We start from the raw sequence: 144,179 nt of genomic DNA on the forward strand, positions 1-144,179 counted from the left end.
GGCAGAAGCTGCTGTTACCATATTACCCCACTCATGGATGACTGGTGCCCCCGCTGGTGATACCGGGGGGCACCAGATCACCAATGGGGGGTTCTCCCAGCAGCTGATCACTTACGGGGGGGAGGGGTGGTTCCCAGAGGCTGATTGCCAACCAGGGCGGGGGTGGTCTCCCAGCAGCCAATTGCTGAGACAGCGGTGAAACTGAAAGTGCACTTCCAGTTTTGCGGCTGGCACTTCCAGGGTGTGCACAGCCAATCTCGGGGGGTGCACATGCAACCCCTACACATTGCCAATGACATGACTTATAATGTGCATCCGAATTTCCAGCAGCTGGGGGCGGGGGGTTTAAAGGAGCATGTTATATGTTAGAAAATGTGGTTTGTCCCCTAGCTCCTACCACCTCTGACTAACTCTCCTGAGCAAAAGAAGTGAGATGCAGGTAATGAAGGCACCCACAAAATATAACAAGGTGATATTCTGGTCCACAATTTATACTCATTTTGAAGCACAAGGGGTAAGTATGGTTATATAGGGCTGGAAAAATAAATTCTTAATAAAATTAAGTGTCACCAACTATATTATACATCAATCGTTTCACTGCAAGGCTTATTATTCCACATTGGTTTTTACTATTTCTAAAGCAACAGAATGCTTTAGAGAAATATAATGCTAAGTACATAAAAATAGATTGGGGAATACAAACACATTTTAATTTATGTAAGTTATTCAACACATCTTTGAACGGTGACTGCTGGCAAAGGTTAAAATCAGATTTGTTGCACTGTATAATTTCAGCTGGCTGGTACTGAGAGCAGTCATAGCTCTTCTTGGATGGGGCAGCTGGCATTTGCCCTATGCAGAGGTAACAAATTTTCTTCTTGAAGAATAGAAAGGTTATTTAATGTTGTAGGTAAAAATGAAGAAAGAAATATTTAATGGAGCGTACATTCATTTAAATTACTAATTTTTATATAGTCAGAAAATTGACAATGATTTAGCAGCAGTGTCTCCAAAAAAACTCCAAACCCAGAAATACTATGCTGTTTTCTCTGTTTTCACTGAGTGCGGTAATTTTACAACTCCTAAAATGAAAAAAAAATACAACTTAAAGCAGCACTAAAAAGATTTTTGTTCTTTATTATCAGAGTTGACTAACAAATCGCCATCAAATCATATTCTGAAAAGAAAACCTTATTTTTAACCATCTCTATTCAGTAATTAGTATTACGCAGTCTCCTGTTTAACATTGTAATTTCAAAGTGCTCATCCACACAGCTAATTCCATACTGACCTATTTTAGCTGTTTAGCTAACAACCCCAGAGGGACTCGAACGGGAGGGTCAGATTCTCACCTGATATAAAAACTACTCTCCTGGCAATCAACTGGCTACACCGCCCCCTCCCCCCCCGCCTTACACAAGCTGAGGAACTGGCCTTAGAGCCTTTCTGATATTTATTTTAACCAGCCATATCTTATATCTGTAGCAAGTAAGGCATCTCCTATCTGAGCAGTTTGAAATAATGAGGCCGTATGCTAAAATGGTCAATCAATTTTTCCTTGGCCCGGTGGATTAATTTATTCATGGTTATGATAGTTTGATTTTTTTAACCCAGTCAGTTAAAGAATAAGCTCATACATTTCTGCTATCCTTCCTTCTCATGACAAAGCATTTAGCACAGTTAGTAGATATATTAGAATCTGACAATGCCACACTGTGAGCGGGTCTGCTATGGTCTTGAACTTGAAACCTTGGGCTGTCAATCATGCATTTTAGCACCTACACCATCTCAACCCCTAGTTTTGCTTTATGAAAATACACATAATAGATGCCATAACTTGAGAACACAATTCTCATAGGTTTGTGAAAAGAAGGGTTAGAAGGGACTTCATGAGGTCATCTAGTTCAGCCCCTTGCTCAAGGCAAGATCACTCCTGACTAAATCATCCAAGCTAAGTGTCTGTCCAGTCTACTCTTGAAAATTTCCAAGGATGGAGATTCCACAATTTCCCTAGGTAGCCTATTCTAATGCTTGATGGAATTCATATAAAGTTCTTCCTAAACTCCAACCTAAATTTCTCCTGCTGAAGCTTGAGCCCATTGCTCCTAGTCCTGTCCCCTATGGCCAGAGAAATGTCTGTCTCTAGCTTTCTGTAATCACTCTCCAGTTAGCTGAAAACTGTTATCAAGTTCCCCCTTTGGTCTTCCCTTTTCCAGAGTAGTTCTCTGGAACTATAACCCTAGTTCTTTCAGCCTTTCCTCTTAAATCTTGTCTCCCAGGCCCCTGATCATTTTTGCTGTTCTGTGTGAGACACATACAAAATTGCACACATTCTTCTAAAAAGTGGGGCCCAAAACTGGACATTATGCCACATGAGGCATCACCCAAATGACACTCCAGCTAATAGAACCCTGTCTGCTGTCATCTTTTTTGTGACAAGAGCACACTGTTGGCTCATATTCAGCTTCTGGTCTATTGTAACCTCAGGTCCTTCTTTGAAGTACTTCAGGCTAGTCAGTCTTCATTTGTGCACGCAATTCATAGATTCATAGATGCTAGGGTTGGAAGGGACCTCAACAGATCATCAAGTCCAACCCCCTGCCTAGGCAGGAAAGAGTTCTGGGGTCAGATGACCTCACCCAGATGCCTATCCAGCCTTCTCTTAAAGACCCCAAGGTAAGGGAGAGCACCACCATCCTTGGAAGCCCATTCCAAATGTTGGCCACCCTTACCGTGAAGAAGCTTTTCTTGATGTGTCGCCTAAATCTGCTCTCTGTCAGTTTGTGACCATTGTTCCTTGTTACCCCAAGAGGTACTCTAGTGAACAGAGCATCTCTGATCCCTTGCTGCATCCCCCTAATGAATTTGTAGGCAGCCACAAGATCACCTCTCAGCCTTCTCTTGCGGAGGCTGAAGAGGTCCAGGTCCCTCAGCCTCTTTTCATAGGGCTTGTCCTGTAATTCCCTAACCATATGAGCAGCGCTCCTCTGGACCCTCTCGAGTTTATCAACATCATTCTTGAAGTACGGCATCCAAAACTGGACACAGTACTCCAGCTGCTGTCTGACCAATGCCGCATAGAGGGGAAGGATCACCTCCTTGGACCTATCTGTCATGCATCTGCTGATGCATGATAAAGTGCGGTTAGCATTTATTCTGTCCCAAATGCAGGACTGTGATGGACAAAGATTAGGAACCAGGGTGGTCCCAGAATAGAAAATAATAAAACCTTTTTACTTACCCCAGGAGAAGGGAGTACACTTAGGGAAGCACAGAGTGGCAAGGGGCATCTCTGGAGCAAGTGGTCCCTCGTGATTGGCTGGCAGCGAGACTGGCCAAGTACTTCCAGCACCAGAGCAGGGCAGCCAGGGAAAGACTCCTGTGTCCCTGAGGTCAGGATGCCAGGGAAGCTCTCCAGTCAGTGCCTATCTTCTGACACTGATGGAGCAGAGGCACTCAGCAGAAAGTGGTCAGAGGGTCACGACAAAAGGAGATACAGCCAATGGGAGTGTGAGGCTGAGTCCAGGAAGCTGGAAAGAGCCACTGGAGAAGCAGCAATGGGAAGGTATTGTGAAGGTTTTTCCTCCCCCTGAGGGATTGCCTGAGGTGCACTGAGGGTCTGGGTTTTGTAGCCCTATATGGAGAGTATTTTCTTTCTTGTTTTTCTTTTTTTTTCCTTCTGCTGTAGGAATTTCTTTATCTTTTGTGCCTATCACCTGGCTACACCAATTAGGCTGATTGCCGTGTTGAGGGTCAGGATGGCATAGACTTCCTGCTGTTTGCGCTGTTGGGGCCAGGACTGTTTAGGCTAATTGCCCTGCTGGGGGGCAAGGACTGTCTAGGGCCCCAAGGTCTGAAGCTGTGGCATACCGATGGGGAAGGTAGAGGGCCATGGCCCCCAGGCACCAGCTGGAGTTGGTTAGAGCGCCTTCCATGTTTTGTGTGTGGCACACCTGCCTGCCCGGCAAGTTGTGGGCTTCTTTTTCCATTCCAGCTGGAAATTCCAGCCACTATCCCTGCCCATGCGACCGATGTGCCCATACCGCTAATTCTCCAGCAGAAATGCCATGGGGCAGGAGGCAGGACCCTGCACAGGCTGATTTGCTTTGGGACCTGCACCCTGGTCGGATCATCCCAGGGGGCTCAAATGCATGCATTAGCACCCAGGCGCTGGAGACCCATGAGACACCACTGGTATGAAGGCCTTATGACAGGTGGGCCCACAGAGGCCTGAATTCTCATCACAGCCCAGAAAATATGGGACTGTTCTCAGTATACGCTTTTTTTTTCCTTTGTGTATTTTTTTTCTATTGCACATTTAACTGGGAATGAAGTGGCTTATATGGGTGCACCACAGCTGTGTGAAGAGGCCCAGCTCATTGTTTCCTTCTGTTGAGAGTAGGAAAACACCCAGGTGGAACAACCACTAGCGGTGGTAAGAGTGGAGTGTAGGGGAGGAGGACCCCTACAAATTGACCCTTCACCCCATCACACGGGACTAGCATAACTCTCTACACAAGCCAGCTCCCCCAGTAGCAAAACATCAAGTTGTGACAGATGAGAACCACTGAGGTGGAAGACAATCAGGAGGAAATGCCAACATCATCAAAGTAAGATCAAATGCAAGGGAAAAATGTCAACCAGAGAGGGGCCAAGGCCGTACAATACATAGCCCTGACAAGGACTTTGCACTTTTCTTTGACAAAGTTCATGACTGGTTATGGACCATTTCTCTAGACTATCCAGGTCATTCTGGATCCTAACCCTACTCTCAGAAGTGTCGGCAATTTCATAGATTTCATAGACATCAGGGCTGGAAGGGACCTCGGGAGATCATCGAGTCCAGCCCCCCGCCCAAAGGGCAGGAAGTCAGCTGGGGTCATAGGATCCCAACAACATAAGCATCCAATTTACTCTTGAAGGTGTTCATTGTAGGTGCTTGAACCACCGCCGATGGCAGACTGTTCCAGACCTTGGGGGCTCGGACAGTAAAGAAATTCTTCCTTATGTCCAGCCTGAAACGGTCTTGCAGGAGTTTGTGACCGTTCGACCTAGTCATCCCTTGGGATGCTCTGGTGAACAAACGTTCCCCCAGATCCTGGTGGTCACCCCTGATAAACTTATAGGTGGCCATCAGATCACCCCTGAGCCTACGCTTCTCCAGGCTAAAGAGTCCCATGTCTCTCAGCCTATCATCGTAAGATCTGTTTTCCTGACCTCTGATCATGCGCGTGGCTCTCCTCTGGACTCTCTCAAGCTTCTCCACATCCTTTTTGAATTGTGGAGCCCAAAACTGGATGCAGTACTCCAGCTGCGGCCTCACCAAGGCCGAGTACAAGGGGAGAATGACGTCCCGGGATTTGCTCAAGAAGCACCTACGGATGCAAGCCAGCATTTTGGTCACTTTATTAGCCGCAGCATCACATTGCAGGCTCATGTTCATCTTGTGGTCAATGATGACCCCCAAGTCTCTTTCTTCTGTAGTGCTAACCAACGTAGCACTGCCAAGCCTATAAGGATGATACAGGTTTTTCCTCCCAAGGTGGAGAACCTTGTATTTTTTGGTGTTAAACACCATGAGGTTCTCGTCTGCCCATTTGCTGAGCATGTCCAGGTCAGCCTGGATCACCCGCCTATCTTCTGGCGTGGATGCTTTGCCCCAAAGATTGGTGTCATCGGCAAACTTGGCCAGTCCACTCCTGACTCCAATGTCTACATCATTAATGAAGATGTTGAACAGTATGGGTCCCAGGACAGAGCCTTGAGGGACCCCACTTGTCACAGGGCACCATGATGAGTGACTGCCATCAATTACAACTCTCTGGGTCCAACCACGGAGCCAATTTCCCAGCCAGTTTCCCAGCCAGCAGATCATGGTGGAACCAAGGCCGCAACTGGCCAGTTTGGCAAGAGGTAATCATGGGATACCAGATCAAAAGCTTTTTTGAAGTCAAGATATATGACATCAATCTCTTCTCCCTCGTCCTGATAGGTCACCTGGTCGTAGAAGGAAATGAGATTGGTCTGTGGCAGAATGCTAGCAGTTCCGGCACCGCTTAGGGGAGCCGCGGGCTTTGCGGAGCTGTGCGAGCGCACGGCTTGTGGGGCAGGATTGGAGGTAGCTTTATAGCCGCCCTCGAGGTTCGCCGAGTTGGCACAAGTAGATGACTTAGAGTAAGTTGTTAGTTTTCTTATTCTATAGGATGTCCGTTGGTTCACGAGGTTCCAGAGCCAGCCCTTGCGTTCCAACAGTGGAGCTAGTCCAAAGCTAGGTGCGGCTGCCAGCTCTTTAAGTCCCAGAACTGGTCAACAGCCCATTGATATGGGTTGTTAGTAGTAGAAGTTATTACAGAGTAGATATAGAGTGAAAGAAAAAGATTTTATTCACTCACGTGGCCTCACCCTCTTACGAATAAGAGGGGAGGCCGGTTGGAACGAAGCTGCAGTAAATACAAGTATAGCGAGCGTAGATATGCTGTCTAAGTTACGATGAGAGGCAGTCGAGGAATGGAGTCTCTGATGTTTCTTCACTTACAGTATGCTGGATACAAAGGGGGGTCTGTTGGTTCACGGGTTTCCAGAGCCAGCCCTTGCGTTCCAACAGTGGAGCTAGTCCAAAGCTAGGTGCGGCTGCCGGCTCCGTAGTCCCAGAACTGGTCAACAGCTCATGAGTGGGATATACACTACAAAACTGTAACACGGTGAATCGTTGTCAGTTGTCGGATTTTCGAGGCCTTTGTCTTCGCTGGGGTACACCCAGACAGAGAGGCTGAGAACCGGTCTATAGGGTGATCGGGCCTATAGAGTTTTCCTGTCGTTGTCTCTGCTGTTTTTTGTTTATTTGCCTCTTTATAGATGTTGGTTGGACTGCCTCTGTGACACTAACTATGATATAAGCTGAGCATACAGGAATAGGATAGTTTCTTTTACATAATAATTGCTAGGCAGACTTTCTACATAAGTTTCATTTCTGCAAAAATAACACTTCTAGATAAGAAATGAAATCTACAAAATGCGCATGTGTAGCTTAATGACAACAGAGAAAAATACAAAGCACTCATTTAGCTTACTAGTTAAGACTTCAAGGTTACATAAATGTGAGAGTGCCGTGTGGCAGTTATACAGAAGAAAAAAAAATAAAACTGTTACATGGTCAAACAAGACCTACCTGCAACAAACCCGTGCTGGCTATCCCTTAGAATGTTAGCCTGGGCCAGTCCATCAAGGATGGCCTCCTTAATAAACTTTTCTAAGATCTTCCCCAGGATAGAAGTCAGGCTAATGGGTCTGTAGTTAGCCGGATCCACTTGACTTGAAGATTTCCAGCTTCTCAAGATGTTCCTTCACGAGGTCAGCATTTATGGAGGGTAGGGGATCCCCATCACCCAGATCTCCCTGTCCCATAGCAGGCATGGGCGTCCCATGGGACTGATGAAAGACTGACGCAAAGTACCTATTTAATAGGTTGGCTTTTTCCTGGGGGTCAGTTGTCAGTTGCCTCATCTGGTTTAGCAGGGGTCCAACGTTGCCCTTGCTTTTCCTCCAGCTCCCTACATATCTGAAAAAGGACTTTTTGTTGTCCTTGATGTTTGAAGCTAGTTGGAGTTCAGTTGCAGCCTTGGCTTTCCTGGTTTGCTCCCTGCAGGACTGGACCAGTGCAGAATAATTCTCCTTGGAGGTGAATCCCGTCCTCCATCTTTTGTAGGCTTTCGTTTTTAGCTGCAGGAGGTCCGCTAGGTCCCTAGAGAGCCAGGAGGGCTGCTGTGCCTTCTTGCTGCCTTTCCTCCGTGTTGGAATAGATTTAGCTTGTGCATTGAGGATCGCTTCCTTGAGAAGCAACCACTCTTCTTGAACTCCCATCTCCCTGGGGTCATGGTCCCTAAGGGCCTGACCAACAAGCCTCTTGAGCTTGTCAAAGTTGGCTTTTCTGAAGTCAAGGACTTCTGCGTTGCTGACTGACTTGCCAGATTTATGGCGGATGGTGAAGGTGATCAGCTCGTGGTCGCTGTCACCCAGCTTCCCATCGATCACTAGGTTGCCGATTAGGTCGTCCCCCGTAGCCAGTACCAGGTCAAGCAGCCCTTTGCCTCTCATTGGCCCATAGACTTCTTGAGTCAGGTAGAGGTCATCCACACACAAGAGGAAGCTTTGCGACCGCTTGGATTTTGCTGAGTGATCTTCCCACGAGATGTCCGGGTAATTGAAGTCACCCATGACAACCAAGGTCCTGGAGCAAGCGGCCTCAGTCAGTTCCCAGACGAACTCCTGGTCAAGCTCAGGACTTTGAGTGGGAGGTCTGTAGTAGACTCCCACTGTTGTGTCCCCTGTGCCGTATTCCCCACGAATTTTTACCCAGAGGGTCTCTAGTTGTCCATGCTGCTCGCCAACATCAGCTTGCAGGGACATGTAGCTTTCCTTCACATAGAGAGCTACACCCCCTCCCCTTTTGTCAGCACAATCCCTCCTGTACAGGGTATAGTCCTCTCTACCCGTGGTCCAGTCATGGGTGGAGTCCCACCAGGTCTCCATTATCCCAATGACGTCATAATTCTTTGCACTGGGCAGGAGGATGAGATCCTCCTGCTTGTTGCCCAGGCTCCTGGCATTAGTGTACAGGCAGGCAAGTGTCCCCTTGGGGGCTCTTGCCTTCCCCACAGATTGTGCCAGGGCTGGGGCAGGGGTGGGCTCCCTTAAGTGCCTTGGTCTACTGGCTTTGCAAGGGTCACTCAGCGGGCCAGCAGTGGCAGTAGTCCCCCCATCTTGGTGTCATCCACTAAGTGTCATCCATTAAATTTGCTAAGTGTGCACTTTTCTGCCTGCATGCCCAAGCAATGCCTTTATATTATTTTTTAATACTTTTTAAAGTCTTCCTTTTTGAGATTGCTGCCTAGCAAGGCTGGTTTCCTGTTATATTTCCCATTCTTCCATTGCATTGGGATAGCTTTCTCTTGCTTATATGTATTGCTATTTTGCAGTGTTGGTGGAAATATCCTTAATGGATCCTAGATATCTCTGGAAATATCAATACTTGGTTAAGCCTTTGTTTACATATTTACAAAGAGATTGAATTTAGGGGTAAGTTTACACTTTATGATCCTAGGTTCCCTTTAGGTTTCCCCTTTAGCTTCAGCTCCACAAACAGCATTGGGACTTGTTTAATTTATGTTTTAGATTGATGCCCTGCTTTATGCAAAAGGCTCAGCATGGCTTTCAATGAGGAAACAAATCCCATTGATAGGATTCCACAAAACTTGAGACCTCCAAATCCTCTCCCACCACCCGACTACTGCTTTTCTAAATTTTAATATAAGCAAACTCTCTAGCCAATACATACCATGCTTCCTAATTGCCTAAATACAAGACCTCTTCCTGCTGCAAAACTCCCTTCTCATCAGTGCAGAGGCAGAAAAGGATCTTGGAGTCATCATTGATGCCAAGATGAACATGGCATTGTGGGGATGCAGTCAGGAAGGCCAGCTACACCTTGTCATGCATCCACAGATGCATCTCAAGCAGGTCCAAGGAGGTGATCCTCCCCCTCTATGCGGCACTGGTCAGGCTGCAGCTGGAGTACTGTGTCCAGTTCTGGGCACTGCACTTCAAGAGGGATGTGGACAACATGGAGAGGGTCCAGAGGAGGGCCACTCGCATGATCAGGGGGCAGCAGGGCAGGCCCTATGAGGAGAGGCTATGGGACCTGAACCAGTTCAGCCGCCACAAGAGAAGGATGAGGGGGGATCTAGTGGCCTGTTACAAACTAGTCAGAGGGGACCAGCAGGCATTGGGGAAGTCCCTGTTCCCCCGAGCACTACCAGGAGTGACTAGAAATAACGGTCACAAGCTGGCAGAGGGTAGATTCAGACTAGATATTAGGAGGCACTACTTCACTTTCAGGGCGGCTAGGATCTGGAACCAACTTCCAAGCAAAGTGGTTCTGGCTCCTACCTTGGGGGTCTTTAATACAAGGCCAGACAATCACCTTGCTGAAGTCATTTGACCCCAGTACTCTTTCCTGCCCATGGCAGGGGGTCGGACTTGATGATCTGCTCAGGTCCCTGCCGACCCTACTAACTATGAAACTATACTTCCCCCGCTCCCTGTCTACATACTCCCACTCTTCTGACTCAATCTCAGGAGAAGTCTCTCCATCCTCCTGCAATGCCCTTTCTTCTATAGACAGGGTGTGGCTTTCTCTGCCCACACCTAACTCCTCCTCCTCCCCCAACAAACACATTATCACATTCAAAAGAACCTTAACAGATAGCTAGACAAAAATAAGACACTTGTCCTTACCTCAGTCACTGACAAAGGCCAGTACTAAAGTGTACCCATATGCATTGCCTTTTGGCAGTGAGGGAAGTGTTTTGAAAGTTTAGGTAGAGTCTTCTCAACAGGTGGATCTGAATAATTCAGACAGTCAGTCATGGAGCACTAAGTTGAACAGAGAGAGTCAAAACAGCTTTTAACCCAAGGGATCTCCATATTGGAAAGTGAATCAACTTCCCAGTTAAGATGAAAGGGATGTTTTATTATAATAATAGATATTTATTAATTTCTACATGGTAGTTCACTCAGCTGTTCTTCACAAGTCTCTGTACCACATTTGACCATTTTGTTACACATGCTTGGTCTTGTTTACTGTACATTGAGAGGTCTTCCATTGTACATGCGCCTTCAAGCTGTGGGCATTGCAGCAGGTGTTGCATAATCTGAGGCTCTGTGCTGCACTTACAGGTGGGTGAACGAATTGTATAGTCCCACTTCTTCATTAATTCTTTGGAGTGTCCAAGTTTGGTACATAAGCAGTTGAGACAAGATCACCTGTGCCATTGTTCATCAGCCCCTGGTGGTAAGGATTCAGCTGCTAGAATGTCAGGTATTTTCTTCAGTCTCTCATTCTACATCTGTAGACGTGTCTACTTGGGTGTGGCATTAAGAGGTTGGGTTCTGGTAAGGAAACTTCTGCATGATTTCAGATGCTTGTGTGCTATGGGATAATTGTACAGCAGGTGTCTTACATCTTCAGTTTGTTTTGATCATTCTATCCTGCTGGCCACTGCTCTTCTGATATCAGGCAGAGTGATGCCAGCCAGTAGGTACCCACTGTTTAGGCTGGTAGGCTTCAGACATCTTGTGATGCATCGGCAGCTATCATTCAGAATGGGGTCCAGCTACTTAACTTGTACAGATCTCTCCATACAAGGCATGCATACTTGGCCGAAGAGGGACTGAGAACCAGAGCAGTGGTTTCAATGACTGAGGAGCTAGCTCCCTGTTTCGAGTTGGTGAGCTTATATAGAATGTTTTTAGAAGTGCTCAACTTTGCTTTTGTCCTCATGATGTATTCTTTGTATGAAAGGGTTTGATCAAGGGTGACTCCAAGGTAAACTGGATTTGGAGAGTAGGATAGTAGGATCCCTGACCATGTAAAGTTGAGCTGGTGGTTGGCCTCATGGTTTTTCAGATGGATGACACATACTTGTGTTTTTGCTGGGTTGGCACATAATTGGTTTTCAGTGTAGTATGCAGTAAGGCCAATTAGTGCCTCAGAGATTTTTCAACATGGTCAAAGCCAGTGTTTTGGGCTGCTATGCACAGGTCGTCTGCACAGATGAAACATTTTGTTTTCAAATTAATTGATTGGTCATTGATATAGAAGTTATATAAAAGCAGTGCAAGCATGTTTCCTTGGGGGAGGCCATTAATCTGTCACCTCCATCTGCTTCACTTTCCATCCAGTTTGACAAAAAAAAGTCAGTTTTCAAGTAGGGTTTATATCAGTCCTGTAAGGTGTAGATCTTTTGTCATTTCCACAGTGTTATGGAGGAGTTGTTGGTTGTTAACTGTATCATAGCTGGCTGTTAGATCAACAAACACAGCTCCAGTGATTTGGCCTCTTTCAAACCCATCCTCAGTATACTAAGTTATATTAAGCATCTGGTTTGTTGTTGATTTTTTCAGAGTGCAAGCTGCCCTGTTCAGAGATTAGGTGTTTACCCATGCATGGGGCAAACTGGTTCAGTATGAGCCATTTGTACAATTTGTATGTGTGGCATAGCAAAGATATAGGTCTAAAGCTTTTTTTTGGGTCAGATGGATCTTTCCCTGGCTTTAAAAGTACCACTACCTAAGCATGTCACCATATCTTTGGAATTTTTTGATTGGCTGTGCATGAGTTGCATAGGCAGAAGAGCCATTCTTGAGTCTGGGATCTGAATTGCTTGATTACTTTTATATAGATAGAAATGTTTTAATCGTGGTGACTGGTGCCTCCTGAGTCTGGGGAGGCACAATTTGTGGGCAGGCCCAGGGGTGGGCTAGAACAGGAGCTACCTAGTCATGTGGACTAGGTCATAATGGACAGAACAGTCATAATGTTAATTTATTAATGATGTGATTTTTTTTTTACATCTGTAGACTTGATAACTTCTCTCTATTATGGATGACTATATGTACTCTAGATTCTTAAAAGGCTTAAGATGAAAATGCATGATACATGTGTAATAATAATACATTATTAAGCTGCAGTTATGCCAGTTCCTTAGCATTTAAGTTTCAGATGTCTTGAGTGCAGAATTTACAGGCAGATTGATGGTACCAGTGTGCATGCTAATAATTGGTTGGATAAGCATAAGGCATGGCTGTGATTGATTCTTGTGTACTTTGTGTTCAATCTATTAAAAGATTACTGCCTTAACTACCTGTAAACTGCATTCTCATCATGTCTGCCACAGTTCCTTTATTTCATTTCAAAATAATCAAATATATTTATGAAAGCATATTGAACTCATTGGCACATACAATTTGCTTTACTGGGTATTTCACACCTCTTATCATGAGATTTGTAATCAAATATAACTAGACAGCCAGTCTCTTTAATTGAAAGAATGTTGGCCCCAATTTTGTTAAAAATGTCACTCAATTTTCTTTAGTAAAAAGCAAAAGTAATATTTTGAAGTCAATATAGCTACTTTCAAAATGAAATGATTCAAAACAGCAGTGGACAGCTAAAGGAAATTCTAAGTGGCTAGCTACATTTGGACTGAAATATAATTAGTAGAGTCTCAGATATTGTCTTAGCAGGCAGGATTATGATATATCCTCTCTCTCTCTCTCTTTCTCTCTCTCTCTCTCTTTCTGATTCACTGAATGCCATGTCTAGGAATTCTGCCCCTTGGAAAGATTGCCATTACTCTACCATGTACTTCAGTAGAAGTGGCTGGAGTAGTGTTAGTGTTAGTGATGCTGTAGCTGCAATGGTCCAGTATATATATGTGAGAGGCAAGAATTTTTGTAGGTGATGTATTTTATGTTGCGACAGGCCACTTCCTGCACAGGAAAGTAGCTGGAGATACTCCAAGACTTTTGAGCACAGAAAAGAAGTCATAGCATACATCCAGATGAGTGCACACGTGCCTCTTGTAGCATCTTAAACCCCTTTGAGATCCTGCAAGACACACGTGCAGGAACAAAAACACATTCCTGTACCCCATATTTGCCACATGGGACAAAATTTGGTACCTGGATATCCAGGTACCAAAATAAAACCCAGGGGAAAAAAGCAGGGAAACCAGAGAGTTGGTCCTCCAGAGAGATGCTCTGGTAGCCAGCCACAGTGTATCTATGGCTGGCCCTTGCCCCAGTGCTGAAACATGATGCCTGCCCATCTAGGGCAAGCAGCGTGCAGGCTGCAAAGACCTGGACTCGGGCTCCATGCCAAGTAAGTAGAGTGGGGGATGGAAGAGGGGGGAGGGGACCATGGGGGGACCCTGCCCAGCCCCAGCTCGCTCCCCCGTCATCCCCCCTGCCCAGCCTCACTCCCCACTTGTTTCCCCAGCCCCCTCAATTGCCTCCCCCTACATGTCTCCAGCCCCCACTCTCTCCTCCAGTCCCACCAATTGCCCCCCCCCACCCAGCCCCAGGCCCCGCTTGGTCCCCAAGCTCCCTGATCATTCCCTCGCACCCGGCCCCAGCCTCCATTCACTCCCCGCATCATTCCCCCACCCGGTCCCAGCCCCTGATAGCTGCCCAGATGGCCCCAGCATCCCTGCACTCACCAGCTATTACAGCGGCTGCTGGGGCCTCATGGCACTGCATGCTGTGGGGCAGTGGAGAGCATCAGGGATTGGCCTGGCCACCTGGCACCCACACTGCCACTGCCACATTGTGCGGGTGCAGCCCAGCTCTGCACCTCACACCTCCAAGCCACCCCCACAAACCCCTTACCCACATACCTGGCTCTGTGGGTGGGCAGCAGGCTGTGGGTTGAGAGTGAGGGACAAGGGCAGAGGCAGGGCACTGGCACATCAGTGCTGCTCAGCACTGCACATCCTGGTAAGTGAAGGGGGTAGGGGCAGCTCTGATTTTTTTCTATGACAAAAAAGCCAGAAGTCAATGCCAAACTGTATAGATACTTAGAATTTATTTTATTATGATGACGGAGGCACTGATAGGCTTCCAAATTGCTTTAAAATTGTAAATATATCAATAAAACATTGCCCAACTGATTTAATCTATCTCTACCTCTCTTTCTAGATATCTGTGTGTGTGTGTGTGCGTCTAGTGGTCTTTTGTTTTACTTGTGAAAGAACATGAATTTAAGGGTATTTTAAAGAGTGACTTTAGTGGGGGGGTTTTATCAGGGATTTTGCAGTTTTTAAATAGGAAACACCAGAATTCCTGCTAGGGAGGCAAGTGGCAGGACCCAGACAGAGGAGCCTGCTCAGAGCTGGCACCCAGGACCCAGCTGGAGGTGGCTGAGCTCCTGGCCACTTGGACCCAGGTGGACATGCTTTGACAGTTCAAAATCCTGAGAACCTCTTCTAGGCAATAGCTACGCAGATGGCCAGGCAATGGCACACATGGCGCTAGTGCAGCCACAGCCCACTGGCAGCTGGCCCAGAGGTGCAGTTGCCTCTAATGGCTGTGCAGTCCCCATCTGGGTCTGGCAGGTGTGCACCCTTGGGGCCACATACTGTCATAAGTAGCAGCAGGTCACAACCAGGCAGCAGCCCCCACTGCCAGACTGCTGCAGTGGGTAGAGCGTGCAGAGAACTCTCAGTGATGCTTCAGCAGTCCAGCTGGCCATAGGCAATGCATAGGGGGGCATGTATCTCCCCTGAAAGGGCTGCCGGCACCTGCGGACTCTCACCAGCTCCACTCCCACCACTGACGCCAGTGGCAGCACCTGTGGGACCTCGCTAGCTCTGGCCCTGCTGCCAACACTGGTGGCAGTGCCTGTGGGTGCCCTCCCAGACATGGGAGGCACCAGTCACCTATGCACCTGGCACAAGAGGTAGTGTCCCTGGGTACCAATTGACTAGGCCCCAGTAGCTCCTGAGAGTGAGTAACCCTGAACTACTTGCTAGGGCAGCTTCTTATACTGCTGGGGTCAGCACAGGTGCTGGCCCCAGTCTCTAGCTCCCCCTGGCTGCAGATCCAAAAGGAGCCAGGCAGGGTTATTTTGACTCAAGTGGCACAATTTGCCCCACACAAAAATGCATGTCCAGGCACATGCACTGAGGCAAAAAGCCCCAGCTCAAATTTGCACTGCTTCTATTTGACCTGCTGCAAGTGCATGTGCCTGCATGTGTGGACACGCCCATAAGGACCTTGCACCCCTACCCACAGTAAGTATTACCTTTGAGACATGTCCCAGATTTGCCTCAGAGATGATATCTGTGGAAGAGAGGATTTTGTTAACTGAGATGGAAAAAACAGTCTCAGAAAAGCATTTTGCCATTTCTGGCAGAATTCTGTGATATATATTTGATGCTCCCAGCTCCAGGATGTGAATGACAACATGAATAAATCAGCTTTTACTTTTAAAAATAAGCAACTTTCTAGCTGTCATAGTTACAGCCAGAAAGAAAAGCTTGAATACATGACTTAGGTACACCATGCAGGTTCAAATTAAAAATAAATATGAATATATTATTTAAAAAAGAGAGAAGGAAAAATAACACATTCACATGATTTTAGGGGCCTTGTTGTTGTTGTTTTGTTTTTTTTAATATTTGGAATTAGCAGTATTGGGACCAAGACCAGAGCTCTAAGAGAAAAGTAAGCAGGAACTCTAGTCCTGCATTAGGCATATGGAACAAAAAGCTGTCTTTGAGATGCAAAGGAGCAGTGCTACTGTGACATAAAAGCTAGGTACAGATATTTTAAAAGTCCAAGGCAGAACTAATCCAAGTTACATGGCTTTCTGTAAACAGTGTAGTTTAGGTCAGTAGCAAACAGAAAACACATTCGCCTTTTGGTGAGAGGAGCAAATCTTAGACTAGGTTCCACCAGTTTTAAACCAGGCTAGGCATGCTGAACTTCAGTTCTGTTATGAGTATAGATTGGTTTCTGATCCCTTATACCAGTAAAAATGTAATGTACGTACCTGGCCATAATGTTAGGAGCTGTGCTGTCTTGACCATGTGAAAGGTATGGTGGGAAATCTGCAAATGTATAAAACTCAACTGTTTGTGATAAAAAAGGGAAAATATATTAGTACCTTATAAATGTTATGGGCATGTAAACCCTTTTTAACCTTTTTTGTGGGTTTTTTTTTTGTTTATTTGTGTACCTTAAACGGATTCTTAAGGCAGACATCTATGTAGAAGAGCTAGAAGGAGGTGGTGATAATTTACTGTTTGGAGACAGTGTTGCCAACAGTGCTGCCAACTCCAGTGATTTTTGGTGTTGTTCTTAATTTTGTTCTTAAAGTCTACGCTTTGGGAATGTGAAAAATGTAACTCTTTCTTTTATATGTATTTATATTTATGGGTATATGCATAAAAGAAAGAGCTGAATATTACTGATTACTATGTTATCTCCTTTACCTTAGATCATTATATGGGTGTTATATTTGGGAATAAATAGCATTTATTGAGCATGCCCAAAAGTGCCTGGATGAATGGTGTTTTCCTGCTGAATACCTCACAATACTGCACAATTGTTCTGGTCATAGAATCATAGAAAATTATGGTTGGACGGGACCACAGGAGGTCATCTAGTCCAACCCCCTGCTCAGTACATAAACAGTACTCCAAATGGTACTGGCAACAGGGGACGACCTAATCAGCGACCTAATGATAAAAGGGAAGCTAAGTGACAGTGACCACAAGCTGATCACCTTCACCATCCTCCGGAAACCTGGCAAGTCAGCCAGCAATACAGAAGTCCTTGACTTCAGGAAAGCTGACTTTGACAATCTCAGGAGGCTTGTCAGTGAGGCCCTAAGGGACCATGACCCAAAGGGGAGGGGAGTTCAGAATAAGTGGTTGCTCCCCTAGGAAGCAATCCTGGATGCATAAGCAAAGTCTATTCCGTCTCAAAGGAAAGGCAGCAAAAGGGCACAGCATCCCCCTTGGCTCTCCAGGGAACTAGCAGACCTCCTACGTCTAAAAAGAAAGACCTACAAAGGATGGAGGATGGGATCCACCTCCAAGGAGGAATATTCTGCACTGCTCTGGGCCTGCAGGGAGTGAACCAGGAAAGCCAAGGCTGCAACTGAACTCCAACTAGCTACAAGTATCAAAGACAATAAAAAGTCCTTTTTTACATATGTGGGGAGACAAAGGAACAGCAAGTGTAACATTGGATCCTTGTTAAACCAGATGAGACAACTGACAACTGATGCCCAGGAAAAAGCCAACTTGCTAAATGGGTACTTTGTGTTGGTTTTTCACCAGTCCCAAGAGACACTCCTGCCCATTATGGGATGGGAACACCTGGGTGAGGGTGATTCCTTACCCTTGGTCAATGCTGACCTTGCGAAGGAACACCTTGAGAGGATGTACACCTTCAAGTCAGTTGCCCCTGACAGTTTACACCCTAGGATATTCAAGAAGCTGGCAAGCATCATAGCTCAGCTCCTGGCACAGATCTTCGAGAACTCCCTGTGCTCTGGTGAAGTTCCCGAAGATTGGAAGAAAGCCAATGTGGAGCCTATCTTCAAGAAAAGGAGGAAAGTGGATCTGACAAACTACAGGCCCATCAGCCTGACCTCTATCCCAAGGAAGGTCTTAGAAAAGATTATCAAAGAGACCATTCTTAACAGACTGGCCGATGGCAGCATCCTGAGGGATAGCCAGCATGGGTTTGCTGTGGGTAGGTCTTGCTTGACCAATCTTATTTCCCTTTATGACCAAGTGACCTATCACCTGGACAAGAGAGAAGAGATTGAAGGCTTTTTAAAAGTCAAGATATATGACATCAATCTGGTATCCCACGATCACCTCTTAGCAAAACTGGCCAACTGTGGCCTCGGCTTCATCACAATCCTCTGACTGGGGAATTGGCTCCATGGTCGGACCCAGAGGGTGATGGTTGATGGAAGTCAATCATCGTGGTGCCATGTGACCAGTGAGGTCCCTCGAGGTTCTGTTCGTAGGCCGATACTATTGAACATCTTCATTAATGTGGACATTGCTATCAGAAGTGCACTGGCCAAGTTCACGGACAACACCAAACTCTGGGGCAGAGCATCCACACCTGAAGACAGGTGTGTGATCCAGACTGACCTTGACAGGTTCAGGAAATGGGAGGATGAGAACCTGATGGTGTTTAACACTGAAAAATGCAACGTTTTCCACCTTGGGAAGAAAAATCAGCAGCATGCTTATAGGCTCGGCCATACTACACTGGCTAGCACTACAGACAAAAAGGACTTGGGGGTCATGATTTACCACAAGTTGAACATGAGCCATCAATGGGATTGAAGACCCCCGTGAGAACCAGGGCCTGTGATCGGGAAACTTCTGCTAGCTATTTGAAGAAAGCCTCATCCACCACTTCCTCCTGGTCTGGTGGTCTATAGCAGACCCCCACCACAATATTACCCTTGTTGCTTTCCCCTTTAACCTTAACCCAGAGACTGTCAACAAATCTATCTCCAGCTTCATACTGGAGCTCTAAGCAATCATATGGCTCTTTTACACTCCTCCTCCTCTTCTCCCTTGCCTGTCCTTCCGGAATAGTTCCATGACAGTGCTTCAGTCATGTGAACTATCCCACCAAGTCTCTGTTATTCCAATCATGTCATAGTTCCTTAACTGTGCAAGGACTTCCCATTTTTCTTACTTGTTTCCCAGGCTCCATGCATTTGTGTATAGGCACCTGAGGTAAGTAGTTGATTACCTGATTTCTCTGAAAGAATGAGAGCACCTGCCCTGTTGCCCCCTCTTGCTTTCTCTTCCTCCAGGTCTCCCACTTCCCCACTTACTTCAGAGCTTTGGTCTCCATGCCCTGGCAAACCTAGTTTAAAACCCTCCTCACTAGGTTAGCGAGCCTGTCTGCGAAAATGCTCTTCCCTCTCTTCGTCAGGTGGATCCCATCTCTTCTTCTTCTTCTTGGAAGAACATCCCATGGTCAAAGAAGCCAAATCCCTGATGGCATCCCCACCTGCGTAGCCAGCTGTTGATCTGGAGGATGCACCTGTGCCTGTCTACGCCCTTTCCCTTGACCAAAAGGATCGATGAAAACACAACCTGAGCCCTGGACCTCCTCACCCTTGCACCCAGAGCCCTGTAGTCACTTTTGATATGTTCAGGGTCTTCTCTGAAAGTATCAGTGGTGCCCACATGGATGAGTAGCATAAGGTAGGAGTCAGAGGGCTTGGATCCAGGTTCTGGGCAAGCAGCAGACTTGAGACAATGGATAAGGTCAGCAGATGGCTCCTTTCATCCCATACAGAATGGAGTCTCCAACCACCACCACCCATTGCTTCCTCTTGGTGGTGATCATCTTGATCCTTCCCACCTCGGTGAGGCCTGGCCACCATTGGATCATGCTCCTCCCTCTGTGCTGCTAGGGCTTAATAGCTGTTCTCCAGATGAATCACTGTAGATGGAGGTGAAGATCTCTGCTTGCTGCCAAAAGTCACAAGTCTCTAGCTTCCACCCTCTTTGTTGTCCATGTCCTCTCTCTTCTCTACTGCTGCCTCTGGCAGTTCTTTCTCCACAGTCCTGGAAGTCTCCTCCAGCACCTAACCGACGAACTCCTCATGGTGGAGGATGCTTCAGAGCCTCACCATCTCCGCCTGTAGCTCTCTTGCCTGCTCCCTTAGACACCACAAGGAGGCACCACTCACAACACAAGCATTCCCTGACCTGGCCGTCACTGGAAGGAACCTGCAAGCTGCAGTCCCTATAGCACCAAACCTGACCCTGGGTGGAAGCACCAATGATGAGTGGTCCTATCTGGGCAGACACCTCACGGGTATGAGCTGAGGCAGCGGTTCTTACATTGCAATGCCCTCCGGCCATTTCCCTGGGTCTCTTAATCTGCCTCCTCTCTCTCCAAGCAGACTTTCCCTAGTAAACTCACTTGGAAGCTGGCCTCTTTATTGCTCATTAGCCCCAAAAGGTTCCTTTTTTCCTGCTTCCTCATACCAAGCTGAAAGGCTTGCCCCTCAAAAATGGGGAGAAGGGCCATAAACTGACTTAGGAACTGGCCTGTGAAATGCCTGCAAACTGCTTACCCTGCTTCCAGCCCCTCTTCACAGGGCCCCTGATTGCCCGGGGAGTCTGCTTTTATACCTTGCTGGGCCTGGACTGACTCTTCCCCCTTGTTAGGGCTTCTGTCAGGCCCAGGCAGCAATCATTCAGCAACCAGCAATCGCTCAGTGGTCAGCAATCACTCCCAGCTTGGCAAAGCACACATCCCAAACACACACAGACCACCAAATACACACTTAGCAAGCCAAAGGCACAGGCAGCTGGATTGCTTACCTTCCCCAGACAGGATTTGGTTCCTGGCTTCTCTCTCACTATTCCTCTTCTTGCCCTCAGCAAACTGCTTGCAAACTGCTTACCCTGTTTGCAGCCACTGTTCACTGGCTCTCTGGTCATGTGTACTCTTGTGGTAGCATTCTATTCCCTTTGTAGTCATTTAAGAATTGGTCATTTACATGGCACTTATGGCACTTTTATACCCAGAGAACTTCTGTTACAGGACGCATGGACTGGTGCATGTGGACAACTACATACACGCACTGACTGGCCATGGGCAAATAACAACAACATGAGAAAAAGAGGAGACCAAGACCTTCTGTTCTTAATAGCTGAGGAACTTATCTATGAAGATGACAGGCTAGAGACCTAGACTGGCCTAACTCAGAGGGGTCTGGAACCTGGGCCCCTCTGATTTTATAGCACAGCACTCAAACTACAGATCACACCACAGATAAGTCATTAGTGAGTTTCTTCTTCAGTGCTCCTTGTGAAGCAGTGACTTTTTAAGGGCTTCTGCAGATAGAACAGGAAGGAATGGACTTAAATTGCACCAAAGGACATGAAGGTAAAACATTAAGAAACACTTTCTAACCATAAGGCTAGATAAGCACTGGCATACATTGCCTAGGGAATTTGTGGAATCTCCATTATTGGGTGTTTTTAAAGAGCAAGCTAAACAAATATCTGTCAGAAATGGTCTAGGTATAATTGATTCTGCCTTGGGTTAGGAATATGAATTAAAAGACCTCTCAAGGTCACTTCCAAAAATATTTTCTGCACTTCTCTGTCAGCCAAGAGGGATTTAGCAGGTAAGCAAAGCGGACTTAGGAAAAGAAAACATTTTTGTTCTGGTTTATGTAAACTGTAGGTTTCAGTCATTTGATTTGTCATGTTCAATCAACAAACATCTGTGGTTTGGTTTGGTTTGGTTTGGTTTGGTTTGGTTTGGTTTTTTATTGACCATTTCCTGGCTAGGAATAGGCCGTAGTAATGTAAAGCCCTGGTGTTGAGACAAGGGGCTAAATTCTGTTACTTGCTGTGCATAAGTAGATCCCAGGTGAGTTGACATATGTATCCAGTCCCCATGGAGCCAGTGGCTGGATGGGGGGAGGGTCTTACTGGCTGAAAGAAATATCAAGGAAGGATTTGGAGGAAGATAATAAGCTCCTTAAGTAGCCAAGAGGAAAAAAAGATTATTAAAAAGGTATGCAGTCAAATCAGGAGGAAGAAGCGGCAACAGTAGCATAACATCAAACACGGACAGAAGACAGGAATAGCATTAGCTTGCCCAGGCCACTGAGATACATTTTTTTTATCTCTGAGTACTTGCATTGTACAAGGCTACTCAGCTGTTGCATTGTCCAAGTTTTTCAGCTGTTCTTTCTGGCCTGATTTTTGTGGCTGGATCAGTTTGAAATAACAATAACATACTGTGTTCCTGTTAAACCTCTTCAGAGTAAGAAACGGTCTGTCTCACTTCTTGCATTCTTTCCATGACTGGTATAGTGTAACTGCAGAGGAGCCTGTATGCTACAATAGTTCCTTACAGGTATAAAGCATGCATCATCTCTCTGGGATCAGTTAACTCTGCTGACAGATGGAGGCTGACTCCTGGTCTTCCATACTCTTCTACGAACAATTGAAAAAGATTTTCACCTATTGGGACGCTAACAGCCCCTACTCTCAGGAGAACTCCAGGTATGTCCTCTTGCTGAAGGAGCACAACAGAAATAAAGTATTTTTAGCCATCTGTCCAGGGAAAATTAGATTTGGAAGGTTGGTGAAGTGTGATACTCTTTGGGCCTTGTTATATGTCGTACTTGAGCTGCACAAATGTCAATCAGCTTAGTGCTAGCTTGGAGTCTACAGAAGACACATATTTAACTTAGAAAAATTCCCGGACCATCCCCCACCTGCACAGCTTTGACTTGCCACTAGAGGCCTGGTGAGCAGGGATGGCCCTTCCAGTGTCACTTCTCTATGATTCTCTTTGCTTCTAAGGCTGAGGCTGGGAAGACAAGTGCTTAGCTCCCCTGAGCTAGCAGGGGGAGGCTGAGACTGTGCTTGTTGTAGGGTGGGTGGGAGCTGATAAAAAACAAACCAACTCCAATGAAACTGAATTAGCAACTGCCCCCCCCCCCCGGACCATTTCCATGGGGCTAAGGCTTGGCTCCAGCTGCAATGGGGGATCCAGTGCTCCCAGGCATGAGAGGATGGCTGAGTTGCCCCCAGATCCCCTTGGGGGGTGGCTGTTCCCACAGTATGGATCTGAAGCTCGTCTGTAGTTCACTGACAGGCAGCTGTACCCACTCCAATGTGGAGGGAGGGAAGGAAGAACTGAGCATTGCAAAGGCAGTGGGGCTGGCTAAGGCACGCCAGCTCCCCACTCAGTCGGCTTCATTCTGCAACAGAGCAGAGTCGCCACACAGCTGGCTCCTGTGTCCCCACAAGCAGCAGCAAAGCCCTGCACTCACAGCCCAGATGCACCTACAGTTGCTCCTCCTGAGAGGAGCAGCTTCCCTGGTAGCAGGCTGCCTCCCACCCTGCAGGAGCCTCCACCAGCTCTCACACGTGGGGTGTGGATTGAGTGCATGGAGCAGGGCATTGCTGGAGCCATTGGGCTGGAGTGTAGGGCTTACCAGGGCCTAGCTAGTTCTGGGGTCTCTGTAAGGTTGGCCATGCTCTCCTCTGCTCCCCAGGGCTTGGTGGGAGTGTGAGGTACAGGGTACAGCAGTGGTCACCCTCCCAGAAAGGCTCAGTGCTGCTGGGGAAAGGTGCAGCAGGCTGCTGTACCTGGATCCAGGTGGTGGAAGCTGGGGAAAATAGGAAAGCTGTGACTCCAGTCCCTGGGCTGCTCCACTAAGCAGCTGGGGGTGTAAAAGCTCACAGAACAGGAGAGTGGCAGGGGCACTACCTCCTGGGATACTGGAGGACTTAAACTTTAGCAGCACATCTGTGGGGACTGGTCACACCTTAATGCAGGTGTTGCACAAAGCAGTTCGTTTCTCTGGAGGCCCACAAAAATCACAGACACACAAACATCAGCCAGTACAAAAGGATGTATTTGTTTGCAAACAAGGTCAGAGTGGGGCATTGATGCCCAAATCAGCTTCTGACCAACTAATTGTGTTTGCAAGCGGAATTTATCTTCTCTCTCCTGAGCACGTGTGCAGACACCGGAACTCTTACAGCTACTTCCGTTTCATACAAGCATACATGTAGTTACATCATTACATACATCGCATGTATAGTATAATTAGCTACTTAAGTATGCAGGGCGGAGGGGTAAATATGTAACACCTTATTAAGCATGCCCAGAAACTACAACAGTTCGCCAAAAGTTCATACCCCAAGGCCACAGTCAATTGAATTCCAGCTTCTGCAATCAGCGTGAGAAAGGCTAAGGCGGGTGAGGGGGGAGAGAGTGTAATCAGCATGAGAAAGACTGAGGCGGGACTGGGGAAGAAAGGAGTCTTTGGCAGTATTTCTTTCTTATCAGGTGCAAGATGCAAGCTGCGCATTTCTAACAATATTCCATTTCTAACACAGGGGTGGGTAAAATTGTGGATCCGGCTGGTAACCACACTCCATTTCCCAGCAGCCCCTGCCCATGTGGCTGTGTTGAGGAGTTCATGACCCCTTGCGGAGCCATTCCCAAAGACACAGAGTCGCTGTCTGTCTCAAAATTTATTCAGCATGCTGGGCACCCTGAGCAAACTCAGAGGCCCCGAATAAAACTGTTAGAGGCATTTTATAGTTTACAGACAAGATGTGTGAGCAGGTGGGAATTTTCCACTGTGAAAGAAAACAAGATATCCGGTCAGTTTGAGAGACCCTTAACTGGTTCAAACTGGTTTTTGGCTACGTGCTTGTTTTTGAAATGCTAACTAATCCTTGATTGCTTCAGACTTTAAGACGACTAAGGTTTAGTCATTCCAGAGTCTTATCAGACTGTGTTCATGAAATGCTGAGTCTTGCTTTGTAGATGATTTCTACAGTATTATCTATGATCTTGTTAGAAAATTTCTACAATTCCCCCCTTTGATCCTGGCCTTCAAAGGCTGGGATCACTTTCTACTATATTTGGCATCTAAACGCTTCTGGCGCTCCAATATTTCAGCTTTAGACATTTCAACACAATCTTCTATGCCTCTGTGGTGGGGTCTGCACACCAAATTTCATTCCTATTAGCGTAATACCCATACAGCTTACATTAACCTGGGGAAACATTGGACCTGTACATGACAGCAGAAGCCCCTTTAGGTGGGACTTAATTAACTTTGTCTCGAACTTGTTTGGTGTTAGTATACCTTAATTGGGTGCCAGGATAGACTCCTGTGAACCGGGTGAGACTGCAGGGGCACCCAATTAATGTGGACAGACAGACTACTAACACAAATGTACTTATGACAGTACTTGCAAGGCACATATTGTCCATTGACTGTTGGATCTCCGCAGCCAAAGGGGAGGTACACGATGAGGTTCCGTTGGGGTAAACACTGCAGGTTTCACGTGTGTGTGATGGATCCATGAATTCCTTTCGGCGATTTTGATTGCGGAGTGGGTGGTTAGTAGGACTTGGTATTTCATAGATTTCATAGACATCAGGGCTGGAAGGGACCTCGGGAGATCATTGAGTGCAGACCCCTGCCCAAAGGGCAGGAAGTCAGCTGGGGTCATAGGATCCCAGCAAGATAAGCATCCAATTTACTCTTGAAGGTGTTCAATGTAGGTGCTTGAACCACCTCCGCTGGCAGACTGTTCCAGACCTTGGGGGCTCAGACAGTAAAGAAATTCTTCCTTATGTCCAGCCTGAAACGGTCTTGCAGGAGTTTGTGACTGTTCGACCTCGTCATCCCTTGGGGCGCTCTGGTGAACAAACGTTCCCCCAGATCCTGGTGGTCACCCCTGATAAACTTATAGGTGGGCATCAGATCACCCCTGAGCCTACGCTTTTCCAGGCTAAAGAGTCCCATGTCTCTCAGCCTATCATCGTAAGATCTGTTTTCCTGACCTCTGATCATGCGCGTGGCTCTCCTCTGCATTCTCTCAAGCTTCTCCACATCCTTTTTGAATTGTGGAGCCCAAAACTGGACGCAGTACTCCAGCTGCGGCCTCACCAAGGCCGAGTACAAGGGGAGAATGACATCCCGGGATTTGCTTGAGAAGCATCTACGGATGTAAGCCAGCATTTTGGTCGCTTTATTAGCTGCAGCATCACATTGCAGGCTCATGTTCATCTTGTGGTCAATGATGACCCCCAAGTCTCTTTCTTCTGTAGTGCTATCCAACGTAGTACTGCCGAGCCTATAAGGATGCTGCAGGTTTTTCCTCCCAAGATGGAGAACCTTGCATTTTTCGGTGTTAAACACCATGAGGTTCTCGTCTGCCCATTTGCTGAGCATGTCCAGGTCAGCCTGGATCACCCACCTATCTTCTGGCATGGATGCTTTGCCCCAAAGTTTGGTGTCATCGGCAAACTTGGCCAGTCCACTCCTGACTCCAATGTCCACATCATTAATGAAGATGTTGAACAGGATGGGTCCAAGGACAGAGCCTTGAGGGACCCCACTGGTCACAGGGCACCATGATGAGTGACTGCCATCAATTACAACCCTCTGGGTCCGACCACGGAGCCAATTTCCCAGCCAGTTTCCCAGCCAGCGGATCATGGTGGAGCCAAGGCCGCAACTGGCCAGTTTGGCAAGAGGTGATCATGGGATACCAGATCAAAAGCTTTTTTGAAGTCAAGATATATGACATCAATCTCTTCTCCCTCGTCCAGGTGATAGGTCACCTGGTCATAGAAGGAAATGAGATTGGTCAAACAAGACCTACCCGCAACAAACCCGTGCTGGCTATCCCTTAGAATGTTAGCCTGGGCCAGTCCATCAAGGATGGCCTCCTTAATAAACTTTTCTAAGATCTTCCCCAGGATAGAAGTCAGGCTAATGGGCCTGTAGTTAGCCGGATCCACTCTCCTCCCTTTCTTGAAGATCGGCACCACATTGGCCTTCTTCCAGTCTTTGGGTACTACACCAGAGCGCCAGGAGTTTTCAAAGATCCATGCCAGGGGCTGGGCTATGATGCTCGCCAGCTCCTTGAGTACCCTGGGGTGCAGATTGTCAGGGCCGGCTGACTTGAAGGTATCCAGCTTCTCAAGATGTTCCTTCACGAGGTCAGCATTTATGGAGGGTAGGGGATCCCAATCACCCGGATCTCCCTGTCCTTCCCACATTGGCTCTAGGCAACTTTTCTATCGCGGAACACGGACCCACACGTAGTCACCGGGACTGAAGGGGTGTATCTCGCAATCAAAGGGTACAGGTTGCTGAACGGCAGCACAGCGGTGTAAAGAAGTAAGCTGCTTCTGCAAAGAAATCACATAATGGGTTAAATTCTCATCCCCTGCTAGCAATCCTGTAGCTGGAGGAAGGAAACCATGGGTAATGGGGGGTGGATGACCAAACAAAAGCTCATAGGGAGATATCTTAACATCAGCTCTAGGCTCATTTCGCATAGCAAACAGTGCAAGGGGCAATGCCTCGGGCCACTTAAGCTGAGTTTCCGAACACACTTTGCCTAGAAGGGCTTTTAGAGTCTGATTTGCCCTTTCCACCCCTCCAGATGACTGAGGGTGATAAGGGGTGTGAAGCTGCCTAGTGATTCCCAACTGTGTGTAAATTGTTTGTAAGACCTGGGAGGTGAAGTGACCTCCTTGATCTGAGTCAATGACTTGAGGTATACGAAACTGCGGAATAATATCCTTTAGAAGTGCATGAGCGACTTGCTGATGAGAGGCATGGGTGGCAGGAAACACCTCCACCCAATGGGTGAGCTGATCTCGCACTACTAAGGCATATCTGTATCCTCAGCACCGGGGAAGTTCGATGAAGTCTATTTGCAGTCTCTCAAATGGTTGATATGCCCAAGGTCAGCCCCTAGGTGGGGCTTTTCTTTTTGGGCCAGAGTTGAACGCTGGGCAAGTGGAGCAGGCGCTGGTCACTTGTTTAGCCACTGCATGGACCCCAGGGGCAAACCAAACTTGGAGAATGGTTTCAGCTATGGCAGTTGCCCCATAATGACCTTGCCCATGGACTATTTGGCACATGGGCCGCTGTAATGTTTTAGGCAAGATGGGGCAGTTATTGCTAGTGTACCACAGTCCATCTTTTGAATAAGCCCCATAGAGAGGTTTCCAGTCTTCTTCTCCTTTGCACGCTTGCTCATATCCTTCCAAGGCTCTGGGGTCTCCCACACAGGAGCAAAGGCGTTGAGACTTAGGGGTTGCTGAGCAGGAAATTTGGCAGCTGCATCCTAAAAAGGCTCACATATGCTTCTTAGAGGTGGGCTTTGGCAAGTCTTTTATAGCCTTTACCCTTTCATCAGACAATTCCCACAGTCCCTCTGAGATCACATGCCCCAGGTATGTAACCTTCTTTTGGCAATTTTGTAATTTTCCTGGGGATACTTTATGTCCTCTTTCAGCTAATCCTTCTAATAGTCTTAAAGTGTCCATCCGGCAGCTTACCTGAGTCCATGATGCTAGTAGTAGGTCATCTACATACTGTACAAGCACTGTATCTGAGGTAAGTATGATAACTTGTAAGTCTCTCGTCAGGATTTGGCTGAAGATAGTAGGATTCTTGGTGTATCCTTGGGGAAGTCGTGTCCAGGTTAAATGTTGTTTTCTCTTCTAAGTGAAGGCAAAAAGGTATTGAGACTGGGCTGCAACTGGGATTGAAAAGAAGGCAGCACACAAATCAATTACTGTGAATCGAGTGGCCCACCATGGGATGGAGGTAACAATGGTGGCAGGGTTAGGAACTACGGCAGCTCTGGGAATCACATAATCATTTATAGCACGTAAGTCTTGCACAAAACGATAAACAGGCTTGCCATCCTTTCCTAATTTAGGTTTCCTGACTGGTAACACGGGGATATTGCAAGGAGACTGACACTCCACTAAAATCCCTTTCCTGATGTATTCATCTATAAGGGGCTGCAAACCTTCTTCTGCTTCTTTATTCAGCGGGTACTGAGGCACGCAAGGCGGGACTCTCCCCTTGGTTTGAATAACAACCAGAGTGGCAGACTTCAGCAGTCCTACATCGGTGGACTCCCAGCCCCACAATGTGGCTGGCAATCGTAGTTCCACCAGTAAATTTCCCTTTCCCCCCCCGAGGCCAATGCCCCAGTGAAATAAGGCAGTTTGTCAATTAGTAATTCTAAAGTTATTCCCTCCGGACTACAGCGTAGAGTGGCCTTCAGCTTACACAGTAAGTCCTGTCCTAATAAATTCATAGGAGCACAGGCAGACAACAAAAAGGAGTGTTCACACGACAAGGGGCCCACTTGGACTCGAGTAGGTGCACTTCTGCTAGTTTTGAACAATTCTCCCCCCACTCCCATCACATTCTCACTCAGTTCCTTCCTCAATTACACCTGCACGCTCAGGAGTTGTAGATAACATAGACATAGTAGTGCCGGTGTCAATTAAACAATCATATAGTTGCTCTCCTACCTGAATTGAGGCAACAGAGTCGCTCTTATTGCAATTTATAGTTACCGCAGGGCAGACTGGGTGAGGGTGGTCAGTCGGGTCATTGAGTCCTTCTTTCCTGTGGGTAGTTTTTGACACTGGCTCCTCGCGTCACTGGTCCAGAGGGGGCCCCCATTCTGAGATGGCTCCGATGTTCATCCCCTTCCTCTGGGGACACTCTCGTTTGAAGTGTCCAGGTTGTTTACAGTGGTAACATACTTCACTGGCCCTTTGAACTGTGGACCACCCCTCGCCCTGGTTTCTCTGACCTAATCCCCTTCGTTGAAACCCTCCCTGGCCCCTTCCCCTGTTCCGTCGTCTTCCTGACATGCTGTGCATCGTTCCCTCAACCATTGCAGCTACTAGCTTAAAATCTTCCTTTCTTTCCTTCCTTCTTTCCCTCTCCTTTCTCCCATCAAACACATAGCTTGCTATGTTTCTTATCTCTAACATACTCTTTCCTTCCCACCCTACAGTATACCTGCAGAAATGCTCTTTGATATTGGGAGCACTCTGGTTTACAAAGGCTGATACCAGTGAAGGCACATGCTTTGGTTTATCTACATCAAAACGAACGTATGTCTTGGCTCCCTTACACAAACGGGTAAAGAAGGCATCCGGATGCTCCTTGGGTCCCTGTTTGCATGCATGGAATTTTCCCCAATTCACAGGCTTTTTACTCGCTTCATCAAAGCCTGCTAGTAAATCATTCCGGGCTTCCCTCAGGGATGCCCTTCCCCCGGGGGTGTTGTAATCCCAATTCGGTTCATTAGAAGGCCAAGGATCTCTGTTTGCTGCTGAGGCAACAGTCCTGGCACAGTCTAAAACTTTAGCCCGCTCGTCTGGGGTCAGCAGATTATTCATGAGTTCCTGCATGTCTGACCAAGAAGGGTCATAAGTATGGACTATGTGCCAAATAGTCCGTCCTACTTCATCAGGTTTTTTCCCGAAAAGAGGGGGTTTGTTGTTGCAAAATGAGGAGGTCCCCTCAGGTGAAAGGCACATGAATTAGAGTAGGGCGAACCTGGAAGCTGCCCCTGCCATCCACAAACGGGACTGGGTAGGTTCACAAAGGTGCCTGGACCACCGCATTCGGGTGTTCCTTCCCCTGGCTGGGTGGAAATGCCTCCCCCACAGGACCCCGGCTCCAGGTCCAGACCGAAGAAAAGCCGATGGAGGCAGGGAGCCCAGAGCTCGGAGCCAGCGCTGACGCCATGGGAGCTGCAGTGCTCTCATCAGGGGGTAGGGGTTGACTGGGGACAGGGAGAGCAGGGTAGAGAGGCTCAGGTCTGTCTTCAGACTCCACAGAGACTGAAATTGGAGGATCATAAGGAGGTGGAGTGGTAGAGTAAAGAACTGGTTTTGAGGCTTTTTCAGCCAATTCAGCCCACAGGTACCAATAATCCTTCTGTTGAGTTTTAAAGCTACCAATTCCATTCAAAGGAATGCTAAATGAGACAGATCAAATGAGCCAAATTTCGGCCACCGTTTATCCGGAGCACCTTGTTGAGTTAAGACAGGCCACTCCTGTGTACACAAAATACAAGCGTTCTTCCTGCCCATGCCAGACTGCACTGGCAGATTCCCTTTTCCCCAAACCTGGAGAAGCCTCCCTAAAGGAGATCCCGGTGGGATGTTTGAAGCCGATTGTCCCATCTTCCCGAGACTTAAGCATTCTGGTCTATAAATTCCTGGGAACAGCTACCCTTCATGGCGGGCCCCACTTACCCGACACCCGGACTGAGCCCTCCGAATGGTGACAAACTCACCTATGCCGGCTGGGAAGTCTGGTCCGGACGACGAGCAGCCAGGTCAGCACACAAGGGGTCCCTTCATGGTCGCCAAAATTGTTGAGGAGTTCGTGACCCCTTGCGGAGCTATTCCCAAAGACACAGAGTCGCTGTCAGTCTCAAAATTTATTCAGCATGCTGGGCACCCTGAGCAAACTCAGAGGCCCCGAATAAAACTGTTAGAGGCACTTTATAGTTTACAGACAAGATGCGCGCGCAGGTGGGAATTTTCCACTGTGAAAGAAAACAAGATATCCGGTCAGTTTGAGAGACCCTTAACTGGTTCAAACTGGTTTTTGGCTACGTGCTTGTTTTTGAAACGCTAACTAATCCTTGATTGCTTCAGACTTTAAGACGACTAAGGTTTAGTCATTCCAGAGTCTTATCAGACTGTGTTCATGAAATGCTGAGTCTTCCTTTGTAGATGATTTCTACAGTATTATCTATGATCTTGTTAGAAAATTTCTACAGCTGGGGTCAGTCTCCATGGAGAACCCAGCCACAGCTGCACTAAGATAGTGCAAGGCTGGGGTTGCCATGAAGACTGGCCCCAGCCACACTGGCAGGGCAGGGCAGGGGGCTGCTCCAGAGCCATTGGGATTTTGAGGTTGGAGGCAGCTTCGTCTGGGGCCAAGGCAGAGACATGATCTACAGCATGCTGCAAGAAGGGGTGCACAAGGAGCGGATCTTGGCTCTGTCCCGGCTCCTTGCAGAGGTGACAATCTGGTCCGAAGCAAGTGCACAGCCACAATCTGCTGCCTGCATGCCCCTGTCCAAAGCATGCAGGCTACAGATTGTAGCTGTGTCCCAGCTTCTTGCAGCAGTAACAGCCTGATCCCAAGGCGGGCCACAGCCATGATCCACTACCTGTGCACCCCTCCCCAGAGTGTGCAGGCTGCAGATCGTGGCTCTGCCCTGGCCCTGGACAAACCTGCCCCTGCTGCAAGATCCCAGCAGTTCCAGAGCAGCCCCCTGCCTCATCCTGCCACATGCCCTGCCAGGGTGGCTGGGGCCGGTCTCCACAGCAACCCCAGCCTTGTGCTATCACAGTGCAGCTGCAGCTAGGGTGTCCATGGAGACTGACTACAGCCTTGAGAGCAGGGGCTCCTGGAAGAAAGAGTCCACTGCCAGCCAGATCCACCCCTGCCTTAATGGAACAGGAGCTGGGTTGTGTGGATTATCCTGCCCTGCAGTAGCATAACTTTAAGGCCCATAATAAAAGCTTTAACAACTTTAAGGTGTTAATGTGCATACAGGGTGTGTCCATACATGCACATTTACTGCACAGTAACCAAAATTGCTGCATAGGACAGGTGTGCATCTACACGTGCACACCTGTACTGCGTAGTAAATATGGTGACATGCCGAATTGAGCATAAATTCGATATCCATATTGTGCAGGTATCACATTTATGCCTGATTAATTACTGTCCAGTAGTAGACATGTAGACACATTACTGCACAGTAACATGGGGGCCTCCCTGCTGAGTCTGCCCAGCCACTAGGAGGCTGGCCTGAGCCCAGCCCCAGGGCTCCTGGGTGGCTACCTCTCCTGGCTTCAACTTGGAAGTAAAGTTAGTCCCAAATGCTGGCAGCCATGTGACTGGAGGCTGGAGCTCCCCCTGGTGGCTACAAGGGCACATGGCAGGCTGCTCTGACCTAGGACTAAATTTAGTCCCAGGTTGCCTGAATGTGTAGACACCGGACTATTTCCACTTACTGTGCAGTAAATTACTGCACAGTAAATTTAAGGTGGCGTAAATGCACATGTAGACATGCCAACAGTCAGGGGCTTAAAAGGTCCAGGAGCCACCCAAAATTACTTTGTAACAAGGTCCTTTGAAATCTCTTTCCTGGCAGTCCAAATCAATGGTCTTTGCCCAAGCAAGAGAAGAACTAAATCCAATCTCATGGACCAATTCCAAAATGAGCTTTTTACAATTGCTACCTGCACCCATATGTAGCTACAACCCAATCTGAACTGACTTGTCAGAAGTAAGATAGTTAACATACCAAATAAAATATTAGGGCACCTTGTGGCAGAACACAGGTTGTGCCTGCCACTATGTGAGGTTTCAGGCAGGCTTTGAGTAGCTGGCAGGTGCAGTTTGGCCCAATTAGATGGTCACATGACTAATGGGGGTCACCAGATGTGGAGAGAGGCTGGTGTGCACTCTCAGTATAAGCCCAGGCCCTCGGAGCAGGTGGGCAACCTCAGTATAAGCCCAGACCCTAACAGCAGAGCTAGCAGTTACACCTAGAGGGCCAGAACAGCAACATCACTCGGCCTGCAGACTCCAGCTCCCAGAACACCTGGTAGTCAGGGTAGGAACTATGGGAATGGAGGAGGTTCCTGGTCCTGGGGCATGACCTGAAACTACACCCTGCTGGGGTTGGATGGTATGGTGGAGCTGCTTATGGTGGGGCAGTCTCCAGGAAATGCAACCCTGCACATCCCCAGTGAAATGTGAGTATGGGGTGGTGGAAAGCCTCAGTACCTTGTGGGTACCCCATAGAGAGGAAACTTTAGGGGAGCACACCCCAACAAAAAAGTACAGGGCCCAGGTCCACTGAGTGGGGCCTGAGGCAGCGTCCACATCTATGAGTGGGGTCTAAGACATAGCCAAGGTATAGTAAGGGACCTGAGGCCATAGGGTCAAGGAGTCCATAAGGACAAGGAGCCCAGAAGGAGGCCTAAAGGGCATAAGACTCAGGAGCCCGGTGAGGGATGGAGTAAAGGCCCCAATGAGGGGGCGGAGTTGTGGCCCCAGAGAGGCAGCAGGTGCCCCAGGCATGTCTGAGGCCACCTGAGGCCAAGTTTGGGCCAGAGGCCAAGCCAAGATACATCTGAGGACACCTGAGGCCAAATGTGGGCTGGAGACTGACTGGAAGGAGCCAAGGGAAGTGATTTTTGGATGCCATCTGTGAGGCATGGGACACTGTGTAACAATGGTTTGGAGTTGTGTATTATGCCCTTGGCATCGGAGCAATAAATGGGCAGCTTCCTGCCTATGAACAAGTTTTTAGTTCCAACAAAGGCATGTCAATTGAGTCAGGTGGGCAGACTGCTCTACACAGGTGAGTGAGTCAATGATTGGACTGGCCTCCAGATGGCCCCCGTCACACACTTATACATGTGACATACCTCTGTTCCAGTGCATGCTAATGAGCATGAATCAGAGAAACTCAATTAATCAAACCTGCTAGAGCATGTTAGTTAGCATGCTCCAGCAGCCTCTGTCATGTGTATTCAGCATCTCCGTATTTCAAAATGGCGGCAGAGGCACTTTGACTAAAGCTCACAGCTCTAATTAAAGCCCCCGCTGCCATTTTGAAGTATGGGATGCTGAATACACATGACGCTGTGGGCACTTTGATTAGAGTGGCTCCGGGAGCCACTCTAATTAAAGCGTGCCCCATCTTCCACCCCAGACCATGTGTATGGATACCCTTAGATGCTAGAGAATTATCTCCATGAAATAAAGGTTCATTGCAGAAGATGACAAGGATTGTCTTCCAGCAAAGACACATCATTAGGTGCTGAAAGACATGGCATCTGTTTATGGTGTTGTTGAAAATTCTTGTGCAATTTTGGACAACTTCTTAGTTGCTTAGCACCTTCAGAAGGATGTTTATTTCTATTACCAGGAACAACAGTAAATTTTGTATGTACAATCTGAGGCCATGTTCTCTGAATGCAGGTCAATAGTCACTCATTCTAGACTATCACTTTACCCTAGACTTGGTTTCCTTAACCACATCCATCTCTGTGCTTCTAAAAAGGAACTACATTTTTAACTGCTTTATTTGTACTGTCCTACCTCAGAGTTGTACTCAAGGAATAGGAATCCACTGTGCTGTGCACTGTAGACTAAATGGACAGTCCCTGCCCTAAGAGCTTACAGTCTAAGGACAAGATAAGAGACAACAGAGACTGACAGAAGGAAGGAGGAATATAAGTGAACAACACTGGCTAACATGAGAAGCTGTGATCTCAATACACTATCAAGCTCACTGCTAAATGTTGTAAAAAATATAAATTCTCCAAGAAGTGTGTTAGTGCCTAAACTGAATTTTAAGCCCCTTTTCTTACTTTAAAATTTATTTTAAGGAAGCTACATCAGCAAAAGAGGGGTAGAGCTAAATAAGGATTAAACTAAACACAAAACCCTAGACTGACACTGTAAAATGCGCAATCATACCCTAGCATTCAAGAAAGGGGACATAAATTCTGAGTTAATTTTCTCTCCCATTTTTTGTTGTTCCTTTAATGCTCATATCAATCTCTAACAGAAGTTTCCCTGTGCTTTTTTGGTAGTCTTATAATGTATTGAAACAGACTAATACTCTAAGGAAATAATTAAATAAGGAACCCAAAGAGGGATGTGTAATGTGGGAAAACAGAGAATGAAACTCTCTACAAATTGATTATTTGAGATTCCAAATTCAAAATATTCTTCAACAGATATATTGTAAGATAGTGCAACACACTGTCATTGAGGCAGCCAAACACTAATGGTTGTTTTTTCTCCACAGAAGGGCTGATGCACTAACCTGATTAATTACCACTTCAGCACTTGGGAAATATTTTGCTTTCTTGACTATAATATTTGTCAATGTAATTTTAGAAGAGGAGGGCTTGGATTTTCTTGCTATGTTTGTTTTTAACAGAAGGATGAATTTACTTCTCAGCATGAGTTGGCATTCCATAAAGATCAATCTAAAAAATAATTGCTTAGAAGAGTTTTTTAATCCTAGCACATCTGTGCTACTTGCAGTGTATGCGACATCTAGGCCTCCTTTAAACAAAATGATTCAGAAAGGAGTGGATTAATGTGTTGGACTAAAATAGAAAACAATTGTTCTGCTTCAGAATGTAATTCAAGATATTCAATTTGGGGCTGAAATGCAGCTACACAGAACTATCATATAAAATTCTCATTATGCCACAGGATTCAGGAACCACAACCTACCTGATTCAGTTTGGCACCTAAACAGGACTTATGTGGAATTTACACATCTAAAATCTACAGAGCAGTCCGTTTGGGTCATGTTGCACCACCACCAAGACTCAGTAGGCAGCTGCATTCAAGGCACCACTTCTATTCTGAATTGCAAAGTTCTAAAGGTGCTTATAATTGGGCTTTGGAGCAGAAAATAAACTACTCAAAAGTGATCCAGCTGGATTACCTAGATGCACCTGAAGCACTGCCTAAGGGGAGTAGTGGAATGGAACTAGGAGGGCACCTCATCCTCCTATCCCCTGTTCCTGCTTGTCTGCCTGCACCTTCTCTTTCAGAATCATACTTGTTTCTCCCTGATATCCATACTGTAGTTATATCACTTGCCTATTTTTTGTGAAATATCAGAGATAAAAACTGATGATGGAATGAAGAGGAATTTTATTTATATAAAACACAAAGTTGAACAATAACAAATGGGCATAAACTGATGATGAGTCATAGAAATTAGGAGGAAGCCTCTAGCCACCAGAGTAGTGAGGCTAATGCTTCCTAGAACAGCACTCAGTCAGAGCAAAAACCTTAAAGACAGGACTTTATAAATTTCTTAATGAGATAATATGACATGGTTGCATCTGATAATAGGGAAACTAATGACCATGTTCTATATGCTATGCTTCTGTGAAATACAAATTGTTACATTTGTGTATAATATTACATAACTTATTTTACAATATATAAATGAAGCCAAAATTAAAAAGCAAATACAACTGAGGATGCCATATAGAAAATGCAAATACTAATTTTATAGTTGAATGCATAATTTGATAATATTGGATGTTCCCTACTAAAGAACACAGAAAACAAACCATTAGCATCATATCTAATGTTTCTTGAAATTAGGCTGGAGAACTGAGATAGCACTTCTTACTTGATAAAACTGATCTACTGATCTGAGTGTCATAAATAGAAATTCTCAGCCCAACACTAGTCAAATTTCAACTGAAAGACAAATATAGAACCAATACAGATGAGCAGAATCATCATTAAAAACTATGGGGAAAGTGTGTGCATGTTTAAAAATATTATTGGAATAGAAATACCCGCATTGTATTGTGTGTCTATTTATGGTACTATTTTTGTCTCTAATATAATATAATTTAAATTTAAAATTATATACAATGGGCGCATCTATATGAGATGCATTAATGCACATTAGCCTAATTTAATGTGCATTATGGGCACATGTCTACACATGCACTAGGTTTTTATGTTTAATGTGCATTAAAAATTGTGAAATTAGGCTAAGCACACCTAAATTTGATACCTGGAGGTGATTAGTAAAAGCACTTTACGCATGTGTAGAAGCAACCTGGCACTAACTTTAGTGTCGGGTCTGCCCAGCCACTAGGGGCACATGGCAGGGCTGCAGGGACAGTGCACTAACTTTAGTGCCAAGTCTGTGCATGTGTAGACAACTGCCACAGAACGCTCAATGTACATTACATTTAGTTGTACTTAAATGTATGCGTAGATGCACCCAATGAAATATACACATTCTTCCCGGGATTAAGTGCTGCTCACATTTCTCTAGTTTTTCTTTAGTCTCTACTCAACACCTTGATTGGTTTTGGATTTTGTGATTTGTCAACATAAGATTTTAAAATGGTGTTCATTACCCTTCATTACATATTATTATATATAGATGCTTTTGTTTTGTGATAATAAAGCCTTAATTCATTGATCAGTTTCACGGAAATGATATAACAAGTTAAGAAACATTTGATATTTGCTATAATTAAATCAAAGTTATTTTTCACTAAGGTGACATGCTTTGCTACTAGAGCTAGACAGGTCTTACTTCTTATATTAGTCAAATATTCACCTTCATGGCAAGATGTGGGAAGATAATATAGCTTTGATTCCTTTCAACTTCCCTACTAACATGACAATAAATTTGATTTCAAACTGAGTAAACAGCTGAAAACCTTCAAAAACATGTTTCTCCTCCCCTAAATACTCCTCATAATATTCAAAGATTAGGTGAAACAAATGGTTATAGAAAGTTCCCTATATTATATTTCACAGTCTTTCTGAGAGAGATCAAAGAAGATTTAATTCAGTCCACAATGTGGGGATTTGCTCATTAAAATACTTCAGTACATTTCAGCTGTTCTCCAGTCTAAATGGAGAAAATATTTTTCCCAAATATGGACAGAATTTAGACTTAAATATTTTGAAATAAAGAAGTGTTAGGTATCCCTAAAAAAATTAATTATTTTAAACAGTCAAACAATATAAATGGGATTAGAGTTTCAAATATGGATGTCTAAATTGCACTCTTAAAAATGTATTTTATGCAGGCAACTGCATATGTAGCTAGCATTTTTATCTGTGTGTCTGTGCTAGTTCATTATTTGTGCAGTTATTAAAGTTTTGCTCTAGGAAGGCTTCATTATCAGAGAAGCAACATTCCCTGCTAAAGAAGGACTGAATACATAATTTCTCCTAGCCACAGGTAAGTAGGTAATCTGACTAATTAATTGCAGCCCTGGTGTTTATTAACCATAGGAATTATGTGGAAAAGGCTGCCTGAGGTTGAGCTAAGTGTTGTCTCATTAGTATTCAACACATTTACTGTACCATGAATAAGGAAGAAAAGACAGGACATAAGAAGAGAAAAAAATAACATGGGAAAGAAAAACATCATGTTCTTTATAATTGTGCCTTGAAGGAGGACAATGACAATGAAAAGGATTGCCACTCTTCATGACACACAGTCATTGCAGCATGGCTTCATTAGACTGAAGCATTGTACAGCTAATACATGTCCAAAATACCAGTTATTTATTTTAATTGTTCAAAGTATGCTCAAGAGCAATTAATAGTGAATCCTACAGCTGTGTAAAGGGTTGGAGTAGATGACCCCTGGTCCCTCCCAGCCATGAATCTGTAGCACACTCCAGCTGTCTGTGCATACAACATATACATATTTTACATTTCCTTGTTGTCTCATGGACTGTCTCTTGATAATGGAGTTACCTTTTAATCTACCTGGAAAGGTGCAGTATCTATGGCAAAGTTAACACGTTTGTTTTAGTATATGTTCCCTAGGTTTTTATGTTTCCTATCTACTAGAGAATGGGCAGGAAGATGAATAGACAGAGCCTCAATTTGCATACAAATAGTTGTATTGAGGAGTTAATAAACAACACTTTTTCATAATTAGGGTGATCGCCCGTCCTTAAGTGGGTGGGACAGTCGTAGAATGGGAACCTCAAGTTCCGGTCTCAGGCTGCATGACTCTGGAACAGCATTTGTCCCGGATTAGCAGCATCTACAAGGGTCAGGAAAGGACAGGTTTCCCTGTGCAGGTGGGCAGGGTTCCAGCCTGCAAGTGGCTGCCAGGAGCAGGACACAGGGGGAGTTACGTGCATGTGCACACATGCATGTGGCTGGGAAATACAGCCTGGAAGTGTGGAGAGCAGCTCCCTGCAAGTAAGTCTATGGGGGGGAGGGGGGGTATAGGGAAGGTAGGAGAGGGGGCAGATCGAGGCCACCACACTGAGGGAGGGAGTGGGACAAGGGCTGGGAATGCTGCCCATCTAGGGTGGTGTATGGGGCCAGGCAGGGAGTGGGACAGAGCCATAGGTGCTTTGTCTAGGGAACAAGGGGTATGGGGGGGCACATGCCCCCCCCTCCCAGATTTGTGCATGGGATGGGTATGGACTGCCTGCTGCAGTCTCAGGACTCCCTGCCCTCCTGCTCTGTCCCCAGGGGCCCCACACTAGCTGTGCCACCATGGTGATGTGCCCCAAACCCTCCTGGCAGCAGTGTGGGTGGCAGCAGCATAGAGTTGTAGCCCCTGCTGCTGCCTGCCCTGGAGCCCTAAGCCCACAGCGGGCAGCCCTCAGCTACTCCCACCTCACTTGGTTTGGCTGTTGTCCAGCCATGGTGGTGGTGGAAGGGGGGAGGAGGGGTTAGGGTTATCATTATTTTAGTTTCACTCACATTATGCCAAGCATACTCCATACTTATACATCTGTCCTGAAGAACTCTTCTTTACCTTGTGTATTCTTTCAAAAGCTTGCACTCTTGACCTGGTAATGGTTTACCCAGTAGTGAAGAAGAACTGGACAACAGATATTAATAGTCTCATATAAGTTTGTTTGCTTGCTTCATTTACACCTTTTAATACATTTTTATTTAGCAGTTTTAAAAAACCCCCAGCATAAAACAAGAGCAGAGGCTGCAAAATACAAAATATGGAGTGAAAGTATGTTTAAGTGCATCAAACAGTAGAAGAATGCAAACAACCCTGATTTTGGATAGTTTTTGCATGCATATAGATGATATAAATCTCCCATTCAGGTCTGTCTAGAGTTACAGAATGTGAGGTCCTTTGAGTTTTGCATCTGTTTCTATGTAGCAACACCAGCCCTCTTCTAACATACAAAAAAGATGGGGCTATAGTACTGACCAGCTCAAAGGAGATGTATATACCCCAAAGGGTGTACAGAAGTGGTTCCCAAAGGGTGTCCTATGGCACATTAGCATGTCAAAAGAACCATGTGTGTCATGAGCAGGGATCCTAGTATTCTGACAAAAAAATCACAAATTCTGTGATAAACCCAAAATCCATTATTAAAATTAAAAGCCCCCTGCAGCCCCCCATCCCCAGCCCTGCTGGTTCCCCTTACTAGCCCCCCAATAACTCCAAGCCCTGCTGGCACCCCTCATAGGTTCATAGATGTAGGGTTGGAACGGACCTGAGCAGATCATCAAGTCTGACTCCCTACCATGGGCAGGAATGAATACTGGGCTTATATGACCCCAGCTAGGTAGTTATCAAGATTTCTTGTAAAGACCCCTAAGGTAGGAGCCAGCACCGCTTCCATTGGAAGTTGGTTCCAGATCCTGGCCACCCTGACTGTGAAATAGTGCTTTCTGATATCTAGCCTGAACCTATTCTCAGTCAAATTGTGGCTGTTATTCCTTGTTACTCTGGGAGGCGCTAGGGGGAACAGGGTCTCTCCCATTCCCCTCTGGTCCCACCTGGTAAGTTTATAGATGGCCACTAGATCCCCTCTCAGCCTTCTCTTGTGAAGGGTGAACAGGTTCAGGTCCTGTAGCCTCTCCTCGTAGGCCTTGCCCTGCTGCCCTCTGATCATGCGAGTGGCCTTCCTCTGGACCCTCTCGATGCTGGCCACATCCCTCCTGAAGTGCGGCGCCCAGAACTGGATGCAGTACTCCAACTGTGGCCTGACCAGTGTTGCATAGAGATTGATGATCACCTCCTTGGACCTGCTCGTGATGCATCTGTGGATGCATGACAAGATGCAGTTAGCCTTGCTGACCACGTCCTCATATTGGCGGCCCGTGTTCATTTTAGAATTGATGATGATTCCAAGATCACTCTGTGCCACTGTGCTTTCAGGAAGTCCCCCAGCCTATAGGCATGCTGCTGGTTCTTTCTGCCCAAATGCAGCACCTTGCACTTGTTAGTATTGAATCCCATCCCATTCGCCCACCCCTGTAACCTGTCCAGGTCCAGTTGTATCCTGTCCCTCCCTTCTAGTGTGCTCACCTTGCCCCAAATCTTGGTGTTGTCAGCAAATTTGAACAGGGTGCTTTTCACCCCCTCACCCAAACTGCTAATAAGAAACTGAACAGTGCTGGGCCGAGGACCGAGCCCTGGGGGACTCTACTGTCCACCTCCCTCCAGGTCGAATATGACCTATCCACCACCACGTTGGACTCCTTCCAGTCTTCTGGCACCTGGCCAGAGCACCACGAGTGCTTGTAAAGCCGTGCCGGGGTCCCACGGTAACCCCTACCAATTTCCTCAGCACCCTATGGTGGAGAGCGTCTGGACCTGCTGATCTGAACACGTCCAGCCTCACTTACCCCAAATGACTCCTGCAGCCCTGCTGGTACCCCTCATTGCCCCCAAGCCATCCCAATCCTGCTGGTGCCCCTCATTACCCCCACAACAGCCCCCCACCCTACTCGTGCCTGTTGCCCCCACCGACAGCCCCGGCCCCCCCAGCCCTGCCGGAGGGGGCCCCCAGCTGCCAGGGCTATGGGGCCAGGGACCCAAGTCTACAGCTTCTTTCCCCCAATAGCAGGCAGCTACAGCAGATGCAGCATGGAGCTGGCTTCCCCTCTGCTCTGCTTGCTCAGGTGGGGGCGGGGCCAGCTCCAGCCTCCCCCCAGCCCTGCTGGTGCCCCCAGCCATGAACTGCAACCCCCGAGTGCTGCCAGAGCGGCCCCCATCCTCCTGCAATCCCCACTTACCTCAGGCTCCAGGAGCAAAGAGTAAAGCTGAGCTGAGCGGAGCTGTGGCTGACTAAGAGCCTCATGCCCCTCCCCCTTCCCCTCTGGGGGTTTCCCACCCTGTTTGCAAACAGCTCTGGCAAGCTGGAGCTCAACCAACCTGCAGAGGGTGGGTTTCTCTGCTAAAATGACAAATCCACGTTTTCTCTGATAAAAAGAGGAAATCCATGGTTTTCTTTATTTTTCCACGGTGTTGCCGGCACAAGGTGCCCGAGGGAGGCAACAATTGGGTTCGTTGCCCGGTGTGCGTCGCGCCAATAAACACACTGGGGGGAGAAGTAGACAGAGTTTATTTGAGCTCAAGTAAAAGGCACAGGGAGACTGTATGGTCTCAAATCCTGTGCCCCTAGCCCTGCAACAGTGTATTTTTATACCCTGGCCACTTCCAGCAGTAATTTTCCACTAGTTGGCTTCCACCCCCCACCATCCCCTTCCACCCTCCCCCTTCCCTCCTTCCTTCTCTCTCTGAGCGCTGTCCTTGCATTCCACAGATAACAGTTTTAGGGAGTTTCAGCCTGCCTGCTACTCATCCTGTTTTTCCAGTATTACAGGAGGTTACAAAAAGTTCAGGAAAGGGTTACAAAGGTTCAGGAAAAGGGGTGGAGGGGGGCCCTGGCTCGCCCAGAGCAGACGGGCTTCTTCGACACTCGTGGTCTTCCATCCCTCTGAGTTACCTAGGGTTATGCCTAGTGACACCAACAATGGGAAACAGAAAACCAGGATCCCTGGTCATGAGAGCCCAGTGTGAAGAGGTAAATGCTCTCCTTCTCTGTCTAGCACCCTGTGCCTGCCGTGGCTCCAACTGTTGCTGCCACCCACTTCAATGCACTCTGCTATGAGAGGATGGGTGGGCAGGACACACAAACAGAACTGTGTTTTGCAACCTGGTTCCTCCCCTCCACTCCTACCACATTCCCGGGGCTATCAAGAGAGGCCATGGAGGTAGTTGCTGGTGTGCAAAACCTTCAGGAGCAGCCTTGGCAGTGTGGCTGCCTATCAGCCCTCCCCTCCCCGAGGGGCCAGGAAAGCATAGGCAGTGGAAAGCAGGGTGAAGTTCCTGCCCTACCATCCTTAAGTCGCATCAGTGAAATCAGTGCTTCTTAACTTTTCTAGCCTCAAAAAGTTAGGCCCCCCTCCATATCTTTTCTGAATTTAGATCTATCTCAGTGATTTTCAGCTGGGTGCCACAACATTCAGAGAAGATATTATGGGTGCCCTTGAGGCTAAAAAGATTAAGAACCACTGGTATTGAGACGTGGGTGACTGGTGCCATCTGAGTCAGGGGGGCACATGCCACCCCCCAGTGACCAGTCTGGCCCGGAGAAGGTCTCCCCACAGCCAATCTTGCCGACTGGGGGGGCAGGGGGTCCACCTTGACCAATCTTACTCGCCTGAAAGCAGCCATGGAGCTCCTACAAGTGGCCATAGCCACTTCCATGAGCGCTGCAGCTGTTTCATCCAGTGCTTCATTCCGGCCGGTGCTCACAGTGGGGACACTGGCGTTCTTAACTGCCCCCCTGCCCATCACCTAAGTGGGGAGCATGGCCTGATAGGATGTGAACCAGCACTCTCAGGGCATGCACATGTATCCCCTATGCATCACCACCATATTGAGACTAATACTTTGCTTAAAGAAAGGTGTATTTGGTGTCATTTTTTAACAGGATATCTCAGTACTGGTATTATTTCCTCTGGTAGGGGAATAGAACATCAATACACACACACAAACACACACAGGGTGTATCTACACCTGCACTTTACTGAGGACTAATTAGCTCTGCAGTAAAGCATCAACATCTACATGTGTGCAGTAAACTAATTAACTCAGCTGTAAGATAGTATTGTCAGGCACCATGCTATCTTATGGCTGAGTAATTTACTGCACTGAAACACTTTTGTAGACACTGACCACAGGTATAAATTGCACCCAGTCAGCCTAGCCAGCTGGGGGTCTGCTACACCTTAGCTGAAATTCGTGGTATCCCAGGTGCACATGTAGATGCTGCATCTGGGAGCAGTTTACTCCATTTCAAACAGCTCTGGGGTTTATTGCTTCACATTAATTGCATGTGTAGAGAGACCCTCTCTCTCTCAGGTTTAAGAATGAAGTGTACCAATTTTAATTGAGAAAGAAGGTGTGTGCCAGGTATGAAAAGTTAGGGAAATATAGCACTGGACAAATATGTGTGGTTTTCAATGGTACTTGTTGCCTACTCTCAATTCTGTAACACCTGCAATGAACTTTTTAAGTCTTTACACAAAGATACCTAATTCTGCCAGAAATTTCTGAAGACCATTCATTACATAATTTATTTCTTTGTTGGCAGCCAGCACCACTATACAATTCTTCAGGAATTGGGCCAATGATGAATAATGCCTTAGTACTGCAGAACATCATCAGCAGAATTGACATGTTCCTTCAACCATGATCAGTTGATGAACTAGAACTTTTAATTCCTTTGGAAGTAGAATTCAGAATTGTGAGTGTGAACAGGTCTGGATTTTATAATATGAAACTTTATAATGTATTTTATGTCACACCTGCAGCACTGATTCATTTTGACAGCCCTAATATCCCCATCATTTTGTTTTATTGCTCCTAATTAAGACAAGGGAATTGATGCTCCCAAAGTGAATTCAATAGGATTGTATATTATGGCCTCATACAAACTTGCATTCATTGTTTTGTGTTAGTGAAATACGACTATTAATCCATATTATAATATTACGGTAAAGAGTCTGCAATCAATTGCCATCATTAAGCCCATATAATTCTTAACATTGAGGGTATACTGTCTGAAACAATGGAAGAAGGCAATTTTTGTAAGAATCGTGACTGGAGCCAGTAAAGCTCTGAAAGCTCCGAAATGAAATATGAATGCAATAAACTTTATTCTTACCTATGTACCTACTGTATAAACCTTAGTTCTCAAAAAGCCTCTAATAATATTGGAGTTGAATTCACTGTAAATAGATTCTGTATGTATGTGAGGAAAAAAAAGACAAATTGCTGGTGAAAATTTTTTTAACCACAGAAGGTTTTTCTTTATTTTTAGAGCAGAGCTACCTCTGACTTGACCTCAGTCAATATACCTATGATTATTTTAATAAGATTTAGATGTTAAAACTCCAGGGGCCACAGTTCATTTGTATAACGTGTGTCCATTTGTATAGCCGTGTGTACAGATCCACAAGGAAAAAGGTACTTATTCTTAAAAAGAAAAGTGGTTGTTAGTCCTGTCACAACAGTACAACCCAGAATTTACAAATCAAGAATCCAGAGCCACCCACTCCACATGGAAACATGTGCCTGCATCGCAGTAGTCTGTGAATCCCAGATCAGCCACGTCAGCCATCTTTGGACTCACAGATAAAGCATGAAAGACAATCATCCTCAACTGCCAGGGACTGTCAATACTATATACTGATACTGTTTATTTGAGATCCCTGTTTCTTCCCTCATTTTCTGATGTATATTATTACCACAGGAGGACTCCATGCATGTAGAACAGAATTTTCTCCTTGTTAAAATAACTAGTGTCAGAAACGGTGCAAAGCTGCTAAATTTCTAGCCAGATGCACAGATTTACTTCCTTGTCCCTTCTCCACACTCTTCTTCCTACTACTTGTTTTCCTCTCTAACTTTCACGCAAGTGGCTACAATATTTCCACAGCTTTTCTTCTCCCTGTCCAAGATGTCATGTTCCTCCACACACAGAACTTCACTGGCAGAACACAGTACATTTACATCACTGGAGCTATGCTGCAATAGCTGTGTCAACATGGAATTAAAAGTGACATTTTTACAACATAAACTGCTTCCAAAGTGACAAACGTTATAATGGAAAAAGGTGCATCTATTTAGGAATAGTGTCACTCAGACATAGCTACAGCAGTGCAATGGAGAAACTCACTTCAGCCCCCATCACTATATCTGATTTGCACTGCAGGCAAAGTGCCTGACTGATGTTCTGCTTACAAGAAGCACTCTAGTGATCAATATTCCCTATCAGCCTATCTGTTCCCAGACTGGCCTCTACTAGATTAGAAGAAAAGGCTTAAAAAGTTAGTTAGCTACAGCAAGTTGGCTAGCTACACTTTGTCACTTAATGCAGACACAAATTAACTTCTGAGACTGGGGTGGATCCAGGGGCTGCAGTGCTGTGGCTGCACCCGCTTCCACTGTGTAGTGCAGTGTGCTGTCCAGAACAAGTTGGCAGCTCCACTTTTTCATGGTCCCAGATACCTGAGTTCCCTCCTGAGCCTAGATACTAAGAAACTAAGCTAAAACTATGGGGGGGATGGGGCGAGGTACATCCAGAGCCTCTGAGCTGGTAGGGGACACCTGGTGGAATACAAAGTTCTTTTTTCCCAGCCCTGCAGATTATTCCTAACTCATTCCAGTGAAGTTATATTTGTTTTAGTTTCAATCTTAAACAGAACACTACAGCCAAAAGCTTCTAGCTTCTGCAGCTCTACAGCACATCCCCAGCTTCGCCGTTTTAAGGAAGAAATCCCTTTGCGCGTGCGCGGAGCCCTGCCCCCGCTCACCCCGTACTGGAATATCCCCCGCTCAGCCAGGAGGCGCTGTAGCCGGAGCGCGCAGGTACTGAGGTACGTTGTCCCCGCGCGCGGCCCGTTGCGACGCTGACGTGGGGCTACGGCGGCTCCAGGACAGCCATGGCGGCCGCCTGGGAGGAGATCCGCCGCCTGGCGGCCGACTTCCAGCGCGCCCAGTTCGCCGAGGTCACGCAGCGGTGAGAATCGGGGCTCCGAGCCCCCACCCCAAGCCCCGAGGGCAGAGGCGGTTGGGGAAGCCGGGCCCCCCTCCCGCTGCCGTCGCGGATGCGCACGCGGGGTGGTGAAGCCCCTTGGGTTGGTTGGGGAGGCCCCCCCCCAGCGCGGCGGGGACCCCGGGGGAGCCCACTGGAGGGCAGGGGTGGGGAAGCCTCGGTGACGCCGATGGCGCTGCCGCCGCAGGCTGTCGGAGCGGAACTGCGTGGAGCTGGTGGCGAAGCTGGTAGCCGACAAGCGGCTGGACGTGGTGCACACGCTGGACGGGAAGGAGTACGTCACCCCCGCGCAGATCGGCAGGGAGGTCCGACAAGAGCTGGAGGCGCGCGCCGGTGAGGGCGGGGCGTCTGGAGGTGGCTCTGTGCAGGGCGCCAGGCTGGCGGGGCGGGGCGGGTCTCCCCTTCCTGTGCCTGCTGCGGTGGGCCCTCTGTAGGTGTCCAGGAGTGGCGCCCCAAGCAGGTGTGGGGCCATGGAGAAGTTGATCCCTGACCGATCCACCTGTGGTCCAGTTGTAGCCTAAGCCCTATGGCCGCCCCAAGGCTGAGTGCCGCCTTTCTTCAGTCTTGGGGGGGCAGTGGGCTTGGAAGTATCTGAAGCCCCAGGCTGGAAAGCTACTTGCTGGTTGCAGCACCACATGTGTTTGAATGATTGAGTGGGAAAGGATTTGGAACTGATCTGGCTAATTTGACCACCAACACAAAACATTTTCCAAAATAAAAAAGGAGTGCCACTTGGAGCCCTTTTCACCTGTTCTTCTGCTCTGCCACCTCCTCCCTGAGTGAGCTGGTGCCGGGCCTTCTGCTTCCTGTCCTGTGCTCCATGTGTGCTTTGCTGCTCCCCTTTCCGCCCCCTTCCCTTCCCGAGCAAGTTGCTGCTCTGCTCCCCCTCTTGTGTTCCCTGCCCTCTCTCCTGGCGGCTCTCTGCGCCCTCTGCCGCAGCTGCCTGTTTTCCCTGCCAGCCTGCTGTGTGCCACACACAAGCACTGCCCGTGCCACAAGTGTACTGTACTACAGAATGCTTAAACTGGCTAGACCAAAAATAAATGTGTAGGTGTACGTTTGGGTTTACAGTGTTGATGATTTTACTGAACGCTACTTACTTATAGTCACAACTCATTTAAATACCACTGATATATTTAGTCAGGTTGCAAAGGCAGGTTGAAAGCAGTTAACCATCCATTTGCCTTTGGGAAGGATTACAGCTGTATTACTTTCTGCACTGCTTTCTTACTAACATTGCTTGTTAGTGAAACAAACAATCAGTGCGGAGTGCTGCCATGATGGCAGAGGTGGAGGGAGGGGACTAGGCCAGTGCTAGTGCCCTTGCCCCCTGCTCTGTCCCTGCTGTCATGGTGCCACTCCACTGCCTCCAAGGAGCAGGGCTGAGGGCAGGGGCAAGGCCAGCGGTGCGGGAGGCAGTGGTGGCACAGGGTGCTGGTGGAGGGGGTGGCAGAGCAAGCTTCCTCCCACCTGCTCCTGGGAGGCGGCAGCAGCTCAAGCTGGTAGGTGATGGTGCTCTGTCCCCACCCACCTCTGTCCTCCCCGTCCTTGTTGATGGGCACTTGGCTAGTACTTTATATAAAGGTGTAATTACAGTCAGAAGAATGAGTACAAAAGTTTCCATAATGGAACTTTAGACTGTTCCATCAGGTGTGCTCACTAAGTGACTCTTCTTCTAAGAGGCTTTTCCAAATTAGAAAACTTTTACTAACATAGCCATGAATTTAGGATTATCATAGTTATATGGGTGACATGCAGATATACTGTGCTTGTATGATTGTTTTAATGTAAGCTGGTTTTAGAATGTTTCTTAGGCACAAGAGGAAAATACTAACCAGATTTAGTTTTTGTTGGTGTAAAATTTCTAACCTAGATCTGTAAATTTGCCGTGTTACACAACGCAGGCATACTGGAAGCAATTATGCCTTAACTATAGTTTTAAATTAAAAGAAATCATATTGTGCTTTCTGATGCTACTTCTTTCTCTCCTGTATGTAGCGTATGGGTTACTATGATTTGGAAAATAAGCAAATACACTAGCCACTTTTATGTGCAGCAGCCGATGTTTTTTTCTTCAAGTAACCCTGTACTATGTGACTCATTGTTGATTCAGTACAGCACACAGTGAAAGTTATTGCTAGTGTTGAAGTAGGGTTGTAGCAGTGATGGTTGAGGAAATATGCAAGAGAAGAATTTTTGTGGGTCATATCTTTTACTAGACCAGCTCTGTGTTTGGGCAAGACTTAAACAAGGTTTTTGAATATCAGTACTCTTCCCTGAGTCTCACTGTGATACCCAGAAACTTGTCTAAGCCTATTCTAACCCTGCAGTTGGACCAGTAACAGATTATTGCCTCAGTGAAATTATATCATTTGACAGTGGTTTATGGCACTATGTAGATAGGGTTGGCAGGCTCAGTTTTATTACTAGTGGACCAACACTCACATCTCACCATAGCCAGGGAGGTAATGGGGCTGGAACCTAAACAGTCCTTTTACCCTTTGAGTCTCTTTGTTCAGGTTGTCAGGTGCACGGAGGAGAATGTTATGGGAAATCTCATGTTGTGATGATCAGATTCCAGCTTTATGTGTTGTTAGCTTGACACTTCTGAAACTGTTAAAAGTGGAATGAAAAAATTGTTCATGTATCATTGGCTGTGTTGTGTTATAAACCTTTTCAAAGATATTTGATATACTAAATTACCTTTGTATTTTTTTTAAAGGTCGAGTAAACATTGTTGACTTACAACAGGTAACTTCCTTGTTAAAAAATTAAATAACACTTTGTTTCTGTGGTTCTCCATTTCTACATATATGCAGTCTGTCAATATCCAAGCATACTGTTAGTCCAACAACTTAGTTCAAAATTATTAATGTAATATTTGTGAAACCACTAACTTCACAAAATGATAAACAAATGGATGAAGTAGATTTTGGGGAGATTAGAGTAGTGTTGGTGAGATTTAGAAGCACCATTCTCCAAACACTGTACTAAGTACTACACTTCCTCAGAAAAAAAATACTGTTCTTGTTTGCAACATTCCCTTCTGTGCTGTTTCAGGATCTTTGAAATTGCCACTAAAAGGGAGCTAAATTCTTGATTGAATTCTAAATTCTCTGCTTTCTTCAGTTGAGAAGAATAAATGGATACAAAAAATGTCTGTTTTCATTAAAACGTAGAGCTGAGAGGACATGCATAGAAACATAATTAACTTTGTGTGCCTCTTTGGGTTCTCTCTTCCTTCATTAATCTTGCATCTCTGCTAAACTCTATCTACCAGTAATCTTCTCGAACTAATTTTTGCTTCTGGCTGGAGAAAAATTACTTTGGAACCAGAAAACCTCTCTGTAAGATGCTTGAATAGTTTCAGCACTGAGCTTTATGGAAATCTTAATTTTATTGGCCCCTTTAACCTTGTCACAATTGCAGATTTTTTTTTTAAAGCATGGATTCTTCTGATCCACGTTACTGAACAGAATGTGTGAGTGTATGTCTACAAATATAGAGTGTGCGATTATAATATATATGAACTTGTGCATATATGTGATTACTACAAAATAGATATCCCCAAGAAATGCAAATGTGAAAATTAGTGTCTCAGTATCTGAGAATTAATTTGAATTGAAAGGACTAATGGGTACGTGTGTGTGTTTTTCAGGTAATAAATGTAGACCTGCTACATATTGAAAACCGTGCTAATGACATTGTTAAATCAGATAGAGCTATTCAGCTTGTTCTGGGACAGCTTATAGATGAGTGAGTATTTTCAAGGGTGATGATGATGTGATTTTAGACATTTTCAGTGCATTATGACTATAATGGGGGGGTACTTCTATTTGTTGATTATTCTTCAGTTTTTAGTCTTAAGACATAATGTTAAAGTTGATGTCCTGTAAGTCTTTTTTTTTTCTGGCCCTTTTGAGAAGAGAAAAGATCTTTGTGTGTGTGCATGCCCATCTGTGCACCTGTTTTGGGTCAGTTTGTTTGTTTCCTTAAGGAATTGTGAACAAACTTTTTTATTTTGTTTAAAAAATAAATGACAAATTTTCACATTACTGAGTTAGTTACTAGAGCAACTTTTCCCTGTATAATTATGTTGGTTAACATGAATTTCCACATCCCCCTCTATTTCCACTTGACAGCATGTTCTAGCATATTTAGACAAGTCTACAACAGTATGGAAAAAATGGTAATTCTGAACAAATGAATTAATGTAGCAGGAAAAATCTATTTAAAGAGAAGCATATTGAACTTTGTACATGATGCTAATATCTTTTTCCCTGGTTTCGTATAAGGAGTTACTTAGACCAGTTAGCAGAGGAGGTAAATGATAAACTACAGGAAACTGGCCAAGTGACAATATCTGAACTCTGCAAGGCATATGACCTTCCAGGAGACTTCCTAACACAGGTAACATCATACTATCTAACATTTTTCTAAAGGAAATGTAAAATTATTTCTGAAGAACTCTTTCCTCTCTTAAAAGATTCGTTTGCGATCTGGAAGGGTTACAGTTACATGACAATTTGAGCAGCATATTAAATTAAATTTGAGAGCTGCATTTTAGCAGCTGTTAGCAGGTTTATGCTGAAACTTGCCACCTTAGTACCGTGTACTCTAAGTGCATAACCTTGGGATTGAAAAAAGATTTGCACTTATCCAAAATTAATGTAAACAATCAGTGTTAGTTAAATAAACAGCACTGTCAGTGCTGTGGTATTTAAAGCTCAGAAACTGATTAGTTCCCTCATTTTCAAGGCTTCTAACAATCACTGTTGGGACTGCTATTAGCCTTGAAGTGATAAGAGATGGCACCCATGAAACTGATTAGCTCCTGTCATTTTCAAGGCTTCTAATAGCAGCTTTTTGACAGCTCCTTCATCTTCAGTGTTTCTGACACTAAGATAGGGTACAATTAAGTTACAGCGTAGACCCAGGCTGGAAATAAGCTGTGTGCAAAAGCAGTTTGTGCACTCTCCAAGATGCATTACAGCAAACAGTCCAGAGACTGCGTGCCATCAGGGACTGCGAGCAGGAGATAGACTCCTACTGCCAGGCCCTTCTCCCCTGGGAGCTGCAGGGTAGAGCACCGTCTCCTTCCAGGACTAAGGAGGACTCTGGGACCTCTCACTCTCCCCAGTCGGGGCATGGACCAAGGTGGTCCAGGGCCCTAAGGCCCGCCACACCAAGGCCCCTTCCTCGCCGGAGCTTAGCAACAGGTTTGCACCTCTTGCAGCCCCAGCAGAGCCTGCTCAGTTGCCGGCTCCCACAGGCAACGGATGGGTGCAGTCAGAGGAGCAGGCTCCCAGCCCACCCGCAGATTGCCCCCTCAGTCCCCCGCAGGATGGAGTCTCCCACAACAAACACCTTTCGTTTTGTCTTCGGGAGAGCGGGGCAGTAGCTGTGGTTGAGCCTGGGTTGCCTGCAGGAGTGGACTGGCCAAGTTCACTGAAGACACCAAACTTTGGGGCAAAGCATCCACACCAGAAGACAGACGGGTGATCCAGGCTGACCTGGACAAGCTCAGCAAATGGGCGGACGAGAACCTGATGGTTTTTAACACCGAAAAATGCAAGGTTCTCCACCTTGGGAGGAAAAACCTGCAGCATCCTTATAGGCTCGGCAGTGCTACGTTGGATAGCACTACAGAAGAAAAAGACTTGGGGGTCATCATGGACCACAAGATGAACATGAGCCTCCAATGCGATGCTGCGGCTAATAAAGCGACCAAAATGCTGGCTTGCAGCCGTAGATGCTTCTCGAGCAAATCCCGGGACGTCATTCTCCCCTTGTACTCGGCCTTGGTGAGGCCACAGCTGGAGTACTGCGTCCAGTTTTGGGCTCCACAATTCAAAAAGGATGTGGAGAAGCTTGAGAGAGTCCAGAGGAGAGCCACGCGCATGATCAGAGGTCAGGAAAACCGATCTTACGATGACAGGCTGAGAGCCATGGGACTCTTTAGCCTGGAGAAGCATAGGCTCAGGGGTGATCTGATGGCCACCTATAAGTTTACCAGGGGTGACCACCAGGATCTGGGGGAATGTTTGTTCACCAGAGCGCCCCAAGGGATGACTAGATCGAACGGTCACAAACTCCTGCAAGACCGTTTCAGGTTGGACGTAAGGAAGAATTTCTTTACTGTCCGAGCCCCCAAGGTCTGGAACAGTCTGCCAGCGGAGGTGGTTCAAGCACCTACATTGAACACCTTCAAGAGTAAATTGGATGCTTATCTTGCTGGGATCCTATGACCCCAGCTGACTTCCTGCCCTTTGGGCAGGAGGCTGGACTTGATGATCTCCTGAGGTCCCTTCCAGCCCTGATGTCTATGATATCTATGAAACTGTAGTTCCTGTAAGACATAGGCAGTAAATTGGTACTGGCACTGTACCATTTAAGCAACAGTTAAGTGAATTATGCAGTCACCTAGCATGATAGCACCTTGACCCCAGATGTGGCCTCGGTGCATCCTGGAGACACTTTCCCGGTGCTTCCATACCTTCTGCCCCAGATTCCTCTCTACTGTTCGCTGTCTGACCACTGAGAACCAGCTGATGTATACCAGAGGACCGTTTCTTGGCCTGTGGTGCTTCAGCCTTATCTGTCTCACTCAAGCTCTGCCAGCCCTTAAGCACAGGGGATTGTGCCAGCTGGATCACACCCTTGTTTGATCATATGCTTAGAAAAGATGGATCCCCCTTTCTGTGGGATGGGGCAAGTCTGTATTGGTCAGATAGCTTGGAAACATGTATTACTGACATCAAAGGATTTATAAAAAGCAGCAGCAAGCATAAGAAGTCAGTAGCCATATACTGAGATATAGACAGAGGTATGAGAGTAAATAAGAGAGTAAAAAAAATGAGATCATTAACTTGTTCTCACCCTGCATCTTAGGCTGCTAGAGACATCCAAAAAACTGGTGCTTTATGAACATGATTTATTTGTAATTAAAAAAGAAATATAAAGGCTTATGCACAAGACTTCTACAGATACAATTCAGTTTACAGTGAAAGAGATTTGTTTGCTTTTTGCAGCAGCCCAGTCATCTGCTGACATACTGAACTGCTTGAATAGAAAAGTGAGGTTTGTTCCCAAAGGAGGGGAGATTAACTGAAACCAACAAATAAATTAAATTGCACTTGTAATAGAATATTTTAAAACAAAAGGCTTTTTCAGTTGAACTGGAAAAGGAGTAAGAAGATCCAGTGTTTGGAAGTTGAAAACAGGAATTCAAATTAGAAATAAATCTGAATCTTTTTAACATTGAAGTAATAAAGTATTGGAACAATTTACTATGAGTTTTAAATTATGTTGTTACAGGATTTTTTTAAATCAATATTAGTTCTTTTTCTGAAAGAGGAATTCTTACTCAGGGGAATTCTTATGGTTTGTTGTTATGTAGGAATCCAGATCACAAGATCATAGTTGCCCCTTTGGGCCTTTTAGTTGAGGAATAATGTAAATCTGTAGCACCATCAATTCTTGGACAAGTTTTCTAAAACAGAGACATATATATTTATTTCCTTAGGTGATTTGAATATTGTAACGTATGTCTTAGAATGCACATTTGAAACCATCTTTTCTTTTGTCCATGTATTTTTCTGCCAAAACTAGTCATTTTGACATCTTGAAAGAACGGGCTATTGACTTTTTTTGCCCTGTGTTCAGATTAAATCTGAGGTGTGCTTGTGCAGCCTCAGACAAAGTGGATTACATTTACAATTTGTTCATTTTTTCATTGTCCTATATTAATGTCCAGTGCTAAGGAGTGTCATCATTCAATTCAGGTTATTGTGTGTACCTTTAAATTCATTTCACGTGCAGATGAATACATGCACGCAATCTTTTATCTGTTAGGACATGTTTGCAATATAAAGAGGGTAATTTCTAATGAATTCTTATTTCTGAATTAACTTTCTGATTCTATATTACACTATTTGTCTGTTTGCTTTGGGGTTTTTGTTTCTTTGTCTATTTTGATGGGGCGTATTATAACTACAATATCTCCTTTCAGCATTTTTCATTGCTTTTACTTGCAGGCGTTGTCTGGGCGTCTGGGTAAAATTATCCGTGGACAAATAGATCAAGACAACCGAGGGGTGATTTTTACAGAAGCCTTTGTATCCCGTCATCAGGCGCGTATTCGCGGTCTATTTAGCGCAATGACTCGGTAAGTGCGTAACTGCATGTAGAAATAGGTTTTTCATTATTCTTTATGAATATGATTTATTTGTAATTTAAAAAAGAAATATAAAGCCTTATGCATGAGACTTCTACGGATACCATTCAGTTTACAGTGAGAGAGATTTGTTTGCTTCTTGCAGCAGCCCAGTCATCTGCTGACATACTGAACTGGTTGACTAGAAAAGTGAGGTTGGTTCCTAGAGGAGGGGAGATTAACTGAAACCAACAAATAAATTAAATGACACTTGTAATTTATATTTTAAACGATCAGATTTTGTCAGTCACTGTGTTACTGTTTTTTTTAAAGTGTCATTTGTGTCATGTCATTGTGACATTCTGAAAAATAAAGCCTGTTTATAGAATTTTTTTGTGTCAGATCATTAAAACGGCTTTATAGTGATCACAAACTGAACTTGGCAGTTTTAATAATATTTATAGTAGCTCAGTTCTAATAATTTCAGATCAGTATCAATTCAGAAACTTCATAAGCAGTTGGAAGTTGACATTAGCAGTATAGGCAATGTGCTATGTAGTTTTGCAGAAAGTAAAACTCTTGAGGACAAGTCTGGAGGCTCTGCATCTTTTCTGGACTCTGTACATTAATTTGAGGGTTGCTAAGCCTTTCTCATGTTTATCCTTTTATTCTCTCTAGGCCTACACCTGTAAGTAACTTGATCACTCGTTATGGATTTCAGGAACATTTGCTTTACTGTGAGTTTCATTTAGACTGTTTCATGTAATAGTTAATATGCAAATTCTTAACTATTCAAGTTAATAATTAGTATTAGTTGTGAAATAAGTAGTAACAGATATCCTTTCCAATTTAACAAGTAATCCACTTGAGCTGTCCACACCTTAAAAGTGCCACTCTGGATCTTAGGGCAATGAAAATGTCTCTAGGGGCAAAATGATGCAAGAAGTACAGTACTCATTTTTTCATTTGTTTCATTATTTGCCCCCAGCTACTGGCAGTTTTATCACTGGAACACACAAAAGGGGACAGATTTTACATTGCCAAATGACATTAACTGCCCTAAATTCTAATTTTTTGGCTTTGCTTTGCAATAGCAGAGGCAGAATTTTTGTTATGCTCTCCACTAGATCTCTTTATATGAGAGAGAAAGTACACTTTACGTTGACTATTATTTTGTGAAGCTTTTTTTAAAAATAAAATCCATGAAGACTTCCTTCTCAACTGCCAAATCTCCTGTGCAGGCCGTGATTATATCTTGCTTCCAATATTGCCAGTCCTTTTTTTTTTAATACCCAGACTTACCTCTCTTCCATCCAGAATGCTGTCTTAAAAATCATCTGTCTTATCTGCTGACAGGCCATGTCCTACTTGTCTTCAGATTCCTTTACCAGCTTGCTATCTTTTTCATATAAAAGTTAATCTTCTTTTCTTTACTTCCAGGGTTTTGCATGGCTTAGCTCTGCTAATGTATCTGTTTCCTTCTCTTCTAAATGGCTGTTCACCCCTTTAAGCTGTCATATATCTTTGTTTTGTCTTTTGTGACCTTCTGTGTCTGACTTTTCTCACCTGACCCCACCTTTCCTCCTGTCTCCTTTCCCTTCAGGCTGTTCTTTATAAATATATGTTGTCAGCCTTAATTACCTTAAGCTAACCACAAATGACAGTAATTTCTAGGGGTATACCAATAGAGATTTTGGGGGCTGATACCAATAGCCGATATTTAAAGAGGCATATCAGCTGATACCAATATCCGATACAGCTGCTATCAGGTGGTGGAAGGGGAGGAGGGCGGGAAGGGGCATGGGAGGAGCAAATCAATGCTCCTCCCTGATGAGGGAGGGGGCGGGGCAGGCACTGCCCAGCTGGGGTAGGGGGGGAGGGAGCATGGGACAGAGGTGCGGCTCATGGGGTGGGGGCAGCTCCCGCCACTACTTGCACCCCAGGAGCGTGGGAGCAGGAGGAAGTGTGCCCTCGCATCTGTGCAGTGTGGGGCGGGTTGCAGCTGTGGGATGGGGCTGGCGCTGCACAGGGCTTTTCTTGCTGGGGGCTGGGCTCAGAGCAGGCTCTGGTGGTGCTGGAAGGAGGCTGTGGCCACCCTAAATTTTACCACAGCTCCACTTCCAGCCCTGCACCACCACCCTGTGCAGCTCTGGCTTTTCCCAGTGCTTTGGTGGAGGCAGGGCATTCAGCTGGGGCTGCACCAGGTGGCAGAGCAGGGAGCAGAGCTGCAGTGAAATTTGGGGTGGCTGTAGCCTCCTCCCAATGCCACCGGAGCCCGCTCCGAGCCCAGCCCCCGGCAGGAAGAGCCACACAGCACTGACTCTGGCTCCACCTTTATAGCTGCAGCCTTCCCCATGCCGTGCAGATCCTGGGGCACGTGACCTCACCCTCCTGGTGTGCAAGTGGCGGTGGGAGCTGCCCCAACCCCATGAACTGTGCCTCCGTCCCATGACTCCCCCTCCACCTGCCCCCTCCCTTACCACAGACGGCGTTGATGTGTCCCCATGTTCCTTCCTTCCCCCCTCCCCTTCTGACTTACCACCTCTTCACGCTGTCAGCTGTGCTCCGTGTGGCACTGCAGCTGCATGAAGCATGGGCATTTATGGGCCAAATTATCAGCCCCATAGGACCAATGTCTGAGATGGACAATTTTCTTTACATCATTACTGTTCTGGTATTGGACTGATGTACCAGTGCACCTCTAATAATTTCTAAAAGGCATGAACACTAATATAATGACTTTTTTCTTTTAACAGCACAAGGAAGAAATAAGTTTAATTCAGTTTTTTATCTTTTGCTCCCCATTTCATTTTTCTTTGTATGCTATCTATGTAGCCCCATGTTTTGCAAAGAGGGTAATCCAGTAGGTATCCAGGGTTTTACTGTGCGACTCCCTGTGTTGTTTTGGGGCATACAATTCTTGTTCTCACATATGTTAAATCACTACTTTGATCTCCAAACCTCTGACATGAATTAAAATTTTAACCTAAAATTTCACCCCAGAGAAGGAAAGAATAGGCAGGCTGAATTATTTATTGTTTCTTCACCCGGAAATTCAGAAACGTGGCCAGGCTGTTCATCACATAAAGGTTTGTACCATGCCCAAGGCATGCTGTGAATTAGACAAGTAAAAGAACTCTAAATTACTACAAATATATTAATTAAAAATAGTGCTATGCTTAGGTACAGTTTCTTCAGTTGTCTCTTTGTGAGTTTCCCACACTGAGTTGCATTGTACAGCAAGACTACGCAGAAAGAGCCTCCAAAATTAGCTTATTAACTTAAAATCAATAGGTGAACAATATCTAGCTATTATAAGTATACAAAATATTTATTACTGGCGAAGTGAAAAAAAATATTCAAAAGTAAGACTCACATTTAGATTTGGAAAGGTAGAGAGAACTTATAAATAGAAGAAAGATTAAAAGATCTTAATCTATGAAGATCTTTATCTGAAGGAGACCTTTGGTATATTGTTTGGTTTCAGCAGTTCACTCACTGGTTTGAGACAAGCAGATAAATCCTTTGATTTCAAATTGGATCTCTGTCTGTGTTTCAGCATAGTCAGTTTATATCTGCTCAGCTATGTAGAGTTTGATGCACATCTCACACTTTGTTGCATTAATATTTTCATATTAGTATTTTTGATATTCAGATACAATTTCTTTCAGTAAGACCTTCTCAAATCTCTGATGTTTGAAGTTCAGGTTTGGTGACATTTTCATGGAGATAACATCAAGGTTAATTTCTGTGGCTGTGGGACTTTGGGTGTGGTGGCTCGTTTTAGTTGTTTGTCTTTGTTCTTCATATTGTCTTAAATTGAAAACTTTTCCTTTCATACTCCCATCCCTCTCTCCTCAGTTTCATTAGTATCAAAGAACCTTTTATTTATTTTAAAGTTTTACTTTTAAAACTTTTCTCTTATCTTGTCCATTTGCTGAAATACCATTTCAGTACCACAAATGTTGTCATATTTGAAAAGCTCTTTCAAAAGAGTATAAGCAAGGCTCAAGAGCAAAGTCTCCTTGCTTTTTTCATGCATGGTACCACTAAAAATAAGTTTTAAAGTGCATACGTGTTGCATCTCGTAGCTTGTTTCATTAAGCATATTTCAGGGACTTCTTGAATTTAACTTGTCAAAACCAATGTAATAGTCATTTATTCTATAATAGATCCATGATATTCTTATCCTTTAGATGACCTGATAGAGTAAAAGGTTGGCTAGGGTGTCAGGGGTCCAGTCCTAACATGGATGCAGGATTTGTTGTTCCTAAACAATTTCAGACCAATCATCTCATGTGGTCGTCTTGAAAAGTGAATGATATTTTAACTTCTCCAGTAAATGAGATTTAATCATTTTTCTAGGATGTTTGTACTATTGTCCTACAGTTAAGTTTTTCCTGAGATTAGATCTAAACCTCCTTTGCTGCCGTCTGAACCCATTGCCATATGTCCTGTCTTTTGTGGTGAAGGAGAATGCTATAGAGAAGATGTAGAAACATTCTTTCAAATAGTTGAAAACTGTTATCATGTCCTTTGGTTAATCTTCAAGCTGTTATAATAAAGAATACATCCACTTAAGAAATGTGGAAGAATGTCAGTTCAGGAAATAGCATGCGAATAACGTTAGAAAACACAGATTTTCCTGATTTTGAATATTTTATGTCAGATCCAGAGCCACTGAAATCCAATGAAAGAATTTCATGACTTCACTGAACTATGACTCGGATCTTATGGGATACAACAAATAATTTCCACTTCCAAATTTAAAAAAAAGAGAGTACATCTTCCAAATATTTCATCTTAGTAGTGTTTGGGTTCTGGTACTATCCCATCTAGAAGTTTCAAACAGGATTATGGTGCAATTATGTTAGGCATGGTGAAAGCATAGTCATTACCCTGAGCTAACCTTAAAAGAATCATAGTCTTTAATTATCCATTTTGTATTAATTTCTGCAGCTTCATTTCAATACCTATCTAACTGATAGTGCTTTATGTATTGCAAACTTTGTAGTATGGCAACTTTTTAAATTTTAGCATCACAAATCTCATGAATGTTTCAGTATTCCAGTTAGGTAGACCAGGCATGTGAGCAGACAAGCAAATTGTCAGATAAGCATTAAGCAAGTTCTGTGTTGTCAAGTACAAAGTAATGTACCTGAGGAAAAGTATCCTATGCATATGCAGGCCTTGGGCTATTATGACTTCAGAAAAGAAACCTTGGAGTTAGTTTTCCAAAAACACCGCTAAATGTGTAATGGTGAACAAGAGAGTCAACAAAATGTTTGGTATCATCGAGAAGGGAATTAAAAATTAAACATCATGATATAAATTCATAATGTACTCACATCTTCAATACCGTGTTTAGTTCTAGTCTCCACATCTCATGAAATCATGTCATGGAATTAGAAAAAGGAACCATTATATGTGACTACATTTAGTGTTCTTTTGCTGGTAAAATATCTTAGCTGTTCTGTGCCATACAACTTGAATAAGTTTGAATATAATAGTTTAGTAGTACTGGTTGCTATTTTATCCTTGCCAGGAGAATGCATGTAGACTCTGGAGTTAACTAATTATTGAAGATCATTGTAACAGCGGGCCTGTTCCAGGCCGATCTCACTGTGGCCCGCCCACCTGTTTCTGGGCAAACCACCTGCCTTCTCACCTACCATGCCTGTTGGTAATTAATTAATAGAAGTTAATCAGGCGGGAGGCTGCCCAGTTCTTGCCCTGATGCCAGGGGGTGCTATCTGCAGCTCCATTCCTCACCTACACCGCAGCCCAAGCCTTGCAGATGGTATCCAGATGTTCTCAACAGCCACTGGCCCCACGCTGGACCCCAGACTTGTCCAATCAGGACCGCTCTAAGATCCCTCCATTCCCGTGGCCTAATCTGCCTTCATCCTGGGCAGCATAGCTCCCTGAACTGCTTCCCCTTCCGGGTGTGGTCCCCCCTGGGGCCTTTGGCTATTGGCCCTAGCCCACCTCCAGGCCAGTCGGAATCCCAGGCCCACAGCTCTTGGGCGTTCCTTGCGGTGGGCCCCTGGCCCTTCAACCCTTCCAGTTCTGGCCCCAGCATTGACCAGTCGGGGGATGTCCAGACAGGTGCGAGTCTCTGGCCCCACTCTCTCTCTCTCTCTCTCTCTGGGGGTCCATCTTCCAGACCCTACAAAGTGAGGAACCCACCTGGTTGTGGGGGCTAGGGGTTAAGGTGCCCCGACCCGCCTTTCACCAGGTGACTGGCCTGGAATTTCTTGGGGGCACCACTGGGAGCCACACCAGGCCACCCATCCCTGGCAGGGTGCAGTTTTAGGTCATACCCAGGACCAGGAGCCTCCTGACCATCCCCTGCAGCTCCTCCCTTACCTCTAGATGATACCTGTAGCCAGGTGATGTTGTTGCCTGGCCTCCCAGCTGCAAAATGCTCTGTTTATATGGGCAGCCCTGAATCTAAAATGGCTGTCCGCATCAGGCACCTGCCAGCTGCTGTCTCAGGCCCTTAAAGTGGCAGGCACAAACAGTGCCCTGCCACAATCAACTATAGTTACCAATTGGACAGAGTTTTGTTTCTCGGATGTTTTCACTATCAACTCATGTTAACACCTTTGAGTTAACACCTTTGTGCCTTTTTTGTCATTAGTAACATCCAAATATTTATTATTGTAAAACGTATTAATAAAATCGTTGTGTATTTTATTTGTTGGCTAGGAGAAGACAGCATTTTGACCATGTTTTGTAACTTCAAAGCTACAGTGTTCTAAGTTTTGATCCTGTCAGTGTAGCTTTGTTCTTTTGATCTGTACATTTGCCAGAGCTCTCATCAGGAAATTCCCAGAAGTGTTTAAAAATACCCTTTCAGTGCAACAACTGCTTGTAGTTCTGTTATTCTGTTTCATTTAATGTGTGGTAGAAAAATCCTGATGGATAAATGCAATAAAACCAAAATAATTGAAATATATTTAGTAATGCGTATATTTATTCAAACTTACTTTGTGTGTTTTTATCTTTCAGCTGTGTTAGAGGAACTTGTTAACACTGGACGTCTGAAAGGCACAGTGGTTGGCGGGAAACAGGATAAGGCAGTGTTTGTTCCAGATATCTATGCCAGGACACAGAGCAACTGGGTGGATTCCTTTTTCAAGCAGAACGGTTATCTAGGTAACTGATCTTAATTTTTTTTTTTATGAATAAAGGGACTTAGGGTTAGGTAATTAAATGAACCCTAGTGTGACCATTGTCTATGACTGAGCTTTATGAGAATACATAGAATGCTACTATAGTAGTTTGTATTCCTCTGGTAAAGGCTTGGTCTTACCTTTTCAAAATATAAGCATCTAAAACTGCCCAGTTGGAACTACTAGGTTTGCAAGCTGTGCTGCCTGTGAGCTTGCCTAACTAGAAGACCGTTTCATTGTAGTCATATATATTTTTTCATTGTTGAGAGAAATTTTTACTGATAGGAGGGGAGGTAGCAGTTCTATTCATGCTTCTATCGATCTATATATCTATTGACTGGAGCGTGAGGGGTAGCAGGCATAAGTGATGCCCAAGTCCTGAGTGGCAATGGCCTGCTGTTCTCAAGATGGAAATTGTATTCTAGATAAAGTAGTGAGGTGCTGTTTTAAAGTTCCCATATTTTAAAAGGACAGTCCTTCCAATAACCTAGAGACTTTTTCTCTCAAAGGACTCAGAATACTTTGATCTGGTTACTATTAACTGTTTAATTCTATTTTTGTCTTTTTAAACTACGGAGTATCTTTTAAATACATTATAGTACTGTGAACAATGCATGTTTCCAAATTTCCAAGGATAAATAACTCACAGCTTCCATGTTTTGTCAGGCATTTAAAAAAATACTTACGTGGGCATGTGTATTTGAGTGACCAGAAAGACTTGAGGAAAAAACCTGCTGTTCTTTCATAGATACAATTAGACAATGTACTTTCTATCCATTATATTTTACTTTAAAAATGCCCTTGGAAGAGGTAATTATGAAATTAAAAGTTAATAGCGCAATAAAGTGAAAAAAGGAGGAACACTCTAAGTTAAGGCCATGGATTGTAAAGGCTGTGAGGCAGTTTTTTCAGACTTTTATTTCCTGTTCTTTCATTTTCTACAGCCACACTTAACCAAGTCAGTGTTGGCTTTAACCTTATTTAACTTTCTCTTCGCATCTATGTTGCATATTTAAAGAACTTATCATTTCCCCATTTTCTTGTTTTCAGAACAGTTTGCCAGTTAAGTCATGTTCTTGTTCGAAGGCTTGCTGAAGCCTCATTTAAATATGTAGAAGAAAAAATATTTAGAATGTTTTGTCTCTTATTTCCTCATGGTTGAGGCATTACAAGTCTGGGACTTGTACTATGTAACACTTGAGGTCCCTTCCAACTGTATGGTTTCATAGTTTCATAGTTTCATAGTAGCTAGAGTCGGAAGGGACCTAGGTAGATCATCCAGTCCGACCCCCTGCCTTAGCAGGAAAGAGCACCGGAGTCAGATGACCCCGGCAAGGTGCTCATCTAACTTCCTTTTAAAAATCCCCAGGCTAGGAGCCTGCACCACTTCCCCTGGAAGCTGGTTCCAGGCCCTAGCCGCCCTGACTGTGAAGTAGCGCCTCCTAATATCTAATCTAAACTTACCCTCCGCCAGTTTGTGACCGTTATTCCTGGTCACTCCTGGCAGCGCACGGGGGAACAGGGACTCCCCCAATACCTGCTGATCCCCCCTGACCAGTTTGTAGCAGGCCACAAGGTCCCCCCTTAACCTTCTCTTGTGGAGGCTAAACAGGTTCAGGTCCCGTAGCCTCTCCTCATAAGGCCTGCCCTGCTGACCCCTGATCATACGAGTGGCCCTCCTCTGAACTCTTTCCATATTGTCCACGTCCCTCTTGAAGTGTGGCGCCCAGAACTGGACGCAGTACTCCAGCTGCGGCCTGACCAGTGCCGCATAGAGGGTTCTATGATTGTCATCTCACACTACTACTTACAGTTCCCCGAAAATGAGGACCTCTTTTGATCTTAGGAATTCATCTCTTCTTGCTTCGTTTCTTTTGCAAACCTTTAATTTCTTTTCATAAATCTCAGACATTACAAAAAATTTTTAGGGAGATTATTATGATTTCACAGAAGAATATGATTTATCTGATTAGTCTATAAAAGCGCATACCTATCCTGCCTTTTAAAAGGTATACAGTGAAAAAATGAATTTCTAAAGAAGGAGGTTTTGAAAAATTCCACTTAGTGTGGGGCTTGTGATGTACAGCTGAATTTGACGAGTTCACTCATTTGAGACATGGTTGTTTGTCTTGGATTCATATATGTTAGGGTCGGAAGGGACCTCAGTAGGTCATCGAGTCTGACCCCCTGCCCTAGGCAAGAAAGAGCACTGAGGTCAGATGACCCCAGCTAGTCTTACTTTAGCAATAGGTTAGATAAGCATTTGTTTGGGTTGGTTTGGATAGGAATGATCCTGCCTTGTCCAGGGAGCTGGACCAGATGGCCTCCATAGGTCCTTCCCAACTTCTATGCTTGTATGTTTCTATGATTTGCAGAATCTAAACTCAGAAGTTCCAATTTAAAAAAAAAAAAAAAGGTTCTTTCACTTCTTTCTGGTTGTGAAGGCCACCTTCCAGAAATAGATTAAGTATAACCCATGTAGCGCTATCCGTCAAAATCTGCAGATTGCCCTAATTCCTCTATTAGACAGTTTTGAGAAGCAGTAGAGTAAAAATTGCCCAGAACCTTGTCAATTTTCACATTTTTTATTCAGAACCCCATGGGTAGCAGTGCAGCTGATAAGAAGTAATTCATTTTTCTTGCTACTAGCTCATGAAAGCCATGGGCCTCAAAAGAGGATAACACGCAACTTGTTCATATAAGAACAAAGAACTGGAAGGAATTTTTTGAGACATTGGTCTCCTGGTATCAGTCAGCCATATCACTAAATGAGGGCTGTCCAACTGATGGCCGATGGATGACATGGAGTGTGCAAGGGGTTAATTTGTGTTCCATGGACTCTTGCCTAGCTGCTGCTCTCTCTGTTCCTGCTGCTGTGGCAGCACTTCCAGTTTCTGCTTCTTGCTTCTACTTCTGGGACAATTTTACATGGTGGGAGAAGGTTTGGGGAGGGCTTCTTGCTGCATGCTCTCTTTGTACAGTCAAGTCAGGCTGCCCATACAGTGCCGTGGGGGTGGGGAATGGGGTCCAAATGCCTACATGGCTGGGAGGACTCTGGGAGGGCTGCTCCTACGGTGTACAATGTGAGCTACATGTGGCCTGTGGGACAAGCAGCCCCACTGCCCAGAATTTGGACAGCCATGTACCTAAATGATCAAGGCCTATCCTAAAACCACTTAGGTATTTTGCTGCTCCTATTAAGAGGCTGTTCCAAACCTCACTTTTCTGAAAATAGAAATACAGGCAACCCCTGCTTAGTTGGTTCCCGAAAAACTTAGCATTAAGTGGAATAGCATTAAGAGAGACCTGCCGCCAGCTGTACAATGTCCGTGAGCGTTATAATGAAACTAGCTGAGCACTAAATGGAATTGGGTATCAATGTAAAACGAGCGTTATAGCAAAATAGCGTTAAACGAAACAGTGTTAAGCGGGGGTTGCCTGTAGTCGTCGTAGAAGATAACTCAGAAATGTAGACTGAAGGAGATGTGTAGCTGTGGATTTGCAGCCCTTGTAGCAGACAAGAAGCATGAAAAGTAGAGAATATACGGGGACTTCAGCCATTTAGAGCTCGGGACTTTAAAAAATAAGATAAAAGATGGAACTACAGCAGGGATCGGCAACCCCCGGCATGCATCCCAAAGCATGGCACATGAAGCTATTTTGCTCAGCCCCAGCTGCCCCAGCCACAGAGCCCAGGATGCTTGCAGCAAGCAGCCAAGAGGCTGGAAACCCTGCTGCAAGCAGCCCGGGCTCCAGCGCAGGCAGTAGCTGCCTGGAGCCTGAGCCGGGGCCAGCTGTGGCAGGCAGCCAGGAGACTGCAGACAGCTCCACTGGGGTCCAGAGCCCTGGCACCAGCTCCATGGTGGTGGTAGCTGCACACGCACCTCAGGGCAAACAGTGGAGAAGGGACCAGGGCAGCACAACCCTGGCCTCTTCCCTACCATTCTCCTGGAGGCACATGTGCAGCTGCTGCCATCACAGAACCAGTGCCACAGCTCCAGATCTCGGTGTTTGCAGCCTGCCCACCATGTGCTGCAGCTACCCAGAGCCCAAGCCAACTGTGGCAAGCAGCTGGCAGACTGCAAACAGCTGCACTGTGGTCCAAAACTCCAGATGGGCTCTGCAGCAGTGGCAATTGAACATGCACCTCAGAGCAAACAGCAGGGGAGGGACAGCAGAACCCCAGCCTTTCCCCTGCTATTTGCCTGGTGATACACATGCACCCACCACCAGCAATGAGAATTGGGCCCCTCATGTTTCCCCCAGCATGTGCCTGTGGCATGCAAAGTTGAGGTGGGGATCAAGGTTGGGGTGTTTTTGGCAGTCTGGCCAAAAACTTTGCTGACCTCTGAACTATAGGGTCCAAGAACATTGCCATGGTGGCAACCTTAATTCTGCTTGCTTTCCCAGAAGTTACATGTGCATAGGAGCAATATTTATATGCTACATACTACAGTGTAGTATGGAAATTGGGTACCAAATACAGGTCACATACTGACATTCAGTTTCTCCTGGGGGAGTTGTTGCTCTTCTAGGAGAAACCATGAGTGTACAGCCGTTCAGGATTTTTCTCCCAGAGCGAAAATTGTCATTCCCAGAGAAAAAAATAACTTGGGAACAAGCAGGATTAATCACTGTCAGGAGAGTTTCTCCTGGGAGAGCTAGAGTCTGTGTACGTTCAGTCTAGCTGGCAGTTTAGAGTATGTTTGGCTAGAATGTTTAACCTTCTGTTTTTGAAGTCTAAAATTTGTAAAACCTGGTCGCCAGGACTACAGTGAATAGGTATGAGAAGAGACTGATTAAATAAATGTAAAGTATGTTATGGTAGTAAATTTTGAGAGGAGTAAATAGAAAAGGTAGAGTGGAAAATGTGACTGTTGAGTAAAAAATAAAACTAAAGACTGAAATAGACAGAGAAAAAGACACACCAGGATAAAATACAATGAAAGTGTCTGAGGGGAAAATGTATTAGTACAGTATATTAGTATGATGTTTAAGATGTATTGTAGTTAAATATAAATTATGCATAATAAACAATGTGCTGCTTTTATTCCTCTAACTAGGAAGGGGCAGTGGGAGCACAGATATCCTTTACCATGGTTGAGTAGGCTTTGCCTTTGGGCCAGTTATATTTACAGTTGGGTTCTTGGGTCCCTCTTTATTTGTAAAATGTAGGATTGAAATTACTTTACTAGGGATCATGAATAGGTTAGCAGAGGGATGGTGTCTAAATATCTAGATTTTCCATGAAGCTTCATTAGCTTTTAATGTCAGTCTTTGCTTCAAAAAGTAGAAGCTAGACATAGAAATGTAGATGTGCTTGGGAATAATTTCTTCTTTTTCTTTTTTGTTTTTGAAAGTATAATGAATGGCTAAAACTTGAGACCTCTTGTAACTTTATAGAATTTGATGCATTGTCCAGGCTTGGCATCCCAGACCCTGTGAGCTACATAAAGAAAAGATACAAGTCTTCACATCTTTTATTTCTGAGCGCAGCCTGTGTTGGTCAGGGAATTGTGGATCAAGTGGAGGCTTCTGTAGATGAAGCCATCAGCTCTGGAACCTGGGTGGATATAGCGGTATGCTCTCTTTTTCTGAGGGTTTTATTTCTACCGGGTTTAGTCAAGTGGCAACTTAATTTGGCTTTACTTCTATTTGTTTAAATCTTCTCTTTTTAACTTAAGGTACAGTAACCAGCAAGACGCTTAAACTGTTCTTCAGGCACTTACAGTACACTGATAGTAAATTTGCCATAAAAATCATTTTGGATAATTTCTCAGAACCAGTATTTTGGTATTCTGTTAGGGAGAAAAATAGTTCAGAGGTGTTGTTTTAAAAATATTTTTTAAAGAGATTCTAGGACCTTTTTCAGTTTGTTAGCCACTGAATCCTAACTAAATTCTAATTTTGGGAGTAGTGGTCTGTCTAGCTCAATCAGCCTGTTTTTTTTTATTTAGATACAGAATTCCCTACTTTCTGTCCTAGTCTGTTTGCTTGTACTTTGAAGTACTTAACTGCATTCCATCCCAAAGGTAGCTGCATATCATTACTATGTGAAATTTAATTACTCTTCATAGATCCCTTTGGGATCTTTGAAGATTATAAATAGTGTATGCATAAGAGACAGATTTTGCTCTTTTGAAGCATAGTATATTTTAAACAGTTACATTGAGGGCAAGCCTGCAGGTCTGCTAAATGCATGTAAGTGCCCCTTCCTTATTTTGGTGATGTAATGTATATGTAAATGATTTTGTTTCGTAATTCAGATACAAGGTAAAGCAGGGTAGCACTTCAGAGACTTAAATGTATGAAAATAATTGTGTTTCTTAATTCAGGCATAAGGTAGGGCAGGGTAGTACCTTTGAGACTAACAAGGTTGAGAACCACTAGGTTAGACAAAAGGCACCCCTCGAAAAATACAAGCTTGTAGCTTTTGCTCTTTTTTGGACGATCGAAAAAAGACAGAGAATTTCTTCTGTTGCAGAGAACTCAGAAGTATCACAACAGGTCAGATTCTGTTTAACACTGTGGATTTCTGTTTGAAATCTTCGGGGTTATCTCTTGAATCATGTGTAGGTGTTTGCACATCTAACAGTTGCACAGCACCTTTAAAAGGATATTACAGCACTCGGGGTGCTATATCACCCTGGATGAGAGTCACTGGACTAAGAATCATGATCTTTCATAGGTAACAGCTGTCTTCATTATAACATCTAACAGGGTACATTGTTCAGAGATGCATGGAAATTTATGCATCTCTGAACCAGTTAATCTCTATAGGTACAAATGCATATAACAGTTAAACTTTTCCAAAATGTCACTGATTGGCAACTGGCTCCCAATTGTTGCAATGCCACCCTGCCCCTCCTTCTGCCTGACTTCAGACTAACACAGCTAACCACCTGTTTCTTACTTCTAGACTCTTCTGCCCAGTTCATTATCAGTAGAAGATTCTGGGATGTTGCTTCAGCAAGTGATGAGATCTTTCAACAAACAATCTTCAGCTATAGTTTTTATTGACACTGTTGTGGTCAGTGAGAAATTTATAAATAGTTGTACAGATCTGTTCCGTGACTTGATGCACCAGAAAGCTGAAAAAGTATGTTATCATTTACATGTTGTGTAAATATTTTTCTGGGTTTTGTCTATCATTGACTTTCAGAGAAATTTCTGCTTAGGACTGAGTAAAAATGTTTTTTTTCCCAGTGCTGCTCTGGCAAACTTAAGGCCTGTGTATGTTCTTTCAAGCACTTAGAAAGATTCTGCAACTTTGCATTTTGTTTGCCATAGAAGAATGTGCTGCCACAGCTGTCTTGAGATCTCTGGAAATGCTAGCACAAGGAATGATTATTTTAGGACCAAGTTGTGGTGTTGAATGTGCTGAAAAATTAAGTTGCAAGACATGACTGAGTTACGTGCCTGACGTTTGGAGGTGCCATTTTTACACAGCCATCTTTACATTCCTATCAATATAACATCTGTAAAGCATTATGCAGTTATAATTTATGAAAGGATTAATGATCATTTATAATTTTATAAAGTTATGTTAAATGAATTGCTGTTGGAATAGATTTATAGCTTCTACCATACTGATCCATACACATAAGTTTCATAGTCTTCTGGTATCACCTAGACCCAAATGAAAATTTAATTGAAATCATTGGTCTTTGGGATCAGTATCTAGTCTTACTTAAATTTTATATAGGTATAAATGAAGAGAAAAGACCTTTTCTTCTACAGAAATTTAAAATTTGTTCTGTTAATAAGCTGAAGAAACACTAGGAGAACCTGAAAGCTGTGTTTCTGGATTACAGTTTTTGAGAGGCAGGCTGCCTGCTCAGGGCCAGGGGCTGCGCCAGCCTCCTCCAGTTGGGGGGGCCTGGGCTGTGGCTGTGCTTGGGGCATGCAGCAGCAGCACTGGGAGGAATGGCTGCAGGGGCCCTATGGGGAATTTGGGGGTGACAGTAGCCCCCAAAACTCTCCTTAGCATCACCCCTGCTCTGGGTACCACCCCAGCACTGGCCTGCATTGCTCTCCAGGCTGCCGGGCTGCATTCCTGTAAACTGGCTATTGGATTGGTATGGGCTGATATGGCTGCTTAATAATTGGGTATTGGTATTGGTCAAGAAAATCTTTATCGATGCACCCCTATTTGTGATTTAAATGAATAATATTTATTTCAGGAAATGAAAAATAACCCTGTTCATTTAATCACTGAAGAAGATCTAAAACAGGGTTCTATTTTGGAAAACTCATTTGCTAATAAAAAAGACAAAAAGGATGAGAGAAGAAAGAAAGCAACAGGTAAGAAAATAAGATTTATTTTGTTTCATCACCAAGACAACCTTTCCAACCTTGGCAGCATTTAAATATAAAATATACCCATTTACAACTCATTTCACATGCTTGCCTAACTTAAAGCTGGGGGGAAATTGGTAACGAAGAATAACTACTACCTTCCCCTCTCTCTCTCTCATCTTTACAAAAAGCAAGAAAAGGTTTTACAATATGGTCTAAAAGCTATAACAGTTCAGTTTCGCTCAACTCATTCAGAGTTTCAAAGTGATGAAGTGCTTTCTGAGAACACCATGCAAGCCCTCTCTCTACCACGTTGTTATACCATAATTATTTGATCAAATTTTTTTTAAGGCACGTTTTTGACCAGATTCAGAGAGTAAGGACATATACAACTCTATTGAGAAATTAATAATTTCAGTAGATCTTAATATGGCCCATATCATAAATGTATAAATTCTTTTGTTCAGCAGTCACTTTGAAAATATATTTAGGTTAAACACGATGGATTAAGTCTTGAAGACATTAAGAGGCCTGTTGTATATCTACAGAGCAGTTAAGAAATCTGTTTTAAGCCCCTGTTCAGAATTGGGGGATTGATGCATCTGTCTTAATTGGATATAGAGTATAACCACATCTTTAAAAAAGAACATTAGTTTTTCCTCTTAAGAAGTCCAGAAGTAGGTTGGCATGGAAACTATAAGCATGTTCCTGCCACACGAGAGAGCAGATTTTTCTAGGGCATGGTTGATGTTGAGTAGCTTGAACTTTAATTGAACTGTCATAAATAAAATGACTCCATTTTTCAGGACTATAAAGACTAAGATGCTAACAAACATACTGTATGTCTATAATATATTTGCATGCATCTTTAATATAGCTTGCACAATGCGTGAATCTGCTATAGTGATGTCTTTCATTCTAAATGTTACGTATATTATATCCAAATGAACTACATTGCCATGGTTTCAGGTTTAGGTATCATTATTACATATGCTGCAAATATTGACTAAATATGACACATGTCACATTGCCTACTTACATGCTCTTAAAAGTATGCAGCTCTATGTATTAAGTCTAAAATCTATCCAGGGTGTTTCTTCTAAGGATTTCTAAGCCTGACCTGATTTGGCATTAATCCTTTTGGTGCTGACAAAAAGGATTTCACAATGTCCTGTGTTACTGCAAAATTTGAGATTTCAGGTTAAAATTAATGCAGTTATTTTGCCAAGTCTGTTTAAGAAACATTTGCATTGTTGCTTTTAGTAGATTTACTGTCCATCACTCTTACGTTGCAGATTGCAATGTACATATTGTTTGGATTCTTCATAGGCCATATCTCAGCACTTTTAGCAATTGTGTCTTCGTAACTGATTTTCTTAAATAATGTGAAGACCAGATCCCGTAACTCCACACACTGTTCTTATCTCACTAGAATAGAGTCAGGTGTCCTGTTACCCTCCTCCTGAGCCCCCTTCCTCTTCCTTCTTGACTTCCCAGTGGCTTAACTTCAGTTCAGCCAAGTGTATATAGCCTAGTAGTTGGGGCTCTTTCCTAGGGAATAAAAGATCTCTGTTCAAATCCCCTCTATCTGGGGCCATGTACAAGGATTACAGTTCTGCCAGGAGAATCACTGTTTTCCCAGTAGAAATGATAATTGTACAAGTATCTGTTCAGTTTCTCCCTCAGAGGAAACACACCCCTTCCAGGAGAAGTTTTCCAGACATCAACCTGGAAGATCTCCCTTGCAAAAACGTCTCTTGTAAGACAAATATTTGTATGCTTCCTTCCCAGTCTGGAAGGGGTAGGATAGGGGACGAGGGAGCAATGCTCCCTGCCTTTTCCATAAGAGAACAGGTTGGGGGCTTTTCCCCCTGTTCTCTTTTGTCTGGAGGAGGGAGGGTAGGGGCTGCCCTTTTGAAGTGCCATGCAGGGAAGAAGCTAGCTTCAAAATGCCGAGCTGGAGGGAGCACCTCCTCCAGAGGACATATTCAGAAGCCCTGCTTCTACAGCCCTTTGTGGGGTTGCAGATTCCAGAAGCTAGAACTTCTCCTCCATACAACCCACATGAAGTCTTGTGCCTGTAGTCCCACACAAAGCTATAGATGCAGGCTCTGAGGGCATTTATACACATACCTTTGTCTGCTTCGATATGCTGGTAATCCAGCATGTTGGAGCAGACTCGATTAATTGAGTCCATGAAGCATGTGAGCTGATGTGCCTGGCGCTGTATTGCATGCATTTGTACAAATGGTGAAATGCGTGTCAGTGCGCAGAAAAAGGCGGTGGTGTGCTTTTGAACTAAAACACCTTGGATATGTTTTAATTCAAAAAGTGCGCCACCACCATTTTCTCAGCACTGACACACATTTTGCCATTTATACCAATATATGTGCCACAGCAATGGGCAGTTTTAAAAGCACTCGGCACTGCAGCATGCACAAATGCCCTGAACTTCTGCACAAAGGAGAAAGATAACATCCTTGCTGAATAACTGGGCAGCCTGGACCACACCTGGGAGATGCCTGTTGTCTCCCCAGTTGCTCTATAGAAAACCTCTTGTACCTAACCTGGTTAATTATGATTGACCTACCTCAAGCAAGGTGCTTAAATGTTGGCCAGTGCAGTTACAACTGCGTTTGATAGGATCTGGCTCAGGATCTTTTCTGTCAACATGTTCAAAGGATGTCTTTGGTAGTGGCTTACTGCAGTTGTAAAGAAGGAGAAAGTCAGTTGCTTTACGGTCAGTATATTGTCACTTTTCAGTAAGTTAGACATAGCCAAACAGTAGAGGTACGCTAATAGAGATTTTGGGGGCCAATACCAATAGCCAATTTTTATATTTCATAGATTTCATAGACATCAGGGCTGGAAGGGACCTTGGGAGATCATCGAGGTCCCATATTGGCCGATACTGATCCCATTTAACATTAAGCTGCATCCAGTTGGTAACTCTGTGGTGGTGGAAGGGAAGGAGTGCAGGGGGCAGACCAACGCCACCCCAGGGTGATTTCATAGAATTCATAGACATTAGGGCTGGAAGGGACCTCAGAAGATCATCGAGTCCAGCCCCCCACCCAAAGGGCAGGAAGTCAGCTGGGGTCATAGGATCCCAGCAAGATAAGCATCCAGTTTGCTCTGGAAGGTGTTCATTGTAGGTGCTTGAACCACCTCCAATGGCAGGCTGTTCCAGACCTTGGGAGCTCGGACAGTAAAGAAATTCTTCCTTGCGTACAGCCTGAAATGGTCTTGCAGTAGTTTATAACCATTAAACCTCATAATCCCTTGGGGCGCTCTGTTGAACAAACGTTCCCCCAGATCCTGGTGGTCACCCCTGATAAACTTATAGGTGGCCATCAGGTCACCCCTGAGCCTACGCTTTTCCAGGCTAAAGAGCCCCATGGCTCTCAGTGTGTCGTCATAAGGTCTGTTTTCCTGTCCTCTGATCATGTGCGTGGCTCTTCTCTGGACTCCCTCAAGCTTCTCCACATCCTTTTTGAATTGTGGAGCCCAAAACTGGATGCAGTACTTCAGCTGCAGCCTTACCAAGGCTAAGTACAAGGGGAGAATGACGTCCCGGGATTTGCTTGAGATGTATCTATGGATGCAAGCCAGCGTTTTGGTCACTTTACTAGCCACAGCATCAAATTGGAGGCTCACGTTCAGCTTGTGGTCAATGATGACCCTCAAGTCTCTTTCTTCCATAGTGCTAGCCAGCATAGCACAGCCGAGCCTATAAGGACGCTGCAGGTTTTTCTTCCCAAGATGGAGAACCTTGCATTTTTCGGTGTTAAACACCATCAGATTCTCATCCGCCCATTTGCTGAGCCTGTCCAGGTCAGGCTGGATCTCCCGCCTGTCTTCAGGTGTGGATGCTTTCCTCCAAAGTTTGGTGTCGCCGGCGAACTTGGCCAGTCCACTCCTGACTCCAATGTCCACATCATTAATGAAGATGTTGAAGAATATGGGTCCAAGGACAGAGCCTTGGGGAACCCAGCTCATCACAGGATACCACGATGAGTGACTTCCATCAATTACCACCCTCTGGGTTCTGACCACGGAGCCAATTTCCCAGCCAGCAGATCATGGTGGACCCAAGGCCACAATTGGCCAGTTTCACCAAGAGGTGATGGTGGGATACCAGATCAAAAGCTTTTTTGAAGCCAATATATGACATCAATCTCATCTCCCTTGTCCAGGCTGTCCTTTAGGATGTTGGTGTCAGCCAGTCCATTAGGGATGGCCTCTTCAATAAACTTTTCTAAGATCTTTCTCAGCATAGAAGTCAGGCTGATGGTCCTGTAGTTAGCCGGATCCACTTTCCTCCCTTTCTTGAAAATAGGCACCACATTGGCCTTCTTCCAGTCTTCGGGCACTACACCAGAGTGCCAGGAGTTTTCAAAGATCCATGCCAGAGTCTGGGCTATGATGCTTGCCAGCTCCTTGAGTACCCTGAGGTGTAGATTGTCAGGGCCAGCTGACCTGAAGGTATCCAGCCTCTCCATGTTCCTTCACAAGGTCAGTATTAATGGAGGGCAGGGGATCTCCCTCACCCGGACCTCCCTGTCCCGTAGCAGGCATGGGCATCCCATGGGACTGATGAAAGACTGACACACAGTATCCATTTAATAAGTTGGGTTTTTCCTGGGTGTCAGTTGTCCCATCTGGTTTAGCAGGGGTCCAGTGTTGCCCTTGCTTTTCCTCCAGCTCCCCACATATCTGAAAAAGGACTTTTTATTGTCCTTGGTACTTGAAGCTAGTTGGAGTTTAGTTGCAGCCTTGGCTTTCCTGTTTTGCTCCCTGCAGGACCGGACCAGTGCAGAATAATCCTCCTTGGAGGTGAATCCCATCCTCCATCCTTTGTAGTTCTTCCTTTTAGCCGCAGGTGGTCTGCTAGGTCCTTGGAGAGCCGGGGGGCTGCTGTGCCTTCTTGCTGCCTTTCCTCCGAGATGGAATAGAATTAGCTTGTGCATTGAGGGCAGCAGCAGATGCTCCCCAGCTGAGGTGGGCTGCCGCAGCTCATCTGGGGGGCTGTGCAGGGAGGGGGGTAGCTCCCACTACTTCGTGCACCCAGGGAGGGCACAAGTGGGGTGTGTGCCCCCAGATCTGCGTAGGGTTGGGCAGGTGGGCTACAGCTGTGGGCTGAAGCCAGGGCTGCATCAGGCTTTTCTTGGCAGGGGCTGGGTTTGGAGTGAGCAGTGCTGCGAAGGGGCTACCTGGGGACTGCAGCCACCCCGAATTTCACCAGAACCCTCCCCCCGCAATAAGCCCCCCTCTCAGCACTGCCACCACCTGCCTGGTGCAGCCCCGGCTCTTCCTGTCACATGGGTGGAGGCAGGGATTGAGCCGGGGTTGTGCTGGGTGGGCAGCAGTGGTGCTGGGAGTGGGGACAGTGGGGGGCTATGGCAAAATTTGGGGTGGCTGAAGCTCCCACCGTAGCCCCACTCCCAGTGCTGCCATCACCTGCCCTGAGTTGAGCCCCTGCCAAGAAGAGCCCGGCACAGCCCCGGCTCCAGCCCACAGCTGCAGCCCGCCCACCCTTTCTTGCACAGATCCAGGGAGTACCCCGCCCCCCCGCTGTGCCACCTGAATGAGCTGCAGCTCCGTGCCACCCAGGCTGGGCAGTGCCCCAACGGGGCAGCATCTGCCCCAGCCCCTGCCCCACATCCTCCCTCACTGCGAAGGCCTTGATATGCACCCCATGCCCCTTCCCTCCCCCCTCCCTTTCCACCACAACACACTTACCAGCTGCACATGGCTCTCCAAGCTACCTGTCTGTGCTCCTCGCTGCCTCCGTGCTGTGCTGTGGCTGTGCACGCACACAGGCATTTATCGGCCACATCAGGCCAATTTCCAATGCAGCCAATTTCCTTTATATCTGTGCTGATCCGATATCGGACCAGTGTGTCACTCCACCTCTACCAAGCAGGAATTAACAGATTTAAACTCGCTGAGTGCACACTTACAAGAATAGTTTGAATAAATGCTTACAATACAGGATTATTTCCATGTCATACGAAATAGGAATAGATGGAGGCTGGACTCGATGATCTTCCGAGGTCCTTTCCAGCCCTGATTTCTATGAAATCTAGAATCAAAGTCACATGAAATTATAGCCAAAATAATCTTCTTGAGCTGCTCAGTTATTCATAGGCTGATCATATGGAAAACCTGGAAATCTGGAACATCATTCAGATCACTGCTTCCACCTCCACCCCCCACGCTTTCACAAGTTGGTGGGTCTTATGCCACGCAGGCAATGGTGCCTGTTTTCCTGCTTGTAAGACACTCTGTACTACTGACTCCCAGCCAGACTGCACCCTGCACCCTTGTGTTTCCAGGATACCCATTTTAATCCCAACAGCCAGCTGGGACCAGCCTCTGAAATCTGGGACTGTCCCAGTTAAAATGGGACATAAGGTCACCCTAGCTGTTCAGCATCTCTGAACTGCATTAATAAAAACTTATTTTCAGTCAACAGGATACCTGCTTTTATATTGGGCAAAGATATCTGGTTTTTTTCTGTACTGGGAAAGGTTGTTTTTATTAATGCTGTTTAACTACTGTGTCTGTCTAATAATAAAACAGGAAAAAAAAACCCTTGTAGTTCAAAGCTTAATTTTAAATTGCCATGTCACTAATGAAATAAAATGAACCGTATAAAAACTGAGCTGTGTTTAAAACCAAGCAGTCATAAATCTAGAAAATGTATTGCAGGTTTTTAGAGAGATGGTAATATTATTTTGCTATTGACTTTAATACATAGTTCAGATTCATTACCTCGCCTGTGAGCACATCTTTTTTGAATGATAATCCTTCACTGTGTACCAAACAAATAATTTTCCACTAGAGGGCAGTGGAAGCGTAAGAGGAGGTGGTGGTGGAAATGCCAGAGAGATCAAGATTAAGAAGACTAAAAAGAAAGGAAGAAAAGATGCTGACAGTGATGAGGAATCACAAGCAAGTAGCACAAGTTTGTAATGTTTGAATAGTTATCTATTCTTCCTGGCATGTGTACCTCCTGCTTTTGCATGTCTTTCTGTATTTCTTCTCATCGGCTCTTTGAAAATCAGGCAAAATGTCAAGCAGTACTAGCATGTTGCTCAGGTTAAATTATATAAATAAAAAATTCTCAATTTAAGTCAAATAAGTATTGTAACATGAAGCAAACGTTATAAGCTATTGTAAAAATTCGAAGTAGAAGGAGTTAGATCAGTTTTTGCTACAATCAAGTTGATATACAAAATAAGTATCTCTAATTTCAGGATGGATATTGTGCTTGTTCTTTTCAATATCTGCTAAATAAGTTAGATAAATGTAGCAATTTTCATCTGGTTCCAAAATTTAACTGGTTTAAATTATCTGCCCCTAGTAATAACTGGTAATAATTCTTTGATTGTTTTCCCTCCAGAAAAAGAGTCATACATGAGAATACTGATTCGGTGACCTACAGTGGGTGCAACTGAAAACCGAGTACAATAGCGACAGTTACTTCCTTTGCTAAATGAGAGAGAAATTTGCTTGTAAATCCTAGCTTTTTAATGATAACTGTCATATATGGGGCTGTGAATTAAAATAGCTACCAGAAGCTGTGTGGTTCAGCCTGGTAACTTGAAAGGCTCTGTTCAATGCCCAACAATAAGTAAAAGCTCTTTCAATAGATTTGTGGAGCCTGCATAAAATGAGATTATTCTTCAGACTACTCATCTACTAGGTGAAATGCTGTCAAATTTTTAAGCACAGTATAATCCTTCACTGGTAGTATTGATATGTTGCAACACGTATTGAGTTGAATAGCATTTGGAAAGTGCGGTTTGACAGACTTCATCACTAAATCACTTATTTGCTGGGCATGGCTTCTGTTAATCAACCAGACTTAATTGAAAACCTAGTGTAAAGTCATTTTAACCATATTATCCCTTTCAGGGCATTACAGAGTACTTTGCCTATTTTTGTTTACATAGTTTTGTATTTTAATGATCAACTTTCCCAGTTGATCTCCCATTTACAGACAGGTCTGTGTCTCTTTATGTTCTGCTTAATGCACAGATTTTCTTTCCTGCTCTTGTTCCCAAGACACAGTCCTGTTATTAATTTAATCCATCCTAAAAGCATCCTTCTGTAGTGTCTGAAACAACTGTTAGTTTATAAATAAAACAGAAACCCAGCCAGATGTATTTGTGCACATCTGTGTGATTAAACTACTATAACCCTCATCACCTCCCTTATGTTACATTCTAAACTGAAATTCATGATGCTCTGGCTTTATCCTTTACTTCAGGATAACACATTCATGATACTCTGGCTTTATCCTTTACTTCAGGATAACACAAAATGAGTGGTGTAATTTAGTGAACTGTACAAAATACATTATGGTTTCCATTAACAAAACTGGCTGTATACAATTCAGTCTCTCTCTCTCTCTGGGAAAGGTGTGTAAATGCAGTTGATTGTTTCCAAGTTAGTGTTCTGTACCAGATTCAAGAGAGACTGCACCAAGTGAAAGATGGGAGAAAAATGTAAAGCTGATGTTTGTTGTTTAGATAATTTATGAACTGTACAGTAGCAGTTTTCAGATCATGTGAAGAGAAATATCGCCAATTTATTTTTCCATATCACCATGGCAAGAGTCATTTTTTGATGTTTTCATTTGGGGTTAGAACTACGAGATGTCCACATGTCCTGTGCCACAGGACAGCTTCAACTAAATTAAGCTATTTGTTCTTTTATTAAAGCATTTCTTATGGCCATTACAGGTAGGAATAAGCATCTGGAGATGCTTTTCATGTCACAGGAAGAGATTCAGGATGTTTTAAGGAACCATATACAAGACTGTCCCGAAGAACTTATTATAGAACTTGCTGAACATTTAATAAGGTAAGTATACTCATTCATTAGATATTTCATCACTCATTTTAAATGAATCTTCTGGTTTGCTTGGCTGCCAAGAAAAAAGGGTGCTAACAGACATGAAAAAAATGCTTTACCAGAAAAGGAAGTGTGTTAGTTTGACCAAGCTCCCCAGCATCTGTATAGATCTGATGCTTCAATGGGGATTTCTGGTGCTTGTATCTAAGATCTGATCCAGCCTTCAAAAAGCCCTGCTGAAGTGCCCGATGTATACAGATGTTCAGTGAGCCAAGTCAAACTAACGTGATGCCTCTTCTGGCCATGCACTGCACTTGGTGTGGAGGCGTGCCGAGCTGAATATAAAGTGCTGATTTTTTGTTTGTTTGTTTTCATGTCTGTAAGCAGCCAAAAGATTTTCCTGTCAAAAGTCATAATCCTAACTCTGACTTCTTCTATATAAGGTTGTGTCTCTCCACAGAAAAATGTGCTGACAAAAATGGTGTGAAAAATGCTGTGTATTCCTGGCAGTTAATTGTATTGCATCATCTGTCAGCAACTGTTTTCTTTGTTGTGAAATGTTTGCACCACTTGAAACCTGTTGTAACTTTCTCATGCCAGTCCCTGATCTGATATCCGTTCATCAACCCTTTGAAACTATTTAGGACACCATTACTGGGACACTACTTCAGTGTACATCTTGTTTGGATTTAGGAACAAGCCTTGTAAAACTGAAGAAGTAAAGTCATGTTTAAAAGTAAAGATGTATCCACTCGGTTCTGGGACAGCCTTGAATTCAAAACAACCCCCCCCGATAACTAGATTCCACGTAAGGCAAAATTTTAATTTGGTATTGTTTTCATAATACTGACAAAAAACTATAACAATAACAATAACAGTAAATCATAAATTCAACATTACTTTGAATTCAATTTACACTTAACTCAATTTCTATTAAGATCTGTCCAGAACCTGGTGAGTGCTACTGTGCACTAGATCCCTCCCTACTTCTCCTTAGAGCCTCAACATGCATTAGTTTATTTGCTGAGCGCTGGGTCCCTTGTCACTGCAGCCAGGCAGCATGCAGGATTCTTGGCTCGCCCATGCAGGGTCCTTCCGTGCCTGTCCAGCCCCTCTCCACAGTGTGTGGGTGCCTGGCTGGCCCATACCAAGTTGCTTAGAGCTGCTGCCTGGCCAGTGGGTGCCAAAGCAACTCAGCAAGTGTTGGTCAGGCTCCTTGGATGCAGCTGGAGTATGTTTTTTTTTTTAATGTACTTGATTATTGCTACTTCTGTTTAATCTTTTAAGCTCTATTTAATATGTATCATCTTTTTTTTCTATTCTGAGGCCCCTAACAAAGAGCTATAAAGAAGTGGTACGTGATGTTTTCTTATCTTCAACTTCTTCATCTGGAGCTAGCAGGAAACGGACCATCAAGGACTTGCAGGAAGAGGTCTCAAACTTGTACAATAATATCAGATTATTTGAAAAGGGTGCAAAGCATTTTACAGGTAGAGCAAACTTTTTCTTTTAAAAATATCAAAAAATGATGAACCCTTAAGTAACAGACAAGTCAATACTGGAATGAATGTGGAGATATGACAGATTGTTAAGGAAAAAAGTTTTGCAAAGCAGAGTCTACTAGATGTAATGATGTTTAAGAGTGCACGTGTCAAGGAGGGAGAAGTACTAATGCTACTTCATGGGTGTGAGAGCTCTGAATAGGAAAATTAGGATGAAACTGAAAAAAAGGAGATCATGATTAATATCATGGGAAAACATCCAGATTATGAAATTTGTTAAGTTATGGAGTAGTTTTCCAAGCAAAGCACTGGATGCTCATCAGTAAATTGCTTAAAAATGGTTGTCCAGCTGGTGGCCCATAAGCACCATGTAGTACATGAGGGATTAAACCGCAGTCCCCCCAGGTTCCTATTCGACTGCAGAAGAATCTGAGGTCTCCAGGCTTCCTCTTCCTCTTCTACCCTATCCCTCAGTGCTGGAAGGCCGTAGTGTAATTTGGGTGGGGGAAGCAACTGGTACCATCTTTTGTGGAGGAGTGCAAAAATAGCCACAGCTTGTAAAAGTAGCTGATCATGCTGCTGCAATCAGTAGTACAGCAGCTGACACTGCTCTTGCCATCACATGCCTGCCCTAGCTATAGAAGTAGACGGCTGTGCCTCTGGCTGGGGGAACCCATTGTCTGGGGCACCTGAGAGGTACAGTGTAGCAGGGGAGCTGGCTGCCCAGGGATCTTAGGGTGAAGCAGTGTACCCAAGTGCATGGTGCAGCAAAGAGCAGGGACCATAGGGCTGTGCAGTGCACGTGCATGGCCATGGGGACCCTTGGCCCCTACTGGTGCAGCCCTTACTAGCGCAAGCCCTTACTAGGGCTTGTGTTCCCAGCTACTTATACATTGACTTAAAAGAAGGATAGACAAATCACTAGAAAATGCACAGTTAAACAAGACTTCTCAAACCCATCATATTTTACAGTACATGTTAATTGGGATGATCCTTCCTCGCATTCATAATCACTTACCGTCATTATGGTAACTAATGCTGTTTCTTACATGTAGAAATACAGGATTAGACAAGTGTTTTAAGTATTGTGTACGCTCTAAAATAGCTAGTGGCCTGCCTTCAGAAAATGTTAATTATACTGTCCTCTCTAGCTGTTCATTATATTTCCCCCTAGCTTCCATTCCTATCTGTCCTGTGAACGTGTTTCTTTGCTGCTGTTTTCTTTCTATCTGAACCTGCCTTTCTGCTATTTGGTTCTGTATGTAGAATGCCAGTTCCATGGGCAAATCTAGAACATTTCAGAGATGGTGAGGTGCATCATCACATCTGAAACAATACTTTTTTTCAGTTAAAAAACAAGAAGCTTAACTAACGTGCTAGGGGCCTAGAGCTGTATTATTCAGTTTACGATTGAAGCAAAAATAATGTAACTTCGTTGGAATGAGTTAAATCATCTGCAGGACTGAAATAGGACCTTCATTATCTGGAGCAGCTAATAGACAGCAGAGATGCAGAACAAAAACTAGGTTGATTGGTGGAATATCAAGTCCCCCCCTCTCCCCCACCTCCCAAAAAGAAGAGACTGTCATTAACATCTGTGAAATGAAGAGTTTAGAAGGGATCAGGTAGATTATAGTGACCCATGATGTCAGTTGGCTCCTTCAGTCCTGCCTGACTAGAAATGCTGCTGCCCCTGTCAGACAGTTGGTTTCAAACTTTAAGCAAACCAGGAATGAAAGGGAGGTGCCAAGTGCAAGCTTCCCGTCTCACCTCCTCCAACCACCCCTGGCCAGTTTCTCCTCTTCTAGATATTTCTCAGTTAGGTTCACAAGCTTCCCTCCTTATATAGTTGTTCCTTTAGAAGAGCAGCTATCCTCTCAGCTGCCTTACATAACTTCAGGCTTCTGTTTGCTCTGAACATGTTAGACACATTTTGGAAACAGGAAAGATTATATCATATGTTCAGATAGCAGTCTCTAGACTGCCAGTGGTCCACCGTTGGTAAACCACTGATGTAGGTGGCTTGGACAATGCAATGAGTTATTCCAACTCTGCTTTTAATTACAAAAATTGTATTTTACAGATGAGACTCAAACTAGCCTTGCCAAACACCTGCTGAAGACTGTTTGTACAGACATTACAAATCTTATTTTCAACTTTCTAGCAGCTGAATTAATGATGGCAACAAATGATCACACTGCCATTACAAGTGAAGTATGTATATACCATTTTCTTTCCTATCATGGCAGTTTTCCCTTAATAAATCTATGGATGAATAGTAGCCTTATCACCATTATTTGTGAAAGGTTATTTCAGTTATTAAGTACTGAATAATGTATGCTTAAAAGTTTGTCTTAAAAATAATATTTTTTCCCGCCACAATAGGTCAGGAAAAAAATTATAGGTAAATTACCTGAAGAATCCAAAGGTGCTTTAACAAAACTACATGCTTCTTTGAATGGCAAGGTAAGTTGTTCCAAATATATATATATCTATATTTCTGCCAACACTCAGCCAGGCTGAGGAATATGATAGGTAACTGCTGCTGTTATGAAGATTGTATGCAAAAATTTACAAGCCAGATTCTTTTAAATCAATAAAAATAAGTAAATCTTCATACCCTCAACATTCAAAGACTAAGGAGTAAGTTCACAGTAGAAGTTGTTACTTGCCTAGCTCTGTTTACACATTGGATCCAGTGTATCTCTTACATTTAGAAGAGATTTAAAATGCCGTTTCTTAACCTTCAATTAAACAGCTGGGCCAGATCCTGTTCCACTTGCTTAATGCCTCAGGGCCTTGCTACAAAGTAATTTTGCGTGGCTGCTGGAGGTCTTAACACCTGGAAACTGTGTTTATGCACTTGTTATGTCATTCAAAGTTATGTCACACCAGGGCAGGATTAGCTCATTTGTGTTACCCAGCTTATTACACTAAGGTGTAACTGCTCTAGGCTACACCTTAGTGTAAACACCCTGCTCAGTACCCCAAATCCCTGCTCCCTTCTCTCCCACCTTCCCTCCCGGATAAGAGTAGCAGCCCAGAAGCTGTGGTGGCAGTAGCCAGGCTGACCAGTTAACCCTTCTCTGCATAGGTGATGCATAGGAGGAGTATGGGGGGCACATGCCCTCCCCACCCCAAGATTGGCTGCCACTCTTCCCCCCACTGCCAACAGCAGTGGTGGGCCATCCCCTCTCACCACCATGGTCCCTCCAGTCTTAGGAGGCACCAGTTGTTAATGCTTCCCTGTCTGCTCCCATGGAACAGTGGGGCAGCCACAAGTAAGTGAGGTGGCAGGGAAGGAGCCCTGGGGGGCAGGGAAGAAGCCTGGAATTGCACAGGGGTGGGGAGGAGGTAGTTTGATTTCTTACCTTTCAGTTCTCCAGGCCCTTGCTAGTCTGAACATGTGACTGCTTTGAAACTGAAGCTAGCACTAACACCAGTCAACATTTGAGCGGGATGCAGTGTAATGTTTAACAGGGCCCTAAGTGCTCCTCTTGCTCCATGCTGTTGTTACAAAAGTAGGCACAGGGATACAAGAAGGGTGGAATAGGATTGCACTTAGGTACCTTTAAGGCAAAATAGAGTCTGGCCTTTGATTCCTGCATCCTCTACATGCAGGAATCAAACTTATTTACATGTTTAGCTAGCAAAAAGCATAATGTGGGGGAAAAGTTGACTACAGCAGCTGCAAAACAAAATGAAAAAATTATTATTGCTTTATTTCCAAAAAGGCTTATAATCATATTTTCCTTAGTAAAAGTAGATAATAAGATCTCCCTTCTTGCCACGTCAGTAATATTAATTACAGATTGCATTCAGGTTAAAATTGTTACTCTTTGGGCACGTCTACATTTGCTGACTTAAGGCACATTAGCCAATGGCAGTTTTAGACTATTTGTACCTAAATTTGATACTTGCAAAGCCAGGTGTCAAATTTAGGCATGAATAGCTAAAATGCTTATGCACATGTAGATTGTATAGTGCTGTGTATATTGACTGACTTGGGACTAACTTTTGTCCCAAGTCGATCTGCACACTGCATTAACGTGCCTTAGTGTGTGCAGGTGTAGACACGCACCTATAAATCACCTTAATGCACATTAGGCAAATGCACAAAAAGTTTAGGCATTCACATGTAGATATGTTCCCTTTAAGGTTTAAATATATGAGCTATTAAAGGTTTAACACAGTTTAATTATGAACGGAATACTACTTTTCCCTTGTCACCATTGCTTATTCTTACTTTATCTTTTAGGACCTGAATGCCACTGGTTATTAAAAAAAAATTGTATAGTTATTAACTGCGGTTTTTTAACCCACTATATCTGGATATAATTTTTGTACTTTTATAGAGTGTAGAAGATTTCCTTTTGTGCCTTGACTCTGCAGCAGTTGCTTGTGATATTATGGTGAAAAGGGGGGACAAAAAGAAAGAAAGGTAACATTTAAAGTTGTTTTCATCAAATTGTTCAGTATGGGAAAGTTGGCACTTTCTTTCTGTACAAATTTAAAATAATTAGCTTGGTAACCTCAGTAAAAATAGATGCATGTTGTGATTTATAACCCTTCTTTTTAAGGAAAGATCAGGCGTTCATTGCCCACCACTTTGATCCATATCCTACCTGCCTCTACGACAGTGAAGTAGTACTACATGGCTTTCTGAGTCCTAAGTCACTAATGTATCCTATCAGTCACAGAACTAAGAGGCTTAGATTTATTACGTGCCTTCAGTTTAGCCTGAACAGGTCCCTAGGCAACTTGATTTGGGTTACTGCATGTGTTCAGAAAGAAGTTAAATGGCATCCACAGCATCTAATTCTGTTTGGCTTTGATCCAGTTCCATCATCTTTGATTCCTTAGATGCTGAGTGGGTATTTGAAGCTGAATTCATGCATGCAGCTAGGACACAGCTGCCCAGGAAATGATATCTGGACCCACCCCTAGTCAGTCAGACTTTCCATTTCCCATTTACTGGGAAAGCACCTTAACCACCCAGCTCCGGGGAAGACATTTGCTAAGAGCATTCTCCGTTCTGTTGAAACTAGTAGACTGAACGGAAGGAAAGTAAGTGTGATGGGACATGCTCAGGGCCAAGTCTCAAGTTGGCCTGCCCACCTCTGTGGGTAGGTCTGCCCAGTCTTGCTTGCCATGACTTTGATGTTCCCATAACTTCTGATGCCAGGGGGCGCTATCCACTGCTCCAAACTTTCCCTACACGGTGGCTCGTGCCTTGCAGATGGCATCCAGAATGACACTATGCTCCCGGCCTAAGGCCTTAAGGCTTTATCTGGATCACGCCTCAGGTGGTGACATGATGTCTGCTGGGCCTCTCCTGCAACCCTCACCTGGTTAGTGGCCAGCCAGTTCACCGCACAGAGGACTAACTCCACTGCAGCCCTTCACTGGGGCTCTCATATCCATCAACTTGTTCCTCAAGCCCATGTGCTGCCCTTCAGGCTGTCCCTCAGCCCAACTCAACCCTCATCAGGGCCCTCACTACCGCCCCCTCTCTGGGGATACACATCAATCCCCTCCCTGGGGCCTCTGGGGTCTTAATCCCCTGTGGGGGCTCAGGTGGCTGCAGATGTGCCTGGCCCCACCTGGGGTCTTACACCCCCTGGGCTCAGGTGGCCATAGCCATGCCTGACCCCCTTACACCCACAGTGTTGTGGGGGCTAGGGATTATTGAGGTGCCCTAACGCACCTTTCACCAGGGAGGTGAGTGGTCCTGGTTTTGAGTGGGACTGCTGTGCCACTGGCAGTCCCACCAGGCCTTCCTTTCCTTTCAGGGTGCAGTTTTAGGTCATGCCAAGAACCAAGAGCCTCCTGCTCTTACTTGCCAGATGTTTCATACAGCAGTTCAGCCGAGGCTGCCAGCGGCAAACTGCTGTGGTTATATAGCTGGCCTGTGTTTTAAAATGGCCACTACAATCAAGCACCTGCTGGCTGCCTGACTCAGCCCTTAGAGTGGCAGGCATTACGAGTGCACAGTAAGCATGAAGGAGTCTGAGTCTGTGGCCCTTTGAAGTGACTACAGGCAGTCCTTGACTTAGTGTTTCGAGTTACAACATTTCACACTTACAGCGGTTATGAATTGACACCCTGTTTCAACTTTCTGATGTCAGTTTTGATTTTACAACACTTGTTCGCTTGCGTGGCGTCGGATCAAGTTCGCTGCGTTGCCCATCTCCCTGGAGACTATCTGTCCAAACTTCCTTGGACGTTTTCTTTAAGAAAGTAGACGAGACTCCAGAAAAACTTGCAGCCAACTCTCCTGAGAAGCCTGCAACCAAGAGCCCTTCAAAAAGTCCAGCAAAGTCACCTCAAAGAAGTTCTTCCAAATCAATACGATTGCTATTTACCATATAAATACATTAATGTAGCTATATTATTCGTCTATAATTGATTGAGTAAAAAATTCTGGGTTATTTTTGGTGAAAATTGGGTATTGGGCCTTGGTTCAGGAACAAATCCCCCATTTATAACATTGTTTCCTATGGGAAAATTGGTTCTGATGTTGCAACGTTTTGACTTAAGATGCAGTTTTCAGGAACCAGTTTTGTTTAAGTCTGAGGAAAGTCCTGGGTTCTGAGCCCTTCTTGTGATGCTTTATGCATCTTGTGTTATGTAAATGATTTCTCCATGAGTCAGAGAATATAACAGAAGTGTATACAGCTACCCATAGAGACAGTGGGAGATCTGTGTTGCCCCCCCTCCCTGACCATCCCAAGTGGTACAGGATTGCTTTCCTGAGACAGGGCACATTTTTGGGCAAACAGCTACTAAATTTTAGATAGCCAGTAGCCAGAATACAACCCAGGCGTATATCTTTAACCTGCAATATAGGAGGGAAGTAAATGTGAAACAGTATTTTTGGTTTTGGAATCAATTTCTTTATATCGCTTGATGCACTGAGAGGTTATTTTTACATTTTGGGGTGGGATTTTCACAAGCTGTCAGTTATACCAATACTGAGCCCTGCTGAAAATCCTAAACTGGGATATCAGGCCCACCCTGTGATCCAAGCTAGACCTAGACTGTGGGGCTCCTTCACAGGTAGGACCCAGCACAGGGCAGCAGCTCTGGTGGAGACAATGGTAGGGATCAGGGCAGTTTTGGAAGTGGGAATGGGGGAGGGGGCAGGGGTAGAACAAGCAGTGATGAAACAGATGATTACAGGGAGAGCAAGGCAGTACAGCCCTTGCTCACCCTTCTGCTGCCAATGATTATGTCCACCAGGTTCACAGGGTCTCTGATTCTGCAGCAGACCATGTTATTTCTGTTGACTTGTGGGCCATATATTTGACACCCATGTCCTACACCAATGTCAGGAATCAGTCCAAGAAGGAAAAATGAATATTATTCTATAAGCACATCTTTAGATTTTTAGCTTGATAAAGAACATTTTTACAGTACATATTTTGTTTCTGTAGGCAGGTTCTATTCCAGCATAGACAGGCTTTGATTGAACAACTAAAAGTCACAGAAGACCCAGCTCTCGTTCTGCATCTTACATCAGTCCTGTTGTTTCAGTTTTCAACCCACTGCATGGTTCATGCTCCAGGAAGATGTGTGCCACAGATCATTGCTTTGCTAAGTACTAAGATCCCAGAGGTATTCCAGTAATGAATTTTCATCCAGTAATGTCTTTTCTTTTTTAATAAAAGCATGGTACCTTTTTTCTATTAGAAGACATGAAAAGTTTGTGGCTGACCTATACTGAATAGTTCTGGTGGATGAGATTAACTGATTTTGCTTTTGTTACTATTACTGTCTGTATGTAGTATAAAACTTTTATCTGTCTGTTTGCTGTTACTAACTCTGTAGCAAAGTGACAGCTGTAAATTATGGTGATCCATGAGGATGATTCAGAGGCAGGAAGTGTCTAGATGACAGTGGTTAAAACATTGTCCTTTCTCTGAACCACTGACAGAATGGTTCCATTGAATAAGCAATGTAAGTGTTCACCAGATGTTACAGACATCTGGAATTTAATTGGATTCACATTGCAAGGGTTGGGCTTCATTCTCTGACCTTTCTGTCTCTCAAATGGAGTAAGGATACATCCAGAATTCTTCCAAGTCAGTTTTAAGGAAATGTTGCACCACGGAATTTATCGAAATCAACATCCTAATCTGCTGAAATAGTAGTTGGTCCATGAATGGCATTTCTTCCTCCAGTAGAAAAGCACACTGTATTTGCAGTGCAGATGCATTTTTATTATTCTGTATCTTTTATTTGTGATGCACAAAATACTTGTACAAGAATATTAGGTTGTAAAATGTCTTCATGGAATAATGTTTCCTATTGGCCATTTCTTTATGCAACATGTTTTATTTTTAATTCAGCTGTACTGTTTTTTCATAACCATAACCATTTCATTCTTTTCTTCAGGATCAGCATTCTCTTCTAGTGAAATACCAAGGATTAGTGGTGAAACAGTTGATCAACCAGAATAAAAAGATTGGGCAAGGAGATGATGACCCAATGGATAATCTAGAGGAGGAAGAAGCTGCAGAAAATATTCGAAAAGAGCTCCAAGAAGTGACAGCCTCCATCAAAGATCTTGTCCTCAGGCCCAGAAAACCTTCTGTAACAGAGGAGTAAAGATCTAAAATTCATCCCAGTCCGCAAAACAGTCAGAATATTTTTTTTTTCTTGAAGGGATAATGTTCATTTTGTTGTAGTAGTAGAGGATGGGATTGTAGCCTTAGATTTGGTAAACGTTAATGGTACTAGTGAATGCAGTATAAAGCACAAGAGGTGGATGCTTGTCATGGATTTGATTAACTGAATAAATTAATTAAAAATGAAACAATACTCAAGAGCATTCGTTGTGTTATATAACACCACAAGAGCAATGGTAGCTACAAAGGTGAAGTTTTAAGATGGCACCTTTTTATGTGGTGCTTCAGGCATGGTTATTCTTTGATCGCACATTCTTCTGTGTCTGTCCATAGGTTCAGCATCTGCTTTTCTGACTCTCTTTCTTTCTTCTTCTTAATGGAATAGTAATTACAGCAATTCATAGGTTTGTCTGGATTCACAAATATTTTTTGTATGCCTAAACCATAATTTTAAAACAACACTGTGTAAAAATGAAGGCTCATTTTTTATATCTTTTGATATGTTTTCAGGAATATTTGGCTTTATTCTGGGCAGTGGGAGGGTTAATAACAAAGTTTGCAGGCCTGGCTCCCCAAAAGAGGAAAAATAGTGGATGAGTCCAATCCAATTAGGAATGAAATAATCCTATATCTGTACCCATTGTTTCATTCCTAATGAATTCCATGCACTATTGTTATTTGTTAATCATTCCTTTATTAAGGAATCCTTAGAAAACTGATGAGGTAAAAAATTATATGTAATTCTTTATTTGGCATTGAGGGTAGGCCTGAGGATGGTGACACTGACAGCAGTGGCTAACATAGCCTGCTCATTCATTTAGTGGACAGGCTTAACCTCATTTATAACTCTTAAAGCAGTTCCTTAAAGGGTCAATATCCCATAAGGAGACCTTCTTATTTTAAAAGATTTGGAGGTGGGATTTTGTTCATCTTGGCGCACATTTCCTAAAAGAAATTAAAATGTTGGTTTGAATCTTTGCTACATACGTTTTTTTTTTGTCTGGGGCTATCCTGTTCTGAGAAGTATTTGATGTTATTTTACTATATTTCCACCCCTTGTTTTACTTTAACAACTTGCTTTGGATAGAGGGAAGGAGAAAATAAACTGTAAAAGTATGCAAATTTGAATTCTGCAAATACTGATTAATGATAACGTTTTTGTGTTGTTTGTGTTTATTTTTACTTTGTTTCAAAGAGGAAACTGGTTCAAAAGTATAGTTTTAGGTATGTTGTTTGCATCAGCTTATGCAGCCATTGCAGTATGTAGTTATGTATGCTTTCAGTATTCTAGATATTGCATAAAATCAAGTCTGAATAAGAAGATAAGAGAGAATTCCTGTCCAGTGAAAATAACTCTTCTATTCTTGTCAAGACCCCATTGACTACAGTCTGTTGTTCAGTGTCTATGGGGTATTAAACAACCAGTGTTACTTGCAAAACCTGTATCTCTAGTAGAGTTTATATTGGGTAGTCAAATTAAAATGTCCCCTAAAATGTTGTTCCGACAAATGAAAAACCACTTCACATCAAACTTGCAACCAAAACACTGCCTTTTGTCTTAGCCATTTATGTATGTTTTCAAAATGAAATGTAAAAAAAAAAAGAACTATTTATATGGCATTACTAAACTGCAGTACTGCTAAGCATTGGTCTTGTACCAGTCATGAAAGAGAGGAGGTTCATTCTCTTCTCTCCAAGCTCAGAGACAAAGGTAGTAGCATCCTAATTCTGGTAAGCATACTCCTATTTCATGTTTCTTGATGAAAAAGGACAGTAAGGAGCAAAAGGGGGAAATATTCTGAATTCTTTAACTTTGGTAAAGCAATATTGTTTGCATATAAGAAACATTTGTCATTCAAAGTAATTTTAATTTTCATATATTAAATGTAAACACTTTTATTTGGCATTGATAGCTTTTGTAAATAATATCTAATCTGACATTCTGTGTGCAAATTTACAATTATTTTAATAAAGTTAAATAATGAAATATTTAAAATGTATTTTCTGCTATCGACTTAAATAGTGATCTATGGTCTTTATATTTGTTGCTTAGATTACAATTGCTAATATTTCATTCAATTTGTTTTACAGGTCATTTTGAGTACCTCTATAATTTTGCCTAATACAGAAGAATTGTGAACTTACTACAAGCCTTCCTACATAATGCATTGAATGTGTTATGTTGCAGGCTTTAAAATGGAAATGATAAAAGAGACATCCTTTCAAATTAATAAGAAAGGAACAATCCAGATCCAGTGATGTTCTCTAGCTATGATAACGTGAAGGAAATTTCATTTGGGAATTAATTGTTCACTAGTAGTCTAGGTCCAGAAATAATAAACACTAGACGTCTCAAGTGCACAAGACCAGTCTTTAGTGTTCTTAGGTAAATGTTAGGGTGGAGGTGGAAGAGATGGTCTATTCAAAGCTCACTATTTTACTCAGTTTCTTTTTTTCTACATATGATGGGCTTGCCGATGGGAAAGCAGTTTATTTTTAGGCTACATATTGTAGAGATTAGAGGTTCTCAACAGAAGCTAAGATGCTCTTCGTGCATCGAGGAAAATGAAAAACAAGCTGCAATTCAATCTCAACATACTTAGCTTTAAATACTAGGCGTCAGTCCCTCCCCACACCTTACTATAGTCAGTGCTCTTAGTATTTACTAAGGGATGCAGTACATGTAACCCCATTCCTGATCTCAACTAAAAAGTACTTTCTTGACCTTTAAGAATTACATCCTTTCCAGCAGTCTAATTAGAAGCGGTATCTATCTGGCTTCTGCAACTAGACTTATTCCTGGCAGACTTGCTAACAAAGCTCTGCTCCCCTAGGCAAAGCTGCAGCTTTATTTTTAATACTTTCTTTCTTTTCCCCAGCTGCTTAGGAAATTTTCACTTGTATCAAGTTACCTGGGAATAGAGTTTGGATTTGTTGCTGCTCCATAAATTCTCTAAGACTTTCCTAGAGAGATGAATTTTAAATGTAGCTTTATTTAAATGATAGAAAAGGGTTGCAAGGCAGCAGTTCTGTTCCCAATCTCCTCTCTTACCCCACTTGCACCGCAGTCTCCACAAAATGTTTGAGGGGATTGTCTGCACTTTAAAAAAAGAATGCGAATCAAGGAAGTATAGGTGCACCAATACATGGGTCCAATATTGGATCGGCACTGTTATAAAGAAAGTTGACTGTATCGGAAATTGGCCTGATGTGGCCAATAATGTAGCCAATAAATGCCCCATGCATGCGTGCAGCCATAGCGCAACACATAGCACAGCTAAGCAGCATGGAGAGCTTTGTCCAGATGGTAAATCTGTTGTGGTGGAAGGGAAACGGGGAGAGAAGAGACTTGGGGGTGAGGGTAGATCAATGACTCCACAGTAAGGGAGGGAGTGGGGCTGGGGCTGGTGCAGGCACTGCACAGCCATGGCAGGGTTCAGGATGGAGCCATGGCTCATCTGAGTGGGGGGGAGGGGGCATGGGCAGCTCCTGCCACTGTGTGCACCCTGGCGGGGGCACATGTGCCCCCCAGATCTAGGCAGGGCAGACTGCAACTGTGGACTGGGGCTAGGGGTGCTCTGGGCTCTTCCTGGCAGGGGCTGGGCCAGGTTGTGCTCAGAGCAGGTCGGAATGGGTGGCAGCACTGGGAGGGGGTGTTGAGGCTATGGCAGATGAGGTGGCTGCAGCCCCCCTAAGCCCCCATAGCTGGCACAAGCACAGGCCAGCCCAGCCCCACGAGAAAGAGCCCGGTACCAGCCCGCAGCTGCAAGCCGCCCTCTCCCGCACAAAACTGGGGCATGTGTCCTCCTTTGCCCTCCCAGGGTCTGTGCAGTGGTGAGAGCCACCTCCCACCCCCCCATGTGACCCCTGGATGAGCCGTGAATCTGTCCCCTGCCCTGGCCAGGCAGCACCAACCCCTGCCTCAACCCCAACCCCACTCCCTCCCTAACTGCAGGGGCTTTAATCTGTCCCCCCCATTCCTCTTCCCTTCTCCCTCCCCTTCCACCACAACGGACTTACCAGCTAGACACTTCTCTTCAAGCTGCCAGGCTGCATATCAGAAATTGGATTGGTATCAGCCAATATGCCTCCTTAAAAATAGGCTCTCAGTATCAGCCCCAAAAATCTCTTATCAGTGCACCCCTACAAGGAAGGAAAATAGTTGTCCTGGAATAACTCCAGGTGTGAACATGTGTATTCTGGAGCATGAATATATTGTTCCTGTTTTAGCTTAACCTACTTTCAACACTGAGGGTGAAGTTACATGGTACATTTGAACCGTACTAAATCCGTGGAATGCTAAACAGTGTTAAAGTGTTTGATCAAGCTGTGAGCAGTCGCATGTCATGGGTACTGTTGCGGGTAGGTATTATTTCATAGACATTAGGGCTGGAAGGGACCTTGGAAGATCGAGTCCAGCCCCCTGCCCAAAGGGCAGGAAGTCAGCTTGGGTCATAGGATCCCAGTAAGATAAGCATCCAACTTTCTCTTGAAGGTGTTCAATGTAGGTGCTTGAACCACCTCCGATGGCAGGCTGTTCCAGACCTTGGCAGCTCAGACAGTTAAGAAATTCTTCCTTATGTCCAGCCTGAAATGGTCTTGCAGTAGTTTATGACCATTCGACCTTGTCATCCCTTGGGGTGCTCTGTTGAACAACGTTCCCCCAGATCCTGGTGGTCACCCCTGATAAACTTATAGGTGGCCATCAGATCACCCCTGAGCCTACGCTTTTGCAGGCTAAAGAGTCCCGTGGCTCTAAGCCTATCATCACAAGATCTGTTTTCCTGACCTCTGATCATGCACATGGCTCTTCTCTGGACTCCCTCAAGCTTCTCCACATCCTTTTTGAATTGTGGAGCACAAAACTGGATGCAGTATTACAGCTGCGGCCTCACCAAGGCTGTGTATAAGGGGAGAATGATGTCCTGGGATTTGCTTGAGAAGCATGTATGGATGCACGCCAGCGTTTTGGTCACTTTACTAGCCACAGCATTGCGTTGCAGGCTCGTGCTCATCTTGTGGTCGGTGACCCCCAAGTCTCTTTCTTCCATAGTAGCACTGCCAAGCCTATAAGGATGCTGCAGGTTTTTCCTCCCAAGGCGGAGAACCTTGCATTTTTCAGTGTTAAACACCATCAGGTTCTTGTCCACCCATTTGGTGAGCCTGTCCAGGTCAGCCTGGATCTCCCGCCTGTCTTCAGGTGTGGATGCTTTGCCCCAAAGTTTGGTGTCATCAGCGAACTTGGCCAGTCCACTCCTGACTCCAATGTCCACATCGTTAATGAAGATGTTGAACAATATGGGTCCAAGGACAGAGCCTTGGGGGCTCCACTCATCACAGGACACCATGATGAGTGACTTCCATCAATTACTACCCTCTGGGTCTGACCACAGAGTCAGTTTCCCAGCCAGCGGATCATGGTGGAGCCAAGGCCACAATTGGCCAGTTTTGCCAAGAGGTGATCATGGGATACCAAATCAAAGGCTTTTTTGAAGTCAAGATATAGGGCATCAATCTCATCTCCCTTGTCCAGGTGATAGGTCACCTGGTTCTAAAAGGAAATGAGATTGGTCCAGCAAGACCTACCCGCAACAAACCCGTGCTGGCTGTCCCTTAGGATGTTGGCGTTGGCCAGTCCATTAAGGATGGCCTCCTTAATAAACTTTTCTAAGACCTTCCCTGGGATAGAAGTCAGGCTGATGGTCCTATAGTTAGCCGGATCCACTTTCCTCCCTTTCTTGAAGATAGGCACCACATTGGCCTTTTTCCAGTCTTCGGGCACTACACCAGAGTGCCAGGAGTTTTCAACGATCCGTGCCAGAGTCTGGGCTATGATGCTCGCCAGCTTCTTGAGTACCCTGGGGTGCAGATTGTCAGGGCCGGCTGACTTGAAGGTATCCAGCTTCTCAAGGTGTTCCTTCACAAGGTCAGCATTAATGGAGGGCAGGGGATCTTCGTCACCCGGACCTCCCTGTCCTGTAGTGGGCATGGGCGTCCCATGAGACTGATGAAAGACCGACGCAAAGTACCCATTTAATAGGTTGGGTTTTTCCTGGGTGTCAGTTGCCCCATCTGGTTTAGCAGGGGTCCAGTGTTGCCCTTGCTTTTTTCCTCCAGCTCCCCACCTATCTGAAAAAGGACTTTTTATTGTCCTTGGTACTCAAAGCTAGTTGGAGTTCAGTTACAGCCTTGGCTTTCCTGGTTTGCTCCCTGCAGGACCAGACCAGTGCAGCGCTATTATAGGGTTTCGGACTTCTTTTGCCTAGTCGTTTACCCCCTGGTGATGTCAGGGTGAGATCTTAAGACAAGCATTACCTGTGTGAGTGGTTGGTTGTTCCCTCCCTCCTGTCATATCTTGATGTTCTTGTTGGGAGACTCTCTCTGCGGGTATCCTGTGGGATCTCACTTGTTTGAATTTTTAGTGGGGCTCCAACCTTCCTTTTACCCCACCCTTTCCACATCCAGGACCAGAAATGGCATTGTTGCCTTGGAGCTCGCATTGCTGGGATGATGTTCTCACCCAGGCTGCCTGGTATTGGTATGTGCTGCTCCCAAATTGTCAGCCTGTCCTCATCCATTCTTTGGCACGGACTAACATCCCTGTGACTGACCTTGTCGCAGATTTGCTTTAGGCAATTCTTTCAATAATAACATAGGAATTAACTTAATGTACAATTGACCAGCCTCCACTGATATAAACTTGTGGCTATTGGTTCTTGCTACACTCTGAGTGGAAGTTCTCAGTGTCTCACTGTGCTCCCAGGTACCCACCCAGCTAGCCACCGCTCCTGGCCTCGATGCTGCTTGGGACTTTGTGTCCTGCCGCATCACTAGGGCTTCAGCCCTTCTAGGGTCTACTCTCACCCTGATGGATCCCTTCCAGGCTCCGACTAGCCTCAGGTCCAGTTGGGGCTTCCCTGCCAGGCCTGGCATTGCCTTCTGGCTCCCGTCCCCACTCTTGCCGACCGGGTACCTCTGGGTTCCAACACTGCCTGTCCAGTTGGAGCTCTGGGCCCTTCTCCATCCAGTTCTTCACCAGGGTGCACAGCTGGCTCAGCTCTCTGGGCAAGCCGCATGCGTCTTCCCAGCCATCCTTCATAGTTTCTAGGGTTGGAAGGGACCTGAGCAGATCATCTAGTCCAACCCCCTGCCATGGCAGGAAAGAATACTGGGGTCAAACGACCCCAGCAAGATGTGCATCTAACCTCCTCTTAAACACCCCCAGGGTAGAAGCCTGCACCACTTCTCTTGGAAGTTGGTTCCAGACCCTAGCCGCCCTGACCGTGAAGTAGCGCCTCCTGATATCTAGCCTGAATCTACCCTCTGCCAGCTTGTGACCGTTACTCCTGGTCACTCCTCGTAGTGCATGGGGGAACAGGGACTTCCCCAGTGTCTCCTGGTCCCCTCTGATTAGTTTATAGCAGGCCACTAGATCTCCCCTCAGCCTTCTCTTGTAGAGGCTGAACAGGTTTGGGTCCCATAGCCTCTCCTCATAGGGCCTGCCCTGCTGCCCCCGATCATGCGAGTGGCCCTCCTCTGGACCCTCTCCATGTTGTCCACATCCCTCTTGAAGTGCGGCGCCCAGAACTGGACACAGTACTCCAGCTGCAGCCTGACCAGCACCGCATAGACGGGGACCTGTTTGAGATGCACTGGGGGGACCTCCTTGGACCTGCTTCAGATGCATCTGTGGATGCATGACAAGGTGCAGTTGGCCTTCCTGACTGCATCCCCACGCTGCCGGCCCATGTTCATCTTGGCATCAGTGATGACTCCAAGATCCTTTTCTGCCTCTGTACTGACGAGAAGGGAGTTCCCCAGTCTGTAGGTATTGTGCTGGTGGTTCCTCCGCAGGTGCATCACCTTGCACTTGTCAGTGTTGAATCCCATCCTATTCTCCCCCGCCGACCCCTGTAACCTGTCTAGATCTGATTGCAGCCTATTCGTCCCTTCTAGCATGCCCACATCCCCCCACATCTTAGTGTCATCTGCAAATTTGAACAGGGTGCTATTTACCCCCTCATCCAAGTCACTAATAAAGATGCTGAACAGTGCGGGTCCGAGGACCGAGCCCTGCGGAACCCCACTGCCCACATCCCTCCAAGTCGAAAATGACCCATCCACTACCACTCTGGGTGCAACCCTCCAGCCAGTTGGTGACCCATTTGACTGTGGGGGTCAACACCACAGTCCCCCAGTGTCTTAATGAGAATGGGGTGAGAGACAGTGTTGAAGGCCTTCCAAAAGTCCAGGAAGACTGTCCACTGCTACCCCTGCATCTAAGGATTTGGTGATCTGGTCGTAGAAGGCCACCAAGTTGGTCTGACAGGACCTGCTGCTAATGAACCTGCATTGATTGCCCCTAAGCATACTCTCCCCTGCTGGCCCCTCATGGATATGCTCCAGAATAATTTTCTCAAAAAGCTTGCCCAGGATCGAGGTAAGACTAACTGGCCTATAGTTTCCCGGGTCCTCCTTCCTCGAAGATGGGAACCACATTGGCCCTCTTCCAGTCCTCTGGGACCACACCAGAGCACCACGAGTGCTCCTAAAGCCGTGCCAGGGGTCCCGCAATGACCTCAGCCAATTCCCTCAGTACTCTAGGGTGCAGAGCATCTGGACCAGCTGATTTGAATACATCCAGTGCTGCGTGCACAGCTGGCTTAGCTTCTCTGGCAAGCCATGGGCAGCTTCCCAGCTGCTCTTTACTGGGGTACACCAATGGCTCTGCTCTCTAAGTGAGCCGCGTGAGGCTTCCTGGCTCTGCCTCACCTGCTCCAGCTCCTCCGATCTTCACAGCCACTTTGTCCAGCTGCTCCATGGCTCGCTGTTAGCCCCTCTCCAGCCTGGCATTCTGCTGCAGCTTCGCCTTCCCAGCAAGCCACGCTGAGGCTCTCTGTCTTGGCTTTCTCCTCTCTGTCATTTCCCCAATGCTTTCCCCAACTCTTCCTCTCCCAGCGTGCCCTCTCCTTTTCCAGCCCCTTCACTCCCCGGGCCCTTTTCCCACCCTGATCTTCAGGCTTAGGCTGGTCTTGAACTGCCAACCCCGGGGCCACCCTCTCACTCCCTGCAGTGTGAGAAGAGGATAGTGGAGAAAAACCAGGTCAGCAGTCTTCTGTCCCTTCCCAAATATCATTTCTTGCCTGCATAGCTATTGACTTGCCACTAAAGGCCTGATGAGTGGGGATTATGGCTAGGAGCCAGGATGCCTGGACTCTTACCTCTGTTCTGTGGGGGAGGGAGAGGGGCTGGAAGCAGTGCTTCCTGGGATGCTGGAGGACTGTAACTTGGTTGTTTGAATTCCATGGAGCAGACTAGGAGCTAACTGTTCATTTATGATTTGGAAGATGGGGTTGAATGTACACAGTAAATTTGCAGGTGACACCAGGCTGGGTAGAGTGAAGTCTGCACTTTGGAAAACAGAATTAGGATTCAGAATGTCTTTGATTAATTGGAGAAATGGTCCAAAATTAATCAAATTAAATTCTATAAGGACAAGTGCAAAGTCTTGCACTTAAATCAGAACAATTAAATGTGCAAATAGGGACTGGGGAATGACTGCAGTACTGCAGAAAAGAGCCATGGTAGGTATAGTGGACTGCAAACTAAATATGAGCCAAAAGCTTGTTCTTTTTGCTAAAAAAAATCCAATGGCATACTGGGTTGTGTTAACAGGACTGTCACCCCACCCGCAAGTCAAGGGAAGAGACTCTTCCATTCTGTTCAGCACTGATGGAGTACTGTATCTAGTTCTAGGCACCACATTTCAAGAAAAAATGTGAACAAACTGAAAAGGGTCCAGCAAACATCATTAGAAGATAAGAAGTATTCAATAAAAATGATTAAAAACTAGGAAACATGACTTAGAAAAACAAAAAGATTGGAAGATTGGAATTGTTTACTAACTTAGTAAAAAGACTAATGGTTGTTATACATGGTGAGAAACTTATTTCCTGTGGTATTTCATTCTATACATGGCAAGAACATAGTGTATGGGTGTGTCTACACATTGCCCTCCGGCAACGTAGTGATCGCACAGGGCTACACATGATCACCAGCTACATCGCCATAGTGACCTGCTGCTATGGCGATGGAACAGCAAAATCTAACCATGTACTTCACGTATGACGCAGTAACCACCCTTACTGCGCCATGCTTTAGTACTTCTGAAAGGTAGTACTAATGCATGACACGGTAGCAATGTCACCATATGGCAACATGTAGACATGCCCTATGGGTGTGTTACTTTGATTGGTATTGGGTTTCTGACAAAGAGATTTGGATGATAATATGCTGCATTTTTACTTGACAATTTTTGGAGTATAATCTTAAGTATCTGCTAACATTTCTTTAGAAGTGACAATTAATCTTCATCTAAGATGTACTAAATGCTTTTGTTTAAAGAAAGGTGAGATACATGAATTCATTGTAGCTCTCGCATAAAACTGGGCTCCTGCCCCATGAAACATTAGCTACCAAACCTGATGTAGCCCTTCAATATATTGTATGTTGTATTAGTGGTGCACAGAGGGCCTGATGATGTAAAGTTGAGTGGTTCAAGCCATAACTGAACCACTGTTTAATTTCACTCTGGTTTTAATGGATACAATATTCCTGGTGAATCCATGCTGGTAGTTCCTGATCCTCTTGTTCTCTAGGTTCCTCACAATAGATGAATTTCTCCTCCAGTGAAGTTCAATGAAGTCCCTATACAAAACGGGGATTTTTGCTGCCCAGTGTCTGCAGGAGACTGTCTGTTCAGGTTGTTCACCTTATCAAACATGGGGAAAATTGCCCTTTACCCGTTTTAAGTAGGCTAGATTTGAGAGCATTGAGAGGACAAAAAGGAGCCATTAGTTCTTGTGACTGGAATGGTGGTTGTTGTCTCTGTCCAGAAACTTTTGGATATGAGATCCACATCAAACTGGAATAGTAATGCCAGTGGTACTGAAAGACTGTGGAGTTTTTGTCTCATCCTGCTCTGCCTCTTCCTGACAAATCCACTTCAGAACACCCCAAGGATTGAGGAGGGGCGTGGGAGTTTTGAGTTTCACTTCCCAATCAAGTACCATGGAAATACTGCTGAAAGTCAATGTACAATGGTTAAAAAATGAATAGGTTCATTTTTTTTTGCAATGGTCGTTTTTTGGGGATTTGTTTTTTTGGGAGGGAGAGCTATGTGGAAGTGGGGGAAACAGAGGTTTTGCCCAAGTGTTTTTTCTTTGAAAAATTCTCAAAACTCATTCTGAGACTTGCTCCTTTAAGAACTTCACATATGATATATATTTTTCTACAGTGTGCGAGCATACTATGTCAAAGAATTGTTTTGATTTCAGAGCCGAGGGAGCCAGCTATGTGCATGTCACAAGGGCTAAGGGAAACGAGCTGACCCTCAGCCTACTTCCACAGAGCCAAATTCTGATGGGATTCTTAAATAGCTTTGGCAAACAATTCTGTTTCTTTTGGACTTGATGAATGTTTCTGAAAACATCTTATTTTTCTTCCTTTATTTTGCTACACGGTCACCAACAGAAGCAGCTTGAAATCGAATGTAGGTATTGTATCTCTTACCCTTACCCCTGTTTTATTTGAGAACGTTTTGAAATGCCAGGGTACCAGGTGACCAATGGACAGTTTGTGAACAGCTAAGCGAGAATTTCTCTTTACACATGACTTCTAACTTCATCTTTGATTCTGAATAGTCTGTTTTAATTAGTGACTTAATGTAGCTGAAAGCATATGCTGTATATATCAAAAAGTAGATTTTTCCCGAATTTTTCCTTTAAAATGTACCTTCTTCAAATTTCCTGCAAAGTTGTATGAAAATTTTAACAATTTTCTTAAGGTATACCAGGAAGAGGCTCCAACATTAGTTTGAAAGTTTAATCATATCCGTGCTATTAATTAGATTATTAATTACTATTATTTTATATATTTTTTAAAAAGAGCAACTAGAACAACTCTTCAGGAAATTAACAAAATGTATGCTTGTTTTCTTATAAAATTGGGACAATGTGTGTTGGATATTTATCTACCATTGGGGGAGACCTCTCAAATGTCCCTTTAAATTTCATACAGATTTAGAATTTAAAGGATTACAATTAGGTTGAAGAGATGTACCAGTGCATAGAAAAAAGTTTTGCATTTATGGGTAAAGGGATGGAAATTATCCATAATTGAAGGACAATACAATATGAAATCAGTGCTATCTGATTTCATATAGGTAGTAGAGAGCACTATGTTTGGTGTTATGTTCATATAGGTAGTAGAGAGAGTCATTTTTCCTTTTGAATACAAGACCAAAATTGTACTTAATGGTTTTATCAAACACAATTTATATTGTAATCACAAATATATTCTAAAGTATACTATTTTATAGCTTTCTGTATTTTCAACATATTTGTTATACACTCTGAAGCTCCAACTTTTAGTATTTGAAAACGAGAAAATTGCAGGGCTTTTGAAAGAACAACTGATCAATTTTGACCCATGGTATCTCAAGGTTATTTGTAGGCAAAGTTTGAGGAATAATTTTGATAGCTATCATAAATCCCTTAAGATGTCCTATTGCCCACATGCCAGCCTTCTTCACAATTTATTTTCTGCTGTTACAGTTTAATTTTAAAAGTTGAAGTCTATATAAATAGCAAGAGATGGGATCAAATTTACTTTTTGTGGGTATTTCCCTGTCAGTTTTCTGAGAGGTGCCACATAGAGAAATTCTAAGAAATCTCTTTCAGTCTAGTTTCATAGTTTCTCTTTCATAGTTTTTGTGGAGCCCCCAACACTTTGGCTGCGATGGACATGGAAAACTAACATGATGCATCTTGTGGGCAATGATGCCTCTTGACTCAGCACAGGAGTGTGCAGAGTTTAAAGGCAAACACAGTTTAATTTTGGGGGTTTTTACATCTGGAAGCAGCCTTTGTAAGCAGGAATAATGAAATGCCACTTATGTTCCATTTTTTTATTTGCATTTATTAGGAAGTGGTCATCTAGATCTGTTGATGTGGCTTTGAAAATCTCAGTCCATGTATCTTATAAGACTTCCATTAGGGAGGGTTTGATATAATAGGAATGAAATTAATAGGATTCTTCGGAAATTGAACAGCACTGCACAAAGGTTGCTTTGAAAACACAGGAAATCTAATGGAAAATTATAAGAAAAAGATCTCTCTCATAACTCTTTCAGGTATACAGTTTTATAAAACTATAAGATAACTGACAAAGTAGTGGCTCGTCCCACCTCATTGTTTCCAGTGCTAAGGCTTTTGCTGACTCCCGATAATCTGACTTCAGAAATTTCCCTCCATTTGTTTCTTGGTCTGACTTGGCTTTTGCAACTCTCTGCCCTGAAGCTGTATTAATGTTTCCTGTGTCAAGTTCTTTTTTACTTCAGTTTCTTTTTGTTCCCCCGTTATTCTAGTCATGGTACTTCCAGTAGTTCTCATGAAATATATATCAATGTCCTTCACAATCTTATCTCTTCTAGCTGCCTAGTCATCCTGTTAATTAATTTGTACATAAAACACTTTGGATAATTTATCATCAGTTAAAACGTAGTTGTACATACATGCTAAATTGCAATGGAATTTGCTCCAGTTATGCCGTCGGAAGAACTTGTGAGGCTAAATAGACACTCTTCAGCTTTAAAGGTATTAATCTATGCCATCCATAGCATCTGTCATGATAGATGATGCTTACAAAGCATTGGACACTTTTCAGCTTTTCTTACTGTAGACGATCCATTATCTTGCAGAATTATCTTCTATTTTGGATGTATGTAAGAGTGCACCCAAGTAAGTTTCATGTTATGCATAATATTAGTCATATTTTAACATTAGCATATGGTTTAACACAGCTAATGTTAGCTTTGTTAAACCATAACTGCTGGTTTATCAAGTTAATAACTGGAACATTTTAGTGCACCGGCTCTTTACCAGATCATACTACCCAATGTAATAATAATTCAGTCTGAAATTATCCATCAGAAGTCATCCATACATTTTTAAACACCCAAGGGCTTTAAAATGATTGTAATGTTAAGTCTTATTTTGTAGTTACTACATTAAGTCTGGCTTATTTTCCTTCTTTATCACAGACTTTCAAGCAAGATCTTGCTCAAGTCATTTCACTGTTTCCATGACCTATCTGTAAGATAAAGATTTTGCAGCATCCTCTTCTGTAAAATGAAAGTAGTATTTGTCTCACAAGGAGACAATGAAGAGTAGTGTATTAATAATTGATAAAGTGCATTGGAATCAAAGGGTTGGAACTGAAGCATGGAAGTACTAAGCATAGTGTTTAGTAGGTCCTGTAAACGAGCTAGCTGTGATCCTTTAATTGGTCTGAAGATTATATTCAGCTCATTTTTGGGACTGTTTTTTTGTTCATGATACAACTATTATTGACGCCAAATGGTTTTAATTTTTCATAGGAAAACTAGGCAAAATCACTTCAGTGGAAAGAGAAAACAAAAATAAAAAGGACCATACTACAATAGTTGGCTTGTTTTTTTACTGTTTTGATTTGTGTTGGTTCCCCACTCCCTGCACCACCCTTTTTTTTTCTTTTTAGCTGGGTAACTAAATTGGTTTTCACATCAGGCTTTAAAACATCTGCATTTCTTCTAACCTTCTCCTTTGTGCTGCTTTCACAGCTGCTTTAAAGTGGGCTGTTTGCTTTTAAAAAATGAAGCTAGGAAAAATGCACATTATAGTTAGTTACTCTTGCATTAAACAGGGATTTTTATCTTGCTTGCTGTATCTGTTCTCAGAAGATAGAGTACTCTTCACCTTTCTTTTATTTCCTGGACTAAAATTAAGTTTTTTGTCTGTAGCTGTGAAAGGCACAATATAAACCTATTTTTGGTAAAGTTTCAAAGGTAGCATTCATCTTCACTGGCATCTTCTGAAGTTTTATTGCTTATCATTCCTGGAAAAAGCTGATTCATTTCATTGCTTGTAAACTCCTTCACTCATCTCTGTATTTGAGGCAATTTCCACTATTTTTCCCCAAGAAGACTTCCATTTCTGAAAGCAACCCTCCTTTTTTTGGTGTGGGGTATGGGAATGGGTTCCTGCAGAACACTAATACTATCTTATTAAACACTGATTTCCTTGGTAGTTTCTCACTATTTTAAGCTTGCATTTTCATCTTTCCTTATGCTATTCATACAGGAGTTCATAGGAGAGAATCAGGTCATTAATACCACTTTTAAGGAGTGCAGCTTGGCTGTACAAGTGCTTTTCTATCAGACCTCTCATTTGCTCTGATTTCTTTCACTGATTGAAATAACTGTCAAAACTCCCAGGCCAGATCAAAACTCAGTCTCCATTTTGCAACTTTTGCATTCTGTTTAGTTTTATTAAAATACTTTAAATTAATTTCCATATATTTAGGGGTCAGGAAAGGAGGAGGGCTCTTCTACTCATCTCCAAGGAGAACATCAATCAACTATTCTTATTACTGACAATTACTAATGTTAGAGAAGCTTTCAGGATTGGGACCCAATTTATTAACATTTCCAACCCCTTCTCTGTATGTCCCATAACCAATTTGATAATGATATAAAAGTATTTCTTTTTCAAAGCCAAAATGACATATCATTTTCTAAGCCATGAGGAATCTATAATCTAGCCTAAACATCCATTTGGTACTAGATCTAAGACAGGCAGTCTCTACTGAGGGGAATATCCAATTGCAAGGTAAGGCTAATTAAAACATTTCTTTTCTGAAAAACAACATTGACTCTTCCTCAAAAAAAAAGATGGTAGGTGAAACCCAAAGTGTTTCCACTTCTCACATTTTAAATCACTGTCACATCAGTTTTGTAACTGTCTCCTCCTAGATTGTTTGATATCAAACTTGACTGAGCCTAGGATAGACTAATTTTGGGTTTTTTCCTCTCTCCCCTTCCTCAAGAAATCACCTTTGTTGCTCATACTTTCTTATCCTGCAACACAGAGATTGAATAGAGCAGTGAGTGGATTTCTTGCTGGAGCAAAGCCACTGAAACATTGCTGGAGGGTGCTGAGTGCACCCAAAACATTAGATTTCTTTTTGTAGTCCTGAAGCCCTTGTCTATGGTGATTAGTATTAGCCTAGAATTCAATTGCGATTAACAAAGAGAAAACATAGTTTTGCAACTCTCTCAAAATACATTATATATTTTTTAAAAGCCTTAGTTTTTCCCGGTAAAAGAATCTATGCATCCAGAAATTATTCTTTGTGTCCAGTAAGGCCTTTTTTGTGCTATGGCTATGTTTAATGTATGGTTAGCAAAATACTTGAAAATCGTATCCTATGTTATACGGCAATGCAAAGATTATGTGAATGGAACTAGAGCACTTTCATAATCGTTGACATAATTAAGACCAGAGTGTATTGACTTTTTTTTCCCTACCCCAGAAAAGTTTTGACATTTTAGATGTTTTTACATGTGTTCTGGGGGTGGAGGGGGAGGCACTTGAATTACAGTGGCTTCAAGAGCCACTTTAACTAAGGCGCCCAGGGTGTCTCATGTATCGGCATCAAACCATACATGAAAGCCCTCACCGCCCCACCACAATGTTGAAGCTGATGCACAAAATGCGAAGGCTGGCTGGATCATGCTAATTAGTACGCTCCAACAGACTCAAATAAATGAGTCTGGTCCAACACGCTGTAATTATAGTGCATTGGAACAGCCCCCCAGCACTTGTACAGGCACCCTTTGTTTTTGTTCTAAAACTGGCTGTAAACACAAAACAGAGATTTTCCCCTGCGGACAAGTTTTTACACAGCTGCCTTTCACAAGATCTCATAGACATTCCTTCAGCTGTTTTGGCCCATTTTTGAAGACCTCATGGTGGACCAGTTGGGTGCCTGAAATCAATGGTAGTTTTCTTTAAGTATCTAAATATTTTTGAAAATTTGACCCTCCAGCCCTGGCCCAACAGAGAACTTTAAGTACAGACTTTATTTCAAGCACATGAATTGTTTCATTGAAATCAGTAGGATTTCTCATGTTCTTAAAGCTAAGCACATGATCTGAGCTGAAAGGCCGAGTTTGGACCAACACCTACAAAGTTTGTACAAGTTTAATTTATAGGGAATCTGTATTTTTGTACCCCCCACATACCAACCCACAAAGAACAGAGGAAAGAACCCATAAGGGTTTGTATAATTTAGAAGCAGCCAAACAGTTTTCAAATATTTTACCAAAAAAATGGAAAATAATTATTCACACAGGCTTTTCATGTTAGATTTTATCCTGGAACCACATCTTCTGGTTTTAAAAATAGGCAAAAATGTTGAAAGACCCTAATCTAAAGAGGTGCAATGAGTAACTGAAGTATGTTTTGCATTTCAGTGTTTTCATGACCCTAAAGATGACCATAGTCTAGACTAGCATCTAGACCATAGTCTAGTCTAGCATCTAGACTATATGCTTTGAAGTTAGTGTCCATGCCAAAATAAGTGAAGTCAGACATGTTGTGTAAGTAAGGCAGGTTTATCACAAATGAAAGGAATGAGCTAAAATTTAACAATAATTCTAACCCTTTCTAGTTTTATGGCTGTTGATTAAGCTTTTAGAAGTTCCCTGCTTTCTGAGAAATTGAGGAGGATTTGGATTCCTGGATTACTACTTTCTGGGAGAGTTGAGTGGACAGGATGCAGAATACTCTAGTGCCAATCTCACTTGTTGACAAGCACACGTGCATTTTTGTCCAGACATAGCAATGACAAAGCAAATGTTTGTATTTAGACGGCATCTGGGATTACATAGCACCAATTGTGACTGGAGTGTCAGGGCACTGCTGTCAGATATTTTATAAATAATAAATTACAGTTTATGTTGATTCTGTTTCAAAACTTCAGCAGATCATCTCCATCTGCAGATAGTCAGCAGCTTTTTTGCGTTCTTGCCAGAGACGGCTTCCAGCTGCTGTTTCTTAAATCTAAAGTCTAAATAACAGGTTTACTACGGGGGCCTTTCTCAAGCGTACCTGCAGGGTAGTAAAAACTATTCGTTAGCAGCATGCATACAGATTAATTATTAAATATTTGCCAATTATTTACATGAGTACAAATCATATTGGACAAGCTGGATGTTGCTAGTTGAAATCTCTGAAGTAGTGTCAGAATACTAGCTATCTGCACAGTGTTTGAGAGTCAGCTTAGCTTCTCACTGCAGGTATACTAGTTCGCCTAATGTATAACTGCAACCCCTTACCACACACACTGACTGATGTAAAGAGTACAACACTAGGAGTTATATCCAGTGTAGAAATACCGGTGGCTTAGAACAGAGTAGAGACAAGACCTGAGGCAATAAGAAGAAAAGTGATGGAGTTACTGAGATGTTAAATCAGGGGTGCTTGCTTGGAGAAGCAAAGATAGATCCTGAATGCTTGTATCCTCAAGCATAACTCAAGAGAAGAACTGCCCACATTTTTTTTTAGTTTGTTGGGCCTTTGTGTGTTTATTTTTGACCAATTCTGACATCTGTGAAAATTATGAAAAAGGTAAAAATTTCAAATAGCCCTTCATTTTTTTGACCAGCTTTACTTGAGAATTAACACATTTCCAGAGGGTGGAACACCGTCTGGGAATATAAAGTTGGCCAAAAATATAGGTTCTTGTCTTCTAATTTCAGAGGCTAAATAAAACGTCCTTACAGAAGGATTTTAGAAAGTTTCATCTAAATAGTCCCATTTCCTTTCCTATATTGGATGCAGATGCAGTGGTCTAGATCTCCCCAACATACCAGTGCCTTCAGCAAAAATTATTTGAAATGATGAAGTATATGAAAATTAGGGAAAACAAAAGACAAGTTATATATGTAAAGGAAGCACGTGCCGGGTGCACAGCATGATTGAAAATAAAATTGCACTCAGCTGGAAATAATCTAGATAAACTATATTGTTTAGGATGTTTTGCCTAGGTGCAAATGCACCTCGTTAGTAGTTCCCCCCACCCATCTCCTGAGCATTGTAACAGTGATAAAAATCATCATCATTGCTTCTGTTCAGCTTCTTTAGAGCTGAGTGTACAACTGCTTCTTTCTTAATCATATGCAATAAATGAAGGGGATGTGATTCAAGGACAGCTTGCCTTAGGCAGTTCAGGAGATTTTTATTTATTTAAAGTCCTCTAATGGACTATGCAGGCCAGAGACTGAATCTGTTCTGTAGATCCAGGGGAGTTTTGTGGCATTTTGATGGCTTCAGCAGCAAGGAGCTTTGCCTACATAGCAGCTGGGTAATAGGGAAAGGTGATGGCAGCAGCAGAACAGCTAGGAGTTGGTGAGAGTAGTGGCTGCCGCTGTGGTGGTGCCATGGGTCAAGTTGGAAGTAGCATATACTTAGACCTCAGTTCTGTTAAAGTGCCTTCCCCAAACACCAAAATGTTGCCCATCCCTGGGCTATGTTATTTATTCAAGTTCTGTATAAATAGGAAGGGATAAAACCTAAAGTCAGGGGGAGGGGGAATTATGCAGAACAGGGGAAAGGAACACTGATTGAACTAGGACATTAAGGCAACAAAGGGTTGCCAGCTAACCAGTCAGGAGATGGGCCTACAATGGAAAGATGAAAGGAAGATGTAGGCAATTGAAAGATAACTCTGGGGACTGAGAAGGAACCCAAGGGCCAGAGGAACTGGCATGTGCCAACGGCAGGCACTGCAAGAGGAGAGCTCAGAGGTAATAAATGGACTAGAGGGGTATAAATGGAAAGTAGTCCAGGGAAGAGAAGGATGAAGTCAGCTGGAATACTTAACCTCAGGAGCCTGAGCTGGGACTTAGGCTGTCTCACTCACTTAAGACCCATTACATCTACTAATCATTGAAGAGGCTTTATAATGCCCATCTTAGCTGAGTTAAAAGACTACTGGACACAGGCTGCACAAGGAAAGCATTTTCAAATGTCTATCCTTCATAAACTGTTTTATATCCAAACATTGTATAAAGTAGTGGGGGCCAACCGTTTTGTCAGGATGCCACAAATTAGCTTCATACCATTGCTAAGTACCACTGCCATCTCCTGCCCCTGCCCCATCTGCTGCTCTGCTGTCTGTTCCCTGACCCGTCTACTCCTGTGTTGCTTGCCCCCTTCATGGCACACGCACATGCAGACTCTCCATATCACTTGTCACAGATGCTGCAGGTTGGTCACTTCATAAAGCATGGATGGTATAAAGCAGGGCAGAGCAATTAATTTTGGGTGGAGGGCCACTTACTGAGTTTTGGCAAGCCATCAAGAGCCGCATGACAGATAGCCCAGGGCAGATAAATATTAATTTTCTAAATTTTTAGGGGCCCTATGGGTCAGATAGAATGGCCTAGTGGGCTGCATCCAGCCCATGGGACCTCATTTTGCCCACCCCTGGTATAAAGCAAGGGTCTCAACAGGAAAATAGTGATGAGTACAATACTGACCTTGATCAAACCTAAAAGAAGATAACCAGGTGATACTGAGGCACTCTTAACAAAACCAAAGAACATTATCTTATATAAAGAGAAACTATATATTCTTACATGAAGTATCAGAAAAATATTAGATATATCAAAGTGTCCTTTGTACCTGTCCCGGTACTGCTTAAATAGCAGCATGAGGAATAAAATCTTCTTTCTTGTTGGTTACCAGATTTGTGTGGGCTTCATTATATCTGTTCAAGACCCTTCTATTAGTGGATCTCTCTCTGTAATTCTTCAAATTCTCCACATCTACTTTATACAGGAAAGGTCTTACAGAATTTGCACCATTTGTATTCCACCTTCATCTGTTAAAAACTGTAGGCAGAACAGCTGGCTCTTTTCATCCTACTTTCAGACTTCTTGCAATGAGTACCCTCAGACTACATTCCAGATCCTGACCCTAAAGACATCCTCATGAGTTACCTTGGCAACTTCTCTCTGCCATCTTTCAAAATATCATAAAACAACAGTTCTTAATTCTGTCAGCTATATGTGACAATTTTATGCACTTAAAAAATCAATTGCATTTTACCTTTGCGCCTATAGTAATTAGAGGCCTGCATAGCCTTTGTCAGAAAATGCAGTGTTTTATGATGGCTAGGACACAAGTAACCAAAGGAATGCTGAAGTTAACACTCCAGTCCATGAGAGCTCATAGCACCATCTCTCTGGAGATTTCTGAACTGACCTCCCAGAACAAAGGCTTGCTTCCAGCAAACTTAAAGTAAACTTATTTCTTTAGAGATTAGGATCGAAACACAAGAAAAATACTTCAGCTACATAATGCTTTTATAACCTTATTTATTCATTGGGTCATGGATGAGTGATAGTAGAGGAAACATGCTCCCATTATTTATTTATGACAACTTTGATTAAAAGTACTTCCCAACTATTCCCCAGATTTCTGTTGTTAAGATTTTTTTCAAAGTCTGTCATTCTTCTTCATATAGAAGCTTTATGCCCAACAAAGGGCCAAGTTCTGTAGTCCTTACAAAGTCTTATTGACATTAATGAGTTTTATTTGAGGAAAGGATACAAGAAAGCATGCAATGTGCCATTCTCCCCTCCCCCCCCCATTGTTTAATGATTTTCATGTGTTCCCATGCAAAGTATCTCTATTATTTATTGACAAAGGATGAACCATTGAGCACTAGCTTAGAACTTGGGAGACCTTCATAGACCAGGGGTGGGCAATTATTTGGGCCCATGGGCCACATAGGTAGTCTTGGCGAGCACAACAGTGCTCTGCTTTGCACTTGGCTGGCTGGGATGGAGTTGCTGGCGGGTGAGGAGCAGCATCTGGGACTGGGGTGGGTGGCTGGGGCTGAGACAGCATAGGCCTAGGCCCCAAGGCAGAGCCACAATCCGCTCACCACATACCTGTCACAAGGCATTGCAGGCAGCAGATCACTACTCTGCCCCAGCTCCAGCCTCCACCCCACAGTGTCACTGCCCCATGATCCTAGTCTTGCCAGCCCATCCCACTCCTGAATTTCACTCCCCACCTGCCTATGGCCCTATCCCATCTGCCCGGTGGTGCTCCCTGCCTGCATGAATCCTGCCCCTGGCGGTGGGTGCAGGGTGGATGACCTGGGGTGCCCAGGCAGTGGGGCCAGGTTCAGCAGACGCCACTGCCGGGTTTGCTGGGAAATGAGTCCAACAGCTGCACTGCCCCAGCCCTGCTACGCACCATGGGGCAGCAGAACTGGCCACATGCACCACGGCCCAGGCTGCCATCCGTGGGCTATATTTTGCCCACCCTGTCAGACTTTTCTCTATGACCTTGATCAGTCTCTCTGTGCCTCATCTGTAACACTGGAATAATAGCATTTTTTTACCTCGGAGGGGGTGTCCTAAAGATACACATTATGAAGTGCTTAAATACTAACATGTATGGAGTGACATATAACTTGATAAGACTGATATACAGTCTAGATTAATCATAAAAGAAAATCCAGTGACAACCATGGGTAGATCTAGGATTTTGAGAAGGGGGATGCAGGTAGTGTGGTGCATCACCACATAATACAATACACATTTTTCCAATTGAAAAGAAACTAGAAGCTTTACTACTGTGTTAGCAGTCTAGAGCAATATCAGTTGCATTAAAATCCAAGCAAAAACAAATATAAATGAGTTTGGAGGGGGCCGCCTGCCAGTTCCACGGTGGGGCACACACCTACTGCCATGCTGTTACCCCCCAGCATCTCAGCATGTGAGCCTCCCAGACATTTTCCGTGACCCCGAAGTGCCCCTCACTGTCCTTTATGCACTGCCTATGCCATCCCAAATGCCTCCTGGCTCTACTGCATCTCCTGTTATGCTTCATATCCCTCATGCTTAGCCCCACTGAGTCCTACCCTGCCCCCATGAAGCCACTGCACCCTGCAAATATTCATCCCTCTCATAACCCAGCCCCCCGACCCCTATCTCCCTCATGCCCCAGTGAGCCCTCCCCTCCATCCAAGCACCCAAACTTCACTGTAGTGTTTCATACCCCTTGGCTACCCCCTCAATCACAACCCTTCTTGCTCCTAAATTCCATCACACCCCATTCACCCCCATGGCCTCTGTCAGCCACAAACCCCATTGTATCCTCACCTACCGCACTCCCATACATGCACGTGCACCTCCTCACCCCACACTGCTATATCCCACTGGCCCCTGTCACCTCAAAAGCCCCTTGGTTCCTCTGACCCCACCAAGGCCAGCCCCTGGGAGCTCCTTCCCCTCAGAACCTCTCCTAAGCAGTTGGGCCAGCGCTCGTGGCTCCCAACCACAGGGCAGGTGAGTGCAGAGCTGTAATTTCCCCTCCTTCCTGCACAACTGATCCAGTGGTGGTCTTCATCCTCAACATAGAAAAACAGTTGGAGTCAGAAGGACTTGCTTCAGATATTTATAGCATGCCTGTCTGGCAAGCCCAACCCCTCTGGATCTGCCTATGCCTGGCTTTATGCTGCCCTCATTGCACCACTGGCCAGCCTTCCACAGCCTTTGTCATCTGATGCAATGAATATCCCAGGAGAAGTTACTGCTGTAACTTGCCTCCTCATTTCACCTTTGCAGCACCCTCTTGCCTCTGACTGCTGCACCACCACATAGCTATACTTCTCTTCACAGCTATACCTGCCTTTGCTATGGGTTAAGATTCCCTAGGAACAAAGCCACTCAATGCAGGTCCCTAGGTAGCAGTACACCTTTATTAGACATGCAAGGGGTGAGCAGAGAAACATTACTAGGAGTAAATAAGACAGGATAATTGTAGAGGAAAGAGAAGCTTGATTCGTGGAAGGGAAAGGAGTGTTAACACCTATGGAGTGAAGAGATTAACAGGAATCAAGTAGACCATATGAACCCTGAAGTCACTTGCCCCCCAGCCCCCAACTATACCTGAATAGAAATGCAAATGTCTGTGCAAGTTGGTTTGTTTTAAATTTTAAGAACTTAAAAGTGGGAGTTCAATGGCATCATCATGCCTGCCTGCCCCTCCTTGGATATGCCTTGGGTGACAACTACTGAAAGAAAACAGCGGGGGAGCTGGAATTTTTTTTTCTGACAACAAAATGGCTTATTGGCATTTTTTGAATGCATGAACATGAATTCTTGCATTTTTGTGCTCGACTAGAACTTTTTGCCTGTGAGCATCGTACTTCAAGAAGCACTGCAGGAAAGCATTAATAGCCCATCTGTTGATGCCCTGCCTTTTTTCTTTCTTTTTTTTTTTTTTTTTGATAACCTGACAAATTGATGCTTATAGATACAACACCAATATCTGTATATTGCTCCAAGAACACATTTATCCTATTGTATTGTCCCTTCCATAATTTGTCAAGTTCTATCTTGAAATAATTCAGATTTCTGTCCCCAACTTTTCCTTTTGGAAGAGCATTCCAGACTTCATTCTTTTGATGGTTAGAAGCTGTCTTCTAATTTCTTATCTAAATTTGCCTGTAAGCATTTTGTAGCTATTTGATTTAATTCTGATACTATTTAACTTAAATAGTTCTTCCTTCTGATATTCACTCTGCAAATATATTCATCAAGAGTAATAAATTAGACTGGCTTAGTTTAGCAAATAAAGGTTAACAAGGGAACAGATTAATCTCCTCCCATAATATAGCTTTTCAAATGCCCTAACCATCCTAGTTGCCTTCGTACCTGTTTCAGTATAAATTTTTAACATGAAAGTAAATGATTGACCAGAATTGAAAGTAGACCAGAACTGTATGCACTATCAATATTCCAGTAAGGGGAAATCTTAATAATGACAGCTGAAGACGCTTCCAATAGATCTTTGCTAATTTATAGCTAAATGAAAATGATAAAATATTGTTGCTGATATAATAGATATAATACTCATTTATTATTCCATATGTTTCTATCAAAATTAGTGGTAAAGGGCACAATATATTTGTGGCTTGGTGGGAGAGACTGTATTTGTGTTGTTTGGTACAAATGCAATGCTTATCTCATGGTAAGCCTAGGGAGGATGGTTTATGATACTAATCCACTCTCTTCAGAATTATTACCATTCCTTAATTTATGTTGGATATAGCATTGCTAGTGTGCATGGAAAACAAGATGATTATCTTAACCACTGAAAGGTAGCAGGCTGCATACCTGGGAAGAATACAAGTACAAAGTCATTGTCTGGATCCCAGGAAATTTGAAGTCAGTAATCAAATTCCTATTATAACACTAACTGGTATAAAATAGGACATAAAATAACTTCTAATATTTTTTTAACTGATCACAATTCTTATTGATTTCAGTTACAGACTATTTGACTTTTTGCTAGACAGTTTCCTGATGGTGGAAGATTTAGAAGTTAGAAATATAATAAATCATTTCAGCTCAAAGCTTTTTTAGTGTGCAGGGTCTTCAAAGTTTTCCACAGTTTGTGCCAAATGAAGAAGTCATTATTTTTTATCTAAGACAAGCTTTTTGTATTCCTCTCTTGCCCCTACTTTACTATCATGCCACAGTCCCCTGGGGAACAGAATAAAAACATTGTGTCCTCAGCTTGAATTTACTGTTAATTGGCTTCATCAGTTACACTTTCTTGTAGCTTAAATATTCCTTAACATAGGAAGAAAAAGAAATTCTTTAGAGATGTGGTATGGGTATGAGCTGGACAACGGACACATGAGAAAATAGTTGAATACCCTAAACAGAATAGATGCTGTTCTAAAATTAACTCCTTCCTACTTCTTATTAGGCTTTGGGTAAAGTTACATGTTACACTTAGACCATCCTAAGGGCACTTAAAATGTAAACATCCACACATTAAAGCTCATTAAAACTCAGGTTTAGTGCCCTCTGAGCATCTCACTCAAAGTTATACCACTTCAGGTAAGGGATACCTGGGCTGTGCTACCTAACTTATGTTAGCTAATTTCAGTCTGCTCCACAGAGATAAAATGAGCAATTTGCAGTCCTCCAGCATCCCAGGATGCACCACTGCCAGTTCTCTTCCTACCCTCCCAAGAACAGAGACAGAGCCCAGGTGTCCTGGGTCCTAGCCATGCCCCTGCTTGCCAGCTCCCTATATGCAAGTCAGAATTGTGCAGGCAAGAAATGGCATTAACCCTTAACATGCAACTGCTCACAGCACATTCGGTCTTCAACATCGCTTAACATTCCACAGCTTTGGTATGATCTAAGTTAGTTCTCAACCCTTTTTAGCCTCAAGCCACCCCTTGTTAGACTTCAGGCACCCCTCAGAAAACGTCAGCTTAGACTTCACTCTGTTTCATTACTGAAAAATACTAAAGCAGTGGTTCTCAACCTTTTTAGATTCAAAGTTTTTCTTGATAAACCAAAAGCGCCCCTCATTAAAATCAAAGCACCCCTCAGAAAATGTCAGGTTTTAGTTTTCACTTTATTTTTGACTACAGAAAAATAAGGCTAAGAACAGTCAACTGGTTTAATATGACACTGATTGGTCTGGGATATGACACACATGAATTGTTTGCACACAAGGCTTTAAATGTCAATTGCCCCAAAATAGCTACAATTTTTCCAAAACAAAGTGTTAATTTGTAGCATTCACAGGTACTTAATGTTCTTCATCTGTAAAGTCTGGGGTTTGCCACAAGATAAAACACTGTAATTTGAACCAAGCTGGTTGTCTGTTTCTAGCATAATGGAGCAATTCTTCTGTAGCAAAGAACTCAGACAACAGCAGGTCAGAATGGTTTGAATGCATTTTTGACATTTGTGAAGGGTGCCTTGGCCCTAGTGAGGGGTGCCTTCAATTTATTAAAGGGAGCTTTGAGTCTAACACTTCCCGTGGTACCCCATGGCACCCAGTTTAAGAATCACCCATCTAAGTATAATGTTTGATTTCACCCTTTCTTATTTTTCACCCTTTACATATTGTTTATATCAACTGTAATTTACTAAATAGTTTAGCAGTATGTGAAAACTTTAAGGGACTTTAGTCAGCTGATATCTAAATATTTTAAGACTCTTTATTTGTTCTTTTTATATCCTCTAACTTTTCCTGATTGTTGGCACTAACTGCAGATTGACACTCACTGATGAGTTAATAAACTATAGATTTTAATGGGTGCAGCAGATGTTTCTAATTTTGTTTCACTGGGAATGTTTTGGATTCTGTTTTCCTCATTCCCAGGAACGAAATCCCAATTTAGCCAAGTGCTGTTGATTCAACTCTCAATAACAAGATTTAAATAAGTCTCCATCCCCACAAGGCTCATAAGGTTCACAGTTCCAAGCATTTACAGGCGCCCAATGTTTGGATGCTTATCCAGACCTCTTTGACCTGTAAAAATGAAGGAAGAAAAACTCATGAGACTAGGCTAGCAGTAGATTTATGGCATTTCCAGCAACTGGCTGGCATGGAACTACCAATTTTCTCACAGTATTCTGGTACTGCCAAATCATGTCCTGGATGAAACATTGCAATACAGAAGGATGAGAGAAAAGCAAAGGGCTAATTTTTTTCCAACAACAGCAAAAGAGAAATTTGATTTTGAGTCAGCTAACTTAGATTTAGCAAAATTATATTTAGACTTAGATGGTCTTAGCAAAGCAGGCCAGCTAATTTAGATTTGTCCATTTTATATTTGTTTAAGATGGACTTCAGGTTTTCCAGGATGAGGATCTAAAAGAGAGAGAGAGAGAAAGAGAGGGACTGCAAAATACCATCTGGGAAACTGTTAAGCAGGAAAAGTGTAAATCACCCCACACTAGTAGTCTCCAACCTTTTCAAGTAGCAGATCATCTTTGGCATTTTAAAAGCAACCCAAGATGCACCGTGTGTTGCTGCCCCCACCCCCCGGCCTAGCAGGTAAGTCTGTGGGGAGGGAAAGAGGGGGACAGATTGAGGCAGACAGAGAGAAAATTATTTGGGCACGCACCACCCCAGCAGGTAAGTCCCACCAGCCAGGGCCCCACTCAGTTTATTCCTGCTCCTGCCTCTGTATCACTGTCCCTCACCGCAGGGGCCTCAATCTAGCCCCCACTCTTTCCCTCCCCCACGGACTGACCTGCTGGGCTGGGGGGTGCATGTGAATGCACGCAGACACTCAGCCCCCCACCCCAACCTCAGATCTACTTCAAGAGGCTCCAAGATCTACTGGTGGATCAAGATCCACTGGTTGGTGACCACTGCCCTACACCAAGACTTTGCAGCCTTGGTTTATCAACTGTTCAATCAGTCACTTTCATTCTGGGAAATATCTTTCATCCACAGTGCCTCATGTTCTGAATATCCATTCCCTAGAATACAGTACAAAACATTGTACCTGATATATTTCAGGGAAGACTAGGGGGATTCATTTTATTTATTTATTCTTTTGATTAATATGCCATGCTTCCCAACAAGGTACAGGGCAGCTTACAGTACAAAAACAGAATAACTTAAAAACAGGAGAGCGACAAGAGAACCAAAACAACTTAACAAGGTAATAGAAAATCTCTTAAACATGCCATCTTAGTTTTGTTTGGTGCATGCTTACCCATATGCAAAGGTCTTATAGTGCTTCTGACAGATTTTTGGGCTTTGGCTGTGGCAGACTTTAAGAGGGAGGGAGTTCCAGAGCTGAGGACTGCAGAGAATGACTTCAGCATGTTTTCACCAACCAGACCTGGTTTCGTAATGGTACTTATAGGACATTGCTCTTGTCTGACCTTATGGATCACGATGGCACATAAAGATGTCATAAATAGGTTTAGTTTCTCTATGGCACATTGTTTCACCTATATTCTCCTCTATCCTCACGTATTTCTGACGTCCCAAATTATGGTAAAAATGCAAAGTTTACAGGATTATGTTCCACATTCTGTCTCTCCTCGTTATCTTTTAGAACTCTAACAACACAGAGGAAACCCTAAAGTTTATTAATTTTCTGCAACAATAATTCTGTATGGGGGAATGAAGTAGAATGAAGTAAGGAATTTAAATGTTTTTAGAGGAAATAAAATTACTTCTAATTCTCATGCATCTTATAATTATGTCTGCAGAGCAAATTCCAGGGAGCGAGAAGGGCTATTTAAGCTAAACAGTATCAGCACAAGATCAAACATGGAAAACCTAGCTATGAACAAATTTAAATTAGAATTTAGAAAAAAGTTTCTAACAAGCAGAGGAGTTAAGTTTTGGAATGATCTTCCAAACAAAATAGTGGCAAATCTGAGTCGCTTGCAGGTTTATGCAAAGGGAATATGATGGGACACGTGATCTTGGATCAATAATCTATATATAATCCATACATTGTGTGGATTCAAGTATAGCATATCTTACCATTGTGTTAGGAGTGAAAGGTACCTATCTGGAGGTGCCCGGTAATCCCAGGCTTTTACTGTCACCTGCATGTTCCAAGAAGAAATTTGTTCATTCCTGGGTGCTTTATTGGGTTTGGCACAGAGGAGGGTGTTTTCCTTTCTCTAAACATGTGGACATTGGCCACAGCTGGAGTGGGAGTTTTGACTTGGGTGCTTCTGCCAGTATTTGAAAGCATATCAGGTACCTGGCTGGACAATCCTGCTGTTCCATTCAGGGTCAAGCCAATAGCCAGATCTGGGGTCAGGAAGGAATTTTTCCCCAGGTCAAATTAACAAGGACTGCAGGGGTTTTCACCCTCTTTTGTAATGCAGGGCACAAATTAATGTAATAGCTTCTCTTCCACTATAGAAGCAAGCTAGTGGGTGCAGACTTATCTTCCTTGCTTCCCCCCCCATGGCACTCTGTAGGGTATCTGGGTGCTTGTTTTCATAACCTGCTTTGTTACTGCGGTGGGTGTAAGGGGCTGGAGTGGGCAGTTTTTAGATCACTGGAAAAATGGTTGCACAAATGATGGTCTACTCAACATCCCCAAAGCCCCATTTCATTCCCATGGATTTTCTTTCTATTCTTCTTATCCAAGATGTTTATATATCAACAGCAAAGAATGTAAATGTCAGGAGTATTGGTACAAATATATAAACAGACTAAACTGAGCCAATATTCTTGTTCTGTTTTATGTAGCCAGCAAAGACTGCCATTTTGTCACTGAATGATCCCAGAGTTGGAAGCCCAGGCTACTGTAAGTAACCAACAGAATTCCTCATCTAACTATCACCAATAATGCCTGACTCTCCTCTGAATGACTTTACATGGGCCATAACATTTCACCCATTAAATCAATAAATGTTCCATTCTCCCTGAACAGTAGAAGCCAAAAATGACAAGTAAAGACACAGGCTGTCAATATTGCATGGAATCCCTTCATGGAAGGAAGTTTGCGCTGAAAGAAGAGAATGCTTACTGTGTTACATGTTACGACAGCCTTTTTGCCAACTCCTGTGAAGAATGCAAGATGCCTATTAAATGTGATTCCAAGGTAAACATTTTGTTTGGTCCTATCCGCCTTAAGTGTTGAGTAGCAGAATGAATTGCCTGCCTTAGATGGGGAGGTCCACACAAATTCCTCCCTATTACACAAGTATGCTGTATCCCTGCATGGGTATGGAGATCACAGCAAGAGAAGCTGTGCATAGTAGAGACAGAGTATCTGTATCCCCGAATATGGGAGAGAGTTCTGTACTTAATAGCAATAGGTTGATCCAGAAAAGTGCTCAGGGTTTAGAGGCTTTACACTCAGTGGATCAGTAAGGGAGAAGCACTGTGTGGAAACTGTAGAGTAGGAGTAGTCCACGACTAGGTAAACGGGTTCCATTTCTCGCCACCATTTAGTTTCCTATATAAAGATTGTGAAGAAGTCTGTAAAAAACTTGTGGAGGGCACCCACCCAGAAAACACATTGACCATTCTTTCCTTTGAGGGACATTAAAAGCTGTATTTAATGTGGGAATATGTTTTGGTTTGTTATATGTATGGTTCTGGTAATAGAAAGCTTTGGCTATTGTAGAAAGTTACCTTACTTTGTTTCAACTTCACCCTTCATCTAGTACACTCAGTAGTTCCATGCTGTTTTTACTCTATCTTACCAGCAATTTAATTGGCAAGACCTCAGGAAGCTTTACAGTAAATGCTTCTGAGAGATGTCCAGTGAAAAATGACTTCACACCATATATAAATCACTCCAACTGCAATTCTGAGTTAACACGCAGGCATTCAGCTGGAAGGAAACAGTATTTATCATTTTTGTTACAGTCTTTCTTTGTAAACAAAATGCCTTGAGAGGGCATATTTTGATTAAAATATTTTATTTGAAATATGGAAGCGTAACTCTCATCTCACAGTGCCTGGCTTGTTTCATAAATGAAATCTCAGTGACAGGCACAACCAAACCAAGCATAGTTCAGCTTTCTGGACTTTGCCTTCCATCCATCTACCCCTTTGGGAAATTTCATTAGAGTTAGGAGATGCTTAGTGGGTTTGGTCAGTTTTTCTACTTTGGTTTCAACTCTCAAACCCTACATTTCATTTCAAGTTTTAGAGTCAAATGAACTTTCAAAATGCTTACCTTTTATTTGTTCTTAACACACAGCCAGAAATGTGTGTGGGTTTACCTATACCATAGCCCCTTTGCTGGGAAGTGAGTGATTTTTTTTTCACCAGTCTCCTATGGTCCCTTTGTGCTGGCTCTACTGAAGTAAAAAAAGGCATAAATCCTTCAGGTGTTTCCCTCCATTTAACATACCTCCTGTAGGCAAAAGAGGATACTATCTGCATACTCCAGGGAGATAATGAATAGTACTGAGAGAGGGGAGTGAAGTGCATATGTATTACAGACTGTCCCAAAATTGTATGGCCAGCATTTTCAAAGCAAACTTTTATATGTAGCCAAACCATCGACACAGAGAGCCTGTGTCATTAGGCCTGCCCCTCTCACCTCAAAATTATTACATTTTTAAACAAAGTATGAGCAGTATCTGTCTACTAGTTAATGCTTCCCCTAGTAAGTGTGGGTCAGGATGAGAACCCGACTATTGTTGCTTCCCAGGATAGAGAGCTAACAGAAACCAGTCAGGAAAATATAGCAGGCCTTTCTCATGTCCTTGTAACAAGGCATTTAGTAGAATTTGCAGATTCATTGGAGTCTAACAGGCTGCGTGTTGAGCACTTCTGCTACAGGCTCAAACTTGAGACCTCTGAGCTGTCAACTATGTGTCTTGGCACCTGTGCCACCCTTGCCCCCACAGTAGGGCTGAAATAAAGGGGCTGCAACTGGCAGGAGTCAGCTATAAAAATGACCCACTCAGACCTACAGGTCATTGTTGTTCATCCCTTTATTAAAGGGGCCAGCCCTCTGTCTTCTCCTTTTCCCTGTTGTATGTTCTCCTGGTTTAGCCTGCTCTTTAACAGCTTATGTTTTATGGGTCTGTTTGTCCAAAGTGCTGAGTACCCACAGTTCTAAATGCAGTGACTAAGTGATGTGCATGTTCAACTTCTTCGTCTATTTTATTTCTTCTAGTATTACTTAAGGGTGGGGGGAGAGACACATAAAGGACACAAAAAAAGAGATTTGATTTGTGCCCTTTTGTGCTTGTTTAATTATAAAGAATGCCAAAAAAGATTTGGTTTAAAAGTATTATTGCTTGTATTTTAGCCTTGTAAGTATCTAAAATGTCAAGTGTATCTTGGTCGTTTTTATGTACATTGCTAGGTCTCTTAGCTCTGTGCTATGCTGTTAATTTAAACTAATATTGAGTTGCTGGATTTTTAAAGGGGGTAACATAGGTGTGAACAAATACAAAAGTTTTACACGAGTCGGACTAAAAATGACTCCCCCTCTCAATGAATCAGGTTTCAATTGCTTGCCATTTCTGGTGCCATAGCACTTCAAGTTCTTCAGATGTATACAGAGCATTCAAACACATACACGTACTCTCTCTGGACCTCACTTTCCAATGTGAAGACCATGATGAAAAAAAGTAGTCTCAGGAGGTCTTTACACATTAAAAAAAAGCATTGATCCATTTATTTCCCTTGAAGCTCACCTTTATAGTACTAAATAGCCCTCCCAATAAAAATAAATCTGCATCATGAGACTTGGAAAAGCAACAACAGTATATCTCAAAAAAGCACTATCTAGCCAATAGAGGAACAGTCTCTAAAAAAGAACTGCAATATGTCCCAACTCAATAGGTAAAGTGCACCTGTCATCTTTGACAGCTGCTCTCCTGAGAACTGTATAATCAACCCTTCTAGTCACTTTCCAACTGGGTTTTCAGGGGCTTGAGCATGGAAAAAGAGTCTTTAAACCAGTGGTTCTCAACCTTTTTTTGTACCAGGACCCATTTGTAAACATCAATGGCTAGTCCTGACCCAGTGCCTGTAACCCCTGACTCACTGCCCCCACCCCCAGGCCACAGCCCCCCAGTGGGTGGGGCAGGGGGCCCCCAAGCAGTCCCTTGAAAGCTAGAACTCTGCCCACCTGCAAGGGAAAAGCCATGGTTCCCCACGTTTTTCTTATTTAAAGGAGAATCCATTTGTAAAGTTTGTTGATCCATTTTTAAAGTTTTCTCCCGACCCTTTCATATATTCTTGTGAGCAGCTTTTGGGTCATGACCCCCAGGTTGAGAAATGCTGTTTTAAACAATGCATTTCATTAACAAGCACTTACTCTCTTTAAGGACCTCGCCTATAAAGGCCGCCACTGGCATGAAGCATGTTTCAAGTGTGCCAAATGTAATCACTCTTTGGTGGAAAAGCCTTTCGCTGCCAAGGACGAGCTCTTGCTGTGTACTGAGTGTTATTCTAATATGTATTCATCTAAGTGTTTCCACTGTAAGAAGACCATTATGCCTGGTAAGATAACAAAGACACTTCACTAAATAAATGAAACAGTCATATTACATTTTTAATTAAATGCAAGCACTTCAGTAGTCAAAGTACAAATGAAGCATAATTTCTTGCTTTCTAATACAGCATTCAGGTATACTATATAATCTTCCCCTGAATGTACCCACCTTCCTCTTATCCTCTCTCACCTGCTGTTTAACATTGTGTCTTTATGGCATTACACACACAGACTATAACAAAGAATAAAACAGAATGCAGACATATGCAGATGCATTGCTAGCATAAGCAAGGCCAGTTCTCAAGAAATCTACCATTATACAAGCTCCTGTGGAAGCATTAGTATGAGCAGTAACATGTTCAAATCATCTTTAAACCTGTCCTGGCTTACAGACAGCCCCTCAATGTCAAATGCCATCTCTCAAGCAACAGACTACCAAACTCTTATTCTCACTGAGGGCACCAGGCCTTGCAACAGGACCTTGATACAAGCTGTGTCCCCTCATCAGTACAGCCTACATCATCACTGCATCAAACAATATGAATTATAACTTCTGAAGGTCATTCACCAACTCCTATACCAATGTCATATACTCCATCACCTGCTTCCAGTGCCCATCTGCTGTCTACATTGGACAGACTGAGCAATCCTTATTTGAAAGAATGAGGGGGATGTTGATATGACATCAAATCCAAAAACACAGAGAAGCCTCTGGCAGAATGTTGTAACACTTCCTGGACAGCCCATCACTAACCTCAGAGTAGCTGTTCTTAAACAACAGGATTTTAAAAGTCAACTTGAACATGAAACTGTAGAACAAATCACTCACAGGCTGGATTATGTTAAGTCTAGTCAAGCAGGGACTATGGATTCTTATCCCATTACCTGGATTAGCTTTTTAGACCCCTATGTCCCTATGGATTTATTACTTGTTTGCTCCCATTTTTCCTACCTCCCTCCCTTCCCTGTCTTTTGTATTCAGATCACTCTATTTGATAGCCTACTCTCTGCATGTCCTTTTGAAGCATCAGATGAAGTTTTAAAACAGATATAACAAAGATAATGTAATGGCTATCTAATCTAATTAGCATTCTAGCTAATGAGATATTGATTCCAAAATGCATAGGTCTGATCTACATATGAGTTTTTTCCTGATATAAGCTATTTTGGTTAGAAGTATTATTTTAATGTTGGACTATTTAAACACACACTGCCTAGTGTGAATGGGGCTATATGGTTATACAGTTTATTTCCCTTTGCAGGCAGAGGGATAATCTATATAATTTCAAAATGCATTTTATACCAGTGTAATTGTATTCACCCTGTTATACTATTTTAACTACATCAGGGTGTTCAACTGGTATTCCAACTGGTAGGTCAGAGGCACATAGTACACCAGTATTGGAGAGGATCTCAGCCACTCAGTACAGCAGTGGAGGGAGGGTTGCAGGTGTAGCAGTGAGGGGGACTAATGGGCATGCAGTGCAGGATGTTGCTGGCACCTGGTGTAGCAGATAGGCATGGCATCTATAGGGTGTATAGCCCACAGGGTGTGTGGGCCCTACTGGTATGGCTCCTGGGATGTGTGGTCCCCAGCTGCTTGGAAGTTGGAGAGCCCTGAACTATACTGTTATAGGAAAAGTACTATTAGTAGTATGTTGATAATCCCTTACTATAAGTGCAAATGGTGACATCAGGGTTTAGCATTATTATACTGCCTCCTTTTTAGTTCCCACACATTCACACATTACGATTTGCCTTAAAATTGGTAAAAGGAAATGACAGAATTTCTAGAATTCTCTATTTGGTGTGGAAATAGCAGAGAAAATAAATTAGTAAAATGCATTGGCAGCCCCACAGAGTGAAGCTTGTTTATTGCTACTTCATACTTGCAGCTTCTAATCACTAACTTCAGGTTGATAAGCCCCAACAGGCAAGGAGAGCAGCAAGGTTAGTTCTCTTAAGGTATCTTCATTGGCTGTATCATGAAGGGATACCAGCCCTAGTTCTGCAGCTTCCTAGAACTGGAAGCAGCAGAGCCACTGAGTACTGAATGCTTGCAGAAAACTCCAACCAACTCTACAACTTCTTTCTCCCATCTGGGATGTAGGCACTCCCTGAATGGAGGAGAGGAATTACCAGCTGTTAAGAGTTCTCCTCCTCTTCTTCCTCTTCAAAGGGTTCTGTGAGAAAAACTTAGAACTGCCTGCCTCCCCATTCTCCAATAACATACAAGCAGAAGAGGAAGAAGCTTTAGTGTAAAGTCACTGAATGAATCCTTATAGTGGTTTGTGACTATACATTTCTTTCTGCTTATACTCTACTTTCTGCATGTCTTTACACAGCATCCAATGAAGTACGCTACAGCTCACAAATTTTTGTGCTATGTATATATCTCTATCTACATTAGTTAGTCTACAAGGTGCAAATCTAACCTGCCTTTTCCTTGACTTCAGACTAATGCAGCTAATACTACTAGACTTGTAACTATAAAAGTCATAATCATAGGGGTATGCAACACTAACTACTGGAGTTAATGCAAGGACTTGCGGGGGGGGGGGTCTGTCCCAACAAATAAAGTACAAAAATTTTGGTAAACATTTAGTTAGGCATCTTTCTTTCAGGATTGCCTCTACACTTATCATACATCAAAACACCGTAAGTAAGAACTGTGGTTATCTGAAAAGGGTTGGAAATGATCAGCTACAGTAAGTGACCACACAGTGTCTTGCACTCTGATAAAGAAAAGAAAAATTAATAGAAACAAATATTGGCCATGAATTAAATGACTTTTGTAAGGACCCACATTCATTAACAAATGTGTTTGACCCAATTCAGGAAAGGTAAAAGACGTGTAAGAAAATGGATTCTTGTTAAAGTGCCCCCACCACCATTTTTAAGTGTGGGATGCTAAATACACATGATGCTGCAGGCGCTTTAATTAGAGCCACTCTAATTAATGTGCTTCCACCCTGAAGCATGTGTATAGTCACCCATAATGGGTTAGGTATTCGATCAGGGCCCAAGCACGTTTTTGGTGGAGTTTCAAACACTGAATGATGAGTAAGAAAAGAAATAAGACTTCCTAATTTGTATGTACTACACTCTGGGGAGTTTTTTGCTTGCTTGGTTTTCTTTTCAGGTTCTCGTAAAATGGAATTTAAAGGAAGTTCCTGGCATGAAACCTGTTTTGTTTGTCAATACTGCCGGCAACCATTAGGAACAAAGCCTTTGATTACACAGGACAATGAGAATTATTGTGTGCCATGTTTTGAGAAGCAGTTTGCTCACCATTGCTACTCCTGCAAGAAGGTAATTACTAAAAATAAAATGGAAGAAATTGGATACAATCACACTTTTTAGTGCGGTTCTAGACCAAAAAAAAAACAAAAAACTTAAGACATAGGTTAGAGAAAATGCAAGCCTAAACTAACCTCTGTAAATGTTTCCCTTCCCACCTAGAGGGGTGCCTGTAGAAGCTGCTCTGACGCACTGTAATTACAGCAATTAATTGAGTTGCGGGAGTGTGTTAATTAGCATACCCCAACCAGCATCAGTGCCTCATGTATCAGCTCATTCAAGCTTTAGTTAAAGCACCCCCACCGCCATTTTGAAGTGTGGGGACACTGATACATAAGGCTCTGCAGTGCCTTAATTAGAGCGGTTCTTGGAGCTACTCTAGTTAAAACGCCCATCCCCTGGCCATGTGTAAAAATGCTCTAGCTTGGGTGCATCTACACATGCATTAATGCTTATTAAATTTAGTATGTCCAATGTGAGATACTACAAATGCGTATTACCAAAAGTGCACGTTTTTAGTGATGTTTAATGTGCAGTAGCCTATTTCACTGTGCATTAGTGTAATTGCACATTTTGTTACTTGACACTTTAATGTGCAGCAAAATAGGCTGCTGCCCATTAAAATACACATGTAGATGCACCCCTTGTCTGCTTATTATTTAGGTCACAAACAAGAAATATTTTTAAAATACTGTCAAAAAATTCCTATGAGCTGCTCAGGAGTATGAAAAGAGTTTTGGATGAGCAGAATTCTCATATCACTCAAACCTATGATATCTAATTACTGTTCGTTTTGGTTAGCTGTAGTATAGTAGCTCCTACAGGTTATGAGAAGAATAGGATTTTTCACTGTTTTTATCACTGTTGTCTCCCTTTGACCTTTGTTTTTTTTTCTTTCCTCCTGCTCTCTTCCCCCTCCCCTGCTTTAACTTTGTCTTGCTTATCTCTACCTATTTACATTTTCACTGACCTCCTACCACACTCTTAGCTTCTCTCATTCCTTGGAGTCTCAGACCAGCAGACTCCCTCTGCCTAACAAAGGGTGGCTACACCTGAAGTCTTGCTAAGAACTTTTTTCCAGCTACTCAGTTGGTCTAATAAAAGATATCACATCTAACCAAAGAACCTGGCCTGCCAAGAGAAATAGGATAATCTTTGTATTAAGCACTATATCCACAAAATCAGAGACAGTTAAAAGAAAAGGGATGATTTATCAGAGGGAGGGATATTTATCCCTGTCAATAAAATGAGGACTGTAAGTGACTTGCCTATGGTTATATAGAAAGTCTGTAGCAGCTGGGAATAAAACCCAGGTTTACTGAGATCTAGTCCAGTTATTTAACTATAATGTAATGTTTCATTTCAACTTAAGGAAGTTCACTTTCATAGCTCATGTCGCTGCTTTTCTAGGTGTATAGGAAAATCAAACTAACCTGTTAGACTTATCAATACAGTATGTTATGTGAAATGTTTTTTAATGTGAATCTAAACTTAGCTCTGTTTTAAATATGCTTACTGATCAAATAACTGTTCAGCGAAGGAATGATTTCTTTCACTAAAAGAAGGTATATATCTGAGCCTCTGGACAGATAACACACTTATGCTAGTACAGGAAAGGAGGAGACATAACACAGTCTCTAAACCAGGATAATCTTACTTAGACTGAAAAACTGGGGGTAAAACACCAAAGGCATAAATTATTCTAGAATAGGTTTGACTGCTCACATTCATCCCAAGGTAGCCATTTGATAAAAACAAAAAGGGTTCCATTACCTGCTCTTTCACCATCTATTAGAAAGATATAATAATATTCAGGACTGTGCAAAATGGCTATGTTTTGTTTCGGTTATGGATTTGGCTGTTTTGGAGGACAATGATTTGTTTCGATGTTTCATATCACTGTTCCATTTCAATTTGGCCAAATCTGTTTCTGAGTTTTGATTTGGCCATAGGCTATAAAGGGAAATCACTAAAATGCCTATCACTTCATCATTTCTTGCCTTATTTGCATGAAAATTCCAGGAGTGGTAGCCCCTTCTGAGGGTATGAAGCCTGCACCACATTTCAAGGAGATAGGTGCAGGGTTTTTGTGAAACTGAACCTCAAACTCTTCAAAGCAAAACTTGTGTCACGTGTGTGTGCGTTACAAAAAAGCAGGATGAAAACAGCAGGGATAGTAGCCCCTTCTGAGGTCATGAAGCCTGCCAGGTTTCAAAGAGATAGGTAGCAAGGGTTTCTGTGAAACTGCACCTGAAGCTGTTGAAAAGCAAAACGTGTGATGTGTGACTTTGTGTGTGTGTTAAGGCGCAGCAGGATGAAAACAGCAGGTATAGTAGCCTGTAATAGGGGGCCTTCCCAATGCCAGTCAGCTCTCCGGCCGTCCACCTGCCCCTCTTTTTCCTGCCACACCTGGATGGCAAACTGAATCAGATGTTTCCCAGGCTGCCCATTTAGGCATTTTGGGGTGACATCCATTCTGCATCTCTGTACCTCCCTACGCTGCAGCCCATGCTTCGCACATTGCATCCTTCACACCCTCCAGCTGTGGGTCCCCTCTCTGGGACCTTTGGCTCCCCCTTAGGCCCAGGCCCTCTCTTCAGGCCAGTCAGAATCCTGAGCCTCTTGCTCTGGGCATTCCTCATGGCAGGCCCCTGGCCCTTTGAGCCCCCGTTGGATCCTGGCCCCAGCATGGACCAGTTGAGGGTACCTCTGGTATCTTTTATAAGGCCAGCTGAATAGTTGGAGAAATGTATCTTAACAAGCTTTCCGATTCAAAAACCCTTCATCAGGCTGAGAAAGCATCTGCAGTTGGGGTGTGTGCTCTTCCTGGATTAAATGAATAGTGAAGAAGCCAGAGGCTGGTATGCAATGCAGGCAAGAAAGCCTGTCAGTGAAAATGTAAAATGAGGTGTCAGGAAGTGAGGGACAGGCTGGAGTGGGAGGGGGATGTAGCAGATAAAAGTGGAGAAGTACCTGGGGAACCAGATGTCAGGCAGGTTATAGGGTGTCATAAATCCTGTGTCTATATTGAGCCCATGATTTTTTGTATCCAGGAGGTTGATGAAGTAAAGTTCATAGGCTTATCTATGAAAAGTCATTTGTAAATTCAAACAAGCACCAAATCTCACTAACCTCATCACCAGAAGCAAACTTCCTACAGCCCAAAACACACTGAATGGATCCAGACCATGCCATGACAAGAAATACAAAACCTGCCAACATATCTCCACCCCCCCCACAATTACTACACCTCACAACAGAACTATCACCATTTCTGGATCTTACAGCTGCACCTCCAGAAATGTTACATATCTCATCCAGTGCACCAAATACCTTGATGGAAATACGTAGGAGATACCAAGCAACAACTGTGCAGCAGAATGAGTGCACATTGGAAATCTATTACAGACAAGAATACCCAACTACCTGTGGGGGCACATTTCTCACAAGAAAGCCACACTCTCTAATCTCTCAGGCCTGATCCTCAAAGGCAATTTACAAACCACTTTTCACAGATGAGCCTATGAACTTCACTTCATCAACTGATTCAAATGTTACCCAGGTAGGAGGCTGCCCATTAGGCCCCTGATGTGTAGCGGTGATATCCATTCCGCAGTTCTGTACCTCCCCTAAGATTGCAGCCCATGCCTCACAGATGATATCCCAGGCAGCTAAGCTTACCTGGAGCCTCACGGCTCCACTGCGACCAGCAAGCCTCAGGCCTCTCAAAGATCTTACAGGTCTGAGCTTTCCCTAACCAGGACTCTGCATGTGTGTGGTGGCTGGAGGTTATAAGGTGCCTTCTACCTACCTTTCAACAGGGAGGTTTGCAGTCCTGGCATTTTTGAGGGGCTGCCACACCACCGGCAGTCCCACTGGGCCTCCCGACCCTGGCAGAATGCAGTTTTAGGTCATGCCCAGGACCTGCGGCCTCTTCCTTCCCCATAGCCCCAGCTTATACCTCAAAGTTCATCCTGGCACAGGAGCTCAGCAGGAAGATGTTCTTTGCCTGCTAGCTGGTGATATAGTGAGTGCCACCTCCAGCTCCAGAGCAGGGCATTAAATGGTTTAGAAAAAAATTTAAAAAGGAAATAGATGTGGATGGAATGAGGGGGGTGGCACTCAGTGTGCACATGGAGCTTGGAGAACCCCAGCAGCAGGAGATTCACCTTGAGGAATACCAGCTGCTCCACCAAACCATGATCCAAGGAAGTGCGGTGGCGAATCAACAACCCCAGCAATGCTGAATACCCTCTCGCTTGGAACACTGGTCGGTGGACAGGACAGGTGTTCCTGGGCAACTGTTGCCAGATCCTGCCTCATCTGGCTGTGGCTTGCCCAGTAGGCCAAGGGGTTGCAGGGTAGTGGCTCCACGACCTCGGTCCTACCTGCCCAATCCTGGGCTCTGGTGCCTCTGGACCCCAATATGGAAGCCATGCCCTTGGCCCACACTGGCAGCACCTGTTGTGGAAGAGACTGGCTGGTGGATGGAGTGCTGGCATAGGACAGTGGTTCTCCTTTTTCCATGTCCCCCCACCTCTGCCTTTCTGCCTCCCTGACTCTGTTCATCAGCACCTTCATCCAGTGATACAGGGTTTTGCAGGTGCACACATTCCCCTTCACCCTCAGGTCGCACATGGCCACCAGCACATGGACCGTACTGGATCACAACAGATCTAGCTATTTCTTGATATCTTCCTTTAGTCACTTCACCAGTGCCTGCACCTCTGGTGACAGTGGCTTGCCCCACAAGAACATTGATCCCCTGGAACTTCTCCATTTGGTTCTGAAGCTTCCTCACTATGGGGAACACCTGGCTAAGGAGGGCATCACCAGCGCTGAGGCTCTCTGTGGCCTCAAGGAACAGCTTGAGGACCACCACGATCTGGGAGATGGTATCCCATGCTGTTTTGTTAAGGGGGCTGCTGATCCCAATCTCCCCGACTGAAATCATCTCATTGATGGCCTTCTGTTGCTCAACCAGCCTTTCAAGCATCAGGTATGTGGAGTTCCAATGAGTCTCCACATCATGCATGATTTTGTGCTGCAGGATGCTCAGCTCTGCCTGTTTGTCCCACAACATCTTGTCCCCCTTGATGCTCTGATGGAAGTAGCCTGACACCTTCCTGCATTTTGAAATGAGCTGGCTGGTTGTGATAGCATCCTTACCGGCAGCCCTGTCCCCCTCTAAGGTGTCCCTGACTATAAGGTGGAACTTATGTACCACACAGAGGATGCCAACAAAGCTGGAATTATGGACCACTTTGACCATACTGGCCCCGTTGCTGGTGACCAGGAACCCACAGGTGAGCTCACCCTGCCTACTGAGCCACCCCTGCACCATGAGGTTTATGGTCCCTATGATGTCCCTTGCCATGTGAGACTCACTCATCCATCACCTCAGCTTGAAGGAGAGCCCACTGATGGCCTGACTGATCACACCAGTGCCCTGTGAGGGAGAGGTAGGCATGATCTTCACCCCAGCTGCTCCAGATATCCAAGGTGAAGTGTAAGGCCACCTGTGGACCTGCCTTGTGCAGCTCCTCCTTCAAGTACTCCCTGCATGCCTCATACAGGGAGGGCACCACCATCCTGCTGAAGGTGGTGTATAGGGGCACACGGTATGATTGGACTACAAGCTCCATAAGCCACCTGAACCCTAGTTGCTCAACTAAGGAGAAGGGCTGGCTATCCAGAGCGAGCATCTCCCCAGTGCTCTGGGTGACCTCGCTTACCTTGGGAATGTGCCCCCCTTTCCCTCCACCTTTCTCCCACTGGTCCAGGGTGGCCTGCCTCTGCTTCTGGGGGATGGGGGCTTTGGAATGAAAGGGGGACTTCCCTTTGGGCATGCTCCCACTGGTGCCAAGCTTGCTCCCCTGCCAGAAGATCTGGCACCTGCCTTTCCAACATGATTCATAATGCTTGCTGTGCTGGAAAATGTGTGTGTAATATATCTTGTGTGCATTTAATATGTGTGTGTGTGTGTGTGTGTGTAATTTATCTTCTCTGTACAATGTATCTTCTTCTATCTGCTTACTATATCTTCTATCTGTAATATATTGGAAAGGTGTATCCAATCTTTTCCAAAAAGAGAGACTAGCAAGAGACTGACTAGGAAGCCAGTCACTGCAGCCAGCCAGTACCTTTCACACGCTGTTGCTTCCAGACAGACAGCTCACAAAAGGCAGAGAGAAAGGCTTCAAACAGAGCCTTATATGCTGTTTCTCCGTCCCTCCTCCAGAGCACTGGGTTTGGAAGGGACATCAGGGACAGATCACAGACACTGGCCAGCTACAGGGGTCAATATCAGAGCAGTCCTTCCCCTCCTTTCTTCCCTCTCCCTCTTCTGAGTTTCTGTTTTCCCGCAAGCCTGCCTCCAAAACATTCTGAAACATCCAAAATGTTTCAGGTGGTTTCATTTAGTTTCTGAGATGTTTCAGAGCCCTCCATTTCATTTCGGATTCAGGTACTGAAATGGGCCAGAACACCTCCAAAATGAAATGGCTGCCAAAATTTCACACAGCCCTAATAGCCATCACACAGCCCTAATAGCCATCTTGTGTGTTCAACTCTCAGGATAGTTTATCAGTTGCTGATCCCAGTGTAATTTATACTGGTATGCAAAACCAATTTAAATTACACCGGGGCAACTGTCCATACTCATCTGTCCATACTCATAGTGTAGAAATGGACTGAGAAGATACTGAGCACAATTCATTGTTCCCATAAAATTCTTCTTCTTTCTACAATTGTCATTCATTTATATAAGCACAGTCAAAACATTGACAATGAGGAAAGTATTTAGGATCTTACTGGAAATTCTCTCTTAACCTAATGCCAGGTAGCAACTGGATTAAACAGCACTATTTAAAAGGTAAAGAAAATTCTGAATAATTCACCTCTTTAACATATACGCCTCTTTCTCTTTACCAGAAAGCGCCATTTGAAAACTATTTTCCCTTTCTCTTATACAAAAAAATTAATTTCTTGGCCTTCCAACAATTTCTCAGGACAAAAACAATCTGTGAGTGATGATGAAACATGATCTGTCCACAAACCTTCGCAATATTCCACAATAGGGACAGCTGGGGTTTTTTATTGGTTCCTTAAAACGCTTCTGCTTCTCAGCAGTTCTTTAAGTATTAGTCGGCAGTTCTTGAAGTACATTTTGCCTAGAAGAGCCTTGCACTGCATCAGTTAACTTTTAAACATACTTAATCGTCAGCAGTATGTTTGTGCCCTTACTGAGTCCCTGTAATTTAAGCAATAAAGTCAATAATTAATCTTTGGAATGTTCCTCTAAATATATTTGGCATTGATACAGTCAATCATGATTAATTTGCATACACTATCACAAAAATAAAGCCCCTAGCACTTTATCTTACCTCAGCCAAACCACAACCTGTGCGAACAAGCAGGATTTGCCTTTGAAAGTAAGGTTCTGGTGATAGAAAAAGAAACCTGCACACACAGGATTAACAGAACAATTTTACTTCATAAAAGAGATCCACCCTACTTCAAAGATGGAAGTCTCACAAATTCAGTAGCCAGTGCTATAGCAAGCAGGGGATAAGTGGGGCAACCACCCCAGGTGCTGAAGTGAAGGGGTGCCAACAAGCACTGCTCAGCTGGGCCAGGGTGCAGGTCAGAGCCACAAGCAGCTCGTTTGAAGGGGGAAGGAGGTGTGGGGATGCAGGAAGGGCAGCTCCCGCCACTGCATGCACTTCCAGGCAAGGCCATGGGACTCTTCAGCCTGGAAAATCACAGGCTCAGGGGTGACCTGGTGGCAGCCTATAAGTACAAAAGGGGTGTGCATCAGGATCTGGGGGAACGCCTGTTCACTGAAGCGTTGCAAGGGATGACAAGGTCCAATGGGCACAAACTCCTACAAGACCATTTTAGGCTGGATATAAGGAAAAACTTCTTTACTGTCTGTGCCCCCAAGGCCTGGAATACACTCCCTCCAGAGGTGGTGGAAGCACCTATTCTGGACTCTTTTAAGAAATGTTTGGATGTTTAGCTTGCTGTGATCCTTTGATGCTAGCTGACTTCCTGCTCCTGGGGCAGGGGGCTGGACTGAATGATCTTCTGAGGTCCCTTCCAGCCCTAATGTCTATGAAATCTATGTGCCCCCCCACATCTGTGTGCTGGGCGAGGGCGGCCTTTGCCCTGGGTGCCAAACTTCCTTGCTACAGCACTGGCAGTGGCTACAGAATTGTTCCCAAAGGGCCACATATATAAATTGGAATCTAGAACTTAGCAGTAGTGAAAAACAAGTAAATTATAATATAAAAAGACATGATACAGTTAAATGTAGCCCAAGCATGAATGGTGTGTGTCCCCTGGGGTGGGGGGTGGGGCACAGTGACCACCCGTGGGCAGCAGCAGTGTCAGTGGGGAGTGAGGACCACCTGCAGGCAGCCACAGTGATATTAGCAGTAAGGGGAAGCCAAGCAGGGACTACCTGTAGGTGGCTGTGGCAGCGGCAACCTGGGAGCTGCCCCTGGCACTCCATTCACTCTTCCCCCCCCCCACTCCCCCCAATATGCTGTTGGGTACAGGGCTGCACCTGCCATAACAAAAACTCCCTAGTGGTGGGGGAGCACCAATCTACTCACTCTACTCATCCCTCCCACCCCCAAGATGCACTGCTAGGTGTGGGGCATCACTGCCCAGCTCATAGTCCCCCTTATAGTTAGCACCCGGGGCTGGTGCCCTGGTTGCCTCCCACTCCTCTCCTGTTCAATTACATTGCTGGCATGAAGAAAATTTCTTACCACCTGCCTGTCTTTCATGAGACACCAACCAATTTTACTAGCTCTTAATTTTTCCAGGTAACATATTTGAAGGTTATGTTGTTAAATAATTTAGTGGAATAATGCAGTTTTACTGAATAATGCATTTTGGGAAACATGAGGATGCCTCCATTTTTATTTAAGCATAAAAAAATTTTTCTCGTATTTGTCCTATCTCCTGAGCCAGCTGACACGCATTCTATGGCAAACACACAACTGACAACTAAGACTTACGTTATAGTTCTTTTCATCCTTATTTTTAAATACAGTATTCTTTTATGCAATATCTTAAGCGCTATTAATTCTGTATGCCACCTCACCTAAGAATGCAGTAGAGGTATTAAAGGCCCTCCTTTGTGGTAGTAACCAGCCTTGAGCAATAGAAAGTGAGGCCATAGGAAATCTGAAGTTTGGAGACACGTGAATTAAACACATTCCTTGACATTGAAAGTACTTTCCCTTCTCCATCTTCCCTTTAAAAATGGCTTTCCTTTCTTCAAAATTTGCCTTGGTTGTTAGAACAATCTTTTTTTTCCAGGTAGAAATGTAACCTTTACAGTCCCATAGATAAGTTTACCACCATCTTTGGGGAATCCTTTTCCAAGAGCTTGTGTGTTCCAAAATGTGTATCTCCATGGTCAACCAGGGAATTTCATGGAGAGCCAATCTGCCCTTTGTATAAGGTTGGCTGGCTATCAAACCAACATGAATAGCCCCCCAAAATATATATTTAGATCAAAATACAAACAGATTTTTTCCCCTTTCTCAGTATATGAGAGAGAAAAGAAATGAGAGACTTAGAAATCCTTAAAGCTTAAAATTGCTCTGAATTCTTGCAGTAATGAAGTTTTGTGGTTAAATATCTGATCACTGCAGCTTGTGAGTCATGCTTTTATTCTTTTGTTTGTTTGCTTTTTGTTAACATAACAGGTAATAACTACTGGCGGCGTGACCTTTAATAACCAACCATGGCATAAAGAATGCTTTCTGTGTGCTGGCTGTAAGCAGCAGTTGTCTGGACAACGCTTTATTTCCAAAGGCGAATATCCATATTGCTTGGACTGCTTCAGCAATCTTTATGCAAAGAAATGTTCAGCCTGCAACAACGCTATTACTGGTAAGTTGAGACTGCCATAGTATCAGTGCTCTCTCAGGTCAGATGTCTTTTAATTAATCCAAACAAGTAAAATCTTCTATTTGCAATTAAAGTTTTTGGAAGTTTTAATTATTAGTTTAAAAAGACAGATTCTGGCTTCACTGTTATTTTATGTAACATGGCGTGTAAGAATATGCAGAACACATCTGTCATGGGACTAAAAGTTATTTTACGTGCTGAAAAGGCCATCTCAGGAATTATATATGTTCTTGTACATATGTGAAGTGGAAAAGGTGCAAATGAGTGATTCAGGATCACTACAGGAGAGAGATATTGTAGAACTCTCACGCTCTACTGTAGATGTACACACATTGCTTCTATAATTAGGTTTTATTTGATATAAAACTGCTACAATTGTAGGTTAATTAGATTTAATATTCTGAACAGGTACAGCACATTTATAAAAATAGAGATCTTGCCAATCATGCAAAGCTCTTTTATGATTATAAAACATTTTAAGCCCACAGAGCTAAATTAAATGTTACCTCAACACTCCATAATTATTAAAGTGTTCTGAGGCCATACATTTGAGTTAGTCTGCTACCCCTGTAGTCCAATGCTGAAGTTAATTATAGGTGCTTGTTACAAATATAAGCAAGCAAAAGAAAATGGTAGCTATTCAATCAAATATGATAGGATTTGGCTCCCCTCATATATTCCTGAGCCTCCTTGTTTCTGTATTCTTAATTCAGATGCTTAGCCTGAAGGAGAGAAGACTGAGGGAGGGATTTAATAATAGACTTCAACTACCTGAAAGGTGGTTACAAAGGGGATGGAGCTAGACTGTTCTTAGTGGGGGAAGACAACAGAACAAAGAGCAATGGTCTCAAATTGAAGCAAGGGAAATTGAGGTTAGATATGAAGAAAAAACTCACTAGGAGTGTAGTAAAATACTGGAAAGGCTACCCAGAAGGGTTGAGGAATCTCCATCCTTTGAAGTTTTTAAGACTCACTAGGCTGGGATGATCTAGTTGAGGATTGTCCTGCTTTAAGCAGGGAGTTGGACCACATGAGGTCTCTTCCAACCCTAATTTTCTATGATTCTATGTTAATCATTAAACTTTTGAGTCACTGCCATCCCAGAAGTTGGCTTTTCACAAGGCACAAATCTATTGAGTTTCAGTTTGAATATTGGGCAAGGAAAAAAAACACAAGTCATGGAGTTTCAATTTGCTTTGCTGAAACCACATGTGCTGCAGGATTTCTATTGCAGTTCATTATCAGACAGGCTGAGTGCAACTGGAAAAGTGCACTCAGCATTTTAGGGGGCATTTTGATAAGCCTAGTCTGTGTTTGGAAATAAAAGGATGTTAAAACAGGCAATCACTTCACAGTTTGGGATTTTATTGCAAATATTTCTCACATCTACAACTCTTTGTTCCTGCAATGAGATGTTGGACAAACGTATCATCCACAGTAGACTTTTAGCTACCAGTGTGTGTGCACACACGTACACATGCACACATCTATTTCTGTGTGAAAGACAACAGTAGGAAAAGACTATTTTTAGACACATTGCATTCTCTGTTTTTCAAATTTCTTTTTCAGCTCTTGGAGATGCCAAATTTATCTCATTTGAAGACCGCCAGTGGCACAGTGAATGCTTTAACTGTGTTAAATGCTCCGTCTCACTGGTGGGTCAAGGATTCCTTTCCCAGCAGGATGATATCCTTTGTCGTGAATGTGGCTCAGCTATGTAGTTAGAGAAAGAGATGCATTATTCTCACACATTCTAGCCATGTACTTCATTACCCTGTAGTGAGAAATTCTTGTAAATGATACAGTAGTTCTTTAGTCATTCAAGTCACTATTAACAGTTTAATTCTGTCACAAGGCTCAACCGCTCTATGCATGCTTTATATCATGTAAAAAGTTTTTAAGCCAAACAGTACTGGCTAAGCAAGCTATTCAAAAGGGATTTGTATATACTTTTAACCTAAATACAGTCCATTTCTTCTTATAACACAGTGCACTCTGCTGTTGAGAGCTTAAAAATTTACATTTTATCTTATTTAAACCAAAAATGAACATGAAAGTCTATATTGGAGGGATGATCTGTGACATTAGTGAGGTGATACCAGTACACTACTAATTCAGACTCTAGTGTAGAAAAGTAGGGACAGCTGTTCCTCACTAAGCCACAATATTTAATCAGAATAATGTCCCACCTCCCTCCTATGCCACAACACTGCCATGCAGACAAAGGCAACAACTGGCAAACCTTGCCTTGTGCAGCAGCTAGAAGGAGAAATGCCTGCGGTACAAGAAAGAAGAGAAAAGCTGCATTACTTCTTCAAAGCGAGCAGCTAGCCAGTCCAAGGCGAAGAGGATCAAGAAAAGGGACAGCTTACATTTCTTCCACAGCCTTCATTAATCAATATATTACAGAGCTGCTAAAGAGATATATAATGTTTACACTCATTTTAAGATAAACCAGAATTCCTTTACACAGCTGTATTCTTGGGCAATGAACCACTTGCTTTTCCAGATTTTTGAATGTCAATATACTGTATGTTAAATAAGCAGCTTGTAAAAAATGTGAAGCTCTGGCATGCCATGGGTGTTTGTCAAAAGTTCCAGGTGCATATTTAGAGATTCCAGAGGTAAAAGACATTTTTACGACTGCCATTTCCTATTTGTTGATAAATAGTTTCTGTTCATCTCCTAGAACACAATATAACAGTTCAGCAAAAGCCTGCAAAAACTGGTTTAAGTATAGTTGATTCTGATTTGAGGCAAGGGATGGACTGAACTACAGCACTTAGGCTAGTGACAAACATTACACATAAGCCAGTTTACGTGATCAGAAACTGGTTTAAACCTGTAACAGAGCAGATGTTCCATGTATATAAACCAGTTTGAAAGTGGCTGAAACCAGTTTGAGATAAACTTGATTGAATGTCGTATCAGGCTTGACTGATTTGGCTCAAACCGGTTTATGCAATGTCTGTCCCAGACCCCTTGCTGGTTGCAGTTAAATCAGACTCCCGCAGCAACTCAGCGTGTTCTCTAGGCTGGGCAGGGCTCTTTGTTCCACAGCAGGGCTGGCCCCTCCCCTCTGCTCCCTGGCTGGAGCTCAACAGAGACTACAGGTGTCTTCCTGCCTCCCCACTCCCTGCCAAGCAGAGATTCCTCCATTCCCTCTGTCTTATACAGGCACACAGCAGACCACCTTCTGGACAAACACAGAATCAACAGGTAGCTGGTAATGTCCCTCTGTTGTTTTCTTAATGGGGTGATAAACACCGAGTTAGTGGTGATAAGGACTGTGTTATCAATTCCCTGCTGAGCTGCTTGGGCAGGGTGGGGGGGACCCCTCCGTGATCAAAGCATCCTGCCAGGGCCTGGCAATGGCTCCCTCAGCTCATCATTGTGGAAGGGAAGGGAGGGCTGCTCTAGCACACCCCAGCTTCTAGCCTGAGACACTGCAGGCACATGCCTGCATTTTTTCAGTCCAGAGGGGATGTCTGTACAGTTACAGACTGGTTCAGCCTAGCCAGGTTAGACTAACCTGCAAAGATTGAATCAATTCAGGCTCAGCCTTTTTGAATGTCTGTCCCTAGGCTTAGTAGCTAATTTATGCTCTGAAATCATACATGCCCTAACCCCCCACTGCCATACACATACACACACACACACACACACGCACACACACACACACACACACACACACACTTTTAAGATTTTAGTCATGGAAAGAGCTGGATAACAACCTGACCTAACCCAAAGTGAGCTAGTTTCATTTATTACTTTTCTGTATAAGTTTTCCATTGAATATAAATACATAAAAGTATGCTTTAGTCTAGCATGAGGCTGATCATCACAGATCATTTAGAGTGCAAAAGTACCTCAACCAGCCCATCTATGCCTTAAAACTAGAACAGCCTGGCTTTCCCTAGTATTTAGATCACACAATAAAAATCAATTCTTAAGCAAAGGTATGGCTTAAGAGAGCTCTGCTTCCTGTTGGTCCAATTCTTAAACAAAGGTATGGCTTAAGAGTGCTCTGCTTCCTGTTGGTCCAGCTACCTATTCCTTGCACTCAAAAACTCATTCTCCAAGAATCCATCTGTTCTCATTAGCAGCAATTTCACTTCCTGCAACTTCGGCCTTGTGCCTTTTTTCATATAAGCTTGCCTTGTCTGTATTACACTGTAAGAACCTGATTCTCATAAACCTTGCAGAAAACTGATCTTAGGCAGAAATTAGGTGTTTTAGCTATAAAGCATGATCCTACTCAACACCATTTAAGAGTCACAAAACCACTTAAGTGCACAAGGCACTTCTATTTTGACTTAACAAGTTTCCTAGACTTCTGTGCCTGCTCAGAGCCAGATCATCTGGGCAACTCACTCCTGCAAGCTCTGTTGCATTCCAGTCAACTTGGAAAGTTCTTGGTTGGGAGCAACTAAGGTCCATCCAAGTCAGATTGCTTAAGTGGAGGCAAACCATGCCAAACAACTGTATGCTTGCTTTCAGAATCAGTACAAAACACTGCCTACCTTTTGGCTGAATAGCCTTGTGGCAACAGTGAAAAGCAGGTGTCAGTGCTGTTATAAGTTAGATACATTAGTTCATATGGAGACCCTGCTCTTCCCTCAGGCAACATAGCCCTTAGCAATCAGCAGTGACTAACTAAAGCTCAAAGGAAGAGCAGGAACATTTCCTATTCACTGTAAACATTTCCCTGTTGAGGGACTAGGCAACACTTGAGTGGTACCATGTATTTCATTCATTATACAGGCAGCCTGGCCCCTAACATGGTGACTAGGATCAACACCCTGAAGCAAGACACCTCAGTTTCAAGCACTGGAGGAGCCTTGCAGGTTAATTAGGATCTAGGCCAAAATTCTTTAGGACAAAGAACATGCCTCACACCCTCTAAAAATGCTACATCCATCTACCGGTATATCACTTCTAATACATACAATACAATCGTGCAGCCCTCTCTTATATCAACAGTGTGATGCAGCTTTGTTCCTCAGCATGTTTAGAGAGGTTTTCACCAGCTTTCTGAGCTTCTGTACTAGTAGGGTCTGAGTTTGAGGCCATCTAGATTGATGTTGAAACTGTTTCTTCCCTTCAGTGTTCCATACTGTTCTGTCATTAAACTATTAGGCTAAGTACAGATAGTCAAAAAGCCCAAGGCTGAATTGATTCAGTCTTTGCAGGTTAGTCCAAGATGCAGAGATTACATTGAAACAGAAGTGAACAGACATTTACCTTTGATTCAGGAAACGCACCCACATGCCAGAAGCCAGGGGATGCCAGCGCATGGCTGTCTGACACATAGCCAGCCCAAGCTGTGTGTTCACTTCCTCTTCATGCTGCCCCTGAGGTCTCTGGGATTTGCAGTCCAGTATCACAGCAGCAGGACACTGCAGGGTTACTCATCACATCCTCTTCCCGCTTCCATGTGCCTCGGGATTTGTAGTCCATAGTTGCTGCTAGCAGAAATTTTGAGCATGGGAAGGGGTGTTTAACCCCCTCCTTGACTCCAGCCCTCTCCCCCTCCCAAACTCAGCTGCATCCCCAGATAGGCTTGCAGCTCCCACACTCCTCCCCACAACTCCCTTGTCAGCCAGCCCTTCCTGCTCCAACTGGGCTTCAAAGCATGTTGGGATACTGGGGGACTGTGATTTAACTTGACGCAGGACAGGGTCTGTGTGAGGAGAAAGAAGAGCCCCAGAGAAGTAAAATGGCCCCACCTGTATTGCAAAGAACTCCGCAGGGCTCCTTCTTCACCCAGTGTTTCAGGAAGGGAGAGTCAGCCAGAACTCCAAGATAAAAGGAGATGCGGGGCAGGCAAAAGAGGGAAACAGGAAACCAGAAGAGACTGAGTCAGGCAGTGAGACGGCAGGGAGAGCCAGAGGCACTGAGGAAGCAAGGGAGACCCGGCTTAAGGGAAGCAACTCTGTGGAGGGAGCTGCCAGGGAGAAGAGCCCTGAAGGAAACCCCAGAGAGAAACAGAAACTGCTGGAGGCAGTTAGAAGGTACCGTAATAACCCTAATAGCAGGGCTGAAGAAAAAGGGTACCGCAAAGTTGGGACTATAAGGGCAGAAGTGCCAGTTTGGTTTTTTTGTTCTCCTTTTTGTTAGGGTGAGAGGAAAGTCACCCCAGCTAGTGTGTTTACAACTATCAGGACAATAAACCAGGAAAAAGACTGGCTAGGATTAATGGCAGGTCTGTGCTAGGTGCCAGCCAGGCGAGGTACAACTGGACCCATCAGGAATATTGATTGGCCAGACCTAGAGACCCAAGGAGCATTTTTTTGTACTGCTCAAAGTCAGACTGCAGAGACAACTGAATTACCACCCGGTGGAACGGGAGAGGGTGTAGGGGTTGGTGGAGCTCTCACTGCACTAAGACAAATTGCAAGAGCCAAAGCGTCAAGACCCACATGCCCCAGCATTCTGTTTTCTCCCATAACAATAAATTGTGGCAGGTGAGATCACAGACGTGTGGGAGAGGCCAGTAAGACATCCCGGTGGATTTTGGCTTGTTAGCCGAGGTGCTAAAGTTGTCTTGGTATAGAAGATAAAGTAAAAAAAGGGGGGAAAACGGAAAAGAAGCCACTTAGACAAGTGATGAGCGCCAGAGATTGGCAACACCTAGATCGATAGAGACAAGCCTCTACCACAGATAGGGGTGGGACTTTTGAGGTTAAAGCCCACTATTGGACAGTCTGAGACAGAAGTTTCATAAACTGGTTTTACCCAAATCAGTTACGTCTGATGCTGCATTCAACCAGGTTTATCTTAAACCAGTTTCAGCTATTTTTCAACTAGTTTATGTGCACTGAGCTTCTGTTCTGTTACAGGTGTAAACCAGTTTCTGATCACTTGAACTGGTTTGTGTGTAACTTCTATCCCTAGCCTTAGTGTGATGAGTTGTGCAAGTAAGTACTATTTGGCAGAGTCTGACATTAACCACACTCTTCATATAGTTTAATGAATATCTTACTCATTAATTTAAGTACACAAGTTCCCTTTTAGAACCTAAAATACAGCCTGTTGAAGTCAATCCCAGGTTTGGGATTAGATATATACTCTAATTTTACTGAAAATGGTCATTACATTGAGTGCAAAAGTAAAGAAAAGCACACTATGTGAGCATAATTTGCCCAGTGCTGAACTGTAATGGCATAAAATCCATATAGATTATGACTAACTACAGGCATACAGCATTTTGTTTTCTAGTCAATAAAATATTGATCTTTTGTTCTATGTCGTGTTGGTTTTTCTTTTTCGTCTCTTTTACTGAGAGCACTTTTAGCAGAGTTTATTTTCTGATATGCTTATGGCTTTTTATTTTATTCAAGCTGCTGCCTTTTCTTTTCTCATCTATCAGATGGCAGTTACAGGTTCTTGACAAGATTCAGGTTACCATAAATAGTACTAGGTTGTATACCCTTAAAAAAAAGAATGTAGCAATCCCCATCTATGCAGCATCTATACAGTCCTTTTAACAAGTGTG

At 43.9% G+C, this 144,179-nt stretch overlaps 3 protein-coding genes across 7 annotated transcripts; 2 read left to right on the top strand and 1 right to left on the bottom strand.

Moving 5' to 3' along the window:
* Positions 1-24,400: 24,400 nt before the first annotated feature.
* LOC149872941 (uncharacterized) lies at positions 24,401-42,444 on the bottom strand. 3 transcript variants are annotated; one of them, XM_090037022.1, is made up of 5 exons: positions 42,317-42,438; positions 41,075-41,338; positions 40,086-40,151; positions 31,038-31,145; positions 24,401-27,096 (listed from the first exon to the last, which is right to left on the bottom strand). In XM_090037022.1, the coding sequence occupies exons 1-5, from the start codon at positions 42,379-42,381 to the stop codon at positions 26,970-26,972; spliced, it is 630 nt and encodes a 209-aa protein (XP_089893148.1). In that variant the 5' UTR covers positions 42,382-42,438; the 3' UTR covers positions 24,401-26,969. The 3 variants fall into 3 exon arrangements, 2 of the variants coding, with proteins under 2 accessions (XP_089893148.1, XP_089893157.1); XM_090037031.1 differs by lacking the exon at positions 40,086-40,151; XR_016440865.1 differs by lacking the exons at positions 24,401-27,096; positions 31,038-31,145 and adding an exon at positions 36,363-39,356 and having other exon boundaries at positions 40,031-40,151; positions 42,317-42,444.
* Positions 42,445-46,954: 4,510 nt separating this feature from the next.
* On the top strand, positions 46,955-91,772 carry UFL1 (UFM1 specific ligase 1). Of its 2 annotated transcripts, XM_090037044.1 has the most exons (19): positions 46,955-47,112; positions 47,336-47,481; positions 49,871-49,899; positions 50,807-50,904; positions 51,444-51,558; positions 55,185-55,315; positions 55,982-56,040; positions 62,318-62,464; positions 67,885-68,060; positions 69,401-69,580; positions 70,665-70,785; positions 77,627-77,749; positions 79,533-79,653; positions 80,971-81,134; positions 83,230-83,360; positions 83,532-83,612; positions 85,502-85,587; positions 88,583-88,763; positions 89,544-91,772. In XM_090037044.1, the coding sequence occupies exons 1-19, from the start codon at positions 47,036-47,038 to the stop codon at positions 89,754-89,756; spliced, it is 2,379 nt and encodes a 792-aa protein (XP_089893170.1). In that variant the 5' UTR covers positions 46,955-47,035; the 3' UTR covers positions 89,757-91,772. The 2 variants fall into 2 exon arrangements, with proteins under 2 accessions (XP_089893170.1, XP_089893180.1); XM_090037054.1 differs by lacking the exon at positions 88,583-88,763 and having other exon boundaries at positions 89,544-89,706.
* A 9,465-nt stretch (positions 91,773-101,237) lies between these two features.
* Positions 101,238-143,927, top strand: FHL5 (four and a half LIM domains 5). 2 transcript variants are annotated; one of them, XM_090037067.1, is made up of 7 exons: positions 101,238-101,327; positions 119,731-119,788; positions 119,915-120,085; positions 123,285-123,459; positions 126,594-126,763; positions 136,477-136,663; positions 138,251-143,927. In XM_090037067.1, the coding sequence occupies exons 3-7, from the start codon at positions 119,927-119,929 to the stop codon at positions 138,400-138,402; spliced, it is 843 nt and encodes a 280-aa protein (XP_089893193.1). In that variant the 5' UTR covers positions 101,238-101,327; positions 119,731-119,788; positions 119,915-119,926; the 3' UTR covers positions 138,403-143,927. The 2 variants fall into 2 exon arrangements, with proteins under 2 accessions (XP_089893193.1, XP_089893200.1); XM_090037074.1 differs by having other exon boundaries at positions 101,262-101,331.
* The last annotated feature ends 252 nt before the right edge of the window (positions 143,928-144,179 follow it).

Source organism: Crocodylus siamensis, chromosome 1, assembly GCF_052110815.1.
Source record: "Crocodylus siamensis isolate JL-2025a chromosome 1, ASM5211081v1, whole genome shotgun sequence".
In the NCBI taxonomy this organism is placed as follows: Eukaryota; Metazoa; Chordata; order Crocodylia; family Crocodylidae; genus Crocodylus; species Crocodylus siamensis.

Bases quoted from the DNA above. Each gene is read 5' to 3' on its own strand.
- LOC149872941 (XM_090037022.1), bottom strand. From the start codon at position 42,381: ATGAGGCTCTTAGTCAGCCACAGCTCCGCTCAGCTCAGCTTTACTCTT. The intron at 40,152-41,074 runs GTGGGACCAGAG...TCTGTTGTCCAG, and splicing joins GCCATCTATAAACTTACCAG to TTCTTCTTCACTACTGGGTA. The intron at 27,097-31,037 runs GTGAGTTTGTCA...ATTTCTTTGCAG, and splicing joins AGACTTCCCAGCCGGCATAG to AAGCAGCTTACTTCTTTACA.
- UFL1 (XM_090037044.1), top strand. From the start codon at position 47,036: ATGGCGGCCGCCTGGGAGGAGATCCGCCGCCTGGCGGCCGACTTCCAG. The intron at 47,482-49,870 runs GTGAGGGCGGGG...TTTTTTTTAAAG, and splicing joins AGAGCTGGAGGCGCGCGCCG to GTCGAGTAAACATTGTTGAC. The intron at 51,559-55,184 runs GTAACATCATAC...TTTTACTTGCAG, and splicing joins CAGGAGACTTCCTAACACAG to GCGTTGTCTGGGCGTCTGGG.
- FHL5 (XM_090037067.1), top strand. From the start codon at position 119,927: ATGACAAGTAAAGACACAGGCTGTCAATATTGCATGGAATCCCTTCAT. The intron at 120,086-123,284 runs GTAAACATTTTG...ACTCTCTTTAAG, and splicing joins CTATTAAATGTGATTCCAAG to GACCTCGCCTATAAAGGCCG. The intron at 126,764-136,476 runs GTAATTACTAAA...TTAACATAACAG, and splicing joins ATTGCTACTCCTGCAAGAAG to GTAATAACTACTGGCGGCGT.